The 144,179-nt window shown below is 42.5% G+C and overlaps 5 protein-coding genes across 19 annotated transcripts; 1 reads left to right on the top strand and 4 right to left on the bottom strand.

Moving 5' to 3' along the window:
• Positions 1–32,833: 32,833 nt before the first annotated feature.
• On the bottom strand, positions 32,834–47,583 carry LOC109891222 (E3 ubiquitin-protein ligase NRDP1-like). 10 transcript variants are annotated; one of them, XR_004210066.1, is made up of 8 exons: positions 47,395–47,580; positions 46,871–47,001; positions 40,427–40,542; positions 36,825–37,096; positions 36,369–36,504; positions 36,087–36,190; positions 34,277–35,544; positions 32,834–34,128 (listed from the first exon to the last, which is right to left on the bottom strand). XR_004210066.1 is itself a non-coding variant. In XM_020483591.2 (8 exons), exons 3-8 carry the CDS (start codon positions 40,514–40,516, stop codon positions 33,953–33,955), a joined length of 1,065 nt encoding a protein of 354 aa, XP_020339180.1. In that variant the 5' UTR covers positions 40,517–40,542; positions 46,871–47,001; positions 47,395–47,583; the 3' UTR covers positions 32,834–33,952. The 10 variants fall into 10 exon arrangements, 9 of the variants coding, with proteins under 9 accessions (XP_020339180.1, XP_020339181.1, XP_031681210.1 ...); XM_020483591.2 differs by having other exon boundaries at positions 35,258–35,544; positions 47,395–47,583; XM_020483592.2 differs by having other exon boundaries at positions 35,258–35,544; positions 47,438–47,583.
• An 88-nt stretch (positions 47,584–47,671) lies between these two features.
• Positions 47,672–50,374, top strand: LOC109891223 (SOSS complex subunit B1). Of its 4 annotated transcripts, none has more exons than XM_031825356.1 (7): positions 47,672–48,005; positions 48,120–48,259; positions 48,636–48,774; positions 48,965–49,036; positions 49,136–49,220; positions 49,340–49,382; positions 49,618–50,374. In XM_031825356.1, the coding sequence occupies exons 2-7, from the start codon at positions 48,181–48,183 to the stop codon at positions 49,779–49,781; spliced, it is 582 nt and encodes a 193-aa protein (XP_031681216.1). In that variant the 5' UTR covers positions 47,672–48,005; positions 48,120–48,180; the 3' UTR covers positions 49,782–50,374. The 4 variants fall into 4 exon arrangements, with proteins under 4 accessions (XP_031681216.1, XP_020339187.1, XP_020339186.1 ...); XM_020483598.2 differs by having other exon boundaries at positions 47,679–47,882; XM_020483597.2 differs by having other exon boundaries at positions 47,691–48,005; positions 48,120–48,265.
• Positions 50,375–51,863: 1,489 nt separating this feature from the next.
• Positions 51,864–93,568, bottom strand: LOC109891221 (serine/threonine-protein phosphatase 6 regulatory ankyrin repeat subunit C). 2 transcript variants are annotated; one of them, XM_020483589.2, is made up of 28 exons: positions 93,350–93,568; positions 92,232–92,315; positions 90,295–90,373; positions 89,916–89,986; positions 89,499–89,699; positions 89,195–89,282; positions 86,690–86,832; positions 86,294–86,506; positions 79,505–79,583; positions 79,100–79,214; positions 76,704–76,786; positions 76,351–76,468; positions 76,177–76,245; positions 75,906–76,046; positions 75,765–75,824; positions 75,375–75,486; positions 74,787–74,858; positions 74,258–74,459; positions 73,999–74,086; positions 73,710–73,827; positions 73,269–73,488; positions 73,040–73,127; positions 71,100–71,183; positions 70,817–70,962; positions 70,491–70,573; positions 67,949–68,031; positions 67,626–67,717; positions 51,864–63,948 (listed from the first exon to the last, which is right to left on the bottom strand). In XM_020483589.2, the coding sequence occupies exons 1-28, from the start codon at positions 93,374–93,376 to the stop codon at positions 63,707–63,709; spliced, it is 3,201 nt and encodes a 1,066-aa protein (XP_020339178.1). In that variant the 5' UTR covers positions 93,377–93,568; the 3' UTR covers positions 51,864–63,706. The 2 variants fall into 2 exon arrangements, with proteins under 2 accessions (XP_020339178.1, XP_020339179.1); XM_020483590.2 differs by having other exon boundaries at positions 63,764–63,948; positions 67,570–67,717.
• A 13,863-nt stretch (positions 93,569–107,431) lies between these two features.
• Positions 107,432–124,521, bottom strand: LOC109891220 (citrate synthase, mitochondrial-like). The gene is made up of 12 exons (XM_031825348.1): positions 124,425–124,521; positions 124,311–124,341; positions 122,744–122,791; positions 122,481–122,588; positions 122,293–122,358; positions 117,550–117,681; positions 117,073–117,261; positions 116,650–116,849; positions 116,333–116,462; positions 109,740–109,841; positions 109,323–109,532; positions 107,432–108,994 (listed from the first exon to the last, which is right to left on the bottom strand). The coding sequence occupies exons 1-12, from the start codon at positions 124,511–124,513 to the stop codon at positions 108,821–108,823; spliced, it is 1,479 nt and encodes a 492-aa protein (XP_031681208.1). The 5' UTR covers positions 124,514–124,521; the 3' UTR covers positions 107,432–108,820.
• A 5,538-nt stretch (positions 124,522–130,059) lies between these two features.
• LOC109891219 (protein canopy homolog 2-like) lies at positions 130,060–134,703 on the bottom strand. 2 transcript variants are annotated; one of them, XM_020483587.2, is made up of 6 exons: positions 134,167–134,703; positions 133,764–133,869; positions 133,498–133,613; positions 131,366–131,563; positions 130,986–131,082; positions 130,060–130,807 (listed from the first exon to the last, which is right to left on the bottom strand). In XM_020483587.2, exons 2-6 carry the CDS (start codon positions 133,867–133,869, stop codon positions 130,764–130,766), a joined length of 561 nt encoding a protein of 186 aa, XP_020339176.1. In that variant the 5' UTR covers positions 134,167–134,703; the 3' UTR covers positions 130,060–130,763. The 2 variants fall into 2 exon arrangements, with proteins under 2 accessions (XP_020339176.1, XP_031681207.1); XM_031825347.1 differs by lacking the exon at positions 134,167–134,703 and adding an exon at positions 134,088–134,107.
• Positions 134,704–144,179: the final 9,476 nt, after the last annotated feature.

The raw sequence follows: 144,179 nt of genomic DNA, 5'->3' as shown, positions 1-144,179 counted from the left end.
ACACGTTCTAAAGTGAATACTGGAACAATATTTCTAACATAGAATGTGGGGAATGGTTAGAGGCGACCTAAAACAACACTGATTTGGTTGTTATTTTGTGATGTCATTAAAAAATGTTATAAAGGAAATACTACAAATTGGAAAGTATACCAACTATATGCATGAAGTGTCCATCCGATGCATTGTGCATGAATTATGAAACATTTTGCAAGTGTTTTTGTTAAGAGAGGGATGCGATTTTAGAAACTATAATTGTTTCCATAACTTTGAACAAGGAAATAGTCACCGCCCCCTTGAGTGAGGTCAGAGAGCATGTCAGCCTGGCAGAATTGCCCTTTTGAACAAACTGTATAAAATATTGGATTAAGAATTAACATATCAGACCAGAAAGACGTTGAGCTGCAGCTCGCGTTTAAAGTGGTTTGAACTCTGAATATCAACACGAGGTAGAGACGATAAAGTCACCTCCCGAACAGTCAGTGGTACAGCTGATTAGCTGTCCTAAGTAAAGTATCTAGAAAAGCTCATTTAAGTGGGATCATTCCATTAATCGTATTATGCTACTCTCATCACCCCACTGGAAACCATTGACACGGCTGGCTAGCCTATCTTCAAAGAAGCATCTTCCAGAGTGAATGGAAGTAGAATAAACTCTGTAGTTCTGTTCCAAACTACACTACAAGTCACCAGATACCGGACCACAGCAGAGGAGAACAACAGTAGAATACGGGTGCGAACCCCTTTGGGACAATCATTGCCTTACAAGCATGCCGTGAAAAGGCCCAACTCCCTTTCCAAGGTGGCCTGTTTCCGACAGAAATACACAAAGACATTTCACGAAAATACATTCATGATTTCTTACTCAAAGAGGGCGGCGGTTCATGTGCAAAGTATATGATTACTGTGAGAGTAGTTTCTAAATGTACCAAAGTATTATCTCTCTCTCTCATCCCCCTCTCTCTCACCCCCTCTCTCTCTCTCTCACCCCCCTCCATGACTCATGACTTTTGTAACAAACAGTCATATTATGTCAGTCAGTTTATCCTGTGATACCATTTAGTTAGCTAGTAAATAAATAATTAAACACATTTGTGTAGTACTGAATCAGGTAACGCTCAGGTTTTTGCAGATGCAAGGAGGATACGACTGTTCAGAATGATGATATGATACGAGGTTGTGATTAATAAGTTGACTGTTTATAGATTAGAGTTTAATTCGAGAGATGGTAACTCTTTAAAGAACCGCTTTACTGGTGTCCCAATTCCTAATGAGCTAATTGTTACATGATACATTTAATTGGGTAACAATTAAACCTAGAGATAGTTGATTAGATAAATAACAGTCACCAGAATAATGAAAGTAAAGTCACGACACTGTCAGTGATTTATTTAGAATTCAAGGCACACTTAACCATCACGGCTACCACAGCATTCTGCAGCAATACGACATCCCATCTGGTTTGCGCTTAGTGGGACTATCATTAGTTTTTCAACAGGACAATGACCCAAAACACACCTCCAGGCTGTGTAAGGGCTATTTGACCAAGAAGGAGAGTGATGGAGTGCTGCATCAGATGACCTGGCCTCAACAATCCCCCGACCTCAACCCAATTGAGATGGTTTGGGATGAGTTGGACCGCAGAGTAAAGGAATAGCAGCCAACAAGTGCTCAGCATATGTGGGAACTCATTCAAGACTGTTGGAAAAGCATTCCAGGTGAAGCTGGTTGAGAGAATGCCAAGAGTGTGCAAAGCTGTCATCAAGGCAAAGGGTGGCTTCTTTGAAGAACATAAAATCTAAAATATATTTTGATTTGTTGAACACTTTTTTGGTTACTACATGATTCCATATGGGTTATTTCATAGTGTCGATGTCTTCACTATTATTCTGATACTGGTACTGTATATGCAATAATTACAAAATGTGAGTGGACAGGATTGGACATTCTTGATTCCTGATTATTATTTGAAAGAGACATTATGTGATGAATAATTTGAACATGCAGTGCGCAGGTTAGCCTTTTTAGTCATGCATCTTGTTCTAGACTAGAGGCAGCTCTGCAGAGTGGGCACTATTTGGCACAGCTACAGTCATAAAATCAGATTTTCCCTAACCTTAACCACACTGCTAACCCTAATGACTAACCTTACATAAAGAACAAAAAGCAAATTTTTGTTTTCAGGAATTTTTAGAATATACCCAATTTTGAGTTAGCAGCTGGCCTATCTAAGGGGAAATAGCGCAGTTCTGCCTCCAGGACAAGACTGACAATGAACGTAAACCGTTAACCTACATACAGTGCAAAGGCTACTTGTGTTGCCCATTTTGCAAATATTTTCCCTTTACATAAATGGGCTATTTATAGGTGATGTGGGATGTAGCCTTTGCAAACATACATTTTTATTAAAATAAAAGCTTTAGAAAAAACGTTAACTTGCCTGAGAATCATCATGTTGTTGTAACTATCCTCTTGTCCGTAGTTTCGCTTCATTCCACATCAATCTCAAAGCGCAACACTCTCGTCGTCATTTCACTCCCAGCCAGTCCGATTTTTCAGGTTAATCTCTACTGTCTGTCTGCATGCTTTATATGTTTACAAAGCTCTGCATGTTTACTCTTCTGCTTTTTATATTGAAGTCATTTCAAAAGACACAAGAAGATCAACAAAACAGCAAAGTCCTTAAAACAAAGTGGGCTTTTCTTCACTGCTTTTCTTCATGCAATTTGATGATTGTTTTCCAGCTAAATTAACTCCCCCTTGTTCCATTCACTGTTTCGTATTCGATAGAATGTGAGATGCTTGTCTCGCGAAGAACAATGAGGGCCAGTCTCTCCGATGACGTAAATCAAGGGTTCCCATTGACGTTGGTGGAATCCCTGCATGTGACGTAGGTCAGATCTGTCGATGTCAGGGACTTCGAGATACACAATTCAAATGGTTGAGGACGTCAAAAAGAAGAAAAAAGAGAAACAAGTTTCTAAAAATAGATTGCGGAAGAATAGCCTATTGTTGTGTCTGTTGCCAGATAGGGTAAAATGTCACTTTCTTTTGCTTACCCTTTTTCATCGTGTTGCACACACTGTAGGTCTACACATAAACAGTTACATAAAAAATATTTGAACAAATAGCTACAATGAACAAAATATAAACGCAACATGTAAATTGTTGGTCCTATGTTTTGATCCAGAAATTGCACACAAAAGCTTATTTCTCTCAAATGTTGTACACAAATGTGTTTACATCCTGAGCATTTCTCCTTTGGCAAGATAGCCCATCCACCTGACAGGTGTGACATATGAAGAAGCTGAAGCACCACCACGATCATTACACAGGTGCACCTTGTGCTGGGGACAATAAAAGGCCACAGTTGTCACACAACACAATGCCACATGTCTCAAGTTTTGAGGGCAGTTGCAATCGGCATGCTGACTGCAGGAATGTCCACCAGAGCTGTTTCCAGAGAATTTAAAGTTAATTAAATTCGTAATTTTTTTCGTAATCAATGTAATATTAGATTTTTTTTGTTGCAGTATGTCCAACCAGAGAGAATTAGAAAATTAAACAATTAAAGGGAATTAAACGTCATTTTAGAGAATTGTTAGCAGTATGTTCAACCAGCCTCACAACCGCAGACCATGAGTAATTAATCGGTATCTGCTTTTTTGGTCCTCCAATAATCGGTATCGGCGTTGAAAAAAATCATAATCGGTCGACCTCTAATGCAGATGACACACAGCTGTACATTTCGGTGAAACCTGGTGAAGCCCCAAAATTTCCCTCCCTGGAAGCCTGTGTTTCAGACATAAGGAAGTGGATGGCGGCAAATTCTCTACTTTTAAACTCGGACAAAACAGAGATGCTTGTTCTAGGTCCCAAGAAACAAAGAGATATTCTGTTGAATCTGACAATTCATCTTGATAGTTGTACAGTCATCTCAAATAAAACTGTGAAGGACCTCGGCGTTACTCTGGACCTTGATCTCTCTCTTTTGAAGAACATATAAAGTCTGTTTCAAGGACAGCTTTTTTCCATCTACATAACACTGCAAATATCAGAAACTTTCTGTCCAAAAATGATGCAGAAAAATGTATCCATGCTTTTGTCACTTCTAGGTTAGACTACTGCAATGCTCTCCTCTCCTTGAAAAACTTCAGTTAGTGCTAAACACGGCTGCTAGAATCTTGACTAGAACCAAAAAATGTGATCATATTACTCCAGTGCTAGCCTCTCTACACTGGCTTCTGTTAAGGCAAGGGCTGATTTCAAGGTTTTACTGCTAACCTACAAAGCATAACATGGGCTTGCTCCTACCTATCTTTCCTATTTGGTCCTGCCTCACATACCTACACGTACGCTACGGTCACAAGACACAGGCCTCCTTACAGTCCCTAGAATCTCTAAGCAAACAGCAGGAGGCAGGGCTTTCTCCTATAGAGCTCCATTTTTCTCACTCACTCACTCACTCACTCTTCTGCCTGCGGCTATGGAACTCTTACCTGTTCACTGGATGTGCTACCTGTCCCAGACCTACTGTTTTCAACTCTCTAGAAACACTCAATGATCAGCTATGAAAAGCCAACTGGCATTTACTCCTGAGGTGCTGACCTGACCCTGCTGGTCATCTTCTGATCCACGCCCCTACCTTTTTTTAAAAGGTATCTATGACCAACAGATGTGTGTCTGTATTCCCAGTCATGTGAAATACATAGATTAGGGCCTAATGAATTTATTTCAATTGACTGATTTCCTTATATGAACTGTAACTCAGTAAAATCTTTGAAAATGTTGCGTTTTGGGTTTATATTTTTGTTCAGTGTAGATATCCCCGTGTGAATGTTTAGCTTTTCAGTCATAGTGTTATGTTAGTTTCTATAATTTACTTTAGTTTATTTATTTGGCAAAATGACTGGTGAGAAAGGTTTTATGTAGGCGTTGAGTCTGTGGGGGACATGTCTAATGTCTAATCCACATTGAACAACTCCAGTAAAACATTTTTAATCATGACTGTTATTTTCAAGTTCTTGAAGGATTGAGGAAGAATTAAAGTTTAAAAAAATCCTTTTAGGCCTACTTGTTGTCCCCTGACCTAAACCTAAGTTACATCAAACTAAATTAATACTAAAACAAATGTATTAGCGAACATGCAAATACATACATAGCCTACTGGTTAGAGCTTTGGGCCAGTAACCGAAAGGTTGCTGGATCAAATCCCCGAGCTGATAAGGTAAAAATCTGTCCTTCTGCCCATGAACAAGGCAGTTAACCCATTGTTCCCCGGTTGGTCGTCACTGTAAATAAGAATTTGTTCTTAACTGATTTGCCTAGTTAAAATCAAGGTTACATTTTTTTTCAATCAATCAATTGATTAAAGGTAGCTACAGTTGAAGTCGGAAGTTTACATACTCTGAGGTTGGAGTCATTAAAACTCAAACTCAATTTTCAACCACTACACAAATTTCTTGTAAACAAACTATAGTTTTGCCAAGTCGGTTAGGACATCTACTTTGTGCATGACACAAGTAATTTTTCCAACAATTGTTTACAGACAGATTATTTCACTTATAATTCACTGTATCACAATTCCAGTGGGTCAGAAGTTTACATACACTAAGTTGACTGTGCCTTTAAACAACTTGGAAAATTCCAGAAAATGATGTCATGGCTTTAGAAGCCTCCGATAGGTTAATTGACATCATTTGAGTCAATTGGAGGTGTACCTGTGGATGTATTTCAAAGCCTACCTTCAAACTCAGTGCATCTTTGCTTGACATGGGAAAATCAAAAGAAATCAGCCAAGACCTCAGAAAAAAAATTGTGGACCTCCCTTGGGAGCAATTTCAAATGCCTGAAGGTACCACGTTCATCTGTACAAACAATAGTGCGCAAGTATAAACACCATGGGACACGTAGCTGACATACTGCTCAGGAAGGAGACACGTTCTGTCTCCTAGAGATGAACTTACTTTGGTGTGAAAAGTGCAAATCAATCCCAGAACAACAGCAAAGGACCTTGTGTGGAGGAAACCGGTACAAAAGTATCTATATCCACAGTAAAATTAGTCCTATATCGACCTGGAAGGCCGCTCAGCAAGGAAGAAGCCACTGCTCCAAAACCACCATAAAAAGGCCGGACTACGGTTTGCAACTGCACATGGGGACAAAGATCGTACTTTTTGGAAAAATGTCCTCTGGTCTTATGAAAAAAATAGAACGGTTTGGCCATTATGTTTGGAGGAAAAAGGGGGAGGCTTGCAAGCCGAAGAACACCATCCCAGCCGTGAAGCATTGGGGTGGCAGCATCATGTTGTGGGGGTGCTTTGCTGCAGGAGGGACTGGTGTGCTTCACAAAATAGATGGCATCATGAGGAAAGGAAAATTGTGGATATATTGAAGCAACATCTCAAGACATCAGTCAAAGCTTGGTCACAAATGGGTCTTCCAAATGGACAATGACCCCAAGCATACTTCCAAAGTTGTTGCAAAATGGCTTAAGGACAATAAGTCAAGGTATTGGAGTGGCCATCACAAAGCCCTGACCTCAAGCCTATAGAAAATTTGTGGGTAGAACTGAAAAAGCGTGTGCGAGCAAGGAGGCCTACAAACCTGACTCAGTTACACCAGCTCTGTCAGAAGGTATGGGCCAAAATTCACCCAACTTATTGTGGGAAGCATGTGGAAGGCTATCCGAAACGTTTGACCCAAGATAAACAATTTAAAGGCAATGCTACCAAATACTAATTGAGTGTATGTAAACTTCTTGGCATTCTCTCAACCAACTTCGTGAGGTAGTCACCTGGAATTCATAAAAAATTAACAGGTGTGCCTTTTTTAAAGTTAATTTGTGGAATTTCTTTCCTTCTTAATGCATTTGAGCCAATCAGTTGTGTTGTGACAAGGTAGGCGGGGTATACAGAAAGCCCTATTTGGATAAAATACCAAGTTCATATTATGGCAAGAATAGCTCAAATTAGCAAAGAGAAACGACAGTCCATCATTACTTTCAGACATGAAGGTCAGTCAATACGGAACATTTCAAGAACTTTGAAAGTTTCTTCAAGTGCAGTGAAGTAAACTCAACTAAGGAGTAATAGAGAATGGAGACTTAACTTGAAAACGTGCAGAATACCTCTTTCTGGTTTACCTGGGAGGTGTAAACCCTGGATTGCTGATGCTACATGTATTGGCCATAGAGTAGCACAGTATGAGTCATAATACCCATAAAACCTGGAGGTCAAACAGGGAAATGGTTCCAATATTTTTTAGATTTTAGAAACACGTAAAATAAGGGCTGTGTTTCATGTAGGCTTACCCTGATGTGATGCTTTGATAACCGTGTAAATCTCTGTAGGACATGGGGACTTTTATCAATATATTTGCCTTGTTCGAGAGATTTACATGGTTATCCAAGCGCCACGCCAGGGTAAGCCTACACTAAACACATACCTTATTTTAAGTGTTTCTGAAATCCCCAATGGGAAAAATGAATGGTGGAAAAACAATTGGGACCATTACCCTGTTTGACTGCTAGATTTGATGGGTATTATGACACCACCACTGTGGGGTTCTATTGAGAGGCTTTGAAGCCACCAGACGGCCAGATCAACGCTCCCCAGTAGGAGCATCCCTCCAGTAAAGAAAGTAAAGAAATAAAACAACAGTAAAAAGACAGGCTATATACAGTAGCGAGGCTGTAAAAGTAGCAAGGCTACATACAGACACCAGTTAGTCAGGCTGATTGAGGTAGTATGCACATGTAGATATGGTTAAAGTGACTATGCATATATGGTGAACAGAGAGTAGCAGTAGCGTAAAAGAGGGGTTGTCGGGTGGTGGGTGGCGGGACACAATGCAGATAGGTAAGCCAATGTGCGGGAGCACTGGTTGGTCGGCCCAATTGAAGTAGTATGTACATGAATGTATTGTTAAAGTGACTATGCAGACATGATAAACAGAGAGTAGCAGCAGCGTAAAAAAGAGGGGGGGCACACAATGCAAATAGTCCGGGTAGCCATTTGATTACCTGTTCAGCCTTTTTGTCCTACACTTGGCACTCTGGTACCGCTTGCCATGCGGTAGTAGAGAGAACAGTCTATGACTGGGGTGGCTGGGGTCTTTGACAATTTTTAGAACCTTCCTCTGACACCGCCTGGTGTAGAGGTCTTGAATGGCAGGCAGCTTAGCCCCAGTGATGTACTGGGCCATACGCACTACCCTCTGTAGTGCCTTGCGGTCAGAGGCTGAGCAATTGCCGTACCAGGCAGTGATGCAACCAGTGCTCTCGATGTTGCAGTTGTAGAACCTTTTGAGGATCTCAGGACCCATGCCAAACCTTTTTAGTTTCCTGGGGAGGAATAGGCTTTGTTGTGCCCTCTTCACGACTGTCTTGGTGTGTTTGGATCATTCTAGATGTTCCAACTAGCTAGGTATCTTTTTAGTTTTCTAGCACATTCATTAATTTGTGAACAATTAACAAGCTAGTTAGCTCCCATATGTTCTTGTCAAACTATCAACAGTAGCTAGCAAGCAACAAGATATGCCAAATACTGGGTCTAAAAACCACTTGAGGGCAAATAAATCAGATTTGACCATTCAGACAATCGCATGGCTAGGAATCAGATTTGTACATATCCGTGGGAAGTAGGGGTGCTGAGGCTGCTGCAGCACCCCCTGAAAAAACTGAATCAATATATATATATATATATATATATATATATATATTTTTTTTTTTAAATAAATCACAAATGTAGTGCACTGGGCCTTTACTAGTCCTGTATTAGCAGACCGATATCGCCCCCCCTCGTCAAAATAAGCACCCCAACCCTTAAACTACTTCCGGTGGCTATAGATTTATATCCGATTTCAAACGTTCAAATGTTCAAATATGTCTTGAAATATCCAATTCTATGTGCTTTTTGGCTATTCAGACTGCAGGAAAAAGAACAGATTCAAATTGGATATGCAAGAAAATAGGATCGAGTCACTTCAAATTGCCAATGTGAACAAGGCTTCACTTAATTTTTGACTGCAGCTGGGGCAAAGGTCTAAATGTGCTGAGTGGATGTTTTGCCCCTCCTTCATAATGTGTATGGGGTTTATTTCGATATGGGCGCATGGTTAACAACTGGTGCTCAACATCATGGCTGTATATCAGTCTGATTAGTCAACAAGTGCAGCATGTGATTGATGAGTGTGCTTGAACTCTGTGCCATTTGGGCACTACATAAAATACCTGGCCAGTCATGTCTGATAGCCAGACAGTATTCACACACTTTGATATGATATTTGCATTAAAGAGGGCATGAATGTATTTTGATAAATGTTCCAAAATTAGATATATTTTCTGTATTGTGTTCCAAATGTAGAGGATGCATGAATCGCTATACTGTAACTCATATGTCTGAGTGTTTGAACATGTTCTGCACCTTGAGACATAGACGGTTTGTGTGTCTGGCCAACAACACCAAGTATCAGTGTGCCTGTGAGTGGACATGTGAGTTGAGGGACTTGAGTTACGGGGGCATTTTCCCTGTCTCTAGGCACCACTATGGGCAGAGAGAGAAAGGGAAAGAGAGATAGAGTGTGAAAGGGGAGAGAAAGTCAGAGTGTGGGTGACAGACAGATGGAGAGAGGAAGGGAATTAGGGGTGGGCAGAAAGAGAGAGAGAGAGATGAGGAAGCACCGAAAGCGACAGATATGGGGGAAAGAAGGGGTGGGGGGGGACACACGGAAAGAGAGTGATGGGGAAGGGGTGGGTCATGTTCTGGTAGAAAACTTCTCTACGTGTTCCCATAAAAAAGACAGAGTAACATAAGCCTTGCCCCACCCCCTCACCCGAACCAAACGCCTCCCATAACCCTCTCCCATGCCCCCCCCCCCCCGCAACCCAACGCCCCCCGTAATCCTTCCCTATGGCCCCCTGCCTGAACCCCCCACACCCCACCCCCTCCTGTTACCCTCTCCCATGCCCCCCCCCCCGCAACCCAATGCCCCCCCCCCATAATCCTTTGCTATGGCCCCCTGCCTGAACCCCCCGCACCCCACCCCCTCCTGTTACCCTCTCCCATGCCACCCCCCCACACCCCACCACCTCCTGTAACCCCCCGCATGCCCAGTAGACTATATCAGGTTAGCATAGGTTGTGAAGAGTTTAAACATTTTTAGTAAGTTGGGCAGATGTTAAAGAACTGATAGTGTTGTTTATTCTGCTAGAAATTGAGAGAGCTCAATTCAGCCTTTCACCATCATTGCTATTCTGCCCCCTCATGTGAAAAGCATTACTGCCTGGGTTAGGGCAAGGTTAAAAATCAAGGCTCTGCAATGAGTAATGGTATATTAGGATAAATAATTCATTACATTTAGAAAAAAAAAACTATGAACTATTGTCCCTTGACCAGAGCAATGAATCTGTATTTTAATCTATAGAGCATTCACAAATGCCCTTGAAAATTCTTTGTACACAGTAACTAACTCATACAGCATATCAATAAGTGAAGCTGACCAGGTGGGTACAGTAAATCAGCTTTAATCCAACTGAATAGTATCCATTGAACGGTTTTCCCCTTTAACTGTGACAGTGGATTTGTACATTTTTTTGTTATATTTTTTTGACTGAATGCCTCTCACCTGTAGCATTATTATTATTTAACCTTTAATTAACTAGGCAAGTCAGTTAAGAACAAATTCTTATTTACAATGACGGCCTACACCGGCCAAACCCGGACAGCGCTGGGCCTATGGGACTCCCAATCACGGCCGCTTGTGATACAGCCTGGATTCGAACCGGGGTGTCTGTAGTGATGCCTCTAGCACTGAGATGTAGTGCCTTAGACCGCTGCGTCACTCGGGAGTACCATAAAATGCACCACCAGAAGTCATCATAGGCAAATGAGAGATGGCTGTGCCATCTTGCTGTTCCATTGACAACCATCAGCAAATATTGCTTCCAAAACAATATGGATAAGTGAGGAAAAAAAGCGTATTTGATCAAGACCAATTAAATTGTATCCAGTTATTTTACAGTTATTCGGTTCTATGATCTCTCATGAGTCATAACGTATAATTGTCATTGAAGGAAATATGTTCGCTAGGACATGTTCTGCAGTATTTGTCTTGTCTTTGAAGAAGGAGCCATCCAAACCATTACTTTTGAAGTGAAGCCTGTAGCAAGCTATGCACATAGAGAATCTCACAAATTGTCCTAGAAATAGTTATTCCCAAGTTTGAGGAGTCAAGGCAAGGGGCCCCAAAAGTGAGCTGAGTACCTTCATTTACAGATCACGTTACTCGTCTTCATACTTCTCTTTTGGTAAAGTATACCATGTAATGTACAGTATACATGTAGTCAGACACACAAATAGGTACCCTATGCTACATATGGAGAGCATCCCCTTTTCATGTGACCTTTGGAAGGATGGAGTGTGTATTTCTATGTTAATCGCCCCAGGCTACATCAGGGGTATCAGACTCCAGCTGGTTCTCGTTACAGCAACCATCCGCCACTAATGACTCAATTAGCACTCTCATTTGCTCGTTATGACTAAACAGTGTTGTGACTAAACAGTGCAACATGAAAATGGGAAATATCCAATTAGAGAAGCTATTTGGGTGTCATGGGTAATAGAACTGTTCTATTTCAACCTATTTTGGCCTCTGTCATGCAAGATTACATTGGAACACTAACATCTACTAGCTAGTTCTAGTGTTGCAGTCATTTTAAAGGAGCCTCCTGAATGCTAGGTATACGTCCAAAATGACACTCTATTCCCTATATTGTGCACTACTTTTGGCCAGGTCCCATGGGGAATAGGGTGCCAGGCTAGCCCTCCCGGACCGGGAATAGCAGGCCCTGCACTCCATCCATGCTGACTCTGTGGAAAGACTCCCATGGTAAAGCCAATCCATGGCCAACAAACACAAAACCTTTCAGGATTACACAGCACCGCTATGACAGCTGCTCAACCACCATAGACACCCTTTATAAAACTACATTCAGTCACGTACAACGATATCCCTCTGGTAACTGACCTTGAGAAAGGCGGAGATAAAATTGCTGTCTGTTTATCAAGGACTTTAAAAAAAATCTCTTACATGAATACACATACTATTCTTTTTTTTATGAGAAAAGCCATGTCTCTTTTTCATGAGGACAGCATCTCAGTAGCTGTGGTTTGGAAGCAGCCTCACTAAGCAGAGAAAGATGAGGTCAGCGATAAAGAGGAAGTGAGCTTCTGAATGTCGGGCAATCCTAATGATACCCTCAGCTGTCTGATCTGTCAACACTACAGGAAATTTGCTGAGGAAGTCAAACGTACTTAATTAGATTTATGACAGTGAACAACAATTATAGAGACACAGACTATTGGCATTTCGCATAATTTAAAAACATTTTTTTACCTTTATTTTACTATGCAAGTCAGTTAAGGACAAATTCTTATTTTCAATGCCTAGGAACAGTGGGTTAACTGCCTGTTCAGGGGCAGAACGACAGATTCTACCTTGTCAGCTCGGGGATTTGAACTTGCAACCTTTCGGTTACTAGTCCAACGCTCTAACCACTAGGCTACCCTGCCGCCCCCAATCAATATGAATACAAAAACATTTGTTGTGAAACTGCTATAGAAAGCTGGTAAACAAACAGGTCTATTATTGTAATGAGACAAAACAATAAGGCATAATATTAATCCAACTCATGGAATGGAACTATAAATTATAACAACTTAAACAATAAGCAGATATCAAGCTTAACATAAGGAACCTACTCAAATCAACAAAAGCCTGGGTTAGTTAGAGTTCTTTGTTCACTGAAATGAGTTGAGCTTCAATGTTAATCAATGGCTACTCGTGTTTCTGGAAGCAATTCAGACGGATATGATTCAAAATGTTTCCGCTCAAAGGTCTGTTTCTTTATGGCAATGGACCTTGGCAAGTGGACTTCTGTTCCTGGGTGAAGTTTCCCCTTGGTACAGATATAGGATCAGCTTCCCCTCGGTACAGATATAGGATCAGCTTCCCATCCCCAATCTTAACCTTAACCATTAATGCAAAACTGACCCAAGACCAGCAACTAGGGACAACGTAACATTACACTTGGACCTTTATTTGAGGTGGAAGAAGCCTGAAGGTTAGGCAGGAACAGCCAGTTGGCTTGGTTCTTGTGTGTGATGTGGATCTAAACACAGGGTGTAAAATAAAGAGGTTTTACGATGCCGTCACAGTCTACAACACAGTCTATCCCTATACCCTCTGGTGTTAGGGAAACATTTTTGTTTTATCCTTACACTGACACACCTGATTCAAGTAATGTAATCACCAAGCCCTAGATGAATTGTGTCTGGTGTGTCAGTGTATGGCAAAAACTAAAATGTGGTCTGTCGGGTGAGGGTTTGGGAAATGCTGATCTCCAGTAAATCAAATTGTGTTTCTGAAACTGTCAGTCTAGGTGACGTGGGTAACGCGGAGTCAGGCGCAGGACACAAAGATGAGTAATAATAGTAGCTTTACTCAAAAATAATCTTCCATCAAGCAGAACTAAAATCCAGAATCACATAAACGAGGTAACGGACAACAATAAACACGCACAAAACCATGATGGCTCCAGAGGGTTAAATAGGGAAATAATTCAAACGTAATGGGAACCAGGTGTGTACAATACAGACAAAACAAATGGAAAAATAATTGTAGAACGGTGGTGGCTAGAAAGCCGGTGACGTCGACCGCCGAACGCTGCCCGAACAAGGAAAGGCACCAATTTCAGTGGAAGTCGTGGAGCCGCGCGCCGACATCGGCCTCGGGGACGAGGCGCAGGATGATCCGGGTGGAGACGGTGAAATTCCTGCAATAAGGAAGGGTCCAGGATGTCCTCTACCGGCACCCAGCATCTCTTCTCCGAACGGTACCCCTCCCACTCCGTGAGGTACTGAAGACCCCTCGCCCGACGCCTTGAGTCCATGATGGCTCGCACAGTATATGCCGGGGCCACCTCGATGTCCAGAGGGGGTGGAGGAACCTCATGCACCTCAGACTACTGGAGCGGACCAGCCACCACCGGCCTGAGGAGAGACACGTGGAACGAGGGGTTAATACGGTAATCAGGAGGGAGCTGTAACCTGTAACAAACCTCGTTCAGTCTTCTCAGGACTTTAAATGGCCCCACAAACCGCAGACCCAGCTTCCGGCAGGGCAGGTGAAGGGGTAGGTTTCGGGTCGAGAGCCAGACCCGGTGGCGGTCGGCGCTCGCCTTCTGCCACCTGATGTCCAGTTGCAGACGCACATGCGCAGCGTCCCATGTTTCTTCCGAGCGCCCAAACCATTCGTTCACTGCAGGTGCCTCAATCTGGCTCTGATGGAACGGTGCCAGGACCGGCTGATAATCTAGTACACATTGAAAAGGAGATGGAGGAGTGGCGGAGGGAGTTTTGGGCCATCTCTGCCCAGGGGATGAAAGCCGCCCACTCCCCCAGCTGGTCCTGGCAATAGGACTGCAGAAACCTACCCACATCCTGGTTAACTCTCTCCACCTGCCTGTTACTCTCGGGGTGAAAACCTGAGGTGAGGCTGACCAAGAACCCCAGGCGTTCCATAAACGCCCTCCAGACCCCAAGATGTGAACTGAGGACCCCGATCAGAAACTATCAACTTCCGGCACCCTGTAGTGCCGAAAGACGTGGGTGAAAAGGGCCTCCGCAGACTGTAGAGCCGTAGGGAGACCGGGCAAAGGACGGAGGAAGATCCGTCATGAAATCCACGATAGGTGTGACCACGGCCGTTGTGGAACGGGTAGGGGTTGTAATTTCCCTCTTGGCAGGTGTCTAGGTGCCTTGCACTGAGCGCACACCGAGCAGGAGGAAACATAAACCCTCACGTCCTTAGCTAAAGTGGGCCACCAGTACTTCCCACTAAGACAGCGCACTGTCCGACCGATGCCAGGATGACCAGAGGAGGGTAACGTGTGAGCCCAACAGATCAAATGATCGCGGACATCAGAAGGAACGTACAGATGCCCAACTGGACACTGGTTGGGAGTGGGCTCTGTACGTAACGCCGCTCGATGTCCGCGTCCACCTCCCATACCACCGGTGCCACCAGGCAAGAAGTCGGAAGTATGGGAGTGGGATCCGTGGACCGCTCTTCTGTGTCATACATCCGGGATAGTGCGTCTGCCTTCACGTTCTGGGAACCTGGTCTGTAGGAAAGGGTGAAAACAAAATGGGTGAATAACATGGCCTACCTTGCCTGGCGAGTGTTCAGTCTCCTCGCCACTGGGGTGTACTCCAGATTGCGGTGGTCAGTCCAAATGAGGAAAGGGTGTTTAGCCCCCTCAAGCCAATGCCTCCACGCCTTCAGAGCCTTGACAACAGCCAACAGCTCCCGGTCCCCCACATCATAGTTTCGCTCCACCGGGCTGAGCTTCTTCGAAAAAAAAGCACAGGGGCGGAGTTTGTGGCGTACCCGAGCGCTGAGACAGCACAGCTCCTATCCCAGCCTCGGACGCGTCCACCTCTACTATAAATGCCAAAGAGGGATCAGGATGAGCCAGTACGGGAGCCGAGGTAAACAGAAACTTCAGTTGACCAAAAGCCCTGTCCGCCCCAGCTGACCACTGCAGTCGGACCGGTCCCCCCTTTAGCAAAGAGGTAATGGGAGCCGCTACCTGTCCAAAGCCCTGGATAAACCTCCAGTAGTAGTTGGCAAACCCTAAAAACCGCTGCACCTCCTTTACCGTGGTTGGAGTCGGCCAATTACACTCGGTTGAAATACGGTCCTTCTCCATCTCCACCCGTCACGGACAGGCGGTACCCTAGGAAGGAGACAGACTGTTGGAAGAACAGACATTTCTCAGCCTTGACGTACAGGTCATGCTCCAACAGTCGACCAGTCGACCCCCGTCGATGGGGTGGTAATTGAGTCCCCAGCACCTCCCCAGCACCGTCCAGCAGTGTGCCCTATGCAGCCACAGGTGGTGCAGGCAATTGCCTCCCCTCCGGTCCCCCTCGTAGCAGCACCTCCTAGCTCCATCGGCATCGGATCTGAGGTGCTGGGGGATGGAACTGATCCGGACGTCCGCGGAAGGCCAACAGGTTATCCAGCCTGATGGATAGGTCCACCAGCTGGTCAAAGGTAAGGGTGGTGTCCCTGCAGGCTAGCTCCCTATGAACGTCCTCGCGTAGACCACACCTGTAGTGGTCAATCAGGGCCAGCTCATTCCATGCCGCGCCGGCTGCCCGGAAGCGGCAGGTAAAATCCTTATAATTGTCCTACGTCGGTCCTTCCCTTCCCCAGACTGCGTTGGTCCATACGAGTGCTCTACCAGTCAGACAGGAGATGAGGGCGTTTACACCCTCGCGTCCCGAAGGAGCTGGGTGAACAGTTGCCAGGTAGAGCCCCAGCTAGAGTAGGAACCCCTGGCACATGGCAGCCATTCCATCTAATACCCTCGGGAGCATGAGCCAAATCCCACTGGATCCAGGTGAAGGAGGGGTGGACAGCGGTGTGGGTTGTTGTGGGAGCTGGGGTGATGATGATAGGGTTGCTGGAAAAAAAAAACTCTCCCATCGCTCCATGGCTTGCAGTACGCGATCCCATGGCTGTGCCGAGACTTTGCAACATAGTCGCGTGCTGCTGGACGCGCTCCTCCATAGGTAGAGGAGGGCTGTGTGCACCTGCTGACTCCATTGAAGGTGCATTAACTTTGGCGGAAGTCGTGACAGAAACAATCTTGAGTCATGAGAATGGGCCTAATTGGGGACACTGCTAAAACAAACAAGCCAACATTTATTTAAATGTTTATTTAACCTTTATTTAACTAGGCAAGTCGGTTAAGAACAAATTCATATTTACAATGACGGCCTACCAAAAGGCAAAAGGCCTCTTTCGGGGACGGGGGCCTGGGATTAAAAAAATAAAAACAATAAAAATAAATAAATACAAAAAAATAAAATACAATATAAATATAGGACAACAACGTTTCTTAAGAAAAAATGTGCCTTGAGTTTTGTCACACACTAATTCAATTTGTCATAAAGATCCCAAGGCCAACCTCACTTAATATATTACATTTATTATATGAAGTACAAAAGTATATTAATATTAGCACTTACTTATTAGCACGTGCAAGGAGGCTGCATCCAGGGCTCACCATCATTCTACATAGGCAGGGCTCACCATCAATCTACATAGGCAGGGCTCACCATCAATCTACATAGGCAAGGCTCACCATCAATCTACATAGGCAGGGCTCACCATCAATCTACATAGGCAGGGCTCACCATCAATCTACATAGGCATGGCTCACCATCAATCTACATAGGCATGGCTCACCATCAATCTACATAGGCAAGGCTCACCATCAATCTACATAGGCAGTGCTCACCATCAATCTACATAGGCAGTGCTCACCATCAATCTACATAGGCAGTGCTCACCATCAATCTACATAGGCAGTGCTCACCATCAATCTACATAGGCAGGGCTCCCCATCAATCTACATAGGCAGGGCTCCCCATCAATCTACATAGGCAGGGCTCCCCATCAATCTACATAGGCAGTGCTCACCATCAATCTACATAGGCAGGGCTCACCATCAATCTACATAGGCAGTGCTCACCATCAATCTACATAGGCAAGGCTCACCATCAATCTACATATGCAGTGCTCACCATCAATCTACATAGGCAGTGCTCACCATCAATCTACATAGGCAGTGCTCACCATCAATCTACATAGGCAGTGCTCACCATCAATCTACATAGGCAGTGCTCCCCATCAATCTACATAGGCAGGGCTCCCCATCAATCTACATAGGCAGTGCTCACCATCAATCTACATAGGCAAGGCTCACCATCAATCTACATAGGCAGTGCTCACCATCAATCTACATAGGCAGTGCTCACCATCAATCTACATAGGCAGTGCTCACCATCAATCTACATAGGCAGTGCTCACCATCAATCTACATAGGCAGGGCTCCCCATCAATCTACATAGGCAGGGCTCCCCATCAATCTACATAGGCAGGGCTCCCCATCAATCTACATAGGCAGGGCTCCCCATCAATCTACATAGGCAGTGCTCACCATCAATCTACATAGGCAGTGCTCACCATCAATCTACATAGGCAGGGCTCACCATCAATCTACATAGGCAGTGCTCACCATCAATCTACATAGGCAAGGCTCACCATCAATCTACATATGCAGTGCTCACCATCAATCTACATAGGCAGTGCTCACCATCAATCTACATAGGCAGTGCTCACCATCAATCTACATAGGCAGTGCTCACCATCAATCTACATAGGCAGTGCTCCCCATCAATCTACATAGGCAGGGCTCCCCATCAATCTACATAGGCAGTGCTCACCATCAATCTACATAGGCAGTGCTCCCCATCAATCTACATAGGCAGTGCTCCCCATCAATCTACATAGGCAGGGCTCCCCATCATTTGGATTTGGATTCGTTTTGAGAATGATATGGCACACATCTGTCCAGCAATCAGGGGGCATAAAGAACAACAGCAGTGATCACCAACCCTGGTCCTGAATAACTATCGGACATGCAGGCTTTTATTCCAACCCAGCCCCAACACACGATTCAACTAATCAACTACTGATACAGGACTTGGTTAGTTAAATTAGTCAATTGCTGGGCTGGGACAAAAGCTTGTATGCCCTTAGGCCTATACACTGTAGCTCTCTCAAGGACCAGAGTTCAGTTAGTGACCACAGAACTACAGTCTACCGGAACACACAGAACTCCGGTCTATGAATATCAGACACATAGAGATCGCCCCCTAGTGACGGGATAGAGCTCTTACAGATGCAGGAAAGGCCTCATTTCCTGAGGCCCAGTAGCATGCTCTGACATACGCTGCAGTACACAGGCTTGTTAAAGTACTTCATCCTCCAGATGTGCTGCCTGTCCATTTCTGCCATCTGAGCGAGGAGAGAGAGATAGAAAAGAGAGAGAGATAGAAAAGAAAGAGAGGAAGAGGCAGGGTTCTTTGTTAAAAACAGTCAAGTAAACAGTGGGGTAGTCTCGTTGCATGGTAGACTCATAGTGAAGGAGACACTGTGGCTGTGTGAAGAGACGAACAGCATGGTATAGTAAACAGCACACCAATCCAAACAAGTATCTATGTGTGTACAGACTTATTTCTGATACAGTCCTGTCAACAAAGTATGAGGGCCATGAATAGATAGATTTTGGATAAGACAGGGACAAGATAAGACATAACTGGATAAGACATAACTTTGGGGTGACATCTAAAAGTATAATCTCAAACAGAATTGAAAAGCTTTATCAAGATGTACAGTAGTTGAACCATAGAGCACATAAAATGTTCTAGGACATAAGGAGTCCATTGTCATATGCTGAATTGTGTATACTTATTGAGTTCACCAGAGTCTGACTGTCAGTGCTTCTTGTCTTGAGTCCCAGCAGCACCAGCAGGGGCACATTGTTAATCCCAGCATCGATGGCCTTCATCATGTCCTTCAGCACCTTCGGGACCAATCAGAGTAGTTAGGCTTCCACTGTTCCTGGTTCCCTACCAATCAGAGTAGTTAGACACCCACCGTTCCTGGTTCCTGACCAATCACAATGCATGCTAAGTCTCACTGCGCTGCTGTGAGTGGACATCACTTCAAATTTCATTTCGTAAATTAATTTATTGGAATTGAATTTAAACCCAACCCAGCTAAATACTGTTAATGTTAACCACTCATAGCTATTCATTACAACTCTCTAACCAGGAACTTGCCCAAGGACTGTATAACTGAATGCTGCTGAGTGTAGATTTTGGTCCGAATTCAATCAAGATCGGTAAATAGGTTACTGGGATGAGACAAAACAAGTTGAGAAAGTGTATATTTAGATTAATGTGGTCTAATTCTTTCCATGAAAATAATGCTTGCCCCGTCGATCAAAAAGAAAGGCATAATAATTCCAACATCAAAACATCAACACTTACTAACTTGTCCCTGAAACCTGATGGGTAAACTACAAAGCAGATTGGTTAGATGTAATACGAATCTAGCTAGCTTCAGTTAGCTTCACATTTCAGCTCAGGCTTCATCCATATTACGAAGGTGGATATTGGCTCTGCCTCCACTGCTAACTCCAGCCAGGCTTGTAACTATCACGTTTCAGGTATGACCCATCGAAGTAACAATGTTTATTACAACAACAGGGGCAGGCAAACGACAGGTCAGGTCAGGCAGAGGTCAGTAATCCAGAGTAGTGGGGCAAAGGTACAGGACAGCAGGCAGGCTCAGGGCAGACAGAAAGGTCAAAACCGGGAAAACTAGAAAGCAGGAACAAATGAGAGACAGGATCAGAGGGAAAAATGCTGGTAGGCTTGACAAAACAAACGAACTGGTAACAGACAAACCCGAGAACACAGGTATAAATACACAGGGGATAATGGGGAAGATGGGCGACACCTGGAGAGGGGTGGAGACAAGCACAAAGACATGTGAAACAGATCAGGGCGAGACACATACTGGATAAGGTCTACCAAAATGACAAGATGCTAAGTGTGTGGCGAAATCCTGCACGGAGCCTTCACCGTGCGCTGCCACCTTAAGAGCGCATCAGCAGTAAGGAAGGAGGAAATAAAGACAGCTCTTTCAGCGCTCTGGCGCGACAATTTGATTGTGTCTGCTATGCTGCAGATGTCCTTGTTTATTTTCAGCGTGTGTAGTTTATCAAGTATTTAACTCAAACATCGGTGTGACCGCTCTAGGTCGTGGTTGTTTTCGTTTGGGACCGCACCGGTTATGGCTCGCATGGATTAGTAGTAACATTGTTGCGAAGCTTTGATATACAAACCAACAAACCATCAGACAGTACACCGGCAAGCCTGAAGACCACAGCTAAGATCTCTCTTGTTCTCGTTCTCTTTCCTCTATCGTTCCAGTGCTTTACCCTGCAAGACTTAATATTTTTCAAATGCACTTCCCATTGATGTTCGTTAAAGCTAGACTATTGCCCTGCCAGAAGTATTTGGGTGAACATGTTAGTTAAAAGGGAGGTTGCTTGCAAGTTGTGTATTGTTATTTGAACTGTATTGAGGTGGGGTGTACTAATGACATGTGGCTGTTTTGGTCACTTTTGAATGCTGGCGGTGCTTTCACTCTAGTGGTAGCATAAGACGGAGTCTACAGCCCACACAAGTGGCTCAGGTAGTGCAGCTCATCCAGGATGGCACATCAATGCGAGCTGTGGCAAGAAGGTTTGCTGTGTCTGTCAGCGTAGTGTCCAGAGCATGGAGGCGCTACCAGGAGACAGGCCACTACATCAGGAGACGTGGAGGAGACCGTAGGCGGGCAACAACCCAGCAGCAGGACCGCTACCTCTGCCTTTGTGCGAGGAGCAGCAGGAGGAGCACTGCCAGAGCCCTGCAAAATGACCTCCAGCAGGCCACAAATGTGCATGTGTCTGCTCAAATGGTCAGAAACAGACTCCATGAGGGTGGTATGAGGGCCCGACGTCCACAGGTGGGGGTTGTGCTTACAGCCCAACACCGTGCAGGACGTTTGGCATTTGCCAGAGAACACAAAGTTTGGCAAATTCGCCACTGGAGCCCTGTGCTCTTCACAGCTGAAAGCTGGTTCACACTGATCACATGTGACAGACGTGACAGTCTGGAGACGCCGTGGAGAACGTTCTGCTGCCTGCAACATCCTCCAGCATGACCGGTTTGGCGGTGGGTCAGTCATGGTGTGGGGTGGCATTTCTTTGGGGGGCCGCACAGCCCTCCATGTGTTCGCCAGAGGTAGCCTGACTGCCATTAGGGACCGAGATGAGATCCTCAGACCCCTTGTGAGACCATATGCTGGTGCGGTTGGCCCTGGGTCCCTCCTAATGCAAGACAATGCTCGACCTCATGTGGCTGGAGTGTGTCAGCAGTTCCTGCAAGACGAAGGCATTGATGCTATGGACTGGTCCGCCTGTTCCCCAGACCTGAATCCAATTGAGCACATCTGGGACATCATGTCTCGCTCCATCCACCAACGCCACGTTGCACCGCAGACTGAGCTCATTCGTGGCCCATTCACAGCCATATAAGGAGTCATTTGCATGAGGCGGTTTCAAAAAATGCGGCACTTCCTGATTGGATTTTTATTTGGGTTTTTTCTGTAACATCAGCTCTGTGGCACTCACAGACAATATCTTTGCAGTTTTGGAAACGTCAGAGTGTTTTCTTTCCAAAGCTGTCAATTATATGCATAGTCGAGCATCTTTTCATGACAAAATATCATGTTTAAAACGGGAACGTTTTTCATCCAAAAATTCAAATGGCGCCCCCTATATCCAAGAAGTTAAAGAAGAAGTTACAGGTCTGTGAGAGCCAGAAATCTTGCTTGTTTGTAGGTGACCAAATACTTATTTTACACCATAAATTAATTAAAAATCCTACAATGTGATTTTCTGGATTTTTTTCTCTCATTTTGTCTGTCATAGTTGGAGTGTACCTATGATGAAAATTACAGGCCCCTCTCATCTTTTTAAGTGGGAGAACATGCACAATTGGTGGCTGACTAAATACTTTTTTGCCCCACTGTATGTAAAGAAAAAAGTATTTCATCAAAATATTTCATTAATTCAGATCTAGGATGTGTTATTTTAGTGTTCCCTTAATTTTTTTGAGCAGTGTACATCATATAGAAAGTACATTTCAGTCAAGTTAAAGTCATTTACTGAGCTGTCCAGGAGTCCGTTGCCATCTGTCGTAAAGTTTGAAAGTAACTGAAAGCACAAGGTTAAGAAATGAGTAAATCGATAACAAATCCTTTGTTTCCACTCTCTGCTCCCTGTCTCTCCTCACTGGTGAATTGAAAGCAGCTAAAATATAAACTTATCGGGGAACACAAACTATCACACAGAATTACATTGGTGAAAAGACAGTAGGCTACTCCGTACTCACGTTCTAGTTTGTCTGGCGTCTCTTCCTCCTCCATCACAGAGAAGTAACATGACACATCTTTGAGGTAGACTTGACCTGAAAGACAAAGCCAGGAGTTTATTCAGATGTTTAGCAATTGCAATTGGAAACAGTAGACAAAGGGCTGTGAGACATGGGTTTAACTCGGGACACATGAAAGGTGGGGTGTATACAACGGGTACGGGGAAACAGAAGATGAACAGCAGAGGGTAATCGTTTTGAGATGGGAAACGGGCCAAAAAAACAGGGGGAGAGATTGCGGGATTCCACCCGGAGGGGCAGACTTCCGGCGCCGACAGAGATGGCCGCCTCGCTTCGCGTTCCTAGGAAACTATGCACTTCTAGGTTAGACTACTGCAATGCTCTATTTTCCGGCTACCCGGATAAAGCACTAAATAAACTTCAGTTAGTGCTAAATACGGCTGCTAGAATCCTGACTAGAACCCAAAAATTTGATCATATTACTCCAGTGCTAGCCTCTCTACACTGGCTTCCTGTCAAAGCAAGGGCTGATTTCAAGGTTTTACTGCTAACCTACAAAGCATTACATGGGCTTGCTCCTACCTATCTCTCTGATTTGGTCCTGCCGTACATACCTACACGTACGCTACGGTCACAAGACGCAGGCCTCCTAATTGTCCCTAGAATTTCTAAGCAAACAGCTGGAGGCAGGGCTTTCTCCTATAGAGCTCCATTTTTATGGAACGGTCTGCCTACCCATGTCAGAGACGCAAACTCGGTCTCAACCTTTAAGTCTTTACTGAAGACTCATCTCTTCAGTGGGTCATATGATTGAGTGTAGTCTGGCCCAGGAGTGGGAAGGTGAACGGAAAGGCTCTGGAGCAACGAACCGCCCTTGCTGTCTCTGCCTGGCCGGTTCCCCTCTTTCCACTGGGATTCTCTGCCTCTAACCCTATTACAGGGGCTGAGTCACTGGCTTGCTGGGGCTCTCTCATGCCGTCCCTGGAGGGGGTGCGTCACCTGAGTGGGTTGATTCACTGTTGTGGTCATCCTGTCTGGGTTGGCGCCCCCCCCTTGGGTTGTGCCGTGGCGGAGATCTTTGTGGGCTATACTCAGCCTTGTCTCAGGATGGTAAGTTGGTGGTTGAAGATATCCCTCTAGTGGTGTGGGGGCTGTGCTTTGGCAAAGTGGGTGGGGTTATATCCTTCCTGTTTGGCCCTGTCCGGGGGTGTCCTCGGATGGGGCCACAGTGTCTCCTGACCCCTCCTGTCTCAGCCTCCAGTATTTATGCTGCAGTAGTTTATGTGTCGGGGGGCTGGGGTCAGTTTGTTATATCTGGAGTACTTCTCCTGTCCTATTCGGTGTCCTGTGTGAATCTAAGTGTGCGTTCTCTAATTCTCTCCTTCTCTCTTTCTTTCTCTCTCTCTCGGAGGACCTGAGCCCTAGGACCATGCCCCAGGACTACCTGACATGATGACTCCTTGCTGTCCCCAGTCCACCTGGCCATGCTGCTGCTCCAGTTTCAACTTCCACCTGACTGTGCTGCTGCTCCAGTTTCAACTGTTCTGCCTTATTATTATTCGACCATGCTGGTCATTTATGAACATTTGAACATCTTGGCCATGTTCTGTTATAATCTCCACCCGGCACAGCCAGAAGAGGACTGGCCACCCCACATAGCCTGGTTCCTCTCTAGGTTTCTTCCTAGGTATTGGCCTTTCTAGGGAGTTTTTCCTAGCCACCGTGCTTCTACACCTGCATTGCTTGCTGTTTGGGGTTTTAGGCTGGGTTTCTGTACAGCACTTTGAGATATCATCTGATGTACGAAGGGCTATATAAATAAATTTGATTTGATTTGATTTGCAGATTATTATTTTTTTACGTGTTATTTCTTACATTGATACCCCAGGTCATCTTAGGTTTCATTACATACAGTCGAGAAGAACTACTGAACATAAGAGCAGCGTCAACTCACCATCAGTACGACCAATAATATGACTTTCGCGAAGCGGATCCTGCATTCTGCCTTTCACCCAGGACAACGGAATGGATCCCAGCCGGCGACCCCAAAAAAACGACTTCGAAAAAGGGGAAAACGAAGCGGTCTTCTGGTCAGACTCCGGAGACGGGCACATCGTGCACCACTCCCTAGCATTCTCCTCGCAAATGTCCAGTCTCTTGACAACAAGGTTGATGAAATCCGAGCAAGGGTAGCATTCCAGAGGGACATCAGAGACTGTAACATTCTTTGCTTCACGGAAACATGGCCCACTGGAGAGACGCTATCGGAGACGGTGCAGACAGCTGGTTTCTCCACGCATCGCGCCGACAGAATCAAACATCTTTCTGGTAAGAAGAGGGGCGGGGGCGTATGCTTTATGGTTAACGTGATGTGGTGTGATCATGACAACATACAGGTACTCAAGTCCTTCTGTTCACCTGATTTAGAATTCCTCACAATCAAATGTAGACCGCATTATCTACCAAGGGAATTCTCTTCGATTATAATCACAGCCGTATATATTCCCCCCCAAGCAGACACATCGATGGCTCTGAACAAACTTTATTTGACTCTTTGCAAACTGGAATCCATATATCCGGAGGCTGCATTCATTGAAGCTGAGGATTTTAACAAGGCTAATCTGAAAACAAGACTCCCTAAATTTTATCAGCATATCGATTGCGCAACCAGGGCTGGAAAAACCTTGGATCATTGCTATTCCAACTTCCGCGACGCATATAAGGCCCTGCCCCGCCCTCCTTTCGTAAAAGCTGACCACGACTCCATTTTGTTGATCCCTGCCTACAGACAGAAACTAAAACAAGAAGCTCCCGCGCTGAGGTCTGTTCAACGCTGGTCCGACCAATCTGATTCCACACTCCAAGACTGCTTCCATCACGTGGACTGGGATATGTTCCGTATTGCATCAGACGAAAACATTGACGAATACGCTGATTCGGTGTGCGAGTTCATTAGAACGTGCGTTGAAGATGTCGTTCCCATAGCAACGATTAAAACATTCCCAAACCAGAAACCGTGGATTGATGGCAGCATTCGCGTGAAACTGAAAGCGCGAACCACTGCTTTTAATCAGGGCAAGGTGACTGGAAACATGACCGAATACAAACAGTGTAACTATTCCCTCCGCAAGGCAATCAAACAAGCTAAGCGTCAGTATAGAGACAAAGTAGAATCTCAATTCAACGGCTCAGACACGAGGTATGTGGCAGGGTCTACAGTCAATCACGGATTACAAAAAGAAAACCAGCACCGTCACGGACCAGGATGTCTTGCTCCCAGGCAGACTAAATAACTTTTTTGCCCGCTTTGAGGACAATACAGTGCCACTGACACTGCCCGCAACTAAAACATGCGGACTCTCCTTCACAGCAGGCGTGTCAACCCTCGCAAGGCTGCAGGCCCAGACGGCATCCCCAGCCGCGCCCTCAGAGCATGCGCAGACCAGCTGGCTGGTGTGTTTACGGACATATTTAATCAATCCCTATCCCAGTCTGTTGTTCCGACATGCTTCAAGAGGGCCACCATTGTTCCTGTTCACAAGAAAGCTAAGGTAACTGAGCTAAACGATTACCGCCCCGTAGCACTCACTTCCGTTATCATGAAGTGCTTTGAGAGACTACTCAAGGACCATATCACCTCCACCCTACCTGACACCCTAGACCCACTCCAATTTGCTTACCGCCCAAATAGGTCCACAGACGATGCAATCTCAACCACACTGCACACTGCCCTAACCCATCTGGACAAGAGGAATACCTATGTGAGAATGCTGTTCATCGACTACAGCTCGGCATTTAACACCATAGTGCCCTCCAAGCTCGAGACCCAGTGCAACTGGGTACTGGACTTCCTGACGGGCCGCCCCCAGGTGGTGAGGGTAGGCAACAACATCTCCACCCCGCTGATCCTCAACACTGGGGCCCCACAAGGGTGCGTTCTGAGCCCTCTCCTGTACTCCCTGTTCACCCACGACTGCGTGGCCACGCACGCCTCCAACTCAATCATCAAGTTTGCGGATGACACAACAGTGGTAGGTTTGATTACCAACAACGACGAGACGGCCTACAGGGAGGAGGTGAGGGCCCTCGGAGTGTGGTGTCAGGAAAATAACCTCACACTCAACGTCAACAAAACTAAGGAGATGATTGTGGACTTCAGGAAACAGCAGAGGGAACACCCCCCTATCCACATTGATGTAACAGTAGTGGAGAGGGTAGTAAGTTTTAAGTTCCTCGGCGTACACATCACAGACAAACTGAATTGGTCCACCCACACAGACAGCATCGTGAAGAAGGCGCAGCAGCGCCTCTTCAACCTCAGGAGGCTGAAGAAATTCGGCTTGTCACCAAAAGCACTCACAAACTTCTACAGATGCACAATCGAGAGCATCCTGTCGGGCTGTATCACCGCCTGGTACGGCAACTGCTCATCCCACAACCGTAAGGCTCTCCAGAGGGTAGTGAGGTCTGCACAACGCATCACCGGGGGCAAACTACCTGCCCTCCAGGACACCTACACCACCCGATGTCACAGGAAGGCCATAAAGATCATAAAGGACAACAACCCCCCGAGCCACTGCCTGTTCACCCCGCTATCATCCAGAAGGCGAGGTCAGTACAGGTGCATCAAAGCTGGGACCGAGAGACTGAAAAACAGCTTCTATCTCAAGGCCATCAGACTATTAAACAGCCACCACTAACATTGAGTGGCTGCTGCCAACACACTGACTCAACTCCAGCCACTTTAATAATGGGAATTGATAGGAAATGATGTAAAATATATCACTAGCCACTTTAAACAATGCTACCTAATATAATGTTTACATACCCTACATTATTCATCTCATATGTATACGTATATACTGTACTCTATATCATCTACTGCATCCTTATGTAATACATGTATCACTAGCCACTTTAACTATGCCACTTTGTTTACATACTCATCTCATATGTATATACTGCACTCAATACCATCTACTGTATCTTGCCTATGCCACTCTGTACCATCACTCATTCATATATCTTATGTACATATTCTTTATCCCCTTACACTTGTGTCTATAAGGTAGTAGTTTTGGAATTGTTAGCTAGATTACTTGTTGGTTATTACTGCATTGTCGGAACTAGAAGCACAAGCATTTCGCTACACTCGCACTAACATCTGCTAACCATGTGTATGTGACAAATAACATTTGATTTGTTTTGATTTGACCTTCTGCCTGAGACGATGCCGGAGTCTGATGGCGATCCGCTTGTCGTTGATACCTGAAGGTGGTCTTGAGGAGGGCCGACCTGGCTCTCCTGCAGGTACGACGACAGCGGTGGACAAACATCTGGGCAGAAGGTACGCCGCCCTCTACCTCCTGCTCGGTGAAGAGCAGGGGCTGATACCCCGGGGAACATTCAAAGGGTGATAGGCCCGTGGCAGAGCAGGGAAGGGTTGTGTATTCCACCCACACAAGCTGCTGGCTCCAGGTGGTGGGGTTGGCGGAGACCAGGCAGCGCAAAGTTGTCTCAAGGTCCTGGTTGGCCAGTCGGTCCTGGTTGGTCCCGACCGGCCATTGGACTGGGGGTTGAACCCAGAGGACAGGCTGGCCGACGACCCAATGAGGGTGCAGAACACCTCCCAGAACCCGGGACGAGAACTGAGGGCTCTGTTCGGAGAGCATGTCCATGGGCAGTCCATGGATCCGGAAAACGTGCTGCACCATGAGCTGGGCTGTTTGTGGTTGGTCCATACGATGAACGCATGGTTCTGCCCCTTCCAGCCAGTGTCTCCATTGCTCCTAAGCCATCTTCACTGCGAGAAGCTCACGATTTCCCACATCGTAGTTTTTCTCCATGATGTTGAGGCGATGGGAGAAGGTGCAGGGATGTAGCTTCAGGTCCAGGGCAGAACGCTGTGACAGGACCTTCCCCACTCCTACATTCGACACATCGGCCTCCATCATGAACTGATTGGAAGAGTCAGCATGAACCAGGATGGGAGCAGTGGTGAAGAGGTGTTTGAGGTCCCGGAACACCCGGTCAGCAGCCTTGGGAGAAGTGAGTGTTGACAGGGGGGAAGCCAGGGTGCTGTAACCCCGGTTGAAGTGGCAATAGATGTTGGCGAACCCCAGGAAAAGTTGCAGCTGCACCCTGGACGAAAGGCTGGGGCCAATCCACCACCGCTCTCACCTTCCCGGGATCCCTCTGGACACTCCCAGCTGAGATTATGTACCCCAGAAAGGGGTTGGTGGAGCGATGGAACTCACACTTCTCTGCCATAACAAACAGCTGGTTCTCCAGGAGGCGCTGAAGAACCTGTTGGACGTGGGGCATGTTCTTGGGGGGAGTCGGAGAAGACGAGGATGTAATCGATGTAGACGAAGATGAACCGGTTAAATATGTCACGGGGAACATAATTTACCAGAGTCTGGAACACAGCAGGGGTATTGGAGGCCAAATGGCATGCCCAAATACTCGTAATGGCTGCTGGCCATGTTGAAGGCGGTCTTCCACTCATCCCCCTCCTGTTTCCGCACCAGGTGGTAGGCATTACGTAGATCCAGCATGGAAAACACGGTGGCCCGCTGGAGCAGCTCGAAAGCCGAGGAGATGAGTGGTAGCGGGTAGCAGTTCTTCACCGTTATGTCATTGAGTCCCCGGTAGTCGATGCACGGGTGCAGGTTCTTGTCCTTCTTCTTCACAAATAAGAACCCTGTGCCGGCGGGAAAGGACAAAGGACATATAAATCCTGCAGTACAGTTGTCCCGGGGCGGAGTGGAGCTTGGGAGAAGGTCAATCCAGCAGTCATATGGTCGGTGCGGCGGAAGCGAAGTGGGCCGGGTGTTGTTGAACACCTCCCAAAGGTCCTGATACTCCGTGGGAATAGTGGAGAGGTCTGGGGAACCTTCCCGAGCCCCCAGGAAGATGTCCCGGGGCAGGTTGCGCTGACTTCAGACACTGGGCGAGGCAGAACAGACTCCAGTCCATGATGGCACCAGTAGACCAGTTGATGAGGGGATTGTGTCGCTGAAGCAAGGAGAATCCCAATACCAAGGATCAAAAGTTGTGCTATAAATTCTCAGACAACCCAAAGATTCCTAGATGCCCTTCCAGACTCCCTTGGCCTATCCAAGCATGTCATAGTACAAAAATCAGTTAACCACCTAACTGAGAAACTCAATTTAACCTTGCGTAATACCCTAGATGCTGTCGCACCCCTAAAACAAAAAAAACATTTGTCATAAGAAACTAGCTCCCTGGTATACAGAAAATACACGAGCTCTGAAGCACTCTTCCAGAAAATTGGAACGGAAATGGTGCTACACCAAACTGGAAGTCTTCCGACTAGCTTGGAAAGACGGTACGTTGCAGTATCGACGAGCCCTCACTGCTGCTCGATCATTATATTTTTCCAACTTAATTGAGGAAAATAAGAACAATCCAAAATGTAATTGATGATACTGTCGCAAAGCTAACTAAAAAGCAGCATTCCCCAAGAGAGCATGGCTTTCACTTCAGCAGTGATAAATTCATGAACTTCTTTGAGGAAAAGATCATGATCATTAGAAAGCAAATTAGACTCTTCTTTAAATCTGAGTACTCCTCCAAAGCTCAGTTGTACTGAGTCTGCACAACTCTGCCAGGACCTAAGATCAAGGGAGACACTCAAGTGTTTTAGTACTATATCTCTTGACACATTGATGAAAATAATCATGGACTCTAAACCTTCAAGCTGCATACTGGACCCTATTCCAACTAAACTACTGAAAGAGCTGCTTCCTGTGCTTGGCCCTCCTATGTTGAACATAATAAATGTCTCTCTATCCACCGGATGTGTACCAAACTCACAAAAAGTGGCAGTAACATAGCCAAACCTTTACCCAGAAAATATAACAACCTAATCGGCCTATATCGAATCTCCCATTCCTCGCAATAATTTTAGAAAAAGCTGTTGCACAGCAACTCGCAGCCTTCCTGAAGACGCACAATGTATACGAAACGCTTCAGTCTGGTTTTAGACCCCATCATAGCACTGAGACGGCACTTGTGAAGGTGGTAAATGACCTTTTAATGGCGTCAGACCGAGGCTCTGCATCTGTCTTCGTGCTCCTAGACCTTAGTGCTGCTTTTGACACCATCGATCACTACATTCTTTTGGAGAGATTGGAAACCCAAATTGTTCTACACGGACAAGTTCTGTCCGTGTACTGACAACTACTGATCAACTACTGGCCAAAATGACTGACCACAATGACTAACCACAACCACTGACCACAACCACTGACCACAGCTACAGACCAGAATATCTGACCACAACTTCTGATCAAAACTACTGACCATAACCACACAAATACTGACCACAGCTACTGGCAACAACCACACAACTTCTGACTACAACCACACAAGGTGGCTTATGGTTGAGAAATTAACATTCAATTCTCTGGCAACAGCTCTGGTGGACATTCTTGCAGTCAGAATGCCAATTGCATGCTCCCTCAAAACTTGAGACATCTGAGGCATTGTATTGTGTGATGAAACTGCAGAATTTAGAGAGTGGTCCTTTATAGTCCAAGCACAAGCTGCACCTGTGTAATGATCATGCTGTTTAATCAGCTTCTTGATATGCTACACCTGTCAGGTGGATGGGTTATCTAGGCAAATGAGAAATGCTCACTAACAGCGATGTATTTGTGCAATTTAAACAAAAAACAGAAATACTCTTTTTGTGCGTATTGAAACATTTCTGGGATCTTTTATTTCAGCTCATGAAACATGAGACCAACACTTTACATGTTGCGTTTACATTTCTGTTCAGTGTAGATCCGTCTCTTTACACTACCATAAGTATCTCTTGGACCTGGTTTGTGTCGTCAAAGTAGTGTAAAGACGCTCTTAGATTCAGACTCTATTGTGTTCTATGTAAGCCATTGTTCCAACAAATATTTATACAAACTTGAATCGAGAAAATAAAAATGGATACATTCTTCAACTGAATTATAAGTGAATTGTATATACATTTAAACAGGCATAACACAGTAATTATAAGGGAATAATACTTACATGAGTATTAATAACAGCCTACCCATCACCATTATTAACTCGTTTTGGAACATCAAAATTACACTGTAGGTTAGTGTCCAAAATCAGTTCTAACCTTGTTAGTCAAACAAGTCCAAGGCGTTGTGTTAGATAGGCGCCATAGCCTACACATTGTGTGTTATCGGCAGGTGGTCATAGCTCTTTCACTAGGCCACATTTGATTACAGGTGGAGATTAATCAATTAAGGGAATGTAAGAACAGCTTACTTTGCATAAATACTTTGAAGTAAGTCCTAATAGATGGCAATGGTGACGAGGGACAAGTGGACCTGAAAGAAACCGTGTCCACAGCAGAATTCAGCCGAACATGGGTGAAGTTAGGTGGCCATAGCAGTAGCGTAGCCGTCCTAAGTGAGTAGATGTTTTTAGTGTATTAGGGCCTTACATAAACGGATTTAGTGGGTGGGGAGGGGTTTGCCGCCAGCTTGCAACAAGTTACACTAGCACCACCTTGGTGACAATATAGGACGGTTCCTACGTATATATTTATGCGATAAGGGGTTAAAGTAAACCATTGGGACAGGAGGCCCTTTTTGCAGTTGGATTTGTCTTTTGACAAAGGATAACTAACAGAATACTCCAGATTAAAAATACAAGAGCCACAGAATCACTGTCATCAAGAAGAGTGGATAGGTTAGAAAGGATACAATGTAGCTTCTCAGGGCACAGCAGGTAGAATATTTCCTCATCAATACATGAACAAGTTGAGACATGGTTTAGGCCATTACAATGTAATGTTTTTCATTGGTGAAGATTTCCCCTTGTATTTGGAAATAAAGTGTGTTTGTTATAAAACAAATTAACACAATACAACAATCCATACGACCAGGAATTCTTACCTGCTTTTAATGAAAACATCTCACAAAATAAAACTATGGATAGATACTGAAATGGAAGTGCATCAGTATGTGAATATTGATATGATGGTGAACTATTTACAATAAATGTGTAATTCTAACCCAGTTGTGTGGTATTATTATCAAGTCAGTATGGCATCATCACAGTAACACACTAGTTCACATGAATAAGCAAAAAAGATAGACAGGTGCAGCCCAAAACCAATTTAAAATATCAGGGGTACTTTCAGTTCGATTAAACGTTTGCTACGGTATGTGATGGTTTGTCCTGAACGACACGTATCCGAAAACCTTCTACTTTCTTGAACCAACTTTCATGTACGTTTGCTATGATTGGTAGGGTGTGACTTTTTTATTTAACTAGGCAAGTCAGTTAAGAACAAATTCTTATTTTCAATGACTGCCTAGGAACTACTTTGTTTAGGGGCAGAATGACAGATTTTTACCTTGTCAGCTCTGGGATTCGATCTTGCAACCTTTCGGTTACTAGTCCAACGCTCTAACCACTAGGCTACTCTGCCACCCCATGAAGCAATGAGTGACGTATTTAAAAGGGCAGAGGCCATGCTGACTGAGTTCCCCAACCCAATCGCTCCCCGTTTTTTCAACTGGTCGTTGAAAAAAACAGCACCGTCCATTTAATTGAATGTTACACACCATTTCCCCCCGTACTGAATGCAGCCCAGTTCCTGACTACAGGGGTGTATTAGTCCACACCATCAAACTGTAGCAAAACATTTTGCAACGAAAACCAGCATTTCTTACTGGATAAGTTCAGGTTCGTCCCTTCCAATATTAGGATAAGCTACATGATATACAGTGAGTGGTGATAGTGACATGCTATTTGACAACGATTAAAATAAACCAAACCTAAATAATAAAATAAAACAGAACAGACTTTTGGCTGATGTTATTTTGTACATAAAATGCTTTGGTAGCCTCAGTCTTTATTTTCATACAAATTGGACCCACTTCAAACCAACTACATAAATATCACAAGAAAAACAGTTCAAACACAGGACTCTAACTCAGACAAATCATATACAACAATAACATCACAAAAAACACAAGGTGTGAAACTCAAACCAAAAGAACGTTCCAAGTCTTCACTGTCCATCTACTACTCCAACCAGAAGTGACATTCCTGATTAGCTCCGCATCCCGAGGATGAACAAGGGCATTCCTGATTAGCTCTGCATCCCGAGGATGAACAAGGGCATTCCTGATTAGCTCTGCATCCCGAGGATGAACAAGGTCTGTTGTCGACAAAGGGGAAGGTGAAACCATATTAAATGTGATACTGTAATGATGAAAAATGTAAATGGCTCCTTCCCCCCCAAAATGTGATAAAACACACTGCATTTACGTTCAGCACCCCCCCCCCCCCCGCGTCTAAGTGCTTACCGGGGCTCACATACAGCAGATCACATCATCCAATAGGATTCACTTAACCAATCCAAGCATGCATTCCTTCTCCTGAACAGGAAATAATCCACATTTCTCAGCCCAGGGGGGAGAGAGAGTGCCATGGAAATGGATACAGAGAGCATTGATTATGCAAGAATGGGCTGTCATCAGTCAGGATGTGGCCCAGAAGTTAATTGACAGCATGCCAGGGTGGATTGCAGAGGTCTTGAAAAAGAAGGGTCAAGACTGCAAATATTGACTCTTTGCATCAACTTCATGTAATTGTCAATAAAAGCCTTGGACACTTATGAAATGCTTGTAATTATACCTCAGTATTCCATAGTAACATCTGAGAAAAATATCTAAAGACACTGAAGCAGCAAACTTTGTGGAAATTAATATTTGTGTCATTCTCAAAACTTTTGGCCACGACTGATTGAGACACGATCACGGCTCTCTTTTTTTATTAGTGGGAATAGTTGAACAGATTTCCTAAATTCAACAGAATTTTTGCTGAATTCCTGGTGATTTTAGTATTTTTTGGACCAAAAAAACAAAAATCCCCCTAAAATTGCTAAAAGCTTTAGTGGGCCCCAAAAAAAAAAAAAAAACACTTGAAGGCTGGTTTTGGCTCGTGGGCCACCTGTTGCCAACCTCCTGCCCTATACCAGTCTACTGGTGATGGTGTCAGATCTCCCTAATCCCTGCTTTGTCATTGGCTCTTCCCCTCCTCTTACTATCTTATAGGCACCCTATTCCCTTTATAGTGCACTACTTTTGACCAGGGCCCATAAGGAACAGGGTACCATTTGGGATGCAACCGTAGAGTTACAGCATCCCCTGCTCCCTCCTCTACTCAGTTCAGGTCAGTCAGAAGTCTCCCCTCTGCTCTCCACCACCCTCAGCCGGGTCATAGTATCTCCTCCACTCCGTGGGCGAAGATCATGACCAGGCCTGGCTCCAGGATCATGTCCTCACCCATATGCTGGTTCTCACAGGCCATCACCACCACTGCTTGTTTCCCGGGGATGCGCTTGGCCACGTAATTCTCATAGTAGCGCCGGTTCATCTGCCGCGTCTCCAGCGTGGCCAGGCCGGCGGGCCAGTTCCTCTCGTGGGCGTTCTCGATCAGGTCGTTGACGATGGAAGGCGGGCAGCCACTGTCAATGAGTGAGCGCTTGATGACCGCCTGGAGGACAGCGTCCGGTGTCGAGATCATGCCGCCCCAGCGGGTGACGCGCGCTGGCTGGAGGGAGTTCACCCACCTAGGAGGGAAAGTTGAGGAGAGGATGAGAGGGGGGACTGGGATATTATGATGGCTATTTCAATCATGTAATAACAACTAGATGTGTTCTAATACGTAGTTATTATAATCATATAGAAATGGGACGATAAACCGTAAGTGATCAACACCGACCATACAGAACACTTATCACAGGCCTTTTGCTGATATTGTTCATTACAATAAGTATCCTATACTTGATAAATGTGAAGTTTGAAATGAAATAAGTTGATGGATACCACAACCATCAAACTAATAGCTAGAAATAATTTACAGGGAAGAAAAACTAAAACTGGTGCACATTAATGTTATAAATTCATTGTTCCATTTATCGTTATCGCATCAGTTCAAACAATTTATTACGATAAGGATTTGTCTCTATATCGCCCAGCTCTATGATTATCACTTAAATTAATTATGCCTAAAAAAGGTGGGAAATGATGCAGCATAGTAAGTTAAACTGTCTGATTGTAAAGTGTACTGTGCAATTGAGTATTGCACCACAGTGCTTAATAATCCACTCACTCCAGGATCTCATTGTACTCAATGGTCTCTTCGAGGTTCTGCAGGTTGGGGTTGGCACTGCGGATGGCTCTCATGTATGCCTTCAACAGCTGGATGTCCCGTTTCTGGAGGCAGGGAGGAGACATCACACTGGGCTTGCAGACCCCGCTGCCGCAACATCACACAAACACTCGGATGTACAAGCACTGACACACACGCGTGAAAGCATACATACACTTACCCACGCATACACAAACACACCCTGACGCACACACACGTATAACTGCAGACACACACGCAGACCTGCTCTGCTAGCTGGTGCTTGTGTTCAGCAGCAGTCTTGTCCAGGTCGGTGACCTTGCCCTGCTGTTGCTGCACCACGCTGCGCAGGTGTTTGATGCAGTTGTGGCTGGACACCTCGTCTTTAGGCATCTCCAGTCTGAAGGGACATAGGGAGGACATAACAGCTGCTCAGCCGACTCACCTACAGCCCCAGTAAACTACAACCTTTAGTCAATACCCTATCCCCACAGCCCCGTTGACTCACTAACCCAGAGCTACTGTCGTAGCACCACTCGCTTACAGCAGAGTTTCCCAATCCGATTCTTGCGGCACTCTTGGGGTTGTGCTCATGCTCCCTCATATAGATGAAGTTTACAGTTAAACAGCTTTGCCTACATAATTTATATAAAGGATTAACAAAACATGCTCTAAAATAGAGCCTTGAGGAAACCCTTTGTTGGAGCCAACCCCACTCACCCGCAGCCCTGCTCGCACTGGAAGGGCCTCTTGGGGTTGTGCTGGCAGTCCCTGAGGTGCGACTGCAGCTGGTCGAGGCGCAGCACGGCGGTGCACCCGAAGCCAGCGTTGTCGCAGGTGATCTGCAGCTTGGACAGCATGTTGCGCATGATGCGGGGCACGGGGCGCAGGTGGGCCAGCGTCACCACGCTGCGGTCCACGGGGCATATCTGCTGCTGGGAGAACCACTGGGTGATGCAGGCATTGCAGAAGGCGTGCTCGCAGTGAGGGGCCTAAGGATGGAAGGAGTGTCACACACTTAGGAAGAAAGGGACAGCAAACAAAGACCGCTCCTGTGAAAAAGCACTGTGTTATAAATAATATAAAATATACAATGTATAATATGACAATTTTTCTGTTAAAAACATGTTTTGACAGAGAGAGACATTCCGATTCAAATGTCAAATTATTTGAATGACTAGAGGTAGGGTTGGGCGATATTGCCTAAAATTCATATCTCGAATTTGTTCAAACTTATGGGCGATTCACGGAATACACTGGGTGTACAAAAAAATAACCTGTCCTTTCCATGACATAGCTTTCACCTTGATTCACCTGGTCAGTTTATGATCCCTTATTGATGTCACTTGTTAAATCCACTTCAATCAGTGTAGATGAAGGAGAGGAGACACGTTAAACATGGATTTTTAAGCCTTGAGACAATTGAGAGAGAATGGACAACACAAAAAGATTTAAGTGCCATTGAAAGGGGTATAGTAATAGGTGCCAAGCGCTCTAGTTTGAGTGTGTCAAGAACTGCAACACCACTAGGCTTTTCACGCTCAACAGTTTCCGTGTGGACTAAGAATGGTCCACCACCCAAAGGACACGCCGCCAACTTTACACAACTGTGGGAAGCTTTGGAGTCAACATGGGCCAGCATTCCTTGGGAATGCTTGACATCTTGTAGAGTCCACGGCCGATGAATTGTTACTGTTCTGTGGGCAAAAGGGGGGTGCAATTCAATATTAGGAAGGTGTTCCTAATGTCTTGTACACTCAGAGCAAGCTTTGTTGTACAATGAAAAAGGTAAAATACACTGCATTTAAAACAGTCAACAATAATGAATGAATGCAGGGCGTGTGAAATTATTTCTAGACTAAATGTAAGCCTTCCACAACCATAAAACGCACTAATAATTACATTATTTTATCAAAATAATAACAATAAAAATAATTTTAAAAAGCTTTTTTGCAAAAATGAAAATATATTTTTGTTACAAATTTAACCAGAACCATGAATTATGCGCATTCACCAATAATGACTAACTTCTTGTAGCGGGCATTATAGAAAATTAAAACAGGTCTCATAAACAATCTCAAGCCCACATGCTAGTGAGTTGCCATGTAATCTTTATGTTTTAAGTCTAGCCAACCTGGATCTATTTGCTAGCTAACAAGGTAGGACAGTTAAATTGTTATGAACGCACCCTTCTGTCCGTCTCTGTTTAAACAGTATGCTAGCCTCTTCACTTTGTTCAGATGCTGAAATCAAGCGGTCGACCTTATTTCTCAGAATGAGAACGAGTTAATGGTAGTGGTAAGTGGTACAGCAATGCACGCGCAACAAACTAAGTGTTCATTGATACTCCTGTTATAAACATAAAAAGGATATCTTTAGAAATGTTCACTTCTCCTTTCTTACAGTCAAATATTGCCTCCATGTGTTTCAGTGTCCATATGACCCATTCTGTTGGACCAAATCTCAAATGCAAATAGCGAGTTGAAACTGCTTGTCAGAGGAAGAAGCGATCGCTCCTCTTTGTTATTGTTGTAAGTGGCAGAGGGAGGGGCGTGTGTGTGTGTGTGTGTAAGTAAATGGGAAGGTGCACACAGTATAGAAAGAGTGGAGGAGACGAGACCAAAAAGAAAACATGAGAACAAACTGACATTTTCATAAATAAAAACATAATTCTTGCAATACAGGCCTTTGGAATACCGTGCAAAAGCATACATTTGAATGAATTCGATATATTGCCCAGCCCTAACCAGAGGCAGAGAGCATGAAGTATAGCAGTTCTGCTGTGGGTGAAGTGGTCATCAACACAGGGGTGACAGTACTGATGACATCAGTGCGTGATGCTAAACTAGCGACGGGCCGGCTAGTTTCTGCTGGCTACAATTGCCATTCCCACTGCAGTTCCTGGGTGTGTCAGGAAGAAAGCTACTGGTAGCAATGAATCCCCCTGATACTGAACCTTCTTGCCCTCTGTTCCTCATGCAGTCCCTGGGTAAGTTCCAAATGGCATCATATTCCCTATATAGTGCACTACTTTTGACAAAGGCCCTGGTCAAAAGTAGTGCATTATAGGGAATAGGGTGCCATTAAAGACACAGTCCTAGTTCTGGTTCTTCCCATCTCAGTGAGGTTCTGTGCTGCAAAGCTGCTGATTCACACTGGGGCCCCAGAGAGAGTATAAATTATCATCACACAGCTGAGTGCAGATGCTAGCAAACTGAATTCCAATTCTTCCCTCTCTCAGTATACTATGTCCACATTCCTGTACTGCTGCCAGCATTCTGCAAAAAGTCCAAGGACAGCTCTGAATGCATAGGCTACATTGACTGGAAGTGACGCTGAACAGTCACACTAGCTCCTTGCTGAATTAACCTACCAACACATGTGCCCACAGACACAGATGCAATCACTCACTCCTAAACACAGTGAAAAACAAAGAACACTAATAACACTAATTGACCAATCCCTAAGCTGGAAAAAGTGTTTTGTACTATAAAAAGCACAATCAAGCAACCATTTGCTCCAGGGGCAAACATGTAGGAAAACAATGCCATCCTCTTCAAGTGTGTCTATTTAAAGCTACTCACCTCATGGTTGGTCTCGATTTGGGAGATTGTCATGTTAGCAACCCTATGCTTTATTTACATTAACAGGACTAAGCATCGCCACTCACTTCTTCTATCCTGATTACCTACACCATCTTCACGCACCATTACAAACATGAGGCTCTTCTCATTCATCTAGAACAAGAATGGACAAACCTTCCTTCAGAGCTCATCTCTCCATATTTCCTTCTTCCCTCTATCCTCTCCCATTGCTGTCACTGCATCCCTCTAAAAGTCGATTATCCTTTAAGCTCTCCTCCCTCTGCCCATACCCTTCCTGGCCAAGACGCGATTTAGCCCATTCTCATATGTCTGTTATCGCTCTCACCCCCCCCATACAAGCATTGGATCTTCATCAATGGAGCTTCATCATAGAGAATTAAATTACAAGTCTAGTGATATGTATATAGAAATGCAAGAACAGCTTATCAGCAAGAGCACTTTGGGACAAGATGATAACCATCTTTTTAGCATCACAAAATAAATGGCCTACAGGACTGAAATGTAATTTTTTCTCCTTTCTCTACGACAAATCGAACAGCATGTGTGTGGTCAACGTGTTGACAAGAACGGGATCCTATTTGACTGAAATGGAACTGAATTCACAACACGCTGACAATTCCTTATTTTTCAGTGATTGAGGCAGCACTGATTTTTTTAAACATTGAAATGCACTGCTTCTCTAATGGCTGAAATGGTACAGATGTGCACATCACTGACCTGCACGGGCTCCTCCAGGACTCCACTGCAGATGGGGCACAGCAGGTCCTCATCCACTTCCCCTTGGAACCGGGTAACGTCGTAGCCCATGGCACATCCCCAGATCCAACTACAATCTGCAACATAGGTGAGGAAATGGTAAGCCTACAGAGTACAAACCAACATGACAACCTACATGCCAACCCACGTGCAGGATTATAAAACGACATGGAACACCCTCAAAGAAAAAAGTATAGAATTCAATTTGCCAGAACATACCTTCCCTACCGTTACCCTTGTTTACATGAAGCTGCACTGGGGTCGAAACGCAATCAAGGTTACATTAAGACACTGTGGAGCCGGTGCAAGATATTGATTGGAAAACATACGTCAGTGCAGGGATGGGATATGCCACTGTTATCCAAATTGTACCTTTATCCACACTGCTCCATCGAGAAGGTGTCTTCATGTACCCATGATTGCCTTCCGACTTCAGTGCAGCTCAGTGTAAACAAGCGTAACAGTAGGGTCGATATCTTATCGCTTAGTTCTCAATCATGTTCAAAATAATCAACCTGTATATACAGTGCATTGACTTATTCCACATTTTGCTGTGTTACAGCCTGAATTCAAAATAGATTAAATAGGCTTTTGTTTCCTGGTGTTTTTGTGATGGTAGAGTGTGCAAAACAAATACCCACTGGATTGATGAAAATAGTCATGATATCATTCTGCCAGGTATGCATAGTCTACTTAGTAGTTAACATTTAATTGAGGAAGTCTCCATCTACCAGGCGACCATTTTCATTAGCATCATCCTTAACGGCGAAACAACGTGGTAGACGTGCATCACATACACAGACAGGGGTATTCTCGTTGACTCTTCAGAAAGTTGCAGGAAATAAGAAATCACTGATGCATTCTGTTGATGTCTTATGATACATTTGGACAGATTAAATCATTTTCAATAAATGTAGTTTATTAAGGTCAATACATTGTTGAATATTCTTGAATTCCGTTTTAATGCCTGGATTCCGTGAGGGCCCTAATTATCATATTTACACCAGAATTAGGCTCTCTACCACCTATTGTTCCTGCAGTGATGATTCACAATCTTCATCTAATGTTTCATAATTTATCTGCAGATAATCGACCCCCAAATCCTAGGCCTACCAGTAGCCAATACAAATTAGGAAGCCAAATGAACAGCTCTCACCAATACGATTCGGTAGGCTACACTGACTGACAAGAGATGGCCGCCTCGCTTCGCATTCCTAGGAAACGTTTTTTTTACGCGTTATTTCTTACATTGGTACCCCAGGTAATCTTAGGTTTCATTACATACAGTCGGGAAGAACTACTGAATATAAGAGCAGCGTCAACTCACCATCAGTACGACCAGGAATATGACTTTCCCGAAGCGGATCCTGTGTTCTGCCTTTCACCCAGGACAACGGAATGGATCCCAGCCTGCGACCCAAAACAAAGACGTCGTAAAAGAGGGAAACGAAGCGGTCTTCTGGTCAGGCTCCGGAGACGGGCACATCGCGCACCACTCCCTAGCATACTTCTCGCCAATGTCCAGTCTCTTGACAACAAGGTTGATGAAATCCGAGCAAGGGTAGCATTCCAGAGGGACATCAGGGACTGTAACGTTCTTTGCTTCACGGAAACACGGCTCACTCGAGAGACGCGAATGGAATCGGTGCAGCCAGCTGGTTTCTTCACGCATCGCGCCGACAGAAACAAACATCTTTCTGGTAAGAAGAGGGGCGGGGGCGTATGCCTTATACTTACGAGACGTGGTGTGGTCACAACAACATACAGGAACTCAAGTCCTTCTGTTCACCTGATTTAGAATTCCTCACAATCAAATGTTGATCGCATTATCTACCAAGGGAATTCTCTTCGATTATAATCACAGCTGTATATATTCCCCCCAAGCAGACACATCGATGGCTCTGAACAAACTTTATTTGACTCTTTGCAAAACTGGAAACCACATATCCTGAGGCTGCATTCATTGAAGCTGAGGATTTTAACAAGGCTAATCTGAAAACAAGACTCCCTAAATTATATCAGCATATCGATTGCGCAACCAGGGCTGGTAAAACCTTGGATCATTGCTATTCTAACTTCCGCAACGCATATAAGGCCCTCCCCCGCCCTCTTTTCGGAAAAGCTGACCACGACTCCATTTTGTTGCTCCCTGCCTATAGACAGAGACTAAAACAAGAGGCTCCCGCACTAAGGTCTGATCAACGCTGGTCCGACCAATCTGATTCCACGCTCCAAGACTGCTTCCATCACGTGGACTGGGATATGTTCCGCACTGAGTCCAACAACATTGACGAATACGCTGATTCGGTGAGCGAGTTCATTAGAAAGTGTACTGAAGATGTCGTTCCCATATCAACGATTAAAACATTCCCAAACCAGAAACCGTGGATTGATGGCAGCATTCGCGTGAAACTGAAAGCGCGAACCACTGCTTTTAACCAGGGCAAGCTGACCGGAAACATGACCGAATACAAACAGTGTAGCTATTCCCTCCACAAGGCAATCAAACAAGCTAAGCGTCAGTATAGAGACAAAGTAGAGTCGCAATTCAACGGCTCAGACACAAGAGGTATGTGGCAGGGTCTACAGTCAATCACGGATTACAAAAAGAAAACCAGCCCCGTCACGGACCAGGATGTCTTGCACCCAGGCAGACTAAAATCACTTGTTTGCCAGCTTTGAGAACAATACAGTGCCACTGACACGGCCCACAACCAAAACATGCGGACTCTCCTTCACTGCAGCCAACGTGAGTAAAACATTTAAACGTGTTAACCCTCGCAAGGCTACAGGCCCAGACGGCATCCCCAGCCGTGTCCTCAGAGCATGCGCAGACCAGCTGGCTGGTGTGTTTGATCCTCAACACTGGGGCCCCATAAGGGTGCGTTCTCAGCCCTCTCCTGTACTCCCTGTTCACCCACGACTGCGTGGCCATGCACGCCTCCAACTCAATCATCAAGTTTGCGGATGACACAACAGTGGTAGGCTTGATTACCAACAACGACGAGACGGCCTACAGGGAGGAGGTGAGGGCCCTCGGAGTGTGGTGTCAGGAAAACTACAGATGCAGATGCACAATCGAGAGCATCCTGTCGGGCTGTATCACCGACTGGTACGGCAACTGCTCCGCCCACAACCGTAAGAACCGTAAGGCTCTCCAGAGGGTAGTGAGGTCTGCACAATGCATCACCGGGGGCAAACTACCTTCCCTCCAGGACACCTACACCCCCCGATGTCACAGGAAGACCAAAAAGATCATCAAGGACAACATTAGAAGGCGAGGTCAGTACAGGTGCATCAAAGCAGGGACCGAGAGACTGAAAAACAGTTTCTATCTCAAGGCCATCTGACTGTTAAACAGCCACCACTAACATTGAGTGGCTGCTGCCAACACACTGACTCAACTCCAGCCACTTTAATAATGGGAATTGATGTAAAATACACTGCTCAAAAAAATAAAGGGAACACTTAAACAACACAATGTAACTCCAAGTCAATCACACTTCTGTGAAATCAAACTGTCCACTAGGAAGCAACACTGATTGACAATAAATTTCACATGCTGTTGTGCAAATGGAATAGACAACAGGTGGAAATGATAGGCAATTAGCAAGACACCCCCAATAAAGGAGCGGTTCTGCAGGTGGTGACCACAGACCACTTCTCAGTTCCTATGCTTCCTGGCTGATGTTTTGGTCACTTTTGAATGCTGGCGGTGCTTTCACTCTAGTGGTAGCATGAGACGGAGTCTACAACCCACACAAGTGGCTCAGGTAGTGCAGCTCATCCAGGATAGGACATCAATGCGAGCTGTGGCAAGAAGGTTTGCTGTGTCTGTCAGCGTAGTGTCCAGAGCATGGAGGCGCTACCAGGAGACAGGCCACTACATCAGGAGACGTGGAGGAGGCCGTAGGAGGGCAACAACCCAGCAGCAGGACCGCTATCTTCGCCTTTGTGCGAGGAGCAGCAGGAGGAGCACTGCCAGAGCCCTGCAAAATGACCTCCAGCAGGCCACAAATGTGCATGTGTCTGCTCAAACGGTCAGAAACAGACTCCATGAGGGTGGTATGAGGGCCCGACGTCCACAGGTGGGGGTTGTGCTTACAGCCCAACACCGTGCAGGACGTTTGGCATTTGCCAGAGAACACTAAGATTGGCAAATTCGCCACTGGCACCCTGTGCTCTTCACAGACGAAAGCAGGTTCACACTGAGCACATGTGACAGAGTCTGGAGAAGCCGTGGAGAACGTTCTGCTGCCTGCAACATCCTCCAGCATGACCGGTTTGGCGGTGGGTCAGTCATGGTGTGGGGTGGCATTTCTTTGGGGGGCCGCACAGCCCTCCATGTGCTCGCCAGAGGTAGCCTGACTGCCATTAGGGACCGAGATGAGATCCTCAGACCCCTTGTGAGACCATATGCTGGTGCGGTTGGCCCTGGGTTCCTCCTAATGCAAGACAATGCTAGACCTCATGTGGCTGGAGTGTGTCAGCAGTTCCTGCAAGAGGAAGGTTCCATATCTCACAGTTGAAGTGTACCTATGATAAAAATGACAGACCTCTACATGCTTTGTAAGTAGGAAAACCTGCATAATCGGCAATGTGTCAAATACTTGTTCTCCCCACTGTATATACTGTACTCGATACCATCTACTGCATCTTGCCTTTGCCGTTCTGTACCATCACTCATTCATATATCTTTATGTACATATTCTTTACACTTGTGTGTATAAGGTAGTAGTTTTGGAATTGTTAGGTTAGAATACTCGTTGGTTATTACTGCATTGTCGGAACTAGAAGCACAAGCATTTCGCTACACTGGCATTAACATCTGCTAACCATGTATGTGACAAATAAATTTGTCCGACAAACTAGGAAAGCCCGACAAACTAGGAAAGGAAATCTTGGAAATCCTTTGGTTTAGATATCATGGACATACAGTATAACCAGGTTGCATGATTTAGGAATGGCAAAGGGATTAGGGCTGTCCTTGACAAAAAAATAATATATTGGTCGACTGAGTTCTGTTATTTTCGAGAAATTGATTGGTCAAAAATTTGAAATGTGAATTTTTCCATATATAGACACACCCTGTTTGAATAAAATCAACTATATGTAGGCAAATGAAGACACTCAAATTACTAAAAAGGAAACCATAGATCAATATAGTCTAACCAACATTTTTTTAAACTGTTCCCGACCCTCCACCTCCCACTGCTGCTGGCCTTTGCAGTTTCTGCCCATTAAGCTCCTGAAGTTGCCAGTAAAAGGCTACACCAACAGTTGGCAACCTTTTCCATTTGGAGTGCCAGGTTGTCGTACCATTTTTACGGATCTGTGCGCCAGTTATGAGTTTCATATGCACATTCTCGTGGAACAATTTCATTTATAATAAAGTCTTCATCTCAAAAATCAATGTCATGTGGTTAATCAACATTCTATCTAAATTAAAATTATACAAACCTAAAAGTAACTTCTATTGCCATTGCCAATATGTACAAATAGCCTACATTAAGCTAACAAATAAAATCACTGCAGGTCTCAGGTAGGAAATAGCCTGATAATTAAAAAATATATATAAATCACATTGGCTACACATGGCCTGTCTGCAAGGAACTTGAAACATTATATCAACTATTAACTCTGTCTGGCCTGAAGCTCTAGCTAACAAACTTGCAACATTGTATAAAATATTCTGGGCCCTCAGAGTTTCCTGCCTCAGTGAGCTCCTGACAGACAGACACATTCCTTCTTGGACACTGCTCTGCGATGCAAGTTACGACTTCCAAATCAGAACAGTCTATCGATTACAGATATAGGCTTGGATGTGGGTAAGGTTCCACTAGGATCTAGAAACTCTGGGCTAGACACTGAGATGAGAAGTCTTTCAGAATTGAAAGCAAAGGCCTTGCCATTAATAAACTAAATCTACTGCACACCATCTCTCTGATGTGATTTCATTTTGAGATAGCCACTGTTTATGAAGAGTCAAGACTAACTATAAAGACACTTACCCACTATAGTGCAAGTGGGTTTTATTTTTTACTAAGACTAGCGGTAGTATGAACATTTATGGTGTGGATACTTCTTGGGTATCAGTGCACTTTGAAATAACTACCTGGATCTATCAAATGGTACTCCAATGAGTTGGAGCATGGATTAAATCAACAAGTAAAAGCCCAACATTCTCAATGAATATGGACAATACAACTAAAACACTGACTTTACAGTAATCAATGATCATTACAGGGTATTTATGGTCACAACTAGGAATCAGCCATTATTGACAGTAACCCTGGAGCAATCAGGATTAAGTAGCTTGCTCAAGGGCAGATCAACAGATTTTACACCTAGACTGCTCGGGGATTTGAACTAGGAATCTTTCAATTATGTTCAATGTCCACTTACCGGTGTCTTTTCTTCCTTGGGCCAGAATCCACAGCCCTCCTACTCATTGAAATTAAGGACCACTGGGGCAGAAATGTGGGAAGGAGAGGAGCAACCTGGGGCCTAGGTAATGATGTCCTGGGAAAATGAGTCTGGGGAAAAATAGTAACGTTATGCAACGTTGTTGGGATGAATAAAGTTACTGTCCCTTTAATTTACTTTATAACCAGTTTACGATATGACTAACGTTAGCGCTGTTTGCTACTCAAACACGTAACTCATCATTACTGTTCCAATGGAATACCGTAACGTTAGCTATGTGGCTAGCTGCAAACAGATGAAAGATATATATTGGATACTAATTACAAAATCTGACGAGCCAGTGTGCACGCAACTTAACCACAGCTGACTAACTTACGTGAACAAACGTTAGCTAGCTAATGTACAGCTTAGCTGGCTGGAACCAGGTGGAATCACACAGGAAAACAGAGAGAGAGAGAGAGAGAGGAAAGCTAGTGATATTTCGTCGAATTGATAAACGTTACCTCTTGATATAACAATCAATGGTTAAATGGTATTTTAAATTACGTTTGCGTCAGTATGTGTTAGCATGCCAGCACGATATCCATTTTTTTCTTGATTCCCGTGACCTCATTTCCACGTCCAGCCCTCACTCCTGCAGCTAAGCAACCAAATTGTCAAATCGTTGATTGACAGTTGACTCCACCTATCTTCGGTACGTTCAGTGTCCCTTCTCAGATAAAGGGCCTATCACATGATTATCTTTAAAGCACATCCTATATAGTCCATTTCCATTGGACACAATTTTGATTGACATTAAATTTGACCAACAATGCAGCAGGGGACAAGTCTTCACTACTGTAGTGACATACTGATGCTCACGAAAAACAACTAGCTAGCCAGCCCTTTTACAAACAGGAAAACAATACTTATATTTAAACTGACTTGTCCCATGGCTTAAAATCCCTTATATCGGACAACGCAGCTGTGAACGACAATACACACCGTTGAGGTAAAGTTAATGTCATTTGTAGCTAACAACCTGGCACCCAGTTAGCTTGCTATAACTAACGTTAGCTAGATCGCTGCCATAATGCTCATAGGTCATGGTAGTGAGTGGCGTTACTGCAGCCTGGTAAGCTAACTACACCAGTTACCAGATTGGTTCTTCTAACTACTTTACAAGTCACTAGTCAACCTGGGTTGCATACTTTCTAATCGTGTATTCATACTCACGTCAACATTTCAGTGCTGCTTTGGTCTAAAGTTGACTTAGCTACAGTTGTGGATGCATGACGAGAATCTGAAAGATGACGACTGAGACCCACGTCAAGGACATCAAGCCAGGACTCAAGAATCTCAACGTTATCTTCATCGTACTGGAAACCGGTGAGGGTGGGCTGTTTCAATTACTAACTAACTCATAACAGTATTATTAGGAATCAAATGTTAATGATCTTGTAATGCACTGGGGTGGGGAAAAAAGTAATGTAAATTCTTATACAGAATATAATGGTTCAACAGTGAGTAACATCCTTCTTGTATGCCACTATATAGTCTAATGAGAACTGTTCATGTTGGTTTATTTGAATCATGCCAGGCATCAAATAACTTACCTGTGTTGAACCTTCCCTCTTTTTTTCACAAGTGGATGTTTGCGCTCCTCACAATGAGATGACACTTTCCTTGTACAACTAGCTTGGTCCGTCTTTGTAAAAAAATCAAAAGCCACGGATTTATTTGTCCCTCATAACCCCTCACACAGGACGAGTGACAAAGACAAAGGATGGGCATGAGGTGCGGACCTGTAAGGTGGCCGACAAGACAGGCAGCATCAGCATCTCTGTTTGGGATGAGGTGGGGGGACTAATCCAAACCGGTGACATAATCAGACTCACTAAGGGGTGAGTTATTGAGTCACATCCCAGTCAACACCTCCACTGGACGAAGTTCCAAACCTACTACTGAGTATAAAATTAATACAGAAATAAGACCACCCCGTCATCATGTCAGCTTTACCAAACCGCATGAATATGTGCCATACGTTATTAGTAGTCTGCAATCTTGTATTGAAATTGCTGCCTTTTTCTCCAGATATGCGTCTGTGTTCAAAGGTTGCCTGACTCTGTACACAGGCAGAGGTGGAGAGCTGTTGAAGATTGGAGAGTAAGTCCTGTAGTTGCAGCCATGTAACTGTTGCTGAGAGATGCATGTAATGTCATAAGTTACTGGTCTAAACTAATGCCCACTTAATGTTTTGTTCAGGTTCTGCATGGTGTACTCCGAGGTGCCAAATTTCAGTGAGCCTAACCCAGAGTATTCTAACATGGACCAGATGAAAAACAAGACGGTAAGGGGTGTTCTGAACTCAAGGATGTCTTACTACAGGATGCTTTACAGAAGGATAGGGGGGAAATATTGTTAAGTACCTTTTTCTTGTACTGTTTGAACATATTATTTCATTCCCAGGTACTCAGTGACCAAGGAAACATACTGAACAATAATTCAGCTGGTAAGTCCACTATCAGAGGCCAACAAAAGTAGTGACATCAAATGGAAGTGTTTCGGCAACTACTTTTGTTTGTGCTTTTCAACAAACGTAAAAGTTGCTTATTTGACCTGTGAGTGGCTGGTTCAGCCACCTTCAGTGTATAAGCAGCAGTCTTCATTTTAATTGTGAACACTAACAACTTTTCCTTTTATAACTTTATGAACATTAATTTGTACATTACAATTTCTTATTCTAGGAAATGACACTACCAATGGGAACGGTGTAAATTCACAAGGTTCCGGGAGCTCAACTACCCCTCCGCAGGGAGGGCGGGCTGGCAGTGGTGTCAGCAGCAGGGCAAACAATCCAGGAGGGACCACTGTCAATGGAAAGGAGACCAGACGTTCTACCAAAAGATGATTAGAGAAGAGAGAAGCAAAGTCCATCACGTGCCAGAAATTTCAAATGAGAGACTCTACCACTGAAGACTCATGTTTCTTTTACAAACTGTGTAATCAGTCTTTATATATTTGTATTATTTAGTTTTGTTGAAATTACCATGACTTATTTTATTTACTTGTCTTTGTAAAGTGGGTTAAGAATTAGTATCTTAATTAGGTTTGTTTAAGGAACACAGTTCACAAAAGCTGTAACAAGAGTTTCCCTTACATTACTTTTTTTACAATTAAGGTGTAATGGGAAGGCATGTGTTTTTCAAAGGAAGACAGGCAGGGATGTTACCATCCCTTTGTTTAAAATGTGATACTTTTTTTTAAACAATTTTCTTTAATTTTCTGCACTCAATGTTTAAAGTTTTCCCATGAGATGTCTAAAATATAAAATTACTCTTAGTTAATGTGCTGTGTAGGCTCTGTGTTCAAAAAGTAGCCTAAGGCTGCCAGATGGGTGTGTAGTTGGATTTTGGCAATCAGAAACACAAGCATATACAGTTGAAGTCGGAAGTTTACATTACACTTATGTTGGAGTCATTAAAACTTGATTTTCAACCACTCCACAATTTTCTTGTAAAACTATAGTCTTGGCAAGTCTGTTAGGACATCTACTTTGTGCATGACAAGTAATTTTTCCAACAATTGTTTACATATTTCACTTATACTTCACTGTATCACAATTCCAGTAGGTCAGAAGTTTATACACTAAGTTGACTATGCCTTTTAACAGCTCCAGAAAATGAGGTCATGGCTTTAGAAACTTCTGATGGGCTAATTGACATCATTTGAGTCAATTGGAGGTGTACCTGTGGATGTATTTCAAGGCCTACCTTCAAACTCAGTGCCTCTTTGCTTGACATAAAAAGAAATCACCCAAGACTTCAGAAAAAAAAACTGTAGACCTCAGTCTGGTTCATCCTTGGGAGCAATTTCCAAACGCCAGAAGGTACCACGTTCTTCTGTACAAACAATAGTATGCAAGTATAAACACCATGAGACCACGCAGCCATCGTACCGTCTCCTAGAGATGAACGTACTTTGGCGAAAAGTGCAAATCAATCCCAGAACAGCAGCAAAGGGCCTTATAAAGATGCTGGAGGAAACAGGTACAAAAGTATCTATATCCACAGTAAAACGAGTCCTATATCAAGAAAGGAAGAAGCCATTGCTCTAAAACCACCATTTAAAAAAATTCTGATTACGGTTTGCAACTGCACATCGGAAACAAACATCGTACTTTTTGGAGAAATGTCCTCTGGTCTGATGAAACAAAAATAGAACTGTTTGGCCAAAATGACCATCGTTATGTTTGGAGGAAAAATAGGCTTGCAAGCCGAAGAACACCTTCCCAACCGTGAAGCACGGGGGTGGCAGCATCATGTTGTAGGGGTGCTTTGCTGCAGGAGGGACTGGTGCACTTCACAAAATAGAGGGCATCATGAGGAAAGGAAAATTATGTGGATATATTGAAGCAACATCTCAAGACATCATTCAAGAAGATAAAGCTTGGTCGCAAATGGGTCTTCCAAATGGACAATGACCCCAGCATACATCCAAAGTTGTGGCAAAATGGCTTAAGGATGACAAAGTCAAGGTATTGGAGTGACCATCACAAAGCCCTGACCTCAAGCCTATAGAAAATTTGTGGGCAGAACTGAAAAAGCGTGTGCGAGCAAGGAGGCCTACAAACCTGACTCAGTTACACCAGCTCTGTCAGAAGGTATGGGCCAAAATTCACCCAACTTATTGTGGGAAGCATGTGGAAGGCTACCCTAAACGTTTGACCCAAGTTAAACAATTTAAAGGCAGTGCTACCAACTACTAACCCACTGGGAATGTGATGAAAGAAAATAAAGCTGAAAAAACAAAAACACTATTATTCTGACATTTCACATTCTTAAAATAAAGTGGTGATCCTAACTGACCTAAGACAGGGAATTTTTACTAGGATTAAATGTCAGGAATTGTGAAAAACTTGAGTTTAATGTATTTGTCTAAGGTGTATGTAAACTTCCGACTTCAGCTGTATAAAAGTGAACAAAAAACAAAGTAGATATTAAGCAATAGCACTTTATTTAAACAACCAATCCTAAGCCACAACACTAAATGACAAGACTCATAGGCTGCGGCATACATTGTATAAAATTGATAAGGTTTCAATGCCTTGGTTTGTTAAGTCTCTCCTGTAATGTCAAAGGTCAATGCAGATTACGTTGTTTGATTCACTCAAATCATTATGCATGTAAATTTTTTGTAACAAATAACCATTCACTAGCACACTTAATGATATACCAAGGCAAAGTGCTTTCAAGGATTGCATTATCATGACAGTTGGATATTTGTTCAGGAGTGGGAGGGAGGGGTTGTATGTCTCTTTTAGGGCATCTCTTAACCCCTAATGCTGCATCGCACATTCCTCTGCTTCAGTCAAAATCTCAAAGGTCTGGGGGGGGGGGGGGGGGGGGGGGGGTAGTATGACAAATGATTCATTTATTTTATTTTGAATGCTTAAGGCTGGATACGATAACATTTACCTTCACACGTAAACACCACATTCATAATCAGACTTCAGTAAGAGCCTTAGTTATTTGTTGCTTTTGTAATGAAGTTAGATGCACACACATTCTCCCAATCTCTCGTAGTTTCACACAGTTGCAACTGTAAACTTGATGTTTAGACATATGGCTCAACTTACAAACGTACAGTAAAAACCCGGATGATTACTGGTGGTTAAAGGATACTTTCAAGGGGTTAAATAAAAGCAATCATAAAGTACCTTGTTGCGACAAGTATCTGAAGGATAGCAAACATGTACCACAGACGAGGTTCACGTGTATGCTACAACAGACCTTAAAGAGATTTCATTCTGATCATAATACAGTTTGGCTTGACATTCCAGTGGCTGTTGTGATATATTATTTTTCCTTTCATTTTACATGCTCGTACACACACACAAAATCACATTTGATTTGTCTTTTAGATTAAAAGTGATTAATATGCGTTCATATTTTTGAGACACAAGTATAGGTGGTTATGAGCTAAGAAGACAAAGATGAGTTGTGCATCAAGGAGGTAGGCAAAACATGATCATAGCAATTACATTAGTAGCAAAAGTAATCTTTACTTTCATAATAGCATGGACTTTGTATCTTGCCAATGAGATTCCATTTTGGATGAGAGACCGTTTTACCCTATTTCAATTCCTTAATTGTAATTTATATATTTTCTGAGGTAATATGATTTTAATATCGCACAATGAATGTCATGCTAGTAAAACCTATAAGAATTTTTTTGTTGTTGCTGTAAGCAACTGAAGGCTCTAGAAAATATACAATACTGAATGCAGGCATGCTCAAACTCTCCACCAGGCAGCAGTAGCCGTAATTTACTTCAAAACAGAGCCTAAGGTGCAAGAGAAAAGAGTGAAAAGTTGATAAAAGGCCTGAAAAAGCATTTTATGCATTTTCACTTGCTCACATTGCACCACCTGAATTTATAATTAGGCCTAAATGAAGCACAATAAACACTTTCATGATCACCTACAGTTCACACTGAAGTCACATGAGAGGTTAACATGCTGTCCTAAACATTGGCTTGGCATATCCTATCCATTCTAAGGACCACAACCAGATATGCAATTTTTTTTAACGACTTGTCCCTGACATGAAATTCTTGACCAATTCATAACTTTAACCCGCAACTTCCGAGATGGTGAAAAGAATTGCAGCGAAACAAGGAGCCAATGAAATTCTAGCAGAAGCAATGTGGACAGGACACTGCTAGCCAATCAAAGCACATAATAATTCAAGGTCATAGCCCGTAGACATGGCCTGTTATATTTTGCCTGGCTGGTCTATGGAGTAAACAAATCCCCACCTCATACAAAGCAATGTCCAATGACTGAATCAAAACAAGATGCCTCTGCCCTCCTGAATAAGAGCTTAATATATCCAGAACCAAAATAAAAAAGGAGGGCTGCTAAGGCAAAGGACACGGCCAACCACCAACCTCAAGCTTTCAATTACACTAGAGTTTTACATTTTATTCAAAGGGTCAGTTAATGCATATTAGGCTACCACACATACTACGTAGAATACTGTACCAGAAACCAGTAGGCCTAACCTTACATATTATAATCTTCAAATATGCTCAAATTAAAATAATCACATTTATGGACTCAAACCAAAAACTATTAGACCATAGCACCAGAATCTTACAAACATCACTTGTGTTTCAAAGGGAATGTACTTCGTGTTACCAATTAGAAACAAAATAACAATATTCTTTACGGTATTTGTAAACCAGGAAAGTGTGTAAAGTAGTACAATAGCCATCAACAAAGACACTTTTTCTTTGCCCTTTTCCTGATAGCAGTTCATATTGCCATCTCACACTCACATTCTTGACAACATACTCACTAATGAAGACATGACATCTAACTGCCCAAATCATCACACAAACACAGAACTCTATGCCTACTCACTGTCCTATAAAAGTAATCGCTACATCCTTAAGTTCTATGGCATAGCAATCCATTGTCTTTCTTGTCCACAAATTACAATCTTCTACCACCAACTCAAACCAAACCCAGTGCCTTGATGTTACCATGAAGATGACATATATTATACTTAGAACATATCGCAATACAGAGAACAATTTCTATAAAACACAAACATAGATGCCCAAATAAAGGGGTTGCATACAAACTAGCTATTAAATGTTTAAGCTACAACTTTTAAGTTTTGATTATCTTAAGTGTGTTCTTTTTTGCCTTCAAATACTTGAAATACGGTTAGAAGGGGTTGTACAGACACCAACTAAAACTACATCCCGATCAAATCAACATATACACTGCTAAAATGGTACTACAAATGTCAAATATTAAATCTCTCTCTCAGCTTTATAATAATTCACCATGTTGATTTCAATACCATTTAGTTGAGTAAGTAAATCAACAATCTCTACACACTACTGTCTGCAGTGCATTTTTAGTGATGTGCTTAGAACATCCAACAAAGTGCACTTGCCAATATTGCTTTTGTTATGAATTCACACTACAACTTCAGTATTATCACTACAGTGATCCAAAACTATTTCACTGTGTGGTTTTTCAGGTCCCTTAAGAAAGGCTGTTCATTGAAAAATATGGCAAGCCAAGCAAGACTAAGGCAAGAATCAAACAAGAGCTAAATAAACTAGTCAAGTTGTACATCCAGGTGTTTGGATTTATGACAACAGCACGAGTGTTTCTTTGGATTTGTGCTTTGAAAAATGTATCCAGCCAATTAACAATTTCTCCAGGATTCAAGCCACAGTGGACCACATGGATGATGAGATTGGGAAGCACTATAGCATAGCATCATGTTTTGTATTATGAATGAACAATGGCTCACTAACTTCACCCCGTCTGTGATTGTGAGTAGTTGTGCGACCTCAACTTTTATCAACAATAAGGCTTTCAGTTGGCATGAATGGAAGACCAATTTCTTGATGCATAAAATATAAAAATCAGACTTCACTATTTGCTCAATTGTTTTCTAATGTCACAGTTTAGTATACCTGTTTGTATCAGGACAAAGTGTCAGTCAGGATTGTATTGACAGTAATAGAGGATCTGAGTTTTGCCGTTTACAAGTTCAAATAATATTCTTTAACCAGCTTCAATTTTCTACGACATCAAAATAGATTCCAACCCCATAATTTTGAGCAGCCATGTGACATACAGTATAAGAATGCACACAACTCTCATAAATAAGGTACTTTATGATGGATCTAAAACCAGTTCCGTTCTGAGACATCTCTTTTGCCTACTAAGGCATTCCTTTAATGTAAATATCATGATTTAATATCCTTATTCACCTATTTGCATTGTCCATCCTATGGGTAGTTGTCAAGAAGCAGTCAAGTCATGAAGGAACCATCAAAACAAAGAGAAAAAAGTTAAATGTTTTCATGTTGCATAATATGTTTCAGATAACATTTACTCTCCAATGAGGTTCAATACATTAACAAAATGCACTGGCTTGGATAAAAATCATTGCGAGATATAACATCTTGAGGTAAGCTGTTCGATGTCTGATTATGGCTAATCAAGTAATACATGAAGTCACACAATAGAAAGTGTCGACATTACTCTCCACTAAGACAAAAACATTGCATCCCTTTAAAGAGTAACGTTACTCTTAGATAGTATTTTTGGAGTGAGAGGTCAACTCAGTAACTGCCCTTAAAGAGGAAGAGAAAACGGACAAAATAAAAGCAATTGGTGTGTCGACATTTTGTCCCTGAAGTTTTTCAAAGCAGCCAACTACTGGGTTGAATAAAGTGAATCCAAGGATCAGTATGCTTTGTTTTGATCATAGGTATATGTTGCTAAGCCTTAACTACAGAGGCACAAGAGAGACAAACGTATTCAACCAGTTCCCACTGGTTAATTCAGGACCAAACAAACTTTGGACAGTACAACAGGCCACACCACCTATGAGGACTATAATGCAGAAAAGAGCACTAGCTACATGCGTGCTAACAAAAAAATTACGGCCTCTGTAAAAAGAAAAGGCCAGAAGTCTGGAGTCAATATATAATTGTTAAATTCTATAACCAGTTTATTGTGTTTGTTTTTATTTATTTTCTCCATGACCTAAAGTATATGTGCCGCGATATACAGGGGTATGGGCAATCCCACATTAAAATGGAACAAATGTCAATTGTCTCTCAATAATAATGTTAGACACGTGCCAAATTCTGCAAAATTACACTTCTTACTGCTACATTTCAAGACCTTATTTTTGAAGTGGGACCAACAGTTTTAATCCATTTTAACAAGCATTTGGAAGTTATGATTGAATAAGCATGGAAATCTTTTCCACCTTGTGTAGTTGTACAACAATGACAAATTAACAATGAAAGCATAAACATAATATACAATCAAAGAATCTGAACATCTCAAATAAATATGTTGTGTACATAGACATAGGACAGACATGCAGCAGTTAGAATCATGGAAGAACTTAAAGGGATACTTCGGGATTTGAGGCCCTTTATCTACTTCTCCAGTCAGATGAACTCGTGGATAACATTTTTATGTGTCTGCGTACAGTTTGAAGGAAGTTGCTAACTAGCGTTAGCACAATGACTGGAAATCTATGGGTCTCATTGGTCCTCATTGCCAAAACCCCGAAGTATCCCTTTAATATTGAGCTTCACTCATGGATCTATACTTAAGACATAATTCCATCCATATCAAGAGGTGTTTGTTTTGGTGATCAAATGTAAATTTATGACGGACTATAACATGAGATTACTTAACTTCTTGTTAAAATCCACTTAAATATAACTTACCGCATCTTACATGTTAATTTATTCACTTTTTTTGTGAATTGTAGCCACTTTGAAGAACTCTTTGATAACAGTACACCGATGACAAATAAAGATCTAATTCAGCAGTTTAATTATGCTTCGAGAAGAGAAAACGTTTGTGTACTCATGATTCGAAATAATATTTTAAATGGAAATAAAAGAAAAACACAATGGTAACTGCCTAGCTATTGCCTTCATCCAATGAGTTTTCAAGTAATGAAGGACACCGATGTCCTCGAGGTACAGTCATTGGCAGATATCCCAGAGGAATACGCTATGGACAGCATCACCATGGGGATCACTGGCATAACCAAAAGAAACCAACAGCCTCTTTGTTTCTAACTTTATCCCTTCCACACCTAATTTAGGAGGTTATTTAAAATCAGCATGACATAAGTGTTCGTTCTCAGATGAATGCTTTCTCACTTGAAGGACAATAGTGTCAAAAGTAAAAGTTTTTCCTATTCTCCAATTTCAACATGACCCTACTTAGTCTTTTTTTCCACTCACATATCTGATGGCAACATTTTACAAGTTGCCCAAAATCAAGTACCCTGAATTTTTCTCAAAAGAAAAATGGAAGGAAACAAAGATGTTGAATATGCTTCCTTTCAATAGTTATTCCCCCAACTTAACATGTAACTCAGTTTACAGTATTCTGACTCAACTACTTTTGTGCAATTTTACTGTCTACTAGCCACTCTGCCATATTGTTTTCGATCACGCTCAAATAAAATGGACTTGATCAGTCTTGCATCATGCAAATTACAATGACCTAATGCTATGCATTTCATTCCTCCCCTTGCCCAAAGCTCCCATATCACTTATTCCTACAATCTGAAGCACTGAGAAAGTTGTCAATTTTTGCAATTTCAGCCATTGTAAGGTATTATTGTCATTTGTCAAACTTGACCTTTACTTTTTTAATCTGCATAGACACTTCCTTTTTCCATAGGCAGACAAACAGGGATTTCTACGGCACTTGTGGGTCTAGGTAACAGCATGGGGTGTTTTTAAGGACGACTGTTTTGATATGGTATTGATGTAAGACAAAAAGGGACACATTCCCAAATGCAAATCAGAAAAAAATGGAGTAACAAAACAACGATTCATAATTTGAGAGGTATTGTAAGGCAATCTTGATAGAAAAAATGGCGAGTACATGATTAACAGGAGTGATTGCTCCTGTGCCAACTGTTGACAAAATAAAACTTGAGAGGAAATAAAATAATCCCGTGACTACAAGAGTCACAATGATTATATTGGAGTGAGGTTTGTACTGATAGACATAAGGCAGTGCCTTCAGAAAGCAAAAAAAAAAAGAGAATCACATTTTGTCCTGAATACAAAGTGCTATGTTTGGGGCAAATCTAACACAACACATTACTGAATACCACTCTCCATATTTCCAAGCATAGTGGTGGCTGCATCATGTTATGGGTATGCTTGTAAGCCAGCAGCATAACACCCTGCATCTCACTGCTGGCTTGCTTCTGAAGATAAGCAGGGTTGGTCCTGGTAGAGAGACCAGATGCTGCTGGAAATGGTGTTGGAAGGCCAGTAGGAGGCACCCTTTCCTCTGATCTAAATAAAATATCCCAATGCCCCAGGGCAGTGATTGGGGACATTGCGCTGTGTAGGGTGCCGTATTTCGGATGGGACATGACTCTCTGTTGTCACTAAAGATCCCATGGCACTTATCGTAAGAGTAGGGGTATTAACCCTGGTGTCCTGGCTAAATTCCCAATCTGGCCTTCATACCATCATGGCCCTCTAATCAGCCACAGCTTACAATTGGCTCATTCCTCTCCCCTGTAACTATTCCCCAGGTCATTGCTGTAAATGAGAATGTGTTCTCAGTCAACTTACCTAATAAAATATGGGTTAAAAAAAGAACTGGAGAGTTTTAGGATAAACACAATAAATGGATTGGAGCAAAGCACAGACAAAATCCTAGAGCAAAACCTGGTTCCATCTGCTGTCCACCAGACACTGGGAGATTAATTCACTTTTCAGCAGGACAATTACTTAAAACACGAGGCCAAATCCACACTGGAGTTGTTTACCAGGAATACAGTGAGTTTTCCTGAGTGTTACAGTTGACTTGATTTGGCTTGAAAATCTATGGCAAGACGTGAAAATTGTTGTCTAGCAATGATCAACAACCAATTTGAAAGAGCTTTAAGAATTTTAGAAAATATTAAAAATGGGCAAATTTTGCACAATCTCGGTGTGCAAAGCTCTTCGAGGCTCACAGCTGTAATCGCTGCCAAAGGTGCTTCAAACAAAGTATTGAGTCAGGTATGTGAATACTTAAGCAAATTAGGTATTTCTTCATTTTATTTTCAATACATTTGCAAAAATGTCAATAAAAATGTTTTCACTTTGTCATTATGGGGCATTATGTGTAGATTGGTGAGAAAAAAGTAATATTTAATACAGCCTGAATTCAAAATTTAACACCAAAATGTGGAATAGGTCAAGGGCATAAATACTTTCTGAAGGCACTGTATGCACCACATTGTTAGGCAATAGACTAACCCATCCGCTGAATGCAATAATACCCTTCAATGGCTCAAGATAAAACACAATCCTTCTGCATCGATGCACGAGGAGAAGGCAGAGGTAAAGATGTTGCTTTAGTTCATTTTTCATTATTGTCCCCATCATTTCTATTACTTTTTTCCTAGTTAAACAGTGCAGAAAAAATGTCAGTTATTCAACAACCAAAACCCCTGCTTTAATTTAGACATACATAAAAATAAAAAAAATCAGCAATTGACTAATATGGCTCAGTGGAGATGTCTGCAAATGTACGTAATATCTTACATTTCTGCACTTAATCAAACATGTTCTTGAGTTTCATCCCCTGCTTTTTTTTTTTTTGAAAGGCAGTGCAAGTATACTTTCCGTTTGAAATGTATTTTGGGCTGCGTACCTTTGCACACCAAGGGGTGACCCTCAACTCTTCACTGCTCCCTTATGCTGATCCCAAAGAGAACCATAACCCTCCAATTAAACCGTCTCTCTCATACAAGCACCCACACATCACACATGATCGTGAAGATCAGTCACCAGTTCATCTACTCTCATCTCTCCATTGAAGGTATTGTCTTCCCTAAATATAAGTTCATATCTACATAGGTAACCTATGTAAACACACACATACATATAGAGATATTAAATATACAAAAGTGCTTATTCTTGAAATAAGTGCTTTGGGTCAGGACTGAGTGAAAATAGAGTTGTTTGTTGTTGCATTACTGAAAATCGAAAAATGCTTTCCATTGTTCTATTGCCCTAAAAACACAATACTAGGGTAATCCTTGTCCACAGTGTAAACGGAATGGTTAAATAGGGAGGGAGGAAATAAAAACATAAAAAAGGGTCTTGGCGGTATATCATGAATGTAATCCTTTTTAGGCTTCTAACCTCCACACACTCGACTTATGCTTTCTTGACTTACGCTTTCTTGAACCCCTAATTGAACAATTAGGTGTTCAGTCCCACATGAAACGTGTTCCAAAAGGGGATTTTTGTTTTCAATGTCGTATCTAACCAGCCTAACAAAACCACAGGCTAAACCAAATCTATGGTCAATGAAATGTCACACAATATAAGATAAACAATGGATGGGACCTAGTTGTGAGAAGTTCATATTTCAACCAACCCCAAAAATTCTAACATAGCAAGTCACCCTTGAACATAATAAGAACATTATTTAATGGCTTACTATTCGATGTGATCTCACGTCATTGAACTAAACCTTCTCTGACATCATATAAAAGGGCTTATGTAAAATGCCACAAAAAGTTCAGGTAGCTTAATACAATCATTTTTTTCAGCATATTAGTATAAATGTGAGGAACAACGACGACACTGGTTTTGGCATTTGCTATTCCTACATGTAAGGGATAGACTTCGTCATCTTGTTTTTTTCTTAAACGCTTTGACATGAAATACCTTGTAGAATACCAGTACTGGCCACGGAACAGATAAGCTGTTTTTTCTCTCTGTTTATCTATTTTTTTCCTACATTCTTTTTTGAAACAGTTCCTTCCCAGCCATATGGTTGAATGCACCAGGAACTGACAATGAATCTCAGTCTGCAAAATTATTCAGAAATTGATGCAATGTTTTTTTCTTATATAAATAATAGTATGTACATCTAAAGAGATGTGCTAAATGGTTTCGATATTCCATTCAAAGAGAACAATTCTAGGGGTAACATTAGGTTACACAAGTGATAGGACTGAGGCATGTCGAGAAAAAAAAAAACTATTCAACTGAGAAAGGTGGATGAGGTTGTCAGTGTATCACACGATAGAGGTATTGGTACCAGACATGCCTACATGGTGTTCTTGTTGACGCAAAAGAGAAACGGGAGCACACATACTTGAAAATGGGTGTAAAAGAAATCAATCACTTTTGGTATTCTTTGAAATTCAAATAAATAAAATCCTCTAAGACACTTCTTAAACAACTTCCGAGATGCAGTTACTTATATATAAAAGCCATTGTGACGCTGATAATCATACATTTAAAAAAGCTTTTAAAAAAAGTAGCTGTCCATACATAACCACAGCAACGGAATGCAGATATTTTAGTTTTCAGTGTTAGCCATATGTTGTGAAGAGTAAAGATACTGGTACATTACCACTACTTTCACAATTTCACTAATCTAAGCCAAACTACATTTATGTAAAATTGAAAATACATGAACAAAATAGGATAATGCTTAATATTACAGTACACCATGGATTTGAAATGTTCCTGAATTCCAATTAGTTTATGGAAGTGTGAGTAAGATCAAATACTGATAGATTTTGTCATCTGAATTTTTTCAAATCGCTACAACCACATGAAAACAATTACAACAGAGTGAACATAATTTGAATTATGTTCTAATTAACATAACTAACAATCTTCATAAATAGCTTAATCAAGTGAAACACAAAAACTAATTTGATTCAACTAATGTGCAAAAGAAGACAGAAGCAAACAAGTATGGCTGTTTGGCATGAATAGATAAATAGGTTAAAAAAAGGGAAAATGACATGAACCTTTCCACTATAGCAAACAGCAGGGAAATAAAAATGCTATAAGAGTTTGAAGGCTGTCCTGTGACTGAATATTGCTTCCAATTCCAAATAACGTAAAGAGTCAAATTAAACATTACATGTAGATCCGCATTGACGGAAACCGTGAACACAATCCATGGAAAAGGCAGCAATATTTTAGCAGCTATATTAAAAACACGTATTTTCTCATGGCTCTGTTGTGCAAACATATTTGACTGACAATTCACAAGTAAATGTGACGTCGGTTTACATTGTGTAAACAAGTGTTTATACAACAATAGCTTATACCGCAATCAGTATGTGTGCTAAACCCATCTTTCTTTAAAAAAACAGAGTTTCATCAGTTAAAAATGTCCCACTAGAATTGTTCTCTTTTTAAGTCTCAAATAATCAGGGATAAGGTGGGAGATCAGAGGGCATAAACTAGTTGGGGATGAGGGGGTGGGGTCATCTCTCAGTAATTCTCAGTGTTCCATAGGCACAACATTGTTTAAATATCCAGAAACGCCTACGACAGTGACAAGCGGTAGTGGGGTTCAGGCAAGAATCACAACTTCTTCCTTTAGTATGGACTCCTTGAGAGGGGGGCTAATGCAGAAACCCCCAGTCAGGCAGTGTCTGGACCCGTTGGATGGTGTCACTCAGATGGCCTTAGCCATTAGGAAGTGCTTGTTGTCGGATGTCTAGGGGAGTAGACACCAGCTTGTAACCGCTTATTTTTAAATCTATGGGGTTTCTGTGCAGAGCTTTCAACTCTCTCTCTCTCTTCAGAGACGCACAGCACGGGAAATACCCACACATGCTGCATATTGCACCAGTTTAAGTCAGAGGAGAAGTTGGAGGCACCGTTCTCCTTCTACTAGGTCATCGCTTTCACTGGGATTTGCGAGGTTAGTTTATTCGTTGTTGAAGTGCAATATCAAAAATTCACCAAAAATGTAAATTTAATTTAGAACTAAAATACTGTAACTTGTCACACATGCTTGTGAATCTGTTAATTCAACAAAAACATCCATGATAATATCGTAAGGGGTAAAAATCATCACTGCTGGTAGGATTTAGAGGGACTCTGTGACGAGCTCTGTCCTGGACACTGGACAGAGGGTGTCTTACCTAAGCCCAGGCTAGTGACGACAGACAAATAAACAATGAAAATGATGCCAGAGAGAGGCAACTAATTGCATATAGGTTTGACTACACCCATTAGGGATTTCGTTTTTCTTCAAACAGACAGACACACACACACACACATCCAAACACACACACACGTGAAACTAAGTATATTCCTGCTCTTGTTGTGTGTTAGAAAGGGGGGGGGGGGGGGGGGGGGGTGTTGTAACCCGGATCATAGTGGATTAAAGAGGGGTGATCCGGCTAGTTAGAGATACAACGGGACAGGGGCACCTAGGGTATGGCGGTCTGAGGGGGAGCAGGTTTGGGAGGGGGTTTCATCTCACTCGGTGAAGCAGCCGTCCAGGCCGATGGTGCCATGACGGTCCTTGGCGTAGGTGTGGCGCAGATTGCCGTTGGGCAGGGGCCCGCAGGCGGCGATGCCACAGTGCTTCAGCAGGTTGAGGCCAAAGGAGGAGGCGGCGCTGGCGTCTTTGGGAGGGAAAGGCTTCATGGTGGAGAGGATCAGGGCCAGGCAGTCCGCCACATCCTTGTTAGGGGCACAGGCCAGGGCCGGGGTGTGGCCTGATGAGAGGAGAAACAAACAAAAACACACAATTGATTAAAAGACGATTCACATTTAGGAAGGACAAATGATCTTTTATAAAATTCTCAATAACAACCTGGTTAGTCAAGAGGGCTAAGCACTTTTACTCAGAAACATATACACACCAAAACGAAATAAGCAAATGGCCACCTCACCCAGTGGCATAGGCAGAAACTGATGTGTGGCTGGGCCTGAGTAAGTGACTGGGCCAACATTTTCCAGAAAAAAATATGGCCAAAATACCCCATCATATTTAAGTGAAAATTTGTTCAATTATATTGTATAATTGAAAACACAAAAAAATGGTACATTTGACAAAGAAACACTACAAACTAGGGATGTGCATGGTTATTTGAATATCTGAATGGACGTTAGTAGTCGAATAATGGTGAGTATTCATTTTTGAGACCAAAAAATGTATAGGCCAAATTGAACATTTCTACTTTTCTAAATGACATCAAATCAAATGTTATTGATCACATACACATGGTTAGCAGATGTTAATGCGAGTGTAGCGAAATGCTTGTGCTTCAGGTTCGACAGTACAGTAATATCTAACAATTCCACAACAACTACCTAATACACAAATGTAAAGGGATGGAATAAGAATATATACATATAAATATATGGATGAGCGATGGCCGAGCGGCATAGGCAAGATGCAATAGATGGCATATACACACATATGAGATGAGTAATGTAAGATATGTAAACATTATTAAAGTGGCATTATTTAAAGTGACTAGTGATCCATTTATTAAAGTGGTCAATGATTTGAGTCTGTATGTAGGCAGCAGCCTCTCTGTGTTAGTGATGGCTGTTTAACAGTCTGATGGCCTTGAGATAGAAGCTGTTTTTCAGTCTCTCGGTCCCAGCTTTGATGCACCTGTACTGACCTCGCCTTCTGGATGGTAGCGGGGTGAACAGGCAGTGGCTCGGGTGGTTGTAGTCCTTGATGATCTTTTTGGCCTTCCTGTGACATCGGGTGCTGTAGGTGTCCTGGAGGACAGGTAGTTTACCCCCGGTGATGCGTTGTGCAGATCGCACTACCCTCTGGAGAGCCCTGCGGTTGAGGGCGGTGCTGTTGCCATACCAGGCAGTGATACAGCCCGACAGAATGCTCTCAATTTTTTGCATTTGGAGAAGTTTGTCAGAGTATTTGGTGACAAGCCAAATTTCTTCAGCCTCCTGAGGTGCGCCTTCTTCACCATGCTGTCTGTGTGGGTGGACCATTTCAGTTGGTCCGTGACGTGTACGCCGAGGAACTTGAAGCTTTCCACCTTCTCCACTACTGTCCCGTCGATGGGGGGGCATCTCGTCGTTGTCCCTGTAAGCATCTCGTCGTTGTTGGTAATCAAGCCCACTACTGTTGTGTCGTCTGCAAACTTGATGATTGAGTTGGAGGTGTGCATGGCCACGCAGTCATGGGTGAACAGGTAGTACAGGGGGGGGCTGAGCACGCACCCTTGTAGGGCCCCAGTATTGAGGATCAGCGAAGAAGAGATGTTTCCTACCTTACCAATTGGGGGCAGCCCGTCATAAAGTCCAGGACCCAATTGCACAGGGTGGGGTTGAGACCCAGGGCCTCAAGCCTAATGAGCTCGGAGGGTACTATGGTGTTCAATGCTGAGCTGTAGTCAATGAACAGTATTCTTACATAGGTATTCCTCTTGTCCAGATGGGATAGGGCAGTGTGCAGTGTGATGGCGATTGCATCGTCTGTGGACCTGTTGGGGCGGTATGCAAACTGAAGTTGGTCTAGGGTGACAGGTAAGGTGATATGATCCTTGACTAGTCTCTCAAAGCACTTCATGATGACAGAAGTGAGTGCTACGAGGCGATAGTCATTTAATTTCTGTTATCTTTGCCTTCTTGGGTACAGGAACTATGGTGGCCATCTTGAAGCATGTGGGGACAGCAGACTGGGATAGGGAGCGATTGAATACGTCCGTAAACACACCAGCCGGCTGGTCTGTACATGCGGCTAGGGATGCTGTCTGGGCCGGCAGCCTTGCGATGGTTAAAACGTTTAAATGTCTTACTCACGTCAGCCACGGAGAAGGAGAGGGGGAGCCTGCAATCCATGTGTCATTGTTCCATACAAGGATATACCGTGACGTTCTAAATTATTAAATTGAATAAAACAAACTTTTCAATGTCGTTTTTATGACGTGTTCCCCATAAAAAGACTGGTAGCCTTCACGTGTGTAGCTATTTTATGTTGGTCAAACAAAAAGGCTCAATTTGTAGCCAATGGAATTAGACTTCACTAAATGCAATGCAAAGTTAGATCAATTCGGAATATGTGACTTTTGTGTTTAACCCGTGATTGAATTTTGAAATATTGTGATAGGCTACTTTAGAAGATTCTCACCCAGAAAGACTCAAAGCTGTAATCGCTGCCAAAAGTGATTATAACTGTATTGACTCAGGGGTGTGAATACTTAAATAAACAAGATGACTTTTATTTTCAATACATATTCTCACTATGTCATTATGGGGCATTGAGTGTTGATGGTTGAGAAAAAAAATACATTTAATGAATGTTGAATTCTGGCTATAACACAACATATGTAGAATAAGTCAAGGGGTATGAATTCTTTCTGAAGACACTGTATATGTTTTAAGCCAGCCTGATTGGTTGGGCCAGTATTCAATCTGGCAGAGCATCGACCCAGCCAGGCCCTGCAGTGGCTTTGACTATGCCTCACCCAGAGGGGTATACTACAATTGAAGCAAGGGTTTTCTAAAGCCAGCCAGCTTCAGTTAGCTTCACATTCCAGCTCAGGCGGGCAGGTAGCCTAGTGGATAGAGCGTTGGACTTGCAAGTGAAAGGTTGCAAGATTGAATCCCCGAGCTGAAAAGGTACAAATCTGTCGTCCTGTCCCTGAACAAGGCAGTTAACTCACTGGTCCTAGGCCGCCATTGAAAATAAGAATCTGTTTGTAACTGACTTGCCTGGTTAAATAAATGGAAAATCAAAAATCTAAATAAAATCCATACTACGACGGTAAATATTGCTCCTCCGCCTGCCGCTAATCTAGCAGGCTTGTAGGTGCTCATGCATGTGGCTAGTCGAATGCCAAACTCTTCATTGAGACAATGCTGAAACATCAATCCATGATCGAGTCAGTGCCACATTGTCATTTGTGCCGAAATCAAAATGAAAGAAAAGTTATGGTGTGAAATAAGCTTGAAATGACTTATCATTAATGGTGTGCTCATCAATCCACATGCACCTTTTTTCCCCAAAAATAATTGTATTAAGTCATACACAAGTTTTACTGTGTGAAGTTTCAAATGCATTCCGTTATTATTAAATGTGCTAGGTATTTTAACAATTTTTTTAGCACACAAACCATTTGATTAACAAAATATTGAAATCCGTAGTCTTCCTCAAATGAAGGGCATGATGATGACGGTCCTCAACTCGCGGCTCGGACACTTCATTCAGGGAAAATTGAGTTAGTCATGAGTTAGCCTGCCCTGGAGCAGGTTAGTTCTGAAGGATTCATTGCCATAGAAATGTACCTGGCTAAAAGGTGAGCCACTTTCGTGGTACCGGTTATGCCGAGTTGAACTCAGTTAATGAAAGTTACCTCGTACGTAGGATAGGGCTCTGGTCTTTTTTCACTAACCGACACTGGTGACTCACCCTCCTCATCAACAGCCATCACAGCTGCCCCCCGGCTGAGCAGCACCTGCACCACCGTAGCCAGACCATTCCTCGCAGCGATATGAAGGGGCCTGAGGAGGAAGAGGGGAGAGACAGTCAATAGACCACCTGGGTAAACAAATCGCTAGGTTATTACGGTGTTAAACAGCCCCAGCTTCAACTCTAACTTGTCCCAACTCCTGGAGTTAGGAGTCACACCGTTTGAAAGTTGGAAAGAGCTGAGTGAGAGCTGAAGCTGGGGTTTTCTACAGTGTTGAACAGTGTTATTAATGAAAGGCTGAGTAGCTGAGATGATGGCTCACATTTGCAGTGCACCGTTTGTTGCATTGATGAGGGAGGGGTCGCTGATCTCTCCCAGGATTAACAGGGCACACATCTCATGAGCCTGCCGGAGAAAACACATTAAGTAAGTAAGCCTTGTCCAAACCAGAATGGCCCATAGAGCAGGAGCCTATCTTCTGTCCCTGTAGCGTGAGACAGCTTGATGTACCAGTTCCCCCTGGACACTACACCAGAGTCTGTCGCCGGGAAACACTAGGATTGGAACATCTAGTACTCTGATGCCACCCCCAAAAAAATCTAAAGGAAGTTTGTTTTTAAGTGTCTATCCTATATCTGAGATATAAGATCAGGAGACATTATATAATATAAATATATATATATATATATATATATATATATATATATATATACATATATTATTTTTTGGGACATGTTTTTAACCCCTTATTTTTGTTAATAAACAGTCTCCATATATACAGTACTTCCATAAAATGTTTGACTGGTACCGGGGGACCTCCAGACGAGTCTTGCGAGGCTTGTGGGAGTCCTAGAGCAAAACAACCGACATGTACAGTACATGTTCACCTTTACACAGATGGGTCATATCAGTGTGAAGGCTAAACTGTTCGGACGCTACAGACAATTTTGTGAGAAGACCGATTTTCTCATGGTCTGACAAACACCGTTCCAGCTCTGTCACCTTTCACTGCAGAGGTAGAAGTATTGCATAGGTGGCGGATTCACACCTATCCAGTGAAAAAAAACCTGATATCTCTAGCTTACACTGACAGATTTAATGGGGATATTTGTATTATGTTAATTCGATTTCTGCAGGGGCAGAAAACAAGTCAGTATCTGGTGTGACCAACACTTGCCTCATGCAGCGCGACACATCTCCTTCGCATTGAGTTGATCAGGCTGTTGATTGTGGCCTGTGGAATGCGGTCTCCCTCCTCTTCAATGGCCTACTGGTTAGAGCGTTGGGCCAGTAACCAGAAGGTTGCTGGATCGAATCCCCAAGCTGACAAGGTAAAAATCTGTTGTTCTGCCCCTGAATAAGGCAGTTAACCCATTGTTCCCTGATAGGCCGTCGTTGTAATTAAGCATTTTTTCTTAACTGACTTGCCTAGTTAAATAAAATAAAAAATAGCTGTGAAGTTGTTGGATCTTGGCGGGAGCTGGAACACACTGTCATACACATCAATCCAGAGCATCCCAAACATGCTCAACAGGTGACATGTCTGGTGAGTATGCAGGCCATGGAAGAACTGGGACATTTTCAGCTTCCCGGAATTGTGTACAGATCCTTGCGACATGGGGTAGTGCATTATCATGCTGAAATATATGATGGCAGCAGGTAAATGGCACAACATTGGGTCTCAGGATCTCATCATGTATCTTTGTGCAATCAAATTGCCATTGATAAAATGGAATTGTGTTTGTTGTCCATCAGTGTTTGTTGTCCAACGTTGACCTCAGCAAACCGCTCACCCACACGACGCCATACACGTGGGTATGCAGTTAGACTTACTGCCAAATTCTATAAAACGAAGACGGAGGCAGCTTATGGTAGAGAAATGAACATTAAATTCTCTGGCAACAGCTCTGGTGGGCATTCCTGCAGTCAGCATGCCAATTGCACACTCCCTCATAACATGAGGCATCTGTGACATTGTGTTGCGTGACAAAACTGAACATTGTAGTGGCCTTTAAGTAACATGCCGTTTAATCAGCTTCTTGATATTTCACACCTGTCAGGTGGATGGATTATCTTGGCAAAGGAGAAATGCCCAAAATTGTGCCCAAAATTGTGACGTTAACTTTTTGTGTGTATGGAACATTTCTGGGATCTGTGTTGTGTTGTCATGTTTTGATGCCATGCTGTTATCTTAGGTCTCTCTTCATGTAGTGTTGTCTCTCGTCGTGATGGGTGTTTTGTTCTCTATTTTAATTTTAAATCCCAGCCCTCGTCCCCGCAGGAGGCCTTTTTCTAGGCCGTCATTGCAAATAAGAATTTGTTCTTAACTTACTTGCCTAGTTAATTAAAGGTAAAAAAAGAAGAATAATGCCATACTTGGCCTTCTGCCATAATCAGTTTAATATTGAATAATTAGTGTGCATACTCAATTATTCCAAAACGGCAGCTCGTTGTTGAAAACATATTTCCCTACTTCAATCAACCAGAGAATGTAGCTTGAGTATGTATCCCATCCGTTAGATACGTTTTTAACAGGCATTTATTTCTGGGCGCAAGTGAGAGAGACACGGAGGGGAAAGGGAATTTATGGAGAAGAACTGTGTGACGCTTGGCTTGGTTTCATTTTTGTTGTGCCCTGGAAATGCACTTGTAAAAATTAAAACACCAGTGTCAAAGCAAATGAACGTTGTCTTAAAGACCAAAAAATAAATACATTCGGGAAAAAATGTCATTTGCACATTACACCAAATTGTAAAAATAATAAAAATATAATCTCTGGTTAAAGATTGAGTTTTGACATGCGTTTGAGTACTCATGCCTATGAGTGAGTGAGTGAGCGAGCGATCAAGCATGCGTGCTCCCACCTTGCTGCAGGCCAGGTGAAGGGCGGTGTTGTCGTTGACATCCAGCAGGGTCAGGTCTGCCTTGGCCTGGTGCAGCAGGACCTCTGTTGGATTAACACATCTCTAACAATTACACAATCATCAGTATCATCATCATCATCGTCGTTAAGCTGCAGAACAGTCCACAACAAGCTTCCTCCAGTTGCTATAGTCACTATCAGTTCATAAATACATGTAATAAATTAATATAAAATAAAACAAATGACATATCAAACTAATAAGACTAATCGTTCAGTTTTCATATTTACTGGATCAATGTTCACATTTCCTCATCTCTGGTCACTCACCGACGGCTGCAGTCTGTCCGTTGTTGGCGGCAACCATCAACGCGGAGTGTCCGGTGGTGTCCACCGCATTGACCTCTGCCCCCTGAACCAGGGCCAGCTGTAGCCCGGCCACACTCTCTGAATAGGCAGCTGCGTGCAACGGGGTCCTTCAGGCACAGCCCAGGTCAGCCACAACCAGGCAGACAGACAGGTAAGCAACAATGGCAAGCTGCAATACACTAGACTAGAAAGATCACCGTACGAAAATGCATAGGAAGAAACTCAAAATACACATGACACGCACCTTCCTTTGGCATCTCTGATGTTCACCATCTGAGTTCCAACGGTCTCTACCAGTAGTTCAGCAGCACCATCATGGCCATTTATTCTGGAAAGGAGCAAGAAAACATCCTCCAGCTCTCTTATCAAAAAGGAGAGCAACATTCTGATGGATTCAATGCCAGAGCTGATCAACTGATAGAGGAATACAGAAACCAGAACCTAGTGCTGTTTGATTATAAATGCACTATGCATTATGTGGGTTGAATTCTGTAACACAGAATAAAACAATAAATAAGTCTTATGATGGTAGTGACTGCCCATTACTACTGATCACTTATTTACCATAATTTATTCACATGACTTTAATAAAATATTTCAGTTGTGTAGATAACATTTATTTTACAAGATGATTATTATTTAATTCCATGTCATCATCTCATCTCTATAGAGCTGCAGTATATGCTGTCTGACAAAATCTTATTTGAGTAGTTCTTCAAAGTAAATTAGGCATACTTTTGAGACTGCTGAATACCAACTATCAATCACTTACAGTTTCCCAACTCGGGTCCTCCAGTACCCCCAAAAGTACACATCCAAATCTCGAGCTTTGATAACAAAATAGATCAGTTGGTGAAGCACTTGCGAGGCACAGCTGAGCATAAATAAAAATAATTTGCTTTTTTATTTGACTGGACTGATGGTACCTGCATCTCATGGTCATGGTGCTTTTAAAACAACTGGGAACTCTGAAAAAAGGAGGCCAAATCAAGATGTCTGTGAACTTCAGGTCAGAAAGTCGGAGTTCTAGAAAGATGCCAGAGTTTCCGAGTTGGATGACCATTCAAACCGATTTTCCCCAGTCGGATTTCGTTTTTCCCCCTATAGTTCCCAGTTGTCTTTAACGCACTTAAGTCGGAAATGTCAGAATTCACAGTTGTTTTGAACAGGCATTAGTCTCAGTGGAGTGAGGGAGAGAACAGCAGAGGGTCCACCTCTCACGGTCCCTGCTCTTTCTTCCTTTCCTCTGGTTGAGACTGATCAGAGAGAGGGGACACCGTCTACCACCTGATGTTCAAACTGAAGTCGCACTGCATCTGCCTCATGCACAAATTCATATTATTCCTATGACCAGGGAAAGTGTAATTCTCCTCCATATTAAAATAGCTGCTAATAATAATACAAATGCAGGGCTATCGATAGACTTGGCTACTCATTCATTGCAGTGCGAGTGGCAGTAGAGAGAGAAGCACGCTGTGTTTGTAATAGTGTTGAATACAAAGTGCTGACAGTGATGAATACAAACTTAAACATGAACTCACACATAAAAACAGCAGCTCTTTGCTGTAATCTTTGACAGTCTTTCTGTGGTCATGGTTTTAAAAGTTATTAAATCTTACGTAGGCTAGTATCAAACTTTGCTGTGGCCATGGAAGCTGCAGGTAGCTCAAATCACTATGCCTGTCCGATTGAGTAGGTGCACTCAATCTAGCCAAAGATCTCCCGGTCATCCAGGTAGGCGGAGTTTGTCTTTTCAGACAAATCAAATAGTTCAAAATGGGAACACTTTGCCTATACACCTCCAGCCAACATCCCAACACGGAAAAGAGAAGGGAAAAAAAGAGCTGATGGCTTTATCGTCAGCTACACAAATGTTTGGTGATTGACTGTGATTGACTAGGAATGCCTTGAAGATTGACCAGTCTATCGTGATTGACCGGTTGGTGACCACTAATGTTGAATACTGGCCTGTTGGAAACTACAACTCCCTACTACTGTGCACAGTCCAGGTTTGATCTGATTTCTAAAAGAGAAACTGCAGTGAGAAAATGCACGATGAGCTCACAGAAAAAAACTAAATGGAATTAAAATAATTGAACAGATGTTGGTGGATAAATTAGCAACATTTCAGTTAATCACTCAGCACTACCTAGAAAGGCATGGGGAACCAGTCGTGGTACTCACAGAGCACAGTGCAATGGGGTGAAGGGGTTTCCTTCCTGTATGCTAAAAGGTTTGTGGTCAAGAAAAACATCCAAACAGTCCTCGTGCCCTGAAAGAGAAAAAAGATGAGTCAGACAACGGTTCACAGTTTAGGAGCAACGAGTTCTCTCCATGCCAGAAAGCCAAATCCTATACTTTGTGAGTTATTCACCAGGGTTATTTGTAGCCCCTCCATGAAGGCGTGTCTCACCGTGGTAGGCTGCCCAGTGGGCGGGGGTGTATCCGCTGTAGTCCAACAAGGAGTCCAGGGGGTCGGTGCTTGTGGCACCCTGCAGCAGGCTGCGCAGGAGCTCCATGTGGCCGCAGGAGGAGGCCAGGTGCAGGGGTGTGCGTCCCCGGGACTCCCTGCACAGAGCAGAGGCCCCGTGCTCGAGCAGGGCCGACACACAGTCCTCACAGCCCATCGCCGCCTGGAGGAAGAGACAAAACAGTTACAGAGGATGAACCCATCACTGCCAAGAGGAAGAGAAAATGGAAAGGAAACAGAAGAGAGAGAGCGCCGCGAGACGGAGAGAGCGCCGCGAGACGGAGAGAGCGAAAGAGAAGAACAGATGAAAGGCATAAGTGTTTCGAACCACCACAGTAGGTTGGGCACGGTAAGACATTATATACACATGGTGGAGAAACTCACAGCTCTGTGTAGAGCAGTGCGGCCTCTCTTGTCAGCGGTGTCAGCCCCGGCTCCCTTCTCCAGCAAGATGTGGACACAGTCAGTGTGACTACCCAGAGCTGCCAGCATCAGAGCCGTCCTGCACACGCGCACACACACACACAAGGTTAAACAGGGAACACTCTACTAGAGCATTGTTGTAAAACAAGAAAAAAAAAAGAAAAGCTGACATTGTAGGAAACTAGAAAATCCTTTGTCCTTTCATTCTAGTGGGTGCACATTATGTTCAATAAATTAATGAGTCACTCACTGTCCCTGTATGTCGACGATATCGATGACGTCAGCCTTCTCTCCTCGGTTGACCAGCATGAGCAGACAGTCTGTTTGGCCGTTGGAAGCTGGAGGAGGTGACGGAGACAGTCAAATTTTGAGACAAGCACATACAATGAAGAGCAGAGAGAACGCAACACAGAGAGGAGTGAAAATATGAACATGTGCTCAAACATATACAAACACCAAGAGGATCAGAATCTAACAACCACCCAATAGAGTGCAGCATACACACACACCTGCGACATGAAGCGGGGTCCACTTGCGGCGGCGCTCCTTGAGGTGGCAGGAGGCCCCGTGGGACAGCAGTACCTCCACGCACTGAGCATGTCCCCGCTGCGCTGCCAGGTAGAGGGCGGTGTGCCCCCCCGCGTCCCGAACATCCAGACTCACCAGCGTCTCAGACAACACCCCCAAAGCCTCACAGTGACCATTATACGCCTGGATGAGGGAAAAGGGCAGGGAATACCAGACTGTGAGAATGGCAGTGGGTCACTGTGTTAATGGGATATTTATTTCACTCCAACTTCAAAACCAGCCCCTCATAACAGTGTGAGAATGGGGGTCATGCGGATAAATGTGTCAATGAATTGGGTGACTGTGTTAAATGGATAGTTCACTCCAACTTTGAACTGGCACTGTAGAGCAAAGAGAGGGCCGTAATAAAACTAATGTAACAGGCTAATCAGAAGTTAAACCAATAGACAGTACAATGAAATGGAACGTCGGGCCAGAGGAAACGAGGCTAAGCGGGTGTACTGTACTCACGGCTAAGTGCAAAGGGCTAACTGGAACACTGCTCTCCACGTCTCCCAGACAGTTGAAAGACATCTCCAAGAGCTGGGGAACAGAGGGACAAAGGGAGGAGTTTGCAACCTGTACATACCATTTACTAAGATCACTGCACTTCCCAAAGGAAGCCAGAAAACGGTACACATTCATCTGAGTTTATCCCTCTGAAGAGGAAGCAACAGTAAATGCTGTACCAACACTTTACCAACAGCCAATCTCAACTCTTAAAAAGGGGTGGATGAAAAGACAACTTAATTACAAAGGCCATTACCAGTTCCAAAGCCTTACATTTCAGAACCATTTTGAAGTACAACTTTGGATGCATCTCAATACTCTAAATTTATGTATTTTCCTCTTCTTTATCTGGACTGATCTGAAATCATCAGCCTAGTGAACGCAATATGGTTGGATGTCTACTAGGACTTCGCAGTCACTTGTCCTGTTGTTTCATAGTGCAGACGAAGACTAGGAGGGTAAGCCACTATTGAAAAGACACCATGATTCGGTCTCATCTTTCCCCGGTATGTCTGTAGCACGCACACACTGGTAGTCCTACTGACTCACCAGCTCCAGGTTCTGCTTGTTTCCGTGGGCTGCTGCATAGTGGACTGCGCTGTAACCCTTGGTGTTCCTCAGAGCTGGGTCAGCCCCATTATCCAGCAGATACTCTAAACAACTACACATACAAAGGGGGAGAGGACAGACATGTTGGTTATGTCAACCAACAAACTGTTGGATACACAACTACATTAACACAGAGAATAACGGTGAAAGGTCAATCAACAAGCCGTCAAATACATGGGCAGGTTAACCTTAACTGCAAACCATTGCCAAAAATAATACATTTCTAAATGGTTCCCATCTTCTGAGAAAGCTAAATGTTAGGGCTTGGTTAGATTGTTTCTAGTCCAACGCTCTAACCACTAGGCTACCCTGTCATGGTATGGGACTTACAAAAAGGCCTCCTTGGCCCTCTCCTCACTATGGTGTCCAACTGAGTAATGTCTGTCCACTCTGAAACAAAAACAAGATGTCAGTCAAATTTTGGTCTGGTATCGTTTAGCCCCCCCTGTGTGTGTTATCTGTGTGTCTCACCGGCGGAAGGTCTGCGAGGCAGCGGCATAGTGCAGGGGGCTGCAGCCCTTCTGGTCCAGCTCGTTCACCTCGGCACCAGCACTCACCAGGGAAACAGTGCACTGGTAGCTCCCATTCGCCGCAGCGTAGTGCAAAGGAGCTCTGCCATGGGAGACGGGAGAGAGAGAGGAGAAGTCACACTCACAGGAGAAGAGAATTAAAAAGAATTCACTGAATGACAAAAACATTGCGGGGAAAAACACATTTGTTGAATTCTAGAATGAGACCACACCTTCCCAATGTGTCCTTGTTACTCAAGTCGGCACCACTGCTCAACAGCAAGTTAAGACATTCAACGTTTCTGCCATCAAAGAGAGAACAGAAATACAAATGAAACGATTTTACAACCACTACCAAAAAGCTCACTCTTCATTCAAAATGTGTGTGCGCGGGTACGCGCGCTCACCCTCCAGAGGCAGCAGCGTGCAGGCAGGTCCTCCCCGAGCTGTCTGGGGTGTTTATGTCAAACCCGGCTGACAGCACGTGCTCGTTGCTCAGAGATGATACAATGCTGTACAGCTGACCTGCAGAAAGCACAACACAAAACGGGAAGTGATGTCATACGTGGTGACCACATTGGTCTGTTTCCTAACATGACACTGAATGAGGAAAAGCAAGAAGTTAAAGAATGTGTTGTATGTAAATGCCCTCTCACATTCTATCTGATAGAGCACTACTTAGGTAAATTTGAGTGTACACGTCCATGAAACTTGATTAGTTTCAATCATACAGTTTCCATGGCTGTGTCTAAAGGCTTACCTGAGGAGAGTAACTTGCGACAACAGTCTGAAAACCCGTAGAGCACAGCCAAATGCAATGGAAACATCCCATTAATCCCTTGCCTAGAGAGAGCAAGGAGAGCGATAGAGGAATATATGAGACCGGGAAGGAGATAGTGCTGACAGCAGCTTCTCAAAAATGTAACACACAATGAACAAAAACACAGTTCCTTTGGAAAGTATTCAGACCCCTTGACTTTTTCCACATTTTGTTACGTTACAGCCTTATTCTAAAATGGATTAAATACAACCATTTCCTCAGCAATCTACACACAATACTCCGTAATGCGAAAACAGGTATGGAAATTTTAGCATACATGTACAAAAAACAGAAATACCTTATTTACATAAGTATTCAGACCCTTTGCTATGAGATTCGAAACTGAGCTCGGGTGCATCCTGTTTCCAGTGATCATCCTTGAGATGCTTCTACAACTTGATTGGAGTCCATCTGTGGTAAATTCAAATAATTGGACATGATTTGGAAAGGCACACAATTGTCTATATAAGGTCCCACAGTTGACAATCAATGTCAGAGCAAAAAACAAGCCATGAGGTCGAAGGAATTGTCTGTAGAGCTCCGAGACAGATTTGAACCAATCAGGCCTCTATGGAAGAGTGGCCAGACGAAAGCCACTCCTCAGTAAAAGGCACGACAGCCCGCTTGTTTGCCAAAAGGACGCAGAACATGAGAAACAAGATTCTCTGGTCTGATGAAACCAAGATTGAACTCCTTGGCCTGAATGCGAAGCTTCACGTCTGGAGGAAACCTGGCACAATCCTTACAGTTAAGCATGGTGGTGGCAGCCTCATGCTGTGGGCATTTGTTTCAGAGACTGGGAGACTAGTCAGTGATCAAGTACAGAGAGATCCTTGATGAAAACCTGCTCCAGAGCACTCCAGACCTCAGACTGGGGCGAAGGTTCACCTTCCAAAAGGACAACAACCCTAAGCTCACAGCCAAGACAACGCAGGAGTGGCTTCGGGACAAGTCTCTGAATGTCCTTGAGTGGCCAGAGCCAAGACTTGAACCCGATCTAACAACTCGAGAGACCTGAAAATAGATGTGCAGTAATGCTCCCCATCCAACCTGACCGAGCTTGAGAGAATCTTCAGAGAATAATGGGAGAAACTCCCCAAATACACGTGTGCCAAGCTTGTAGTATCGTCATGCACCCAAGAAGACTCGAGGCTGTAATTGCTGTCAAAGATGCTTCAAGAAAGTTTTCAGTAAAGGGTCTGAATACTTATGTAAATGCGAAATTACATTTTGTTATTTTATATATTAGCAAGAAAAATATAAAGAACAGTTTTTGCTTTGTAATGATGGGGTATTTTATGTAGCTTGAGAAAAAAATGATTTAATAAATTTTAGAATCATGCTGTAACCTAACAAAATATGGAAAAAGTCAAGGGGTCTGAATACTTTCCAGAGACGCTGTATAAACGAAACATGCAATAATTACAAAGATTTTACTGCGTTTAATTTCATATGAGGAAATCAGTCAATAGAAATGAATTCATTAGGCCCGAATCTATGGATTTCACGACTGGGAATACAGATATGCTCCTGTTGGACACAGAAACCTTAAACAATGGGCCTTATTTCTGTGCATTCAAATTGCCATCGATAAAATGTAATTGTGTTTGTTGTCAGTAGCTTATGCCTGCCCATACCATAACCCCACCACGGGGCACTCTTGACAACATGGACATCAGTAAACCACTCGCCCACATGCCGCCATACACGTGGTCTGCGGTTGTGAGGCTGGTTGGACGTGCTGCCATAGTCTCTAAAATTATGTTGGTGGCAACTTACGGTAGAGAAAAGAACATTCAATTTTCTGGCAACAGGTCTGATGGACATTCCTGCTGTCAGCATGCCAACTGCACGCTCCCTCCAAACTTGAGACAACACATTGGCATTGTGTTGTGTGACAAAACGGCACATTGTAGAGAGTGACCTTTAATCATGTTGTTTAATCAGCTTCTTGATATTCCACACCTGTCAGGTGGATGGATTCGCTTGGCAAAGGAGAAATGCTCACCAACATGTATGTAAACAAAAGTTGTGCACAACATTTGAGAAAAACTCAGCTCAGCTCATGAAGTGGGGCCAACAATTTACATGCGTTTACATGTGTTTATATTTTTGTTCAGTGTAGGAGAGATTTGAGTTTTGCTGCTAGTTTTGTTGAGAGGTCCATTATGTTGCATAAGTAATGTGAGAGCTGATCCACTGACATTCAGAAGAGACATTCTGCTTTTGTCATAAAGAACGTCTACAGTGGAGTTCTGTGTCTGTTCCGTCACTCACCTGATTGTGTGTGTGTGTGTGTGTGTGTGTGTGTGTGTGTGTGTGTGTGTGTCTCTCACCTGGCTGTGTCAGCACCATTAGTCATCAGGGTGCTGATCAGCAGCTCGTGGCCGTGCTTAGCAGCAACGTGAAGAGGAGTATTGCCATATTTATCTACACAGTCGATCTCCCCACCTGCACACAGAGAAGAGAGGGGATGTGGTCGGGACAGAGAGGAGAATTGCACAATACTGTTTTTGACACAGCTATGAGAAGCTATGTGGCTGTTGGAGTTGGTGGTTGCTATGGGCTGGTGGGGATGAGTGTTGGGTATGTTTGGGTGGTGCACTTCAATAGTTTGTTACCCAAAATACTGCAGGCACTTTTCACAAACACCCTATCACTGTGTAGTGGGTGATAATGTTGTATTCATTTTTATAATATTGCAAATATTACTATTATTTTGGATGTGTGTGTGTGGTTACCGTTTTGGATAAGGATTTGGGAGCGAGTGAAGCGCCCGTGAATAGCGGCCATGTGCAAAGGACTCTTCCCTTCTTTACTCTGTGAGAGAAAAAGAGAACACACAAAAACAGTTCATTGTTAGGTAAATAATTAAGTTATCTTAAACCTCTGTTGACTAAGACCGTGTCCCAAAAGGCATTCCATATACACACATATAATGTACTAATATTGAGTTGCACCCCCTTTTGCACTCAGAAAAGCCTCATTTTGTTGGGGCATGGATTCTACAAGGTGTCAAAAGTGTTCCAGAAAGATGCTGGCCCATGTTGATTCCAATGCTTCCCACAATTGTGTCAAGTAGGCTGGAGGACATTTGGGACGGTGGACCATTCTTGATACACAGCGTGAAAAAAAAAACCGTTGTGCCTTGCTGAAACCTACTACCCTACAAAGTTCTAAGGCACTTAAATCTTATGTCTTGCCCATTCACCCTCTGAATGGCACCCATACATGTCTCATGGCTTAAAAATATATTTTTTAACTTGTCTCCCCATCATCTACATTGATTGAAGAGGATTTAACAAGTGACATCAATAAGGGATCTTAGCTTTCAAATGGTTAGTCCATGTCATAGTAAGAGCAGGTGTTCCTAATGTTTTGTACACATTGTGCTTGTGCATATACACTACCCGCGTACAGAGACCCATTATCAGCAACCATCACTCCTGTGTTCCAATGGTACGTTGTGTTAGCTAATCCAAGTTGATCATTTTAAAAAGGCTAATTGAAAGCCCTTTTGCAATTATGTTAGCATAGCTGACAACTGTTGTGCTAATTAAAGAAGCAATAAAACTGGCCTTCTTTAGACTAGTTGAGTATCTGGAGCATCAGCATTTGTGGGTTCGCGTAAAGGCTCAAAATGGCCAGCAACAAAGACCTTTCTTCTTAAACTCGTCAGTCTATTCTTGTTCTGAGAAATGAAGGCTATTCCATGTTAGAAATTGCCAAGAAACTGAAGAAGTGCCCATCAAGCCAATCCAACTTGTGGGAGGTGCTTCAGGAGGCATGGGGTTAAATCTGGTTAAATCTCTTCAGATTACCTCAACAAATTGATAACTAGAATGCCAAGAGGATTCTTTGACAAAAGCTAAGTTTGAAGGACACAATTATTTCAATTTTTAAAAATCATTATTTTTAACCATTTCAACATCTTGACTATATTTCCTATTCATTTTGCAACTCATTTCATGAAAAACAAAGACATTTCTAAGTGACCCCAAACTTCTGAACGCTAGTGTATATACAGTGGGCTCCAAAATTACTGGCACTGGCAAAGCACAAACAATGCTTAAACAAATATAAACAATATAATTATTGGGATAAAATCAAAATACCAACATGTGAGAAATACTGTACTTTATTAATGTTTCAATGGAACCAAACAAAATTATTTATTGATTTAATAAAAAATCTATGTCTTCCAAATCATGGTTTCACAATTAATGGCACCCTTAAAGATTATTGTAAATAACATCTACCAAAATTAAACCACAAATTAAATTCCATGTATTTAAGTTTATATAAGTCTTAAGGAACTATATTGAGCCATTACATCACTTCCTGTTTCACTAGGGCATCAAAATGAGGTAACAGCCATGCAATATCCCTTAGTCATCCAACACTATGAAGAAAACAATAGAACTGTCAGTTCAAAAGAGACAGATGGTCGTAGACTTCATAAATCTAGAAATGGCTACAAGAAGATCCACAAACGATTGAATATACCACTGAGCACTGTCAGGGCAATTATTAGAATATTCAAAAGATATGGAACCAGTTGAAAACCTCACGGGTAGAGGACACAAATGCATTTTGCCCCCCAGGATGGGGAGGAGGACGGTGAGAGAAGCAACAAAATCCCCAATAATCACTGTGAAAGAATTGCAGGCCTTGGTGGAGTCTTTGGGTCACCAGGTTTCAAAAGGCACCATCAGACGCTACCTCCACATCCACAGGCTCTTTGGAAGGGTTGCCAGAAGAAAGCCCTTAATGACCCCAAGACACAGACGCAAGCGCTTGGAGTTTGCCAAACATCGTTTAAATTATGACTGGAAGAAGGTGCTCTGGTCAGATGAGACCAAAATGGAACGTTTTTGTCAGATACAGATTTGCATGTTTGGCGTCGAAACAGAGATACATACAAGGAGAGGCACCTCATACCCACGGTGAAATATGGAGGGGGGGCAGTGATGTTTTGGGGCTGTTTCAATTCCAGAGGTCCAGGGGCACTGGTTAAGATGGATGGCATAATGAATTCTACCAAGTATCAGGCAATTTTGGCTGACAATCTGGTTCCCTCTGGCAGAAGGCTGGGACTTGGCCGTAGGTGGACTTTCCAACAAGACAATGACCCGAAACATACCTCAAGATCCACACAAAAATGGTTCTGTGACAACAAAATCAATGTTCTGCCATGGCCATCTCAGTCGACGGACCTCAATCCAATCGAATACCTGTGGGCTGAGTGGAAGAGGGCAGTTGATAAAAGCAAACCCAAGAATGTGAAGGATCTTGAAAGGATCTGCATAGAGGAATGGTCCAAAATCCCTCCAAATGTGTCAGAACATTACAGGAAAAGACTTCATGCTGTTATCCTTGCCAGAGGAGGTTGCACCAAGTACTAAATGAGGAGCGCCAATAATTATGAAACCTTGATTTTGGTTACATTTATTTTGTATTAAATAATTGAATGATTTTGGTTGTTTCCATTGAAACATTAATAAAGTACAGTATTTCTCACGTTGGTATTTTGAGTTTCTCTATAATTATATTGTTTATGTTTTTTAAAGTATTGTTTGTGCATTGCCAGTCAGGGGTGAAAGTAATTTTAGAGCCCACTGTACATACACACACACAGTGCATTCAGAAAGTATTCAGACCCTTGACTTTAACATTTAGTTTCGTTACAGCCTTATTCGGAAATTCATTAAAACGACAAAGCAGAAACAGGTTTAGACATTTTTGCAAATGTAAAAAAAATACAACAGGAAATACTACATTTACATAAGTAATCAGACATTTTACTCAGTACTTTGTTTAAGCACCTTTGGCTGCGATTACAGCTGAGTCTTCTTGGGTATGACGCTACAAGCTTGGCACACCTGTATTTGGAGAGTTTCTCCCATTTATCTCTGCAGATCCCCTCAAGCTCTGTCAGGTTGGATAAGGAGCGTCGCTGCACAGCTATTTTCAGGTCTCTCCAGAGATGTTACATCGGGTTCAAGTCCGGGCCACTCAAGGACATTCAGAGACTTGCCCCAAAGCCACTCCTGCATTGTCTTAGCTGTGTGCTTAGGGTCGTTGTCCTGTTGGAAGATGAACCTTAGCCCCAGTCTGAGGTCCTGAGTGCCCTGGAGCAGGTTTACGTCAAGGATCTTTCTGTATTTCACACTGTTCATCTTTTCCTCATTCCTGACAAGTCTCCCAGTCCCTGCCACTGAAAAACAACCTCACAGCATGATGCTGCCACCACCATGCTTCACCATAGGGATGGTGCCAGGTTTCCTCCTGGTGACACTTGACATTCAGGCCAAAGACTTCAATCTTGGTTTCATCAAACTAGAGAATTTTGTTTCTCATCGTCTGAGTCTTTAGGTGCTTTTGGCTAACTCCAAGATGGTTGTCCTTCAGGAAGGTTCTCTGATCTCCACAGAGGAACTCCGGAGCTCTGTCAGAATGACCATCGGGTTCTTGGTCACCTCCCTGACAAGGTCTCTTCTCCCCGATTGCTCAGTTTGGCCAGGAAGCCAGCTCTTGGAAGAGTCTTGGTGGTTTCAAACTTCTTCCATTTGAGAATGATGGAGGCCACTGTGTTCATGGGGATCTTCAATGCTGCAGAAATGTTTTGGTACCTTTCCCCAGATCTGTGCCTCGACACAATCCTGTCTCGGAGCTCTATGGACAATTCCTTTGACCTCATGGCTTGGTTTTTGCTCTGACATAAACTGTCAACAGTGGGACCTTACATAGACAGGTGTGTGCCATTCCAAATCATGTCCAATCAATTGAATTTACCACAGGTCAAATCCAATCAAGCTGTTGAAACATCAAGGATGATCAATGGAAACAGGATGCACCTGAGCTCAATTTCAAGTCTCATAATAAAGGGTCTGAATACTTAAAAATACAGTTAATTTGTAATAGATTTGCTCAAATGAACAAAAACCTTTTTTCGCAATGTCTTTATTATAGTATTGTGTAGATTGGTAAGAATTTAAAAAAATCAATTTTAGAATAAGGCTGTAATGTAACAAAATGTGGAAAAGGGGAATGGGTCTGAATACTTTCCGAATGCACTGTATATACAGTACCAGTCAAAAGTATGGACACACCTACTCATTCAAGGGTTTTTCTTAATTTTTTACTATTGTCGACATTGTAGAAAAACAGTAAAGACATCAAAACTTTGAAATAACACGAAATTAAGAGGTAACCAAAAACGTGCTACAAATCTAAATATATGTTATATTTGAAATTATTCAAAGTAGCCTCCCTTTGCCTTGATGACAGCTTTGCACACCGTGGCATTCTCTCAGCCAGCTTCATGAGGTAGTCACCTGGAATGCATTTCAATTAACAGGTGTGCCTTGTTAAAGGTCCATTTGTGGAATTTCTTTCCTTCTTAATGCGTTTGGGCCAATCAATTCTGTTGTGACAAGATAGGGAGGGGTGGTATACAGAAGATAGCCCTATTTGGTAAAATACCAAGTCCTTATCATGGCAACTCTAATAAGCAAAGAGAAATGACAGTCCATCATTACTTTAAGACATGAAGGTCAGTAAATCCAGAAAATTTCAAGAACTTTGAAAGTTTCTTCAAGAGCAGTCGCAAAAACCATCAAGTGCTATGATGAAACTGGCTCTCATGAGTACTGCCACAGGAAAGGAAGCCTCTGCTGCAGGGATTAAGTTCATTAGAGTTAACTTCACTTCAGATTGCAGCTCAAATAAATGCTTCACAGTTCAAGTAACAGACACATTTCTACATCAACTGTTCAGAGGACACTGCGTGAATCAGGCCTTTGTGGTCAAATTGCTGCAAAGAAACCGCTACCAAAGAACTCCAATAAGAAGAGACTTGCTTGGGCCAAGAAACACGAGCAATGGCCATTAGACTGGTGGAACTCTGTCCGTTGGTCAGATGAGTTCGAATTTGAGATTTTTAGTTTCAACTGCCGTCTTTGTGAGACGCAGAGTTGGTGAACGGATGATCTCGGCATGTGTGGTTCCCACCGTGAAGCATGGAGGAGATGTGATGGTGCATTGCTGGTGACACTGCCAGTGATTTATTTAGAATTCAAGGCACACTTAACCAGCATGGCTACCACAGCATTCGGCAGCTATAAGTCATCCCTTCTGGTTTGCGCTTAGTGGAACTATTATTTGGTTTTCAACAGGGCAATGACCCAACACACCTACAGGCAGAGTAAGGACTATTTCACCAAAGAGAGTCATACAACAGATTCTCAATTGGATTGAGGTCTGGGCTTCGACTAGGCCATTCCAAGACATTTAAATGTTTCCCCTTAAACCACTTGAGTGTTGCTTTAGCAGTATGCTTAGGGTCATTGTCCTGCTGGAAGGTGAACCTTCGTCACAGTCTAAAATCTCTGGTAGACTGAAAAAGGTTTCCCTCAAGAATTTCCCTGTATTTAGCGCCATCCATCATTCCTTCAATTCTGACCAGTTTCCCAGTCTCTGCAGATGAAAAACATCCTCACAGCATGATGCTGCCACCACCATGTTTCACTGTGGGGATGCTGTTCCCGGGGTGATGGGAGGTGTTGGGTTTGCGCCAGACATAGCGTTTTCCTTGATGGCCAAAAAGCTACATTTTAGTCTCATCTAACCAGAGTACCTTCTTCCATATGTTTGGAGAGTCTCCCACATGCCTTTTGGCAAACACCAAATGTGTTTGCTTATTTTTTTCTTTAAGCAATGGCTTTTTTCTGGCCACTCTTTTCAGCCCTATGGCGTGTACGGCTTAAAGTGGTCCAATCTCCGCTGTGGAGCTTTACAGCTCCTTCAGGGTTCTCTTTGTTGCTCCTCTGATTAATGCCCTCCTTGCCTGGTCCATGAGTTTTGGTGTGCGGCCTCCTCTTGGCAGGTTTGTTGTGGTGACATAGTCTTTCAAAATGTTAAATAATGGATTTAAATAGTGCTCCGTGGGATGTTCAAAGTTTCATTTTTTTTTTTTTATAACCCAACCCTGATCTGTACTTCTCCACAACTTTGTCCCTGACCTGTTTGGAGAGCTCCTTGGTCTTCATGGTGCCGCTTGCTTGGTGGTGCCCGTTGCTAAGTGGTGTTGCAGACTCTGAGACCTTTCAGAACAGGTGAATATATACTGCGATCATGTGACACTTAGATTGCACACAGGTGGACTTTATTTAACTAATTATGTGACTTCTGAATGTAATTTGTTGCACCAGATCTTATTTAGAGGCTTCATAGCAAAGGGGGTGAATGCAAGCACACCTTTTCCATTTAAAATTTTAGGATTTTTTTTAAACAAGTTATTTTTTCCATTTCACTTCACCAATTGGGACTATTTTGTATATGTCCATTACATGAAACCCAAATAAAAATATATTTAAATGACAGGTTGTAATGCAACAAAATAGAAAAAAAGCCAAGGGGGGTGAATACTTTTGCAAGGCACTGTATATACACATTTGTGCACTATATAAGGAATAGTGTGCCATTTGCGGTGCAACCAATCCCTTTTTTCCCAGCCTACTCGAACTGACCTGCATGTTGACATCAGCACCGTTGTTAACTAGCAGCTCGAGGCAAAGCGCCCCGTTGGTGGAGACAGCGGCCAGGTGCAGCGGCGTGCAGCCGCGCTGGTTTGGCTGGTTGACGTTGGCGCCTCGGTTCACCAGCTCGTTGGCAACCGCCTCCTGGCCTGTGTAGCACGCCATGTGGAGCGCTGTGTTCCCAAAAGTGTTGGGCTCGTCAATCTGACGCAGAGATAAAGAGAAGGTAGAAATTACACAACAACTAGAGATGATGGTGGGGTTTGGGGATGTTATATGGTCTGGAGATAAAAAACAACAAGCACATTTCAACAATAGGAAACCACCTGACACATGGAGTGACCATATGATGGTGATCTGATGGAGCCTCACTCCCTGACACCTCACCTCTGACCCCAGCCGCAGCAGGTACTTGACCACCTCGATCTGGCCGCTGGCAGCTGCGGCGTGGAGCGGGGTATAACCTCGCTTGTCCCTGCACATGGCGTCCGCACTCCGCGACACCAGTAGCTTCACGATCTCCAGATGCCCTGAGGGAAGAGGAGACAACCATACAATCATGGAACATATACAGACACACACGGATAGGTTAATGAAATCCAAGTCAATCTTTTGCTTGTGCGTGAGGATGTGAGATTCGGCAAAGATTCTCTTATCTTTGTACAGTGTATTTGGAAAGTATTCAGACCCCTTGACTTTTTCCACATTTGGTTACGTTACAGCCTTATTCTAAAATTGATTAAATAAATAAAAAATCCCCTCATCTACCCACAATACCCCATTATGACAAACTGAAAACAGGTTTTCGTACATTTTTGCAAATGTATTAAAAGTAAACAGAAATACCTTATTTACATAAGTATTCAGACCCTTTGCTATGAGACTCGAAATTGAGCTCAGGTGCATCCTGTTTCCATTGATCATCCATGAGAAGTTTCTACAACTTGATTGGAGTCCACCTGTGGTAAATTCAATTGATTGGACATGATTTGGAAAGGCACACACATGTTGATATAAGGTCCCACAGTTGACAGTGCATGTTAGAGCAAAAACCAAGCCATGAGGTCAAAGAAATTGTCCGTAGAGCTCCGAGACAAGATTGTGTCGTGGCACAGATCTGGGGAAGGGTACCAAAAAATGTCTGCAGCATTGAAGGTCCCCAAGAACACAGGGGCCTCCATCATTCTTAAAATGGAAGAATTTTGGAACCACCAAGACTATTCCTAGAGCTAGCAGCCAAACGGCACCTAAAGGATGCAGACCATGAGAACCAAGATTCTCTGGTCTGATGATTCAACTCTTTGGCCTGAATGCCAAGACTAACATCAGGAAGAAGCCTGGCACCATCCCTACGGTGAAGGATGGAGATGGCAGCATCATGCTGTGGGATGTTTTTCAGCGGCAGGGACTGGGAAAAATTTACGGAGCAAAGTACAGAGAGATCCTTGATGAAAACCTGCTCCAGGGTGCTCAGGACCTCAGACTGGCGCGAATGTTCACCTTCCAACAGGACAACAACTGTAAGCACACAGCCAAGACAGACCAGGAGTGGCTTCGGGACAAGTCTCTGAATGTCCTTGAGTGGCCCAGCCAGAGCCTGGACTTGAATCAGATCGAACATCTCTGGAGAGACCTGAAAATAGCTGTGCAGCGACACTCCCCATCCAACCTGACAGAGCTTGAGAGGATCTGCAGAGAGGAATGGGAGAAACTCCCCAAATACAGGTGTGCAAAGCTTGTAGCGTCATACCCAAGACTTGAGACTGTAATCGCTACCAAAGGTGCTTCAACCAAGTACGGAGTAAAAGGTCTGAATACTGATTTCATTCATTTATTTATTTTTTTAAAAGCAAACATTTCTAAAAACATGTCTTCTCTTTATCATTATGGGTAATTGTGTGTAGATTGATGGGGAAATGTGATTTATTTAAATAATTTTAGAATAAGGCTGTAACATAACAAAATGTGGAAAAAGTCAAGGGATCCGAATACTTTCCCAAATGCACTGTATATGAAGATGCCTTGATGGGAAATCTAGAATGCAAGTTGATTTGTAGATCAGTGAGTCTGCTCAGTGCACAGTGCCTTTGCTCAGACCAATGAGAGAAGTGTCAGTAAACTCATTTAATGCGGCTGAATTACCTGACGCATGAAAAAAGTGAAGACCGGACTTATGGAAACATGAAATGCCGGTACAATTTTATAAACGCCGACAGACAATTTGTTTGTTCAATCTTTTTGTATCTGTAAAATTAATTATGCTAGAAATTGTGGTGGAAATGCCTTTATGCGCAAATATTAATATAATAACCATCATAATGAAGTAAACTTGGAGTCACGCAATATGTTCTGTGATCCTCCCACTACGACTCGGGAAAGCATGCAGTTTATTAGGCTACAGATGACTACAGATGGCTACAGATGAAATAAGTTATGATGAACTTCACAGGAGGTGAAAGTGCAAGGTGATGAAAAAATATTGAGGGTCTTATTCTGGTGACATGATGATCGATGCTTGGCTGTCATTTTACAAATAAAAATAATATTGTTCTTATCCATAAGAATATGCGAGCTGTTGGCTAGAGTGCATGTGCCAAGGCCAGAGTGGGTACATTTGCTACAGTTCTTGAGAAAATGCGATGGAAATCCATTTAACTTGTATTTTTCCATTCGGTACATGGGAATTTAACAGCAAAAGTTATTTTTATATGCACAATGTCATCACGTACAGCCTTTAATCTGCAAAAAGTATGTTTGATGGAAACATCTCTGGAGGGAAAATGCCCATATTTTTCTATACAGATTTCAGAATATTCGCATTCAAATCTGTCGCAAATTGGATGGAAACCAAGCTACTTTCAGGAAATGTGTTCGTTTTAAGGTCCAACCCACCGAGGTATGCGGCCCAGTGGATTGGCTGCCTCTCCTTCTTATCGCTGGCACTCAAGTTCGCCCCTTTGTTGAGGAGCAAATTCACCATCTGGAAACAGACAGGAGATAGTGAGTTAAAACCAGCACACTCAAGACACCTTTCTGAGTAGAGGATGAACAGTTAATCACCTAGGCTACGTCTGAATTGGCACCAATCCCCTATATAGTGGACCCTATGCGGGCCCTGGTCAAAAGTAGTGCACTATATAGGGGATTGGGTGCCATTTCAGTGTTACTCATAACCCTCCACCCTATGACCCCTAACCTCCACGTGGCCACTGTGTGCTGCATGGTGCAGAGCTGTCCTGCCGGAGCGGTCTGCTACGTTCAGGCTGCTCAGCTTGGGGATTAGGGCCTCAGCACAGCGTGTGGCCCGGTTCGCCGCCGCCACGTGCAACGGCGTCTGCCAAAACTTATCTCGCAGATTGACCTCCGCATCCTGCTTCAGAAGCAGCCCCACAGCCTTCTGGGAAAGACAGAAGGAGAATAAATAAAAAGGATGAGGAGTGTGACTATCACTGACATTCATATAGATACTCATTCAAGAAAGGAGGTGATGGGTTATAAGTATGCAAATTAATTTCAATTTCAAAAGCTGAGCAATGCTATTAAGACTGATGAGGAATTCAAGTGAAATGACTGTAGAAGGATTTACATATAGTACTTGGCATCATGGTCTTACTTCATTCCGTGAGGCAGCTGCCCGATGCAGGGGTGTCAGCCAGCCTTGATCCTTTGCATTAACACTAGCACCTGAGAGAGAGCGAGAGAAAACTCAGTCAACCATTCTGTAGCTTTCAGCTCAACTGCACATTCAGCTAATCACAATGCCCCTCAGATCTCAGATGGTGAGTGACATTTGCACACGTATCTCGTTTCATAAGCAGTATATTCATTTAGGATAGGGCTTATCAACCTCTGACTATAAGGAAGGGTTTCAATGCTGGTTGATATTCTAACAGATAATGAGATGAACCTTTATTCCATAATATGATAGGGATAATTGAGTGAATAATGCAAATCACTCTGAAAAGTGTCTGTCTCATGCTGGAGAACGTTACCTGAATTAATGAGGAGGTCCATAATGTGAACGTCGCCCAAACACGCAGCAGCATGTAAGGGGGTACGGCGTTCTTGGTCCTGAGGAGACAGAGCACAGACAGAAAGAGTCAGCAAGAACCCAGATTAAAGCCCACAGTTTGTTTTTAATACAATGATGTGATCAAAACCAACAGCAAGTTGAACGATACACCTCAAAGGCCGAGAATATAAAACGTAATGCCGCTGCTAATAGGTTTGAACTTGAAACCAATTACATAAAATAGCTTTTAATTACAGGATATTGAAAATACAGAAAGAAATAGCCATCCTGCAAAAAACTAAAGTAAAAAGGTATGTCATACATGTTGGCCTGTAGCCCGCCTCCTCAGAATATTCAGTATGAACTTTTTTTCACAGAAAATGATTAGTTGTGATTAGGTATGCTGTATATACAAATGTGGCAGGGAGCAAGATCAGATTTTATTTTTTTCATTCTGTAAACCCGAAAGGGCTTGAAATCCACCTCAGTGAGTAAAATTGCTCAGGCATCTATAGCCTGTTAATGGACCCTGTACTCCGTACTGGAATGTGTGTGTGTGCAGTGTAAACCCACCAGTGAATGACTCATGACAGTGAAAGGAAGGAAGGGAGGCATGTGGGGAATGAGGGCTCAGGCCCGGTCTCACCCTCGCAGCCCTAGTAAGGAAATTACTGTCTTATTCTCCATTATCATCATTCATTCACTGACTGACTGGAGGAGGAAGCCGTTTGAGGATTTTGGGCCTCCGGGACAAGAGGCTGTTTAAGGACAAGTATCCCTGTGGGTTTTGGGCGTACAAGTCAAAAATGTTATCTTGCACAGCAAGAATTCATGTTTGGATGCATGTAGGAATCAAAACAATGTTAACCATGTGAAAGTGAAGCAAAGGGAGCTCAACTGCATATTACTTTTGCTGTGGTAGAACAGAATGTCTTCTTTGACTTGAAGCAGTGATTGAATAGCCCCAGAGCTTGTGGCTTCAACTAAGTATTGACAGTGATATAATATTTGACCTCTGCCAAATATTGACTCCATTGTAAATGCAAAATATTTTAATATACAATAGAAACTGATTTAGGTTGGTGTGACATTTAACAAATTGCAGCTACTGATTTTACATATTGGCACCAAGCCATATTTGAACCAATGCTGATTGAAAGCATGCACTCAGCAATTTGCGACCCCTTCCTCTCCACTGTAGAAGTTCCTTTCCACTTTCTACACACCCCTATTCACATTAGGTGGCCTCACCTTGCCCTGTTTAAGCACCTGTGAAACTAAATATTAAGACTGGCTGTGTGTGTATTAAGTGTACCTAGAGAATTGTGTCAGGGCTCTAACCTGACAGCCAGCTGGTCTGATTACCAGAGGGGTGGACTGAACGAGTGAGGAATCTAGACTGATCGGCCACACACTTGGATTGAAGAAGATACTTTCAATCTCTCAATGCTAAGCTTTTCCTCCCATCGATCCCTTAACCGTAAGCTAATATGTTCATTGTCTTCAAATACATGGGGCATATGCACTTGTGTGCAATGCAACCACACACACACACAAAATACAGCTTACACTCAAGATGGTTCTTGAAGAGAACAACATGCACAGATACTGTTGAAATCTGCGACCAAGAATCTGAAGCGTGAAATACTGTGGGTATAACATTACTGCTCCACATAGCATTATTGATTTACTCTGTGGCGTTAACTATATCTGATTCACAGTTGACAGAAAGGTCAAATCAAATCAACGTTTTAGGTCACATGCACAGGAGGTCAAAGCCTGTAGAGGATTGGAGAGGTAATCCCTTGCTGTTTGACTGGCTGGCCCATTAAGAAAGTGTCTAGTATGGGTACCATAGGAGGTGTGGAGTAAATTGATTCACACAGGGTCATGTTAATGTGTAGTGAGCCATCTTACCAGTGCATTGACTTCTTCATTCTTGTGCAACAAAAACTTAACTTCCTCTGCATTTCGGCTAAATATAGCCTGGACCAGCAAAGTCTGGAAGAGAATAAAGACACAAATATTTTCAGATTGATATAGAATGGACCTGCGTTATCTGGTCCAATTTCTTGCAAACTTCTTTGCATTGTGCTGCTTGCATCATGCAAGTTGATATTATAAGAGGTCATTGTCATAGACAGGTGAGGGATCTGGGCATTACGCTATAAAATGTGTGACGCTTCCCTGATAACACGGGGTGGATGAATGACATTAGCTAGCTATCCACTTGACTGGGAATTGTTAAACAGACAGACACTACTTGTCATATGTGGCAACGTTAGCTGCGTGCACCCAACACAGCATACTTCGCTTGGAATTGGAAAACGCCTCACGCACGCAGTAATTCAATCGTAACAGCTGATTGCATTTCTGTACCACATGCAACTGTAAAAAGTTAGCGGAATACACAATTATGTCCAGTTAGCTCGAGACTTTACCAACACAGTAGTGACAGCCCAGTCCATAGCTAACTAATGCGGACTGCAGCGACGACGTATCGACCTAGATAGCTAGTTTCCTAGCTGTCAGCTAGTTAGCTAAGAATGTGACCGTCATTACTCCTATATTGTTGGTTATTGACGTCTAAACAAGTTGTTCATACTGAACATCATAAAATCCCAAATGCTTAGCCAGATAGATAGCTGGCTACTATTCTGAATATGTCATCGTCCATACCGATACCAGCTAACTACGTTAGCTATGGGATGATAGCCTGGTTAGGAAAGCTGGTGTGTACATGATATTGCCACATTTAGTAGTTAGGCATTAGCAAGCGAACAAATCAGCGGATATACTTTTAGCAAACAATACAGTCCCACGTTATACTTCATTTTATTGGAGCATGTAAATGTGATTACACTGTATCGTTAAAATGGCCATAAACGAGCTTAGGCCAAGCACCGTACGTAGTTAGCGAGACCTAGCAAGCTAACGTTAGCTAGCTATCTATCAAACCCGCCCTCATAAGGAAACAGTGATAAAGAAAACAACGGTTTCCAAAAGGAATACTAGCTTTAATTCGCGTTACCTACCTGGTCTATTATGTTAAGTATTCCCATCTCCTAGTCAGTCAGGCCGGAGATCCTTCATTAGGATCGGGTGGAGATGTAGCTAATTGCGATATTTTAGTTTTATTGTGGTAATTGTTCGGGGAAGGGTTTGTTCTGAGTCCGTGTGTGCTAGCCGTTGTTTATTGCACTGATAGACACAAGTGGTGCGTACTTGAACGGCGGCCGTCGGTAAAAGCTAGTATGTGCAGTAACTACAAGCAGCGACATACAGTGGTCACTTTGAATATTGCACCACAATCTATCCATAAAATGTGTAAATGTAATCGTTTTAGTAACGTCGTAACTATATCAGAAACAAAACATCTGTCTGCAATGGATATTATACCCTCTTAACTTTATCTGTCTTATTCAAGAAAACTAGCTGGACAATTTTTTTGTGTTAGGTAGATATTTCAACTTCTTTTTTGGGGGGTTGAGATAATTCATCTTCTGTAGCAAGATTTACAAAGTGATGAACTGAGGGACAGCTATTGGGGAACGGTGGAGGGATCTTGGAGGGTTCGGGTTCACGTTTTTTGGGCTGTTGGGAGATCTGCCAACGTGCCATTGAGCAGGGCATTGACCCAGGATGCTTCTGAGTGTCGCTCTGAAGGGGAGTCTGTTGGATGACTGGTATGATGTAGCTGTTGAGCGGCTTCACTGCAAGTATACTGTATGTTTCGGATATTCAATAAAAAATTTAATATATATATATATACACAGTGATGAACATAGAAATTGAATGATCATTCTATTTCTACGGGGGTGAATGCGTTCATTGACAACAAAAAAACGAATGAATAAGTCAGATGGTTTGCTTCTTACACAATTTAAGTGGGAGTGGCCGGACCTAGGACGTGTTTCAGTAGAATTTTCTCCAACTCGACAGAAGTGAAGAAGGCAGTTTATTGCCTGTGATTATCAGTGGATCTGACCGGGCAAAATAATAAGAAGGTAAGAAGCTGGCAGACGAAACTGTTTAATACGTAACCAGCTAAAGAGTTATGGCATTTCATTCGATTTAGGCAAGGAGTCGAGCAATGTTAGTTTGCAAGCTGATTATCCTGTTACTAAAATTACATAAAAAATGTAATTCTGATGGAATTAGGCAGTAGCACACATGCTTTTCAGAAAGCGCGTGTGTGTGTTGTGAGCAACATTAGCTGAGCAACAATAGTGGAATCGGCGATTCGCCTTGATTTTGGCTCAATAGGCCTGGTATATTCCCACGTTCAAGGAGCTTTACATTTTTATGGGGTTATTTAGCCTAAAAACATGTATGCCTACCTATAAGCTCAGCCTAGCAAGAGTGGCCAAAAGGGTGTTTAGCATCCCCAGCTCTGCAAGTGTGGAGCGCATATTCGCCGCTCGTCTGCTCTTCTGACACCAACGCATGAGCTTGAAGCCACAGACTGTCCAAAGTCCTGTTTCTAAAATGTATTCAAAGGCACTAAAGTCATTTTTCGTTTAGTTTGTATTTAATTCTAAGTAAGTCACAGCCTATAATGGAATGGCCCATACCATAACCCCACCGCCACCATGGGGCACTCAGTTCTCAACGTTGACATCAGCAAACCGCCCCATACACGCTATCTGCCACAGTTGAAGCCAGGATTCATCCGTGAAAAGCACACTTCTCCAGCGCGACGCCGAACTGCAATCAGGTCAAGACCCTGGTTAGGATAACGAGTTGAGCTTCCCTGATATGGTTTCTGACAGTTTGTGAATAAATTCTTAGGTTTTACAAAAACCCCAGTTTCATCAGCTGTCCAGGTGGCTGGTCTCAATCTATCCTGCAGGTGAAGAAGCCTGATGTGGATGTCCTAGGCTGGTGTTGTTACACGGTCTGCGGTTGTGAGGCCAGTTGGACATACTACCAGATTCTCGAAAATTATGTTGGTGGTGGTTTATGGTATAGAAATTAATATGAAATGATCTTGCAACAGCTCTGGTGGACATTTCTGCAGTCAGCATGCCAATTGCACACTCCATTGAAAATTGAGACATCTGTGGCATTGTTGTCACAAAACGGCACATTTTAGTGGCCTTTTATTGTCCCCAGCACAAGGTGCCCCGATCATGCTGTTGAATCAGTTTCTTGATATGACACGTCTGTCAGGTGGATGGATTGTCTTGGCAATGGAGAAATGCTCACTAACAGGGATGTTAACTAATTTGTGCACAAAATTGGAGAGAAATAAAGCTTTTTGTGCATATGACAATTTTCTGGGATCTTTTATTTCAACTCATGAAACGTGGGACCAACACTTTACATGTTGCATTTATATTTTTGTTCAGTATATTTGGCATTGGTCAAATGGGCAGGTATGTAGGCATGTTCCTCAATCAGTTGTCAAAATGTGGGTTGAGACGAGCATGCATTGGCAGGCAAGCTGGAGAAGGGTGAGCAGGTCTGTGTATCAGTGTAATTTTGATGGCCACCTACAAGCTGAAAAAGTTTGAGTGTTATTTACTATTCCCTCATTAGATTTGAGATCATCTCACTCTGGCTAACAGTTGTTGATGTGCATAGGCAACTGAGTGAGAGAGAGCATACCTTTTTAAATGGTTGTTTGATCAATTGGACTGTAAAGTTCCCAAATATAAGAGGACTCCCGTGGTAGTTACCTATCTGCAGAAATCATTGTGGTGTATTGTGGCTTTTGGCGAATGCTTTCTAATGATCTAAAGTCACGCTGTTGCCACTGCCTGTAAACATAGTCTAGATTAGAGGTCTATGGGTAACGCTGCTTCGAGGGTGGCTGTTGTCGATGTGTTCCTGGTTCGAGCCCAGGTAGGAGCGAGGAGAGGGAAGGAAGCTATACGGTTACACTGGCAATACTAATGTGCCTATAAGAACATCCAATAGTCAAATGTATATGAAATACAAATGGTATAGAGAGAAATAGTCCTATAATAACTACAACCTAAAACTTCTTACCTGGGAATATTGAAGACTCATGTTCAAAGAAACCACCAGATTTCAGATGTTCTCATGTTCTGAGCAAGGAACTTAAACGTTAGCTTTCTTACATGGCACATATTGCACTTTTACTTTCTTCAACACTTTGTTTTTGCATTATTTAAACCAAATTGAACATGTTTCATTATTTATTTGAGGCTTAAGTGATTGTATTGATGTATTATATTAAGTTAAAATAAGTGTTCATTCAGTATTGTTGTAATTGTCATTATTACAAATACATTTTTAAAAATGCTTTTTTGTCCTCCAATAATCGGTATCGGCGTTAAAATCATAAATCGGTCGACCTCTACCACAAATGCTCCAGATACTCAACTAGTCATAAGGCCAGTTTTATTCCTTAATTAGCACATGTTTTCAGCTGTGCTAACATAATTGCAAAAGGGTTTTCTAATGATCACTTAGCTAATCTAAGTTTATAATTTTAAAAAGGCTGACACAATGTGCCATTGGAACACAGGAGTGATGGTTGCTGATAATGGGCCTCTGGGCGTCCAGATGTTATGTTGATATTCCATAAAAAATCTGCCGTTTCCAGCTACAATAGTCATTTACAACATTAACAATGGCTACACTGTATTTCTAATCAATTTTATGTTATTTTAATGGACTAAAAAATAGCTTTTCTTTCAAAAACGAGGACATTTCTAAGTGACCCCAAACTTTTGAATGGTAGTGTATGTGTTATGGCTTTACAGCCCCTGCTGTAATGTGGATAAAGAGTTACTTGTCTAACAGAACACAGAGGGTGTTCTTTAATGCCTCCAATACCCTACTCAACAAATTGGATGCAGTCTATCACAGTGCAATCCGTTTTATCACCAAAGCCCCATATACTACCCACCATTGCGACCTGTACGCTCTCGTTGGCTGGCCCTCGCTTCATACTCGTCGCCAAACCCACTGGCTCCATGTCATCTACAAGACCCTGCTAGGTAAAGTCCCCCCTTATCTCAGCTCGCTGGTCACCATAGCATCTCCCACCTGTAGCACACGCTCCAGCAGGTATATCTCTCTAGTCACCCCCAAAACCAATTCTTTCTTTGGCCGCCTCTCCTTCCAGTTCTCTGCTGCCAATGACTGGAACGAACTACAAAAATCTCTGAAACTGGAAACACTTATCTCCCTCACTAGCTTTAAGCACCAACTGTCAGAGCAGCTCACAGATTACTGCACCTGTACATAGCCCACCTATAATTTAGCCCAAACAACTACCTCTTTCCCAACTGTATTTAATTTTAATTTATTTATTTATTTTGCTCCTTTGCACCCCATTATTTTTTATTTCTACTTTGCACATTCTTCCATTGCAAAACTACCATTCCAGTATTTTACTTGCTATATTGTATTTACTTTGTCATCATGGCCTTTTTTGCCTTTACCTCCCTTCTCACCTCATTTGCTCACATTGTATATAGACTTGTTTATACTGCATTATTGACTGTATGTTTGTTTTTACTTCATGTGTAACTCTGTGTCGTTTTATCTGTCGAACTGCTTTGCTTTATCTTGGCCAGGTCGCAATTGTAAATGAGAACTTGTTCTCAACTTGCCTACCTGGTTAAATAAAGGTAAAATAAAAAAAATTAAAAAATGGAAGCCTCTCAAACAATCTAGGTAGAATTAGGAATTCCCCAGGGTAGCTGTTTTGGCTCCTTTTAAAAATCTTTACTAACGACATGCCACTGGCTTTGAGTAAAGCCAGTGTGTTTATGTATGCGGATGAGTTAACTAAAAGCATTGTATTTGGGACAAATCATTCACTAAACCCTAAACCTCAACTACATCTCGTAATGAATGTGGATGTTGAGGTGACTAAACTGCTTGGAGTAACCCTGGAATGTAAACTGTTAGTCAAAACCTATTGATACAACAGTAGCTAAAATGGGGAGAAGTCTGTCCATAATATAGTGTTACTCTGCCTTCTAAACACTATCAACAAGGCAGGTCTTGCAGGCCCTAGTTTTCTTGCACCTAGACTACTGTTCAGTCGTGTGGTCAGGAGCCACAAAGAGGGACTTGGGAAAATTGCAGTTGAGTCAGAACAGGCAGCCGGCTGGCCCTTAAAAGTACACAGAGCTAACAATGACATGCATGTCTCTCTCTAATAGCTCAAAGTGGAAGAGAGACTGACTTCATCACTACTTCTTTTTGTAAGAGGTGTTGACATGCTGAATGTACCGAGCCGACTGTTTAAAATACTAGCACACAGCTCGGACACCCATGCATACCCAGCAAGACATGCCACCAGAGGTCTCTTCAGTCCCCAAGTCCAGAACAGACTATGGGAGGCGCACAGTACTACATAGAGCCATGACTACATGGAACTCTATTCTACATCAGGTAACTGATGCAAGAAACAGAATCTGATTTTATTTTTAAAGGTAAAAATACACCTTATAGAACAACTGGGACTGTGAAGAGAAGCACATAAAGGTGCAGACACATGAATATGCACACATTGTGATATTGTTGTATTAAACATTTTAAATATGTAGTGGTTTAATAATGTTGTGATGTACTGATTTAGCTTTTATGTAATGTAAGTGCTTTAATAGGGTGGACCCCAGGCAGATAAGCTGCTGCCTTTGCAGCAGCTAATGGGAATCCCTAATAAATACAAATACCAATGGTCAAGCATAGTGATGGAAGTGTGATGGTTTGGGGATGCTTTGCTGCCTCAGGACCTGGATGACTTGCCTTAATAGAAGGAACCAAGAATTCTACAGGAGAATGTCAGCCCATCTGTCTGTGTGCTGTAGTGCAGCTGGGTCATGCAACAAGACAATGATCCAAAACACACAATCAAGTGTACATGAAAAGGGCTAAAAAAGTAATACGTACGTTTTGGAATGGCCTAGCCAAAGTCCAGACTTAATCCCAATTGAGATATGGCAGGACTTTGTTTGAAAACCCACAAAGGTTGCTGAGTTAAAGTGGCATGCAAGAGTGGGCCAAAATTCCTCCACAGCAATGTGAGAGACTGATTAACTACAGGAAGCATTTGGTTGTAGTCATTGCACCTAAAGGTGGCACAACCATTTCAGTGTATATAATTGTATTCTTTAACTACACAAGTCAGTTAATTAAGAACTATTATTTACAATGACGGCCTGGCAAAAGGCCTCCTGCGGGGACGGGAGCTGGGATTAAACATTTTAAATACAATATAATTATAGGACAACACACATCGACAAGAGAGAACACAACACCACAGAGTGGAAGGAGGCAATTACTTTTTCACACAGGAGAATTGGGTGTTGCATAACTTTGTTAAATAAACAAATAAAATAAGTATACAGTGCATTCGGGGCGGCAGTGTAGCCTAGTGGTTAGAGCATTGGACTAGTAACCGAAAGGTTGCAAGTTCAAATCCCCGAGCTGACAAGGTACAAAATCTGTCGTTCTGCCCCTGAACAGGCAGTTAACCCACTGTTCCTAGGCCGTCATTGAAAATAAGAATTAGTTCTTAACTGACTTGCCTAGTAAAAAAGGTTAAACATTTTTTTTACAAAAAAAACATTTGGAAAGTGTAAAGCCCTTGACTTATTCCACATTGTTACGTTACAGCCTTATTCTAAAATGGTTTGAATTACATTTTTTCCAATCTACACCCATAATGACAAAGCAAAAACAGGTTTTTAGACTTTTTATGTAACCTTTTTATCTAGGAAAGTCAGTTAAGAACAAATCCTTATTTACAATGACGGCCTACCGGTGGGTTAACTGCCTTGTTCAGGGGCAGAGTGACTGATTTTACCTTGTCAGCTCAGGGATTCGATCCAGCAACCTTTCGGTTACTTATGTAAATAAGTATTCAGACCCTTTGCTATGAGATTGGAAATTGAGTTCAGGTGCATCCTGTTTCTATTGATCATCCTTGAGATATTTCTACAACTTGATTGAGCTGTGGTAAATTCAATTGATTGGACATGATTTGGAAAGGCACACACCTGTATATAAGGTCCCACAGTTGACAGTGCATGTCAGAGCAAAAACCAAGCCATGAAGTCGAAGGAATTGTACGTCGAGCTCCGAGACAGGATTGTGTCGAGGGACAGATCTGGGGAAGGATACCAAAAAATGTCTGCAGCATTGAAGGTCCCCAAGAACACAGTGGCCTCCATTATTCTTAAATGGAAGAAGTTTGAAACCACCAAGACTTTCCTAGAGCTGGCCGCCCGGCCAAACTGAGCAATCGGGAGAGGAGGGTCTTGGTCAGGGAGGTGACCAGGAACCCAATGGTCACTCAGATAGAGCTCCAGAGTTCCTCCGTGGGGATGGGAGAACCTTCCAGAAGGACAACCATCTCTGCAGCACTCCATTAATCAGGCCGTTATGGTAGTGGCCAGATGGAAGCCCCTCAGTGAAAGGCACATGACAGCACGCTTGGAGTTTGCCAAAAAGCACCTAAAAGGACTGACCATGACAAACAAGATTCTCTGGTCTGATGAAACCAAGAATGAGCTCTTTTGCCTGAATGACAAGCATCTCAATATTAGCCTTTTTGTCCTCTCTTGTTGCCATTCCATAAACATATAGCTGAAAGCTACACATAAGCACCTTCTGGTTTAATCTACTTCTGTTTCTGAGACCACATGGCAAAGCAACGTACAAGTTGCTAAAATCCGACGCATGCGAGACACTGCACGCACCGCAGCCTAGTCTGACAGATGAGTCGCAGCTGTGCAGATTGTATCCCATTTACAGTGCCTTGCAAAAGTATTCATCCCCCTTGGCGTTTTTCCTTTTTTGTTGCATTACAATCTAATTTAAATGGATGTTTATTTGGATTTCTTGTAATGGCCATACACAATAGTCCAAATTGGTTTAGTGAAATGAAAAATTACTTATTCCAAAAATGTACGGAAAAGTGTTGCATGCATATCTATTCACCCCCTTTGCTATGAAGCCCCTAAATAAGATCTGGTGACACCAATTACCTTCAGAAGTCAAATAATTAGTTAAATAAAGTCCACCTGTGTGCAATCTGTCACATGATCTGAGTGTATATACACCAGTTCTGAAAGGCCCCAGAGTCTGCAACACCACTAAGCAAGCAAGGGGCACCATGAAGACGCTTTCCAAACAGGTCAAGGATAAAGATGTGGAGAAATACAGATCAGGGTTGAGTTATAAAATAAATCTGAAACTCTGAACATCCCACGGAGCACCATTTAATCCATTATTTAAAAAAATAGACTATGCCAAGAGGGCCGCACACCAAAACTCATGGACCAGGCAAGGAGGGCATTAATCAGAGAGGCAACAAAGAGACCAAAGATAACCCTGGAGGAGCTGCAAAGCTTCACAGTGGAGATTGGAGTATCTGTCCATAGGACCACAAAGTCGTACACGCCATAGAGCTGGGCTTTACGGAAGAGTGGCCAGAAAAAAGCCATTGCTGAAAGAAAACAATAAGCAAACATTTGGTGTTTGCCAAAAGGCATGTGGGAGACTCCCCAAACATATGGAAGAAGGTACTCTGGTCAGATGAGACTAAAATGTAGCTTTTCGGCCATCGAGGAAAACGCTATGTCTGGCGCAAACCCAACACCTCCCATCACCCCGGGAACAGCATCCCCACAGTGAAACATGGTGGTGGCAGCATCATGCTGTGAGGATGTTTTTCATCTACAGAAACTGGTCAGAATTGAAGGAATGATGGATGGTGCTAAATACAGGGAAATTCTAGAGGGATACCTGTTTCAGTCTACCAGAGATGTGAGACTGACGGAGGTTCACCTTCCAGCAGGACAATGACCCTAAGCATACTGCTAAAGCAACACTCGAGTGGTTTAAGGGGAAACATTTAAATGTCTTGGAATGGCCTAGTCAAAGCCCAGACCTCAATCCAATTGAGAATCTGTGGTATGACTTAACCTCTTTAGACTGAGATCCCGCTAAAGGGATCAATATGACAACAGCCAGTGAAACTGCAGGGCGCCAAATTCAAAACAGAAATCCCATAATTAAAATTCCTCAAACATACAAGTATTTTACACCATTTTTAAGATACACTTGTTAATCCCACCACAGTGCCCGATTTCAAAAAGGCTTTACAGCGAAAGCAAACCAAACGATTATGTTAGGTCAGAGCCAAGTCACAGAAAAGCCATTTTTCCAGCCAAAGAGAAGTCACAAAAAGCAGAAATACAGAGAAATTAATCACTAACCTTTGACCTTCATCAGATGACACTCAGGACTTCATGTTACACAATACATGTATGTTTTGTTCGATAAAGTTAATATTTATATAAAAAAATCTGTTTACGTTCAGTAGTTCCAAAACATCTGGTGATTTTGCAGAGAGCCACATCAGTTTACAGAAATACTCATAAAACATTGATAAAAGATACAACTATTATGCACAGAATTATAGATGCACTTCTCAATGCAACCGCTGTGTCAGATTTCAAAACTTTACAGAAAAAGCACACCATGCTATAATCTGAGTATGGCGCTCAGAGACAAACAGATATCCACCATGTTGTGTAGTCAACAGAAGTCAGAAATAGCATTATAAATATTCACTTACCTTAGATCTTCATCAGAATGCACTCCCAGGTATCACAGTTCCATCATAAATGTTTGTTTTTGTTCGATAATGTCCATTTATGTCCAAATACCTCCTTTTTGTTCAAGCATTTAGTACAGTAATCCAAATTCATGACCCGCAATCACTAGGAGCAGACAGTCAAAAAGTTCCGTAACAGTCCGTAGAAACATGTCAAACGATGTATAGAATCAATCTTTTGGATGTTTTTAACATAAATCTTCAATAATGTTCCATACTGCTGTAATTGCTGAAAAAGGTACTTTGTAGAGCCATTGACTTCGGGGGGGGGGGGGGTGAATAATTATGCACGCTCAAGTTGTTTTTGTCTTATTTCTTGTTTGTTTCACAACAAAAAATATTTTGCAACTTCAAAGTGATAGGCATGTTGTGGAAATCAAATGTTACAAACCCCCCCCCCCCCCCCCGCTATTCATTGATTTCGGTAGCGCATCCCCATATCTAATTGATCAGCTGTTGTCAAAGCCTAAATGAGTATGACATCCTGACATTTAAAGTATACTAGATTTTTGAAATGTCACATGCTATTAAACCAACAAATTCTGCATACTCCCAACGGCCTATATGTGTCCACAGAAAATCTTAAATATAATACAATAATCATAAACATTATTGATGGCAGAATTTAACTAGGATTGTCAAATAATGAAATATTAAATATCTTATGGCTATTTCTCATGGAAGTTGATTTAATAACATCCAGGGACATGGCAAAAATGCTGAAAAAGTGTACAAAATATATACAATTACCTTTAAGATCCATATTTGTTTTTAAGGTAAAGGACATCTGACCTTAAATTTAAAGCCTTTTGGAATCCACATGACATTATTTTACACTAAATAAGAAGTGATATTTCCTGGGGACAGAAAAGGCACCGCATAGGAATGACACAGCTAGCACAGCCAGTCATAAAATCTGATTTTAAATCTATCCCCAATTTTAACCACACTGCTAACCCTAATCTTAAATTAAGACAAATGTTTATGGTTTTTTAGGATATAGACCATTTAGACTTTGCAGCTGGCCCATTAGCGGTAATCACTCTGTCAGGGCAAAATTCATAACAAATGTCAACCTGCTTGTTGGACACGGTTTGAGTTTAGTGAATGAATCTCCATCTTGACTGCTCGAATGCCACCGGCACTATTTGCATGTGTAAAGAGCAGTATTTCAGACTGGGACCATCCTTCGCATGTACTGGATTCTTTGGGAATTGTCCCACATTGCCAATTTGATGCAGAGCCTGATATTTCATTTAGGAGACACTCTTATCCAGAGTGACTTGCAGTTAATGCATTCCATCTTAAGTAGCTAGGTGGGACAACCACATATCAGTCATAGTAAATTTTTCCTCAAAGTAGCTAGCTTTTTTGGGGACAGGAGGCTATGGGATAATTTAAGATTCTCTTTGAAGAGTTAGGTGTTTCAGAGGTTTTGGTTGATGGGCAGGAACTCTGCTGTCCTAGCTTCAGGGGGAAGCTAGTTCCACCATTGGGGTGCCAGGACAGAGAATACCTTGGACTGTGCTGAGCGGGAGCTGCCCTCCAGTAGGTGTGGGAGAGCCAAGAGACCAGAGGTGGCAGAACAGAGTACTCAGGTTGGGGTGTAAGGTTTGAGCAGAGCCTGAAGGTAGGGAGGGGTAGTTCCTCTTGCTGTCCTCTAGGCAAGTACCATGGTCTCGTCGTGGATGTGAGATTCGACTGGAAGCCAGGAGTGTGCGGAGGAGCAGGGTGCCAAGGGAGAATATGGGAAGGTTGAATACCAGGCGGGCTTCAGTGTTCTGGATAAATACCAAAGCAAATTCCACATCTTACACTGAACAAAAATATAAATGCAACATGTAAAGTGTATGTCCCATGTTTCATGAGCTGAAATAAAAGATCACATGTTCCAATTTGTTTACGTCCCTGTTAGTGAACATTTCTCCTTTGCCAAGATAATCCATTCACCTGACAGGTGTGGCATATCAAGAAGCTGATAAAACATTTATTACACAGGTGCACTTTTCTGGGGAAAATAAAAAGTCACTAAAAATCACAACACATTGCCACAGATTTGAGGGATCATGCAATTGGCATGCTGACTTCAGGAATGTCCACCAGAGCTGTTGCCAGATATTTTAATATTAATTTCTCTACCAGAAACTGCCTCCAACATAATTTTAGAGAATTTGGCAGTACGTCCAACCAGCCTCATAACCGCAGACTACGTGTAACCACATCAGCCCTGATGTGGGTGGGGTTATATCCTTCCTGTTTGGCCCTGTCCGGGGGTGTCCTCAGATGGGGCCACAGTGTCTCCTGACCCCTCCTGTCTCCAGTATTTATGCTGCAGTAGTTTGTGTCGGGGGGCTAGGGTCAGTTTGTTATATCTGGAGTACTTCTCCTGTCCTATTCGGTGTCCTGTGCGAATCTAAGTGTGCGTTCTCTAATTCTCTCATCTCGGAGGACCTGAGCCCTAGGACCATGCCCCAGGACTACCTGACATGATGACTCCTTGCTGTCCCCAGTCCACCTGACCGTGCTGCTGCTCCAGTTTCAACTGTTCTGCCTTATTATTATTCGACCATGCTGGTCATTTATGAACATTTGAACAGCTTGGTCATGTTCTGTTATAATCTCCACCCGGCCCAGCCAGAAGAGGACTGGCCACCCCACATAGCCTGGTTCCTCTCTAGGTTTCTTCCTAGGTATTGGCCTTTCTAGGGAGTTTTTCCTAGCCACCGTGCTTCTACACCTGCATTGCTTGCTGTTTGGGGTTTTAGGCTGGGTTTCTGTACAGCACTTTGAGATATCAGCTGATGTACGAAGGGCTATATAAATAAATTTGATTTGATCAGCCCAGGACTACCACATCCGGCATCTTCACCTGTGGAATCGTTTGAGACCAGCCAGCTGATGAAACTGTGGGTTTGCACAACCGAAGAATTTCTGCACAAACTGTCAGAAACCATATCAGGGAAGCTCATCTACCTGCTCGTCGTCCTCACCAAGGGTCTTGATCTGACTGCAGTTCGGCGTTGTAACCGACTTAATGGGCAAATGTTCGACTTATATGCAACTGGCATGCTGGCGAAGTGTGCTTTTTACGGATGAATCCCGGTTTCAACTGTACCGGGCAGACTACATGTTGTGTGGGTGAGCGGTTTGCTGATGTCAACATTGTAAACGGAGTGCCCCATGATGGCGGTGGGGTTATGGTACGGGCAGACAGGCATAAGCTACAGACAACACAATTGCATTTTATCAATGGCAATTTGAATGCACAGAGAGACCTTGAGATCCTGAGGCCCATTGTCTTGCCAATCATCCGCCGCCATCACCTGATGTTTGGGATGCTCTGGATCGACATGTACGGCAGCCTGTTCCAGTTCCCGCCAATATCCAGCAACTTCACACAGCCATTGGAAGAGTGGGACAACATTCCACAGCCTGATCAACCCTATGTGAAGGAGATGTGACTCGTGCTGCACGAGGCAAAAATTGAGGTCACACCAGATATTGACTGGTTTTCTGATCCCCGCCCCTACTTTAACCTTTTTTTTTAAGGCATCTGAACAGATGCATATCTGTATTCCCAGTCATGTGAAATCCATAGTTTAGGGCCCAATTTATTAATTTCTATTGATTTCCTTATATGAACTGTAACTCAGTAAAATCTTATTGCTTTTTTATTTTTGTTCAGTGTAGTATTTGATATTTGTTTACATGTAAAATTCTTATTACCTCACATTTAAAAGATTGCAGGGGAGATTTCTTTATTACGGTCCTATAACATTTCCCTGATTTGCATTAAATGTTTTTTGTTAAGGGTTAATATAGGTGGCGACTTGGTGGGAATCAGGGCTCCTAAGGTCCTGTCAAGCATTACAACTAGTCAGTGCTTCCCTTTTATGTGTTTTATGCTCTTTAAAACCAAAGTCAATATACTCCTATTGTACAACTGTTGCTGTATTTTTGTGAATATCAGGGTTGTATGTCAGTAATTGTTATTTCTCCTAATTTGCCATCGATATAGTCAGCCCTCGTGAGGGCACCTTTAGGGCACCTCGTGAGCCCATTTGTACCCACAGTTGCTACACACAGCAATTTTGTATTTCCTTAAAGCACATTGATCTGTTTGTTTATTTGTACTTCAGAATAATCCAGAGTCTCTGTACTACAGGTGCATGACATCTTGATTAGGCAAAAGGGAAGCAGAAACTTGAGTGCTGTGGAGAAATGTCTGGAACACTATTAATAACTGAGACGCCCTCAGAATACAGTATGTACTATACACAGCCTGCACTGAATAACATCAGGCTCTGCGGTACCCCATTATGACCATACATTACTGTGTAGTCTTTTAGCTGACACTTATCCAATGCACCTTCTACAAATGCATTCAGCTAAGGAATGGGAAACAACCACATCCCCATAAATGTTGTGATAGAAATCCACATTGAACTGCCTATTGTAGGAAAGAATGAGTTGTTGCAGTTACATAAACACCACAATTCGAGTATTCGAAAGAGTAATTGCTAATAAAAACATTTATTGGACTTTGTTTTGTTTTCCATTTTCTCTCCCACATCCACTGTACAATCCCACTCTGCGACATTAAAGTTCAATGATGTGAGTTCACTTTACAATGATCTCACATCAGATGTATTTCTCGTTAAACCAGAATAACCTGAGGTTTGATTAAAACAGGATCAGAACAAACTTGTAAAACCTAAAATACATGTTACTATGTGGAAAGGAATCAGCTGGGAAAAGACAGTGTAGGGGGCTGTTGAAAACAAATTAAATTAATACCCAGGGGGTGGTGTTGGGCCCTCTGTGCCCAATTGGAGTGTATTGGATAAGGTCTGCATTGAAACAGACTATTACAAACACATAAGGCCCCCCACCACTAGACCGGAGGGCAACCTTAAAACTAAACCAAGCAAATATGTATCTTAACAACCCAGTTTAACACAACCATTAGATTATTTCATATGGTGTTTCAGATGATGAGCAACATGAGACATTTCAGTTGGACATAGTAAAACCAGCAAACATTTACAAAACATTCTAAAAGTACATTGATTTAACGGGTCAAGTGTGCCATTAGTCAATGCTAGCCATCTCTTCAATTACATTCATTTTGCTGATAAGAGAGAATTTATTGAGTTCAATTGACGTTTTAAGGTTGCCCTCAGGTCTTGAAGAAAGTCTAAAAGATGAATTCACACTCTTCCCCCCTCGAATCTGATAGAACTTTGTTTTTAAATATTTTCTTTCAGCTTGGGAAACAGTGCTGTCTTACCCTGTCTATCACTTTTCAAAACAACCTCCCTTCCCAAGAGAACAGATAGCGCCATTTGTGAAGCACTGTACAACCTGCAGAGTATTCTGATTGCCAGAGGTGCCATGGGGTTGGTGAATACTGCCAGAAAGAGGTGTAATAAGTGAACTCTGCCTTAATTGATAGCGGTGTCGTCAGTCAGTGATGAAAGGGGCTGCAGTACCCTATTACTAATCTACCGACCCTGGTCATTTGCATACTGTACATATTCTAACCTGCTAGGCCAGATTAGAGTGGTTACATTACAGAAGGACCTTGCTTGCCATGGAGTGTTGTCTTTTGTTTTGGATAATTCCGTCAGACAATGCGAGTGCCCCACATTTTAGAACCAAAAAATGGACATGATTTCTTTACAAAACCAAGTCATCTTCAATATCTCAAGACAACTACCATGGCTCAACGAAAGGAAAAAAATAACCTTGGTGTCACTGACTTGAACCGGCTAAATCCAGCAAAGGCCCTTTAATGTTTTCATAAGTGTACTATATATTTAGCATCCAACTCCCCTATTCCGCCCCCCTTTTGTTATTCTTTGTCCTCATCCTACTCCTTCCCTCTTCATCTTTACCCGGATTTGTTGGCCCCCACCAGGTTCATGAGTCCGTCCGTGCTCATGGACTTGGGGCGCTCCAGGGGGAAGCCCAGGGCTCGGCTCCAGATCAGCTGGGCCAGCACCCCCAGTGCTCGGGACACGCCGAACAGCACCGTGTAGTAGTTCATCTCTGTCATCCCATAGTACTGTTAGGACAGGAGAGGGGGGGGGTGTTAATTGCACAGAACAAAGTATTTCATTATTGCGCTCCCAATTGTATGTGATACATAATGGCTTTGCAGGAAGATGAGGGACAGCTCAAGTAGAGGAGAAGAGCGCCCAGACTTTTGTTTTTCTGACAGTTCACTAAGATGGAACAAACTATGAAAAGAAGCTCATATTAGACCTTTACATTTTCCTTCATCCCGTCAAGAGATGGAGGCCTTTCTTGTGACCTTCATGCAGTGTCGCGCCCAATCAGTTGAAAGTGTACTGCAATAGTAGGCTCCATCCTTCTGTAACCCCACCACTCACCTGCAGCAGCACTCCACTGTGGGCGTCCACATTGGGCCAGGGGTTCTTGGCCTTGCCCTGCTCCAGCAGCACGTTGGGCACGATCTTGTAGAGTTGGTGCACCAGTTTGAACATGGGGTCATCGGGAAGGTGCTTGAAGGCAAACTCCTGCTGGCAGGTGTACCTGGGGTCTGTCCTCCTCAGGACGGCATGGCCGTAACCTGGAACCACCTGAGAGAACGCAAACAGAAGGTCAAAAAGGTAGGATTACTATCTTTGAGGTTACATATCATTCCCCTTGCAGCTTATTCCTCAAATGAAAGTGTAAATGCATCCTTTATGTACACCTGTTCACTACACTTTTAGGTAGATGGAAAAGTTTCCTGACCTTGACTCATTGACCCAACTTAGCATGCACCTCCAGTCCAGACCACTTACCCTTCCAGACTTGAGGGTGTTCCAGATGTAGTCTCTCATGGCCTCGTCAGACACCTCTCCTCCCATCTCCTTCTGCAGGGCCGTCAGCCATACCAGCACCTCCTACAAGGGGCATAGGTCAGAGGTAAGGCAGGGGCTCACTCCAACCAACACAAAATCACTGCTTTCATTCTCCATTTTCACTACTGAGCTTATTATAGTTCCATAGTCATCCTCTCTCTCCATTATGTTAATGGAGAGGGAGGATGAAAGCCTTGCTTTGAATGAAAACAAATACCTTTATCCAAAAGTGTCTGCTAAATAGCACACATACATATAAATACACACTACCATTCAGACATGGAGTCACTTAGAAATGTCCTTGTTTTTGAAAAAAAAGAAGCAATTTGTCATTAAAAAAAAAAAAAAATCGAATTGATCAGAAATACAGTGTAGACGTTGTAAATGACAATTGTACGGCTGATTTAATGGAATATCTACATAGGCGTACAGAGGCCACTTATCAGCAACCATCACTCCTGTGTTCCAATTGGCACGTTGTTAGCTAATCCAAGTTTATCGTTTTAAAAAAGCTAAGTGATCATTAGAAAACCCTTTTACAATTATGTTAGCATAGCTGAAAACTTCTGATTAAAGAAGCAATAAAACCTGCCGCCTTTAGACTAGTTGAGTATCTGGAACATCAGCATTTGTGGGTTTGATTACAAAATGGCCAGAAACAGAACTTTCTTCTGAAACTCGTCAGGCTATCCTTGTTCTGAGAAATTAAGGCTATTCCATGCGAGAAATTGCCAGGAAACTGAAGATCTCGTACAAATCTGTGTACTACTCCCTTCACAGAACAGTGCAAACTGGTTCTAACAAGAATAGAAAGGAGTGGGAAGACCTGGTGCACAACTGAGCAAGAGGACAAGTACATGTGTCTAGTTTGAGAAAGATGCCTCAAGTCCTCAACTGGCAGCTTCATTAAATAGTACCCGCAAAACACCCGTCTCAACATCAACAGTGAAGAGGCGAATCTGGGATGCTGGCCTTTTAGGCAGAGTTGCAAAGAAAAATCCATATCTCCAGACTGGCCAATACAAATAAATGATTAAGATGGGCAAAAGACACTGGACAGAGGAAGATTGGGGAAAAGTGTTATGGACAGACAAATCTAAATTTGAGGTGATCAAAGAACATCCGTGAGACACAGAAAAAATGAAAAGCTGGAGGAGTGCTTGACGCCATCTGTCAAGCATAGTGGAGGCAATGTGATGTTCTGGGGGTGCTTTGGTGGTGGTAAAGTGGGATATTTGTACAGGGTAAAGGAGATCTTGAAGAAGGAAGGCTATCACTCCATTTTGCAAAGGCATGCCATACCCTGTAGACGGCGCTTAATCTTCAGGCTAGGGTCTATTTTTCTCCACTTCCTGTCTGACTGACGTGCCCCAAGTAAACTGCCTGTTACTCAAGCCCAGAAGCCAGATATGGATATAATTGGTACCACTGGATAGAAAACACTTTGAAGTTTGTAGAAATGTTAAAATAATGTATGCCACGATAACACAATTGATATGGTGGGAGAAAATCCAAAGAAAAACCAACCAGGAAAAAAATTGAGCCCATGCTCTTACAATGGAAAGCTATGGGTCATTGCAATTCCAGCCCCCAGATTGCAATTCATATGGCTTCCACTACACGTCAGTGTTCAAGGTTTCAGCCTAGTTTCTTCCCAAACAAGGAAGAATTTTGAGTTTTGGTACTGGGAGTTAGAGTTGGAAATCAGTCTGTGTGTGTGCGACGATGCACACCTGCTTATTTTGCTTTTCTATTCTATTGAACATAACCATAGCCCCCCGGGGCGGCAGGGTAGCCTAGTGGTTAGAGCGTTGGACTAGTAACCGGAATCCCCGAGCTGACAAGGTACAAATCTGTCGTTCTGCCCCTGAACAGGCAGTTAACCCATTGTTCCTAGGCCGTCATTGAAAATAAGAATTTGTTCTTAACTGACTTGCCTAGTTAAATAAAAGGTAAAATTAAAAATACTTCTTTCCGTATGAAATAGTATAGTTTGATTACATTTTTGATTACTTATTTTGACTTGTTTTAACAAAGTTTGGCGGTAGCTTTTTGAATTCCTTTCTCTGCATGTTGAACGAGTGGATTACTGAAATCAATGGTGCCAACAAAACTGACTTTTTGGGATGTAAAGAAGGATTTTATCTAACAAAACAACCATGCATGTTGTAGCTGGGACCCATTGGATTGCAAATCAGAGGAAGATTATCAAAAAGTGAATATTTTAAATCACCATTTGTGATTTTATGAAGCCTGTGCAGGTAAAAAAATATTTTGAGGGGCGCCGTCCTCAAATAATCATATGGCATGCTTTCCCTGTAAAGCCTATTGTAAATCGGACAATTCAGTTAGATGAACAAGACTAAGCTTTTAACCGATATAAGACACTTGTATGTACCTAAATGTTTAATATCCATCATTTTAAATGATTATTTATTTGAATTGCGCGCCCTACGATTTCACCGGAAGTTGTCGACGGGTGTCCCGCTGATGGGACGCCTAGCCCTAAGAAGCCAATTTCCTCCTACAACAGGACAATGACCCAAAGCACAGCTCCAAACTATGCAATAATTATTTAGCGAAGAAGCAGTCAGCTGGTATTCTGTCTATAATGGAGTGGCCAGCAGTCACCGGATCTCAACCCTATTGAGCTGTTGTGGGAGCAGCTTGACCGTATAGTACGTAAGAAGTGCCCATCAAGCCAATCAGGAAGCATGGTTAAATCTCTTCAGAAAACATCAACAAATTGACAACTAGAATGCCAAAGGTCTGCAAGGCTGTAATTGCTGTAAATGGATTCTTTGACGAACATAATTTAAAAATCATTATTTATAACCATGTCAACATTTTGAATATATTTCCTATTCATTTTGAAACTCCTTTCATGTATGTTTTCATGGAAAACAAGGACATTTAAGTGACCCCAAACTTTTCAACAGTAGTGTATACACACACAACCAGTAGATTTATAGAGTATATTTTATATTCTTCAAAGTAGCCACCCTTTGCCTTGATGAAAGCTTTGCGCACACACAATCAGCTTCACCTGGAATGGTTTTCCAACAGTCTTGAAGGAGTTCCCACATTTGCTGGGTTGAGGTTGGGTGATTGTGGAGGCCAGGTCATCTGATGCAGCACTCCATCACTCTTTTTTGGTCAAATAGCCCTGTGTTGGGTCATTGCACTGTTGAAAAACAAACGAAAGTCCCACTAGGCGCAAACCAGATGGGATGGCATATCGCTGCAGAGTGCTGTGGTAGCCATGCAGCTTAAGTGTGCCTTGAATTCCAAATAAATCACTGACAGTGTCACCAGCAAAGCACCCCCACACCCTTACACCACCACCTCCATGCTTCCCGGTGGGAACAAAATGCGGAGATCATCCGTTCACCTACTCTGTCTCAAAGACACGGCGGTTGGAACCAAAAATCTCATTTGGACTCATCAGACCAAAGGACAGATTTCCACCGGTCTTATGCCCATTGCTTACATTTCTTGGCCCAAGCAAGTTTCTTATTGGTGTCCTTTCAGCAGTGGTTTCTATGCAGCAATTCGACCATGAAGGCCTGATTCACGCACTTCTGTTTCAAACCCCCCCCCCCCCCCCCCCCCCCCCCCCTTTCATGGTATCCAATTGTTAGTAGCTACTATCTTGTCTCATCGCTACAACTCCCGTACAGGAGAGATGAAGGACGAAAGTCATGCGTCCTCCGATACACAACCCAACCAGACGCACTGCTTCTTAACACAGCGCGCATCCAACCCGTAAGCCAGTTAACACTGTGCACCTGGCAACCTTGGTTAGCGCACACTGCTCCCGGCCCGCCACAGGAGTCGCTGGTGCGCGATGAGACAAGGGCCGACCGGCCAAACCCTCCCTAACCAGGACGACGCTAGGCCAATTGTGCGTCGCCCCACAGACCTCCCGGTCGCGGCCGGTTACGACAGAGCCTGGGCGCGAACCCAGGGTCTCTGCACTGCAGCCCTTAACCACTGCGCCACCCGGGAGGCCCCATTTTCCTCTTAACAATTTGTTGATGTATCTTGTTTGGGATGCAATTTCTGAGGCTGCAGCAGAGGTAACTGTGGGCCTTCCTTTTCTGTGGCAGTCCTCATGAGAGCCAATTTCTTCATAGTGCTTGATGGTTTTTGCGACTGCACCTGAAGAAACTTAAATTTCCGCATTAAAGTAATAGACTCATCTCTTTGCTTATTTGAGCTGTTCTTGCCAAAATATGGACTTCGTATTTTACCAAATAGGGCCATGTTCTGTATACCAGCCCTACCTTTTCACAACACAACTGATTGGCTCAAATGCATTAAGGAAATTCCACAAATTAACTTAACAAGGCACACCTGTTCATTTAAATGCATTACAGGTGACTACCTCATGAAGCTGGTTGAGAGAATGCCAAGAGTGTACAATGCTGTCATCAAGGCAAAGGTTCTACTTTGAAGAACCTCAAATATAAAATATTTTGATTTGTTTAACTTCTCTAGGGTAGGGGGCAGCATTGGGGATTTTGGATGAAAAGCGTGCCCAAATTAAACTGCCTGCTACTCAGCCATAAAAGCTAGAATATGCATATAATTAGTAGATTTGGATAAACTCTGAAGTTTCTAAATCTGTTTGAATGATGTATGTGAGTATAACAGAACTCATATGGCAGGCAAAAACCTGAGAAAAAAATCCAACCAGGAAGTGGAAAATCTGAGGTTTGAAGATTTAACTCTTGGCCTATCGAATGCAGTGTCTATGGGGTCATGTTGCACTTCCTAAGGCTTCCACTAGATGTCAGTCTTTAGAACCTTGTTTGATGCTTCTACTGTGAAGTGGGGGAGAATGAGAGGGGAATGAGTCAGAGGTCTGCCAGAGAGCCACGAGCTGTCTCACGCGTTCACGTGAGAGCGAGCCTTGTTCCATTGCATATCTACAGACAAAGGAATTCTCCTGTTGGATCATTATTGAAGATTTATGTTTATGTAACATTATTAAAGATTGATTCTATACTTCGTTTGACATGTTTCTACGGACTGTAATAACGTTTTGGACTTTTCGTCCATACTTTCCGCTGGACTTGTACACGCGTCGTGAGTTTGGATTGTGTACTGAACGCGCGAACAACAAGAAGGTATTTTGGACATGAATGGACATTATCGAACAAAACAAACATTTGTTTAACTGGGATTCCTGAGAGTGCATTCTGATGAAGATCATCAAAGGTAAGTGAATTTATTATTTCTGACGTCTGACTCCAACATGGCATGGTGTGCTTTTTCCGTAAAGTTTTTTTGAAATCTGACACAGCGGTTGCATTAAGGAGAAGTGTATCTATAAATCCATGCATAACAGTTGTGTCTTTTAGCAATGTTTATTATGAGTATTTCTGTAAACTGATGTGGCTCTCTGCAAAATCACTGGATGTTTTGGAACTACTGAACGTAACCCGCCAATGTAAACTCAGGTTTTTGGATATAAATATGAACTTTACCGAACAAAATATACATGTATTGTGTAACATGAAGTCCTATGATGAAGATCATCAAAGGTTAGTGGTTCATTTTATCTATATTTCTGCTTTTTGTGACTCCTCTTTGGCAGGAAAAATGGCTGTTTTTCTGTGACTTGGCTCTGACTTAACATAATCGTTTGGTTTGCTTTTGTCGGAAAGCCTTTTTGAAATCGGACACTGTGGCTGGATTTGCAACAAGTATCTTTAAAATAGTGTAAAATACATGTATGTTTGAGGAATTTTAATTATGGGATTTCTGTTTTGAATTTGGTGCCCTGCAGTTTCACTGGCTGTTGGCGAGGTGGGACGCTACCATCTCACGTACCCTAGACGTTAACACCGTTTTGGTTACTACATGATTCCATATGTTATTTCATAGTTTTGATGTCTTCACTATTATTATACAATGTAGAAAATAGTCAAAATAAAGAAACCCTGGAATGAGTAGGTGTTTCTAAACTTTTGACTGGTACTGTGTGTGCCAAGTGTACAATACATTAGGGACACCTACTCTTTCCATGAGTGACCAGCTGAACGCTATGATCCCTTAAATATTAAATCCACTTCAATCAGTGTAGATGGAGAGGATACAGGTTAAATTAGGATTTGTAAGCATTCAGACAATTGAGACATGGATTGTGTGTGTGCCATTGAGGGTGAATGGGCAAGACAAAAAAACGTAAGTGCCTTTGAACAGGGTATGGTAATAATAAGTGCCAGGCACTCCAGTTTGAGTGTGTCAAGATCTGCAACGCTGCTGGGTTTTTCGCGCTCAATAGTTTTCCGTGTGCATGAAGAATCTAGACAATTTGACAACTGTGGGAAGCATTGGAGTCAACATGGGCCAGCATCCCTGTGGAATGCTTTCAACACCTTGTAGAGTCCATTCACTGACAAATTCAGGCCGTTCTGAGGGCAAATGGGGGCGCAATTCAATATTAGGAAGGTGTTCCTAATGTTTTGTACACTGTTTTCAGAATATTTACACACGTTAACTTTGACATTCGCATCCATACACACCTGGTTAGCCAGTCCATGAAGAGGTCCGGCCAAGCCGTTCATAGCTGCGCTGAAGGACAGGTAGGGGTCAGACAGGGCACTGCCCACTAAGTGGCTGGTGTGGGCACTCACATTACCACCCTCATGGTCACTATAGCAAAGGAGAAAAGGGGAGTGAATGAAAGAACACGTGATGCAGCCACATAACTGCATTGTGCAATGACAGAGCAGGAGCTGAATATGCACACCCTAAAGTTACCAAGGTAGAGACTAATGGATGATAAACTTAGAAAAAATGATTATGAATGAAGTAGCACTCTCTATAAATAAAAACTGACCTGTGAATGGTGAGGTACAGTCGCATGAGCTCAGTGAACGTGGCATCGCTGTAGCCCAGCATGTTGGTGAAGTTGTGGGACCAGTCCAGACTGGAGTCGATGGCGCCGATGCTGCTGCCCTCACGGTAAAGGTTGCGGTAAATCTTGGCCGCAACGCATGGCAGTTTAGCGATCAGATCCATGGAGTCTTCATAGACAAACTGAGAGAAGAGAATCATTTTCATGTCAATAGTGTAATCGGAAAGAAGGCACTCTTTCAACAGATTTTTAACACATTTGTTCAGATTCCACCATATTGACTTCTTATAACTGTGGCGCATTGACATTTTTCTACATTTCACAACGGTTTGTCCTATTGAACAACATGGTTTCCCACAAGTGTACACTGTTCAACATTCTTTAGGGTATGTTTCCTGAGCTCACCTCCCAGTACGTGGCCTTGTTGACTCCCTCGGAGTAGGCTCGGGCGAAGCTACTCTCACTGTTAAGAGCTGTGATGGCGGAGCTGAACTGAGACATGGGGTGGAGGTTGGTGGGGAAGTTATCCAGCATGGTGACCACGTGGGAGGGAAGAGCTGCACGCTTGGCCCACTCCTTGGACAGCCAGTTCACCTGGGGACAGACAATAGGTTCATTGGTTCATTGGTCAAGCTATGCACACCAAACGTAATGTAGTTTTGTATGCAAAATATAGTCCGTCACTAAACCAACATGGAAGCAAACCTTTTCCCAGAGGTCCCAGAGATAAGATCAAGAGCTATTGTCTGTGGTTAAACTTTGTGTCTTATTGAATATATACATAATGTGAGCTGTACCATTATGCAAAGGGTTGTTGTAACAACATGTTAAGCTGATGTGCCATACTCTCTCTCCATAATGAGTTACCTAGCTAACATTCACCTGTTCCTCTGTGGGCACCTGGCCTGTCACCAGCAGCCAGAACAGACCTTCGGGCAGTGGCTCGGCACCTCCTGGAGCCTTGGGCAACAGCTGCTGGCACTCTGGAATGCTGTAACCACGGAAACGAATTCCCTAAAAAAAAGTTTGAAAAAATGGTATCTACACTCCCCTCCATATGCGTGTGTGTGTGTGTGTGGGGGGGGGGGGGGTCTATACCCATCATGAGGCAACAGTACAGAAAGTACCGTTTAGAAATGACAGCACTCATGTATCAAAGTAGTCCAAATATTAGTATTTGGTCCCATTATTCTTTGCACGCATTGACTAAATCAAGATTGTGACTCTACAAACTCGGATGCATTTGCAGTTCGTTTTGTAACTGAATGATAACTGAAGCAAACTTCCTTATAAGTGAGTAGATAAGATGTTTCTAAAGACTTCTAAATTATTCCTGATAATGCCAAGATTAAGAAAAATCATGAACGAATCATGAACAATGATGAGTAGGAAAGTTAGAGGCTACAACAAAACATGCTTACCTCACCATTACCAATAACAGGGGAGGTATGATCTTTATGCCTCTATTCTTCACTCATTATCCATAATCCTGGTAGCATCCACATGAATGTAGAAGTGTACAGAAACATCTATTCTTACTTACAATAAAAGTGACAACAAAAATACAGAATTCAGTTCCTATTGGGGAAAAAAATTATTCAAAACAAACCGCAAATGCAGCCAACAAGTTTACAAAAAATAATGTTTGCATCTTTTTAATAATGCACTTACAGTTGAAGTCGGGAGTTTACATACACTTAGGTTGGCGTCTTTAAAACTCGTTTTCTCCACAAATTTCTTGTAAGCAAATTATAGTTTTGGCAAGTCGGTAAGAACATCTACTTTGTGCATGACAAGTAATTTTTCCAACAATTGTTTACAGACAGATTATTTCACTGTATCACAATTCCAGTTTAAATACACTAAGTTGACTGTGCCTTTCAACAGCGTGGAAAATTCCAGAAAATTATGTCAAGACTTCAGAAACTTCTGATAGGCTAATTGACATCATTTGAGTCAATTGGAGGTATACCTGTGGATGTATTTCAAGGCCTACCTTCAAACCCTGTGCCTCTGCTTGACATCATGGGAAAATCTAAAGAAAATCAGCCAAGACCTCAATTGTAGACTTCCACAAGTCTGGTTCATCCGTGGGAGCAATTTCCAAACACCTGAAGGTACCATGTTCATCTGTACAAACAATAGTACGCAAGTATAAACACCATAGGCCCACGTAGCCGTCATACCGCTCGGGAAGGAGACGCGTTCCGTCTCCTAGAGATGAACGTACTTTGGAGCAAAAAGTGCAAATCAATCCCAGAACAACAGCAAAGGACCTTGTGAAGATGCTGGAGTAAACAGGTACAAAAGTATCTATATCCACAGTAAAACGAGTCCTATATCGACATAACCTGAAAGGCCGCTCAGCAAGGAAGAAGCCACTGCTCCAAAACCGCCATAAAAAAGCCAGACTACGGTTTGCAACTGCACATGGGCACAAAGACCGTACTTTTTGGAGAAATTTCCTCTGGTCCGATGAAACAAAAATAGAACTGTTTGGCCATAATGACTATTGGAGGAAAAAGGGGGAGGCTTGCAAGCCGAAGAACACCATCCCAACCGTGAAGTACGGGGGTGACAGCATCATGTTGTGGGGGTGCTTTGCTGCAGGAGGGACTGGTGTGCTTCACAAAATAGATGGCATCATGAGGAAAGGAGAATTGTGGATATATTGAAGCAACATCTCAAGACATCAGTTAAAGTTAAAGCTTGGTTGCAAATGGGTCTTCCAAATGGACAATGACCCTAAGCAAACTTCCAAAGTTGAGGCAAAATGGCTTAAGGACAAAGTCAAGGTATTGGAGTGGCCATCAAAGCCCTGACCCCAGTCCTATAGAAAATTTGTGGGCAGAACTGAAAAAGCGTGTGCGAGCAAGGAGGCCAACAAACCTGACTCAGTTACACCAGCTCTGTCAGGAGGAATGGGCCAAAATTCACCCAACTTATTGTGGGAAGCATCTGGAAGGCTACCCAAAACGTTTGACCCAAGTTAAACAATTTAAAAGGCAATGCTACCAAATACTAATTGAGTGTATGTAAACTTCTGACCCACTGGGAATATGATGAAAGAAATAAAAGCTTAAATAAATTTACTAGGATTAAATGTCAGGAATTGTGCAAAACTAAGTTTAAATGTATTTGGCTTAGATATATATATATACAGTGCCTTGCGAAAGTATTCGGCCCCCTTGAACTTTGCGACCTTTTGCCACATTTCAGGCTTCAAACAAAGATATAAAACTATTTTTTTTGTGAAGAATCAACAAGTGGGACACAATCATGAAGTGGAACGACATTTATTGGATATTTCAAACTTTTTTAACAAATCAAAAACTGAAAAATTGGGCGTGCAAAATTATTCAGCCCCTTTACTTTCAGTGCAGCAAACTCTCTCCAGAAGTTCAGTGAGGATCTGAATGATCCAATGTTGACCAAATCTACCAAGAACTGGCCGTCCCTCTAAACTTTCAGCTCATACAAGGAGAAGACTGATCAGAGATGCAGCCAAGAGGCCCATGATCACTCTGGATGAACTGCAGAGATCTACAGCTGAGGTGGGAGACTCTGTCCATAGGACAACAATCAGTCGTATATTGCACAAATCTGGCCTTTATGGAAGAGTGGCAAGAAGAAAGCCATTTCTTAAAGATATCCATAAAAAGTGTCGTTTAAAGTTTGCCACAAGCCACCTGGGAGACACACCAAACATGTGGAAGAAGGTGCTCTGGTCAGATGAAACCAAAATTGAACTTTTTGGCAACAATGCACAATGTTATGTTTGGCGTAAAAGCAACACAGCTCATCACCCTGAACACACCCTATCCCCACTGTCAAACATGGTGGTGGCAGCATCATGGTTTGGGCCTGCTTTTCTTCAGCAGGGACAGGGAAGATGGTTAAAATTGATGGGAAGATGGATGGAGCCAAATACAGGACCATTCTGGAAGAAAACCTGATGGAGTCTGCAAAAGACCTGAGACTGGGACGGAGATTTGTCTTCCAACAAGACAATGATCCAAAACATAAAGCAAAATATACATTGGAATGGTTCAAAAATAAACATATCCAGGTGTTAGAATGGCCAAGTCAAAGTCCAGACCTGAATCCAATCGACTGCTGTTCACAAATGCTCTCCATCCAACCTCACTGAGCTCGAGCTGTTTTGCAAGGAGGAATGGGAAAAAATGTCAGTCTCTCGATGTGCAAAACTGATAGACATACCCCAAGCGACTTACAGCTGTAATCGCAGCAAAAGGTGGCGCTACAAAGTATTAACTTAAGGGGGCTGAATAATTTTGCACGCCCAATTTTTCAGTTTTTGATTTGTTAAAAAAGTTTGACATATCCAATAAATGTCGTTCCACTTCATGATTGTGTCCCACTTGTTGTTGATTCTTCACAAAAAAATACAGTTTTATATCTTTATGTTTGAAGCCTGAAATGTGGCAAAAGGTCGCAAAGTTCAAGGGGGCCGAATACTTTCGCAAGGCACTGTATATTTATATTACATACATCAGATTAAAACATAATTTGTGACGAAATAATAAATGTTATGTGCCTCATTTGCATATATACACTGGGTGCATTTGCATGCATTAATATACAGGGATGCAACCACCAAAAACCTCCCTCAGTCTGTTTAGTTATTATTCAAATACCTTTGACCCCACATTGACATTACATAACCCATAGGCCCTATGTCACATGACTTATAAGCCAATATCCGTAAGTGGTGCTGAAAGGCTGCAAAATATTCTCAGCTAATGTAAGTTTATTTTTTTATTTTACCTTTAACTAGGCAAGTCAGTTAAGAACAAATTCTTATTTTCAATGACGGCCTAGGAACACTGGGTTAACTGTCTGTTCAGGGGCAGAACGACAGATTTTGTACCTTGTCAGCTCGGGGATTTGAACTTGCAACCTTTCGATTACTAGTCCAATGCTCTAACCACTAGGCTACCCTGCCGTATGGTGGGACTTAAGGTCAAGTCACTGTTTAAGTAGCTAGTTGTCTAGCTTCAAGCATCAGACACAGGATGGTTTTTATTTAGTTCCATTTCATTTAGTACTATCCAATTCATTTGCATTCTGCCATCTCCCTCAGGGGAGTACTAAGCAAGTGTGGAAATCATTCTCTTCCAAAACAATTATCTTCAGCTCAGCCATGGGAAATGAATCACTAAAGGGCATGCCTAAATGTTGTGTCATCTAGGCAATTCTTTTGTTCATTTTTGGTTTAAAAAAATCCTAATATCACTAAGAATTCAGCAAAAAATGTGTTTAATATAGGAAATCTGTTCCCAAGTTTCCCACAAATTTCAAAAAAATAAAAATAATAATAACTATGTGATCGTGTCTCAATGTAATCAAGGTATGAAATTATTATTTGGCTTAGTTGTCATCAATTTGCAGTGTACAAATGATTATAATTGTGTTCCAGCCCACCAACCAAACAAACAAATCAGTCTACAGCTGAATCTAGTTGCCTACCCCCCTAAGTGTAAACAATGTAAGATGCCAACAAGCAACTGAAAATGGCTAAAATGCCCAATCTATCCCCCTACCTGATACTGAGCTTGCATTCAGTTCTCTGTCCAGGGCCTTTCCCTGCACAGACTAACTCACCTCATCTGCATCCAGCACTGAGGTCTCATACACCAGGCCCTTCATACCTCTCATCCCACCGTAGATCTGTAAAGACAAGGGCACACACACTTAACATCAACAGCTACCATATTCACACGACAACTGGCACTGAAAGGGGTACATCTATAATGTAGAATGTTTACAAATGACAGTTGAACTGAATGTACCATATCCACAGTGATTGAGCCGATGTTGGTTTTGCCATACTGCGTTTTGAAATTCTTAATCCTACTCTGTTCTTTAGGGACGAGATCCAAAAGCACATCTCTCAGGTTCTGCAACGGCACAGAGAAAATACAATACGTCACACATAAAAAGACAACTCATTTATGAGGGCCACTCAGTTCAAAACATCACAGCACTGCTAGGTAAAAGGCATATGTGTGTAAATCAAATTGAAAAACGAAGGAGGTCCAGTCAGAGTACTTACTGTTGATGTAGTGGCATTTCTGGAAGCGGCGAAGAGACATGCTGTGCTCTGAGAGGCACAAGAAGGTGTCAAGAGAGGCAATCAGTCAAAACAGGTTGAATTGCCGACATGTATCACAGACAGGCAGTCATCAGAGAAAGGCTTCAAGTTTAAAAAATGAGGGGCGTTAGTCCTCACTTAAACATCAGCAAGCCTCAATGCACTGCAAGGTATCCCCAACAATGACCTAGGCTGCATCCCTAACAATGACCTAGGCTGCATCCCTAACAATGACCTAGGCTGCATCCCTAACAATGACCTAGGCTGCATCCCTAACAATGACCTAGGCTGCATCCCTAACCATGACCTAGCCTGTATCACTAACAATGACCTAGCCTGTATCACTAACAATGACCTAGCCTACCTAATCACTACAGGAGAGAAACTGAAGTGTTAGTTCCATGACAAAGGATAACAAACAAATTGCTGAACGATAGACGTGTGCAGTGGCAAATAGCCCTACATATGCCAATGCATTTATGTATTCTAACGTAGAACTGATTCAGTCAAAGCATTGCTCACAGCACTGTATCTAAAGATCATCCATGTTCTAAGTGTTTTAGGGCCATAAGGACACAACCACATGTTGTTGTTGTTTTTTTATACCTCAAGTCATTATGTATCTGACCTTTGATTTACAGAAAAATAGAGCTTTGCCCAACTGGAAACAAGATGCCTTCACACAATCAAGAAATATTGGAAAAGTTAGGTAGCCTGTACAATTCACTCAAACGCAACTATTCTAATGTTATGTGCTGCTATGTGTTCCAGCTAATCAAACATGGCTGGTCCTCTTTTGCTTTACATTACAAGAGATGCCTTTTCCAGAAGAGTTAGTCAACGAAAGACTGTAATTTGCCTCCTGCTGTGAGTAACATTGTGGGAATGAAGCTGCATTGCAAGATATTGTAACCTACTTTATAGTTGGTTACTAGTACATGCCTAAAACCTACTGTAGTGTACAAGCAACTGACGTTGGACAGCCGGTATCTGATTGAATCAACTCTGAGTCCTTGGCACAATATCAAGGCAGTGAAGGCCCACATAAGTACGATTCAGTATCAGCTAGATGTCGTTTTTTATAATTATCCCAGATTGTCATTACAAACTAAAACTGGAGCTAGTGTGCTAGTTCGCTAGGTAGCTACGAAAATCAAGCCTAGCCTTTAGCTAATTAGTGTTATCAAACATGGTAAGTTAGCTACTATACACATTACCGTGCTAGCTTCATAGTTTAGTCTATATACTTTATAGTCTACGGTACATAGCTTAACGTCCGCTGGCTAACTAGTAAAACATAACGTTAGTTGGATTTGGCTACCTGAATGTGAACTTGTTCTAAAGTTAGCTCCTTAGTTAACTACACATCACTTAGCTAAGGCCTAGTCTTAAATTAGCTAACTACGATAGCTAAATGCTAACTTCGTTTGTTCTTATTGACAAGTGGCTAACCAAAGTTTTAGCATGCTAGCTAACGTTATGGCATGGGGCGGGACAATGCAGCGCCCATATCCTTTATCGTTCTCACCTTCGTTGAATTTAAGAGCTTCGGGGTAAACCTGTAGGCGGACAGTAGGGACATGGTGAATGTGACGAGTTTGTGTCGGTAAATTCTGACTGTGCTGGTAAAAATCCCCAGTACCTCGTTGAAGGTGCCCCTCCTGAGTTTGATGGTAGGTGAAGGTTGAGAGTGGAACAGGCCCACGAATGAGATTGGCTGGAAAAAGGCATGGTTTGGGTGACGTACATACCCACAATCTGCCTGTGGGTGGGTGTCTGTCTGGTTTATGAAGATTTTACACTATTGTGGAGAGATGTACTGTTTGGATTCTTTACATACAATAGAAATAAGCGGAATCATTTTTATGTAATTAATTTCATTATTCTTTTGGCCAAATTTCATATACACAAATGTAAATTTACAAACAGAAAACCACATTTTCGTACCCTACAAAAAGAAATTGAACTGTATTTTAAGACGGTTAAATGCTCTACTAACAAAAAAGCTGTTAGAATTGTAAGTATATGCATGTCCCTTAAGGTCCTTGTGTAATTGTAATGTGATATTGTACCCCCTAGCTCGATTGTCCATTGTTTGTAATCTATGTATGCTTGTGTTCCCTCATGTGCTTTATGTATTGATTTGTTGTTAATAAAAAATAAAAATAATAATAAAAAAATAATAAAAAATAAAAAAAGGGTGTCTGTCTGGCATAGAAAGAAGGAACAGGTTGTGGCCAACGATCAAGATAGCACGAAGTGAGGGGAAGGCTGCTTACTTCGTCGGAGGACGAGGTTTCATCAACGGTTCAGAAATCCATATTCCTCCCTAAAATCTCACCAGAAGGAACAGGTTGATGGTTTCAGCCATGGTATTCTCATTTTCCTTATGTGGTTTACCTAACAAGCATCGGGTGACTATTTTTCAGGAATACTCAGGTATTTCAATTTATTCGTTTGTTCTTGTATGACCAGAATACCTATTTTGTTTACAAACTTACGAAGAAGATTGAAAGCTGAATTTATGTTTTATGTATACAGTAACTAAGATACTGTTTTAAATGGCATACAGGTCTGCTCTGACTTTACACGGTTATTGTTCTATTTAGTTATTAATACTTATTTCCAAAAAAGGTCTTGGGAACGTTTATATGTTAAACATTTTGTTATTCAATTATTTTATGATTAGTTTTCATATGTACTTAAAATAGTAGGTACCCTTTTATTTAAATTATTATTTGTTTTATTTCTCAGAATAGTTCCTGATTACACTAAAGAGGGTTTTTAGTCTCTCTTTCTACAAGAATCCTTGGTTTGGTCTTGAACATCATTTTCAGTTGAGTTGAATTTCAAGGGTTATGGAATAAGCTATTTTCACTTTAAATTGACTTAAATGGTGCAGATCTCGGTTCCTTATCGTTTACGTTTACTGCTCCTACGTCTTTGACTCATCCTACTACAGTTTATACTGTAGTTTATATTATCTCTTAATGCTAGGGGGTTACGAAACAGTGTGAAGCGCAAGGCCTTATTTTTATTTGCTAAACAATTTCGAACAGATTTTTGCTTTTTTCAAGAGTCTCACTAAATTTTGGCTGATGCCAACTTCTGGAGGTCACAGTGGAGCAACGATATTTGGCTTTCCCATGGATCTGAACGCCCTGCTGGTGTCACTACAATGAAAAATACCTTTGGTGGTAATATTCTACACTCGGAAAGTGACCCCTTTGGTCACTTTATCTGTCTTGTGATCAGTTACAATGACATTACACTCATTACTGTAAACTTCTACGGGTACAACACCAAACATGAGAATGATGAGTTGCTTGAATCTATAGAGAAACATATACTTCATTGGTTATCTAAATTTCCCAATTTGTTATTATTGATAGGAGGGGACTTTAACATTACAATAGATCATTCAACTGATAGATGGCCCCCAGGTAGGCCAACCAATCAGAATTTGGGTTTAATACTTTTTATGGAAAAGTTTGATCTTACTGATATATGGAGAGAGAGGTTTCCGGCCGAAAGATCATTCACTTGGAGTAACAAAACAGGCTCCAGACAATCCAGAATAGATTTTTGGCTTATATCCAAATGTATTGATAGTGAGTGTGTTACTACAAATATTTGTACTACTCCCCTCACAGACCATAAGGCTATTTACATTGACATCAAAATATTTACCCCTGATACGAACCTTGGTAGAGCATCGTACTAGAAGCTAAATAGCTCATTATTAAATAATGATATAGTTACATGTGAGGTTAAAGATCTGCTCTCACACTTTTGGGAAAGTGCTTGTGAAGAAAAATCTTATTGCAAGAACTGGGAGCTCTTTAAATTTGAGGTGTCCAAATATCTTAGAAAATATGGTAGTAATCTTGCTAAGACGAGAAGAGCTGAGGAGGAAAAGGTGATCATTAAGATAACTTCCCTTTCTCAGAGGTCCCCAGCTGACCTCTTGGGGGAGGAGAAGATGGAACTAATTGAGTTACATAATAAACTGGATAATATATATATAAATTAAAAGCAGAAGGAGCCTTTATTAGATCTAGGAACAAAATGGATTGAGGAGGGAGAACAGAATTCATCCTATTTCTTTAGACTTGAGAAATTTCACTCTAAAAATAACACTATCCATAAGTTAAACATTGATGGTGTTATTACAGATGACCAAAAATTAATCACTAAATACTGCAGCAATTTTTACAGAAAATTGTATAGCTCTACGTTACTCCCTGAATAATGTTCACTCTATCAGTGATATAGAATCTAAACAGTGTGATGAACCCATCAAAGTTGAAGAGATTATAGAGTCTATCAAACATCTAAAGAACAATAAATCACCAGGTGTTGATGGAATTACATCAGAATTTTACAAATAATTTTCTGAACAAGTAGCTCCCTTCCTATTTGAAGTATTTTTAGAGAGTATTAAAAACAATGTTCTCCTTCCTACAATGAGTCAGGGGTTAATAACACTGATACCTAAACCTAAAAAAGAAGTGCTGCTCATCGATAACTGGCGTCCAATTTGTCTTCTTAATAATGACTATAAGATGTTAGCCTCACTACTTGCAAAAATAATTAAAGAAGTCCTGGATGCAATCATTGATGAAACACAGTCTGGCTTCATGAGGAACAGACATATTTCTAACAATGTCAGACTAGTATTAGACGTACTTGACTACTCAGACCTAATAACTGAGGATAGCTTCATATTATTTTTAGATTTTTATGAAGCATTTGACACAGTAGAGCATCAGTTTCTCTTCCACTCCCTTGAGAGACTTGGCTTTGGGGATTTTTTCTGTAAGGCTATTAAGACTCTCTATGCAAATGGTAAAAGCTCTATCAAATTGAAATATGGCACCTCACCTAGATTTGAGTTAAAGAGAGGAATTAGGCAAGGTTGTCCTATCTCTCCATACCTGTTTTTATTAAATCACCCAACTTCTTGCAAATTCTTTAAATAATAGTCCTGTACAAGGTATTTCCATAGCTGGTAAAGAAATTATTATAAGCCAGCTGGCTGACGATACTACACATTTTCTGAAAGACGCTAACCAAATTCCCATATCGATCAATGTGATACAATCCTTTTCCAAAGCGTCTGGTCTATATCTTAACATTAATAAATGTGAACTCATAGCTGTCAAAGATTGTTTGACACCTTCATATTATGGTATTCCAGTAAAATAAGAACTTACATATTTAGGCATAACCATTACAAAGGATCAGAAGTCTAGAGGCTTACTAAATTTTAACCCTCTTATAAAAAAAAACAAGAAGAAACTAAATCAATGGCTACAGAGGGACTTATCTTTAAAAGGTAGAGTCCTAATAACCAAGGCTGAAGGTATCTCTAGACTAACATATGGTGCTATATCTTGACCGTAAAATAAGAAAGGAGATAGACCAGATGCTTTTCAACTTTCTTTTGAGAAACCGTACTCAATACATTAGGAAAACTGTTGTAATGAACACTTATGAGAATGGTGGACTGAATTTTCTGGACTTTAAATAATACTTTTAAGATCAATTGGATAAAACAATTCCTAAGAAGACCCAATTTAATTTTTTTGGTGGCCTTAACTTCATGTTGTTTTGCAATTATAATATTGACAAAGTTCCAGTGAAACTTTCTGCTTTTCATCGGCAGGTTTTCTTGTCATGGTCCTTAATTTATAAACACAATTTTTCTCCACACAGATATTATATATGGAATAATCAGGATATATTGTATAAAAATACTTCTTTGTTTTTAGAATATTGGTTCTGAAATAATATCCTATTGGTGAGCCAACTGGTAAATGCAGGAGGGTCTTTTACTCAGTTATAAAGAATTATTATCACTTTACAAGGTCCCTGTAACACGTAAAGATTTTGCAATTGTTTTAGATGCCATTCCCTCAGGTGTTGCTATGTTATTCAGGAACATGTCAAGACCTGACCCTCAGAGCCTACCTTCTGTTGACCCATCAGTAGGAAAGATTTGTTTCTCTTTTGGTCCATTCAACAACAGAGCGATACGATCTTTGTTTCAGCAGGATGTTGTATCTATACCTTATGTCATGCCTTATTGGAATGGATTTACTGATAATATCTGTTGGGAAAAAGTTTGGATGTTGCCACACACATACCTACTTGTTAACAAAATGAAGGAAGTTTCCTTTAAAATTATTCATAAATATTATCCTGCCAACCACTATATGAAGAAGTTTAAGGAAAACATCAACTCAAATTGCTCCTTTTGTAATGACCACCCAGAAACAGTTTTGCATCTTTTTTGGCATTGTATGCATGTAAGAAAACTGTGGCAAGACATCAGTAGGTTTATAATTGAACACATTTATGAAGATTTTACACTATTGTGGAGAGATGTACTGTTTGGATTCTTTACATACAATAGAAATAAGCGGAATCATTTTTATGTAATTAATTTCATTATTCTTTGGCCAAATTTCATATACACAAATGTAAATTTACAAACAGAAAACCACATTTTCGTACCCTACAAAAAGAAATGGAACTGTATTTTAAGACGGTTAAATGCTCTTCTAACAAAAAAGCTGTTAGAATTGTAAGTATATGCATGTCCCTTAAGGTCCTTGTGTAATTGTAATGTGATATTGTACCCCCTAGCTCGATTGTCTTGTTTGTAATCTATGTATGCTTGTGTTCCCTCATGTGCTTTATGTATTGATTTGTTATTAATAAAATTTAAAAAATTTAAAAGGGTGTCTGTCTGGCTGAATCTAGCATCAATGATTTAAAATTAAATTGCCGAAAGTGTGATCTTCAACAACATGAGATTGTAAGTGTAACATTCAAATGTTATAAAACACAATGGCTTAAAGATACACTTAAGAAATTGCTCCGCCATTTCCCGGTTAGTAAAATTCTAAATTGCCTCATTTCAGTTTGTCACAAAACAAACTATAGGCCCTAAGTATAGTGTAGAGAATCATTGCACCATCTGAACAGCTTTAAAATATATTTTCCATAATAAATAAAAATATTGTATTTTTCAGCTGGTGTACAAAACCGAAAGTATAGGACACAAAATCCTAAACTTAAACAGGAAGCATGGAAATAGCAGACCAGATTTACTGCTTCTTGGAGACTTGCTTTCGCTTACAATGACAACTCTAAACGTCACATTTATGTGAATTGTCGGGTCGCCCAAAACGTTTGTCTGATTCATTATTATTCATGTCTTAATACAAACCCACTTGTGTGTAATGTAACACTAAAACACACTGAACAACTCCAGATTGATGGAAATATATTTCTACAAAGTATGAAAAACAGATGACCATGACAAAAGATGAATACACAAAATAGAAGAGGAATGGGAGTTGCTGGAGAAAGTATAAATCAAACCTTTCCATCATTCACAGGATACAATTAATCAAAGCAACAAGCACAGCAACCATGTTGAACAATTTTACTATCTAACTATTGTTACAGAATTTGATTCACCATCTGCCTCAAGAGTAAGCTTGAACATTTAAACTCCTGAAATCATCCAGAGTGATACCATTTCCCCCCCCATTGCTACAACAGTCTGTTATAAATAGCACCTGCAATTACATCTTCTAAATATGTGTATGCAACCAATACACTTGATTTGAATTCATTGCAGTAATACACATTACAAGAGTGTTCTACCCACATCATACACACCTGAATAAGGACAATATAGGTTGAGGCACAATAGCACAAATGTGAGAATATAGTTGATGTCATGAGTTTTCTTAACAGTAGTTTCCCAATAAGTTATACCTTGCATCTTGTGATTGATAGAGCAGAACGAGCTAGTGTCGAGTTCTACAATCTTCAACTCCCCCCATTCCTGTATTACAGACAGTAAGCACCTGGTGCTGGAGCTGCTCTGAATAGTCTGCAGCCCCACTAATGCAGTGGAAGGTAGTTGTGTATAAAGCTGAGCTGTGTGAACTGTAGGATGGAATCATAGCTCATCATGAGGGATTTGCAGAGCATGGTCGCAAAGGTCTGCAAAAAAACCCATCAAGGAGTTACATTTTGGTATTGATTTTTCACTTTTCACATTGTATTACAAGTCATTCCAAACACGATTTTGTTAAAGGTGTATCCCCCCCCCCCCAAAAGCAATACATGTAGTCTCTGGTGGTCAATATAATGTATTGGATCAAGTAAGATGGTGGTATACCTGTTCTCTTGCTGCAGAGTTTGTCTTTCACGTTGTCTGTTTCATGGGCAAAGAATTCGATGATCTCGTCTTCATATTGTTCAACGATGGTCTCACACTACGGGTAAGACGGAGAAGATAATGGTTAAATAAGATGTAGTGGGGGACACATTTCAGTGAGATGCAGAAGCTTGGAGCCACTGGCTTCAACCTACAGTACAAACATATGGATGTGGAAAGTTTCCACTGCATTGGTCTGCTTGTGTGAAAGTTGCAACAAAGATGCAATCAACTGTAGTCATTATCATTCACTACATTAGAGGTTCTAGAATGTCACTCTGATGAGCTATAGCGTGTCATCGTCCCTACCATGTGAAAATGAAAACAAAATGGCTACCCACAGCAAATTTCAGGCTGGATGTGACTCTGGAATCCAGTTTGGCCTCTGAGAGGTCCATGGGTTTGCCGTTCCGAGACGTGACCCTCTCATAGGTCTCCCTGCTGGTGGTAGGTTCCAAGCGTTCCCCGTAATCCTTCATCCTCTCACATACCTCCTCCATTAGCTCCAGGAGGTTACCCTCAGAGCGGGCGAGAGGAACCTGGGGGGGAACACAATTTTGGTGAGCTCAACCAGAGAGAAAGATGATACCCCTTGATGCGGTAGCACAAAAAGGGGCTCTGAGGAAGGACCTCCTTTGCTGGATCAGCACACACCGTCACCACCTCTTGAGTGGGGTCAGATAGCTGGCCCGAGGAGATGCCTTGCATTCGGGCACCGCCCCCAGAAGGGGGAGAGGGCGGGCCATCGACGGAACGAGGAAGAGCTAGACTAGCAGTAGAATTTGAATGGGTTAAACTGATGCAAGAGTTGGGGATCGAGGATGCATCTGTCATTAGTAATGTTTCACAGTAACATGTCAAACTGACCCTTTACAGAAATAGCTCGCCACAAGGTTAGAATATGACTCAGCGCTAAAGCCGGCCTGGTCCCGAAAAGAGTATATAAGGAGAGTGCCTTCCTTAAGAGGGCATGATAGTGCTACTTGACTTATCACCGACGGACAGCTCGTGATACTTCAACTATCATCAACCTAAAAGGTAATATCTGACTTTCATATTCTAGAACAATTGTATCTCTTGACTTCTGAACGAGACATACTGAGACAACTACCCTCTACACTCCTCGTGCGGAATAAATCCACCTCCTAACTGAGGTGGGTGAATAGCAACAGTGGCGTTATAAGGGGGTTTTGTCTCAAACCGTTCTCTTCACTAATCAGTAAATCATAGTACAAACTTCTAGTAGGAGAAACAGATACTGAGTGATTGGATAAGCATCAAAAGCAATTGTAAGTGGAAGAACATACTCTTTGGGGACCAACCAGGTCATTTTACGCTAAGGTAATTAACTGCTTGTTGTAGTACATATATAAGGCATTAATAGTAGTAAGTGTTTTGATGATTGTTGATGTTATATATTAAGGACAAAAAGGAAACTGTAATAACGTGTACAACTGTGTGACTTGCAAACATTGAATAAAAAGTAGAAACTAGACCCAAAACCCTAGGGGAGAGAACGCCTCTGACACTCCCGTTCTAGGGGAATAAGTCTAGTTTCTACACAAAAGACAATTTAAAGGATTGGACAGCCAACTCATATTGTAAAAAGCAAAGTTACTCTGTATTAATATTCAAGCACTATTAACCGACGGGTGTAGGCATTAAATTGTAAATCGTTTGTCTAGATACTAAAAGTGATTGGGAACCCTATAGAGCAACGGCGAGTTGAAGAGTCTACTCTTTGGGAACCCTATAGAGCAACGGCGAGTTGAAGAGTCTACTCTTTGGGAACCCTATAGAGCAACGGCGAGTTGAAGAGTCTACTCTTTGGGAACCCTATAGAGCAACGGCGAGTTGAAGGGTCTACTCTTTGGGAACCCTATAAGAGCAATGGCGAGTTGAAGAGTCTACTCTTTGGGAACCCTATAGAGCAATGGCGAGTTGAAGAGTCTACTCTATAAAAGGTAAATAGGCATTAAATCGTAAATCGGCTGGCCACTGATTTTATGGTTTATGTCTAGATACCAGAGTCTTTGGGAATCCTATAGAGCAATGGAGAGTTGAAGAGTCTACTCTTCGGGAACTAAAGATGCCTGGTAAAGGTACCACAAGGGAGAGGTACTCTAAGTCTGATTGATATTATCTAAGATCCCGAAACACGCCTAACGGCACCACAAAGGCTAATCTCCGAATAAAAGGACAGGATACATAACCAGGCCAGTCCGGCGGGCCTGTGAGTCACCTGTTAGCCGGGTGACATAAGAACTTGAGTGAGACGACTTGTATCACTCTCAACGGGTTACCTTAACGGCCTTATAGCAAAATCCCCTACCGCGACACCCTATAATAGGAAACACTGTGAAAACACATGAATATGTTTTAAAAACAACGCTGTAGAATCCCAGCCTACAAATAACATTGAATGTGTAAAATAAGGCCTATGAAGGAGCCAGTAGCCCTCAGGTACACCTACCTCTCTAATAGACTGGCTACCATCTGGGTTGATTCTAAAGGACCCGGTCTGGATCATTTTGTTAGGATCCACCTGAGATATTGCCCACTCCATCTCATCCACCATGGCCCTACACGCTGATGGACAATAGCGAAATGTTAGGTAGTTTAACGAAGGTATGCGGACCAAAAGTGGACGCACAAATGTAGAAAATAAGGGGTTTGGGATGAAATTATGAGATTAAACAGGATCTAGTGTAGTAAAATGGTAGAAATCCAAAGACTTACCTCCACATTTGAGATCCTGGCCCTGCCTGACTCCTTGGCAGTGGTTTACAAAGAGAGCAAGTAGCACACACAGAGCAAGTGATTGCAAGGGATGCCACATCTTCATCTAAGCAAAATTAGAGAGTTGGGGGGGGGGGGGGGACACAGCAAATATATAGAAACAGACAATTTTACCAATATTATGGAGACATGCAGGTCATTTCTCAATGAGTTGTTATTGCATTCAGGGGAATTGTTCGGGAACAGTTTTTTTTTTCCAAGTTCAGGGACTATAGCTAGCTAATGTAAATCAAAATAAATTAATGGTAAATCACACTCACTGACCATTCGTGCATGCTACTGTGCTGAACCGTCTCTGACGTGTAGTAAAGACAAAATGTAACATTTAATGATCAGTAATTACCTGTTGTTTGTTAATTTCAGCCACCGCTACAACGATTTGGAAATGTTAATTCCACGCTGTTCCATCGCATTCGGTAAAAAACTGGTGACGTAGGCAACGGCATGGACGCTACCAAGAGGTGTCCAAGTTTATGCCAGATACACTTAGGACCCAAACCAAATTTAATCAGAAACTCGAAAACATAATTCGATTTCATGGCAAATATCCACCGGTCTTTAATGTAAAAAGTCATACGCATCACAGTTAGGGAAACGTACTTTTTATTTAGAATATTAAGTGTATTGCATTCTAATCGCTAATGCGCAATGGTCCACGGCTGTCTTTCGTTTCGCCAGTTTGCGTTTAGAACGCCATACTGGTCATGTCTTGACGGGATACAGATTTTGTGAAATTGTCAAAAGTATATATATTTTCTTGCTAAACCTAACCCTTCTCCTAACCAGTTACGTTAATTAGGTTAACCTGATGAGCAAGGAATTAATCTACATTTACATAATGGGTCCCTGGAAGAAAATGGGAGCGGTTAATTATTTTTCAATTTCAGTCAAGGGGAAGGTTTAGTATTTTTTAAATCAAGTCCAGAGGAGATTTCATATCATTTGTAATTGATGAAATGTCTATACTTATCAGTATTTTAGAATAAGTTGCTTATTGTGCTATATATCGATGTGTGCCTTTGAAATATAGTCCAGGGGAGGGTCATAGCATTTGTAATTGATGAAATGTCTATATTTATCAGTGTTTTAGAATAAGTTGCTTATTATGCTATATATCGATGTGTGCCTGATGCCGGCCCTATCTGATTCTTCTTTGGGGGTGCAATATCAAGTGCGCCTATAGGCTATTTGAGTGTGGTCTCAATCAAAAGAAGCCTAGCCTATAGGCTGTGAAGTGCATGATAGGAGAATCACAGAGCAAAGTTATATTTCTAAGTTAGTTGCTGGAATGGTGTAAATAAAACAAGACTGCATTACACACTGCAATGGATATTCCAACCCTGAGCCCGACCTGCACTGCTCCTGCTGATCAAAAACAATTTCGTGTGCTGCATAACCAATCGCTGTGCTGTGTAAGTAAACAGGTGGCAGTTCGGGAGGAGAGGCAAAAAAAATATAGCCTATGTTCTGTTCAGTTTGATGAGGGCCTGAGGTCAAATTTGACTTTACTACTATAATGTATTTTTATTAAAAACAATATGTTTCTTGGCCATTATGTATTTATCAGAGTTATTGACCTCACAATAAACCCGATTCCAGTCATTTACATTGTGGTGCTGAAACTTGAAACAGCAGCCGTGGCACAAGCAGTCAGAAATGGAATGCACATGGTGCTGAAATTAGGCAAATTCGAGTAGGCATCATTAATTTTAATGAGACTTTACTAACAAGGAGAGCTTTGTTTGGGGACCTATTTCATCCTATTTCTATAGCCATAGATCAATTCCTCCACCGTGCACTCTTTAAATAGCCTACCTCTGTGTTAAGTTAAAACCAAGACTACAATTGATGGGTTATGAGAGGGTATGCCATAGGCCTACGTTTTTATTCAAGAAAATGGCAAAAAGCACAGGCCTACTCCTTGTTATTTTTAAATCTGATTATATAAAGTTATCTATAACGCTTTGGTCCGCGATGCTTTATGCTAGAAACAAGCTGTAAAATACCCAGAAAATACGTGACTCATATGGGGATATCATTGTTTCGTTTCTTTGACATTCAGAGGCTGAGCTATAACCTTCTATAGCCGAGGAGACAAAAAATAGACTTTGCTTGGGAAGTAATCTAATTCTGTCACTAGAAATTGATTAAGCTATTCACTTTCTGTACAATGACTTTCTCTTGTTGGGTTAAGCCACAGAAGAAGAGTAGCCAGCAGTTAATACTTACATTTGTCTGCTTTGGTAGGCCTACTCTGTCTGGGGTGGAAAGGTAGACCTAACTTTTGAAGATACCATGCTCAGATTCCTAATGGCGTCTCAAATTTAATTATTTGCAAACAGGAACAGTTTCGTTGCAAAGACACTGATTTGGCATTGGAGAAAGATATGTCTGTGTTCATCTTATATATCTGTCCATTCTTAACCTGTCATTTCGGTAATTTGTGTGGTCTAAAAAAATATCTAATTTGTAAAATAACATGGAATTAATGGTTTTACTATACAGGAGCTCTTTCCACCCCTATGGTGGTCTGCGAACCCACAACCACAACCTTCTGGCCTGCAGCCCTGTGCACTATAAACATTTCTACTTTGGCATTATATGCTTGCAAAATTAAGAACATTTACTAAAACTGCATATCTAAGGCTCTGGTCTGTCCTAAGAGTGAGGGTAGATGTTCTCTGCTATCCACTTTCTTTATTTTGAATATAGGGGAGGGTCACTTGCTGTTTTTCAAGCATTCAGGGAGGGTTTAGGTAAAATATATTTTGCTGCAGGGAGAGCCATCCATTTTAATTTCAGATGTCCGATTTTCTCCACGTAACCCTTATTATAAATAACGTTCACTACCTAAGTTCTCCTAACCTGCTATGAAAAGTCCATTTTGAAAACAGCTGTATCCCATCTAGACAAAACCCTCCAAACTGACCCAGGTTGGATATTCTCCTGTAGTTTTTCTTATGTCCACCAACAGCAGTTAAGGACTGTCAACATAGTGACAAATCAAATGTTTCAAAAATCAATAGCTCTTTAACCATTACCTAACTTTCAAAACGGTTCTAGCTAACATACACACATTGCACACACTTTCTTTTGTCGCTTTACATCTCGCAATATTTTAAATAATTTATTTACTTTTAAAAAATGTAATAGCTCCTTGGTCATGTGACCTACTGACCTCAAACAAGGTTCAGAATGTCCACTGAATACACTTCTATATTGCACAACCTTTAGTTTGTCCATTTTCATCTCACACGATTTTACATTAATTTGGTAAACATTCTAATTTCAATAGCTCTTTGGTCATGTGAGCTGCTGACTTCAAACAAGGTTCAGAATGACCACTGACAACCCTTCTATACTGCATACTCTCTAGTTTGTCCATTTTCATCTCAAATGTTTTTACATAAATTTTGTAAACTTTAGAATTTCAACAGCTCCTTGGTCTGACTTCAAACAGGGTTCAGAATGTCCACTGTACCCTTGTGTATTGTGTAACGGTTTAACTTTCGTCTGTCCCCTCGCCCGACACGGGCTCCTCTGCACACACCGACAACAGTCACCCACGAAGCATCGTTACCCATCGTGCCACAATAGCCACGGCTCTTGTAAGGGGAACAACAACTTCAGGTCTCAGAGCGAGTGACGTGACCCGATTGAAACGCTATTAGCGCGCACCACTGCTAACTAGCTAGCCATTTCACATCGGTTACACTCACCCCCCTTTTGACCCCCTCTATTTCCGCAGCAACCAGTGATCCGGGTCAACAGCATCAATGTATAGCTTTCGTCTGTCCCCTCGCCCCAACCCGGGCTCGAACCAGGGACCCTCTGCAAACACAGACAACTGACACCCATGAAGCATCGTTACCCATCGCGCCACAAAAGCCGCGGCCCTTGCAGAGCAAGGGGAACTACTTCAAGGCCTCAGAGCGAGTGACGTCACCGATTTAAATGTTATTATCACGCACCACCGCAAACTAGCTAGCCATTTCACATCGGTTACAATTGCACACCCTTTAGTTTGTCAATTTTCATCTCACGCAATTTTACATTAATTTTTCAAACTTTCACATTTCAATAGCTTCTTGTTAATGTGACCTACTGACCTCAAACTATTTTCAGAATATCCACGGGCTGGCAGAGACGGGCGCCGCGAGGCATCCATTGCAGTAACGTGCCGATCCCAGAGAAGCTGGCGGGAGCCCCAGGGAAAGTTCTCTTTTCTTTGTGAAGGGCAGGGTGCCCTGGAATGGGTTCACCCGAGAGAGGGGCCCATGCCATGGAAAGAGTTGCGGTTTTGGCGGCATCCGGTGAGCTCTCCCTGGCACTTGAAAATCCAGGGGAGAGGGTGTAAATCTCACGCCGGGCCATACCCATACCCATATCCACCGCAGGTCTCCAAGGTGAACAGCCTCTGGCATGTTAGAACAACGTAGGTAAGGAAAGTTGCCAAAAATGACCTGTATTTTTGGGATAAGGATTGGCTCTAAGGTCTGGCTCGGTAAGGCTGGGGTGCGAAGCAGGGCTTGGCTCGAGCCGCGGCTGTGGGAACAGTCGCTCCATCGCCCTCCTCTCGCCACCACTGGAAGTTTGTTGTGCGGCCCATCTCGCAGTCTCTCATAACTGGTTTCGCAAGGGGTTGCGTGCGGTGGTTCGTCAGGGTGGTGTCCGTCGGTGGGCTGAAGGCGGACCGGTGGGGGGTTGGGTCCGGCGGTTCGCGGCGGAAACTCTGTACGCGCGCCGGGCTCTTTTCGCAGATCTCGTCTACGCTCACTAGACTTGAGGCGGAGAATAAACCCATTGGCCCCGCAGTGACAGGGATTGTGGATCGTACGGCACCATGCCCTACAAAGTGGGGAGAGGTATCTCCAGCTTGTCTGGAGAGGGAGGCCTACATCTGATGTGGGTAGTACCATCCACGCCCAATGATTAGCTGCGGAACCATAAAATGGACGGAAGAATCCTAGGTTCCCACTGGGCACGGATCACTGAATGTCAACTTGATGAAATTCAAACGAGTGTACCCACCTGTCATGGTCGCACTCAAATTACCCTTGGGGTGACTGTGACCCCCCCATGTCAAAGTGAGGAATATCGATGAAGCGCTGGTAAAGGTGTTTCCCACGTTTCTGTCTGTTCTCAAGCCTATAAGTATTGCGCTGGCACTTGATGTTGATTGGATGTAAAAACCCAGTTAAAGTACGCTGAAGGTTAGTAGTGGCAACTGATGTCCAGCTTGTAAGACAGAAAAGTCTCTGATGGTATCTGACCTTAGCATGCTAACCAGGCCCCCAGGTCAATGGGGGTCTGCCTGGAAGCCAGGTGTGTGAGTGACACGGTCCTTCAGGGGGGCAGAGCAGGCAAATTCATATAAAGTAATGTGAGATGAAAATGGACAAACTAAAGGGTGTGGAATATAGAAGGGTAATCAGTGTACATTCTGAACCTTGTTTGAAGTCAGTAGGTCACATGACCAAGGAGCTAATGAAATTCAAATGTTTAAAACAAGTTTGTACTTTGTTTACGCTCCCTAACTAATTCAACAAGGAATACAAAATGCTGCTCACATTTCCACGTTTATTAGCTTTGCAAAGCGAGTTAATGTCCATATCGTGAAAATATTTGGAGTCTGTAGCTCAAGTGGTTTGAAAGCTATTGAGGTTTGAAAGCACAAATATCCATCAAATATCCAACCTGAAACTGTCTTTAACTCGGTACATTGGCCGTGTTTGAGAGCACCAAAACGACTGCAGGCGACAGTGTACTGACTGATTTACAATCACCTTGCATCATAAATAACGACTCATTATTATTTGTAGATCAGTCAGTCAGTCACAATTTAACCGTGATACATTACGGTTTTGATCCTCTCGGACAGGGCCACTGCTGAAGGAGCTCCTTGGTGAGTGCTCTGTAATCAACAGTAAACAAACAAATAAATATGTAATTCAAAATCAAATTCAATTCAGAAACAAGAAAACATTCTTAAGGATCTTTGAAATGATCAGGTTCTGCAATATCCATCATTTAAACATAAGTATGCAAACTACTCAAAAAGAGACATTTCAGAGCATACTTTCCCTTCCCACTACATGCCTTTTAAATTTTTCCTCATGCAAAATTCTCAAAATGCCACCAGACAATCTATTAGCTTGGCAGTGTGCTGGAAGAGAAAATAAATTAAAACAGAGTATTGCAAGATGAAAGTGTTACTTTACAAATATGTGCAAATAGATCAATCCAATATCTCATATGGGGTATACCTTTATTTTTGTAGCACTTCTGAAAGAATTCCCCTAAATCTCGCAATAGTTGAATAGATCATAATGGTTCTCACCATCTGCAGTTCCATGTAAAAATAGGAAGTTCTTGTCCCTCAGATTGACCACATCATGCAACAAAGATGCAGCCTGAAAATACATGTTTAATTAAGACTCATGTTTTTGGTTCAAAGGAAGACTAAAGGAACAATTTTAGTACATTTGAGAGAGGCTGCTGCCAACATCTTCAGTGTCAGAAGTCCACCAAATGTCTGGGGTACTCACATGCAGTAGTGACTATAGACAGAATACTGTTTTATCTAACATGATCAACTTTTTTTCTAGAATCAATGCAGCAATATAGCAGGAAATACGACCCTATACCTTTCCATACAAAGCAATCCTTCTGTTGTCAATGTGGGGCAACTCTAACAACTACTTGAAACAAAGAAGAGTCAGGGGCTCCATCCCTAAGACACACAGACAGAGAAGGGAAGAAAGGAAGTGGAATCAGGTTAGGTGGAGGAGAAGTAAGTACACTGAGGAAGACATTTAGGGAGTTAATGATTATTATGATTTGTACGACACCTGTGATATCGATCTCATTGTTGTGAAATATTAGCTTGTCAACTTAGGTCTATGGTACCATGCCAATTTCTTATCTCAGTGCAGAACACTTAAAGGAATATTTCACCCATATTTCAAAATTACAAATTAGTTTCCTTACCCTGTAAGCAGTCCATGGACAAGGTCTGAAAGCAATCCATTTTTATTTTATTTTCACCTTTATTTAACCAGGTAGGCCTGTTGAGAACAAGTTCTCATTTACAACAGCGACCTGGCCAAGATAAAGCAAAGCAGTGCGACAAAAACAACAACACAGAGTTACACATGGGATAAACAAACGTACAGTCAATAACACAATAGAAAAATCTATATACAGTCTGTCCAAATGTATTAAGATTAAGGAGGTAAGGCAATAAATAGGCCATAGTGGTGAAATTATTGCAATTTAGCATTAACACTGGAGTGATAGATGTGCAAGTAGAGATGCTGGGGTGAAAAAGAGCAAAAATAAATAACAATATGGGGATGAGGTAATTGGGTGGGATATTTACAGATGGGCTGTGTACAGGTGCAGTGATCAGTAAGCTGCTCTGACAGCTGATGCTTAAAGTTAGTGAGGGAGATATGTCTCCAGCTTCAGTGATTTTTGCAATTCGGTCCAGTCATTGGCAGCAGAGAACAGGAAGGAAAAGCGGCCAAAGGAGGAGTTGGTTGTGGGGATGAGCAGTGAAATATACCTGCTGGAGCGCGTGCTACGGGTGGGTGTTGCTATGGTGACCAGTGAGCTGAGATAAGGCTGCGCTTTACCTAGCAAAGACGTATAGATTACCTGGAGCTAATGGGTTTGGTGACGAATATGAAGCAAGGGCCAGCCAACGAGAGCATACAGGTCGCAGTGGTGGGTAGAATATGGGGCTTTGGTGACAAAACGGATGGCACTGTCATAGACTACATCCAATTTGCTGAGTAGAGTGTTGGAGGCTATTTTGTAAATGACATCGCAGAAGTCAAGGATCGGTAGGATAGTCAGTTTTACGAGGGTATGTTTAGCAGCATGAGTGAAGGAGGCTTTGTTGTGAAATAGGACACCAATTCTAGATTTAATTTTAGATTGGAGATAGATTGGAAGTATTTGTAGTTGTCCACATATTCTAAGTCAGAACCGTCCAGAGTAGTGATGCTAGTCCGGCAGGCAGGTGCGATCGGTTGAAGAGCATGCATTTAGTTTTACTAGCATTTAAGAGCAGTTGGAGGCCACGGAAGGAGTGTTGTGTGGCATTGAAGCTCGTCTGGAGGTTAGTTAACACAGTGTCCAAAGAAGGGCTAGAAGTATACAGAATGGTGTTGTCTGCGTAGAGGTGGATCAGAGAATCACCAGCAGCAAGAGCGACATCATTGATATATACAGAGAAAATAGTCGACACGAGAATTGAACCCTGTGGCACCCCCATAGAGACTGCCAGAGGTCCGGACAACAGGCTCTCCGATTTGACACACTGAACTCTATCTGAGAAGTAGTTGGTGAACCAGGCGAGGCAGTCATTTGGGAAACTAAGGCTGTTGAGCCTGCCGATAAGAATGCAGTGATTGACAGAGTCAAAAGCCATGGCCAGGTCGATGAAGACAGCTGCACAGTACTGTCTTTTATCTATGGCGGTTATGATATCGTTTAGAACCTGAAGTGCACCCATGACCAGCTCGGAAACCAGATTGCATAGCGGAGAAGGTACGGTGAGATTCGAAATGGTCAGTGATCTGTTTGTTAACTTGGTTTTTGAAAACTTCAGAAAGGCAGAGATGGATATAGTTCTATAACAGTTTGGGTCTAGAGTGTCTCCCATTTGAAGAGGGGGATGACCACGGCAGCTTTCCAATCTTTAGGGATCTCAGACGATACAAAAGAGAGGTTGAATAGGCTAGTGATAGGGATTGCAACGATTGCGGAAGATAATTTTAGAAAGTGCTTGTCAAGGGCAGTCAAGTCTGGAGTTCTACATTTTTTGAATGGGTTATGCTTATTTAAGATGGTGAGGAAAGCACTTTTAAAGAATAACCAGGCATCCTCTACTAATGGGATGAGGTCAATATCCTTCCAGGATACCCGAGCCAGGTTGATTAGAAAGGCCTGCTCGCTGAAGTGTTTTAGGGAGGATTTGACAGTGATGAGGGCTGGTCGTTTGACCGCGGACACATTACGGACACAGGCAATGAGGCAGTGATTGCTGAGATCCTTTTTGAAGACAGCAGAGGTGTATTTAGAGGGCAGGTTGGTCAGGATGATATCTATGAGGGTGCCCGTGTTTACGGATTTGGTGTTGTACCTGGTAGGTTCCTTGATTATTTGTGTGAGATTGAGGGCATCCAGCTTAGATTGTAGGACGGCCGGGGTGTTAAGTATATACCAGTTTAGGTCACCTAACAGTACGAACTCTGAAGATCAATGGGGGGCAATCAATTCGCATATGGAGTCCATGGTACAACTGGGGGCTGAGGGGGGTGGAAAGGTGGAGTTTTAGAAGTAGAAGCTCGAACTGTTTGGGTACAGAACTCTGCAGACTATCTCTGCAGTAGATTGTAGTTCTATCTGTGCGGAAAATGTTGTAGTTGGTGATGTATATTTCAGAATTTTTGGTGGGCTTCCTAAGCCAGGATTCAGACACGACTAGGACATCAGGATTGGCGGAGTGTGCTAAAGCAGTGAATAAAATAAGCTTAGGGAGGAGGCTTCTGATGTTAACATGCATGAAACCATGGCATTTACGGTTACAGAAGTCAACAAATGATAGCGCCTGGGGAGTAGGTGTGGTACTGGGGTCTACAGGGCCTGGGTTAACCTTTACATCACCAGAGGAACAGAGGAGGAGTAGGATAAGGGTACGGCTAAAGACTATAAGAACTTGTTATCTAGTTGGTTTGGAACAGAGAATTAAAGGAGCAGATTTCTGGTCATGGTAGAATAGATTCAGGGCATAATGTACAGACAAGGGTATGGTAGGATGTGAGTGCAGTGGAGGTAAACCTTGGCGTTGGGTGACGATGAGAGAGGTTTCGTCTCTGGTGGGACCAGTTTAGCCAGGTGAGGTCTCCGCATGTGTGGGGGAATGGGCAGAGCAGGTCAGTTAGGTACATACAGGACCAGAGTTCGAGGCTGGGGCCGACAGATAAACAAAATGAGGTACTGTGTGATTTAAACAGTCCAGGGGGCATCAGCTGTGTAGCCGAGTGATCTCAGGGTCCAAAGAACAGCAATAGGTGAGTCAGAGAGCCGTTCAGTAGTCAGTACTACGCTAGGCGAGTGGGAGACACGGCGCTTAAAAAGCTAGCAGGCCGGGGCAAGAAGATGGGTCTTCGGCGACATCGCAATGGAAAAGCCTGTTGGGACCACATCGGGCGACCACCAGTTGTGATGGATCGGCGGGGCTCCGCGTCGACAACAAAGGTTCCAGGCCAATTGACAAAAGAGGTATTGTAGCCCTAGAATTAGCTGGTATATGGGCTAGCTTGTGGCTAGCTCAAGATTAACTGG

Source organism: Oncorhynchus kisutch, linkage group LG5 (genome assembly GCF_002021735.2).
Source record: "Oncorhynchus kisutch isolate 150728-3 linkage group LG5, Okis_V2, whole genome shotgun sequence".
Taxonomy (NCBI): Eukaryota; Metazoa; Chordata; class Actinopteri; order Salmoniformes; family Salmonidae; genus Oncorhynchus; species Oncorhynchus kisutch.
This window is presented reverse-complemented; position numbering and strand designations above follow the sequence as displayed.

Coding starts and splice junctions, on each gene's coding strand:
- LOC109891222 (XM_020483591.2), bottom strand. CDS start 40,516: ATGGGCTACGACGTTACCCGGTTCCAAGGGGAAGTGGATGAGGACCTG. Junction 37,097..40,426: donor TCCTGGAGGAGCCCGTGCAG/GTCAGTGATGTG, acceptor TTCCATCCTTAG/GCCCCTCACTGCGAGCACGC. Junction 35,545..36,086: donor GAGTACAATGAGATCCTGGA/GTGAGTGGATTA, acceptor TTTCCCTCCTAG/GTGGGTGAACTCCCTCCAGC.
- LOC109891223 (XM_020483597.2), top strand. CDS start 48,181: ATGACGACTGAGACCCACGTCAAGGACATCAAGCCAGGACTCAAGAAT. Junction 48,775..48,964: donor ATAATCAGACTCACTAAGGG/GTGAGTTATTGA, acceptor CTTTTTCTCCAG/ATATGCGTCTGTGTTCAAAG. Junction 49,037..49,135: donor GAGCTGTTGAAGATTGGAGA/GTAAGTCCTGTA, acceptor TGTTTTGTTCAG/GTTCTGCATGGTGTACTCCG.
- LOC109891221 (XM_020483589.2), bottom strand. CDS start 93,376: ATGGGAATACTTAACATAATAGACCAG. Junction 70,963..71,099: donor ATCAGAGATGCCAAAGGAAG/GTGCGTGTCATG, acceptor CTGTGCCTGAAG/GACCCCGTTGCACGCAGCTG. Junction 68,032..70,490: donor TTCACCTGGCCTGCAGCAAG/GTGGGAGCACGC, acceptor TTTCTCCGGCAG/GCTCATGAGATGTGTGCCCT.
- LOC109891220 (XM_031825348.1), bottom strand. CDS start 124,513: ATGCCTTTTTCCAGCCAATCTCATTCGTGGGCCTGTTCCACTCTCAAC. Junction 122,792..124,310: donor AGCTCTTAAATTCAACGAAG/GTGAGAACGATA, acceptor TGTGCCTCTCAG/AGCACAGCATGTCTCTTCGC. Junction 116,850..117,072: donor ACAAGGCCACGTACTGGGAG/GTGAGCTCAGGA, acceptor CTCTTCTCTCAG/TTTGTCTATGAAGACTCCAT.
- LOC109891219 (XM_031825347.1), bottom strand. Junction 133,614..133,763: donor CCAGGATCTCAAATGTGGAG/GTAAGTCTTTGG, acceptor ATTGTCCATCAG/CGTGTAGGGCCATGGTGGAT. Junction 131,083..131,365: donor CATCCAGCCTGAAATTTGCT/GTGGGTAGCCAT, acceptor TCTTACCCGTAG/TGTGAGACCATCGTTGAACA.